At 39.0% G+C, this 144179-nt stretch overlaps 4 protein-coding genes and 1 long non-coding RNA gene across 18 annotated transcripts in view; 2 read left to right on the forward strand and 3 right to left on the reverse strand.

Annotated features, from left to right (window-relative positions):
• Positions 1-33198: 33198 nt before the first annotated feature.
• On the reverse strand, positions 33199-89631 carry LOC121389365. Its single transcript, XM_041520959.1, is given in 43 exon segments — positions 33199-33329; positions 33966-34066; positions 34936-34988; positions 35119-35169; positions 35172-35207; positions 38740-38746; positions 39173-39179; positions 40245-40361; positions 43562-43624; positions 45403-45543; positions 47161-47420; positions 50299-50413; positions 52190-52401; positions 53008-53122; positions 54465-54613; positions 55332-55446; positions 55979-56232; positions 57013-57127; positions 61550-61785; positions 62599-62713; positions 63397-63423; positions 63937-64071; positions 64860-64952; positions 65187-65372; positions 65420-65559; positions 66588-66702; positions 67198-67337; positions 67978-68095; positions 70552-70575; positions 71475-71606; positions 72646-72762; positions 75261-75374; positions 75377-75826; positions 77131-77388; positions 77827-78164; positions 79755-79796; positions 80848-83302; positions 83608-83842; positions 85388-85741; positions 86915-87045; positions 87048-87131; positions 87996-88556; positions 89553-89631. Coding segments are annotated over 43 exon segments (8721 nt in total).
• Positions 40251-45489, reverse strand: LOC121388138. Its single transcript, XR_005959936.1, has 3 exons — positions 45403-45489; positions 43562-43624; positions 40251-40361 (listed from the first exon to the last, which is right to left on the reverse strand). It is a non-coding gene; the product is annotated as an uncharacterized LOC121388138 (long non-coding RNA).
• Positions 89632-103235: 13604 nt separating the features above from the next.
• Positions 103236-124574, reverse strand: LOC121388177. The gene is made up of 5 exons (XM_041519430.1): positions 123261-124574; positions 111108-111238; positions 109381-109494; positions 107475-107609; positions 103236-105384 (listed from the first exon to the last, which is right to left on the reverse strand). The coding sequence occupies exons 2-5, from the start codon at positions 111235-111237 to the stop codon at positions 105140-105142; spliced, it is 624 nt and encodes a 207-aa protein (XP_041375364.1). The 5' UTR covers position 111238; positions 123261-124574; the 3' UTR covers positions 103236-105139.
• LOC121388178 (transmembrane protein 208-like) lies at positions 112239-140298 on the forward strand. Of its 10 annotated transcripts, none has more exons than XM_041519437.1 (8): positions 112239-112422; positions 124882-125154; positions 128952-129064; positions 130958-131053; positions 131792-131851; positions 132575-132711; positions 133950-134034; positions 135588-140298. In XM_041519437.1, exons 4-8 carry the CDS (start codon positions 131033-131035, stop codon positions 135708-135710), a joined length of 426 nt encoding a protein of 141 aa, XP_041375371.1. In that variant the 5' UTR covers positions 112239-112422; positions 124882-125154; positions 128952-129064; positions 130958-131032; the 3' UTR covers positions 135711-140298. The 10 variants fall into 10 exon arrangements, with proteins under 10 accessions (XP_041375371.1, XP_041375373.1, XP_041375368.1 ...); XM_041519439.1 differs by having other exon boundaries at positions 128952-129012; XM_041519434.1 differs by lacking the exon at positions 128952-129064.
• A 371-nt stretch (positions 140299-140669) lies between these two features.
• Positions 140670-144179, forward strand: part of LOC121388437 (GATOR complex protein WDR59-like) — a 126032-nt gene continuing 122522 nt past the window's right edge. For all 5 annotated transcript variants that reach the window (XM_041519752.1, XM_041519754.1, XM_041519756.1 and 2 more), the window contains exons 1-2: positions 140670-140745; positions 142662-142711. In XM_041519752.1, coding sequence (XP_041375686.1) covers positions 140692-140745; positions 142662-142711 — 104 coding nt within the window. In that variant the 5' untranslated portion in view covers positions 140670-140691. The remainder of the gene's footprint in view (positions 140746-142661; positions 142712-144179) is intronic.

A 144179-nucleotide genomic window follows, 5' to 3' on the forward strand; every position in this document is an offset into this window, starting at 1 on the left:
AATTTGGTCTGCTTGATTTTCATAATTGGTCAATTTGACCTACATTTTGATAACACATCTAGTAGGAGTGCTTCTTGATGAAAATGTCAGGAGCAGTTCCATAATTTAACGAAAAGGGGAGATGTTTAGGAAAAGGTTATGTCCACATTTTGGGACATGGTTTGTTAGAAATGGGTACCCATGCTTACTGAGGTCTGTTCAGGGTATGGCTTATGGTGAGGGTAGGTGCGTTTATGGCGAAGGTAGGTACCTACCCAAAGGTAAACCTTTAAAGGTCATTTTGGGGGTCATTTAAGATCATTTAGGGTCACATTAGGGAAAAGTAAGTTTTTACGTTTTTCACAACTTTGAGGGTAGGGCTTTTTACAAATATGCTACCATAATGTTCATTCTTCATAGATATGATTACATTTGATTATTACAATGTGCATGCAAACTATGGGAATATAGATATTAAAATCAATTCATCTCGAACAATGTGTTTACAAGTGTCTAAAACATGTCTTGTAAAAAAATGTATGGTAGTACTTTGCCAAAAGTGGGTACCCATGCTTATTGACATCTGTGCAGGGTAAGGTTTATGGTGAGGGTAGGTACCCACACTAAACTGACATTTATCCAGATCTATATAGAGTATGGTGTATGGGAAAGGTAGGTACCCTTGCCATTTTAACCTTTAGGGTGTCATTTTAGAAGCTAGGTGGTGTCAAAATCGATTTTGTTTATTTTTTTTATTTTTATCTATAAGTCTAGGTTCTTTCCAGAAAGTGCTATTAAAAGTTTTCTTTTGATTATTAAATGTATCTAATTGATCCGTATACAGTAGTTTGCATGTTAACTGGGAAATCTGTAACGAAAAATGACCTTTAAGGGTCAATTTCTCGCGTGAGTACCTAGCTTTCCCATAGCCGGCATCTACCTTCACGATAAACTATACCCTGTACAGACCTCAGTAAGCATGGGTACCAAATATCTAACAAATCATGCCCCTTTCCTAAAAAAATATGGATCTACCCCTGAAATTATTGGGGAAAAAATAAAAGAAACCAATGATTTGTGTCTTTTTACAGTATATTATATATTCAGAAGCAATGACCTTCATTTGACCTTGAAAATATAAACCGGAAAATTTGGATATTAAGCGTAACCAAATTTTTTTTTTTTTTTACAAAATTTGGTGTTTGTCCCGTGGACTGTTCTTTTTGGGTAGCAGCAGATCAAAAATAAATTAACTTTGACGAATTATTAAAAGTATGTAAATTCCCAATTAACGTACAAGTTTAGGCAAGTAAGAGTTGCCGATCTGAAATCTACGCTTATTTGTACATAAGAATAAATCGACCAGGCTCCCGTACTATAAAGTATGTAATTTTTAAACAGAAAATGTCGTCTAAAAATAACTGTAGCTTGTGTCGATAACCATTACTTCTCAGACAAACGTGCGTTTTTAGAATTATGAAAAGTGCATTTTGATGTATTGCAAAACGCTGGATGACCAGAACCACTTCAGGTGTTTGGAAATTAATATTATAAATAATCAAATGTAAGTACATATACTTCTAATTTAAATTATCAAAAGCACTTTTAATAGTGAGAAATACGTCGTAGTGTTAAAAAACTAGGGTCTGTCACTTTAAAGACACCACAACAAGAAACATATATTGTATATCGGCTACTGAGTGCTAAACAATAGATATTAAAGACACCACAACAAGAAACATATATTGTATATCGGCTACTGAGTGCTAAACAATAGATATAATAAAAGTAACTTTTATACTATGTTTAGGTATTTACTGTAAATAATTTTAATAATTAAATGTAGTCCTAGGTTATGCAGGACGAAAATGATAAGGGCCGGAGTTACGAAGCCTAGTTTTCTTAAACATTGTAAATGTTATTATATATGTAAGACATACATAAACAGGCTTTGTAAATTTGGCCCTAACTGGTCGACTGTTCATCAACAAAATGTGGAAGCAGATCAAATGTTTGGCTATATATGTGAAATACTTACATCCCTAGTATATAGGTGCTAGCTACTGGAACGGAAGTCATTAATTTATCTTACAGTTCGGGGTGGGGGGGAGCACGCGAGCGCAATCCCAAAGACTTGATATATAATTTGAAAAATTATGACGTCTACTTAACATTCTAAGTCACTGCATTTAATGCATGTAGAAGCAAATTGTTATGTTAAAGGTCCAGGCGTGTCGAAAACGTAATTGTTTGGTATCTACGTATACATCCGAAACCAATTATAAGAAATTAACCCGTTATAAAAAACGGTCTCACAAAACACATCTTGTTTCAAATCTTAGAAATATAAAAAATTATGTAAACATTTTATGGCATACAATTAATAATATCAAGGATGAAAGAAAACAGAAGTATTTCCTGATGCTTATGAATTTATACACAACTTTGAGAACATTTACCATAATCCATCAGTTAATCGTACTCTCTCTAATGATGCAGATTATATGGTCACTAATCTCCACGATAACCAAGTGATTAATTCACCAATAACAGTACATGAAATTCAAGCCTGCATTTAAGATTTAAAACTTTAAAAGGGCACAAGGGGAGGACAATATACGTTATGAGTTTATTAAGGGTCTCTTTCCTTAATATTAGATCATGTAGTCAAACATTTTAATGATACATTGTTAATAGACTATTTTTCTGCACAGTAGGCCCATTCAATAATTGTTCTATTGCATAAACAGATGATAAAACAGACCCAAGTAACTACCGTGGCATTACTCTCAGTAGTTGTATTGGTAAGCTTTTTTTGCAAATAATAGATAAACGAATTGTAAAATAAATAACAAAATAATGACCTAGTTAATATATGTCAAGCTGGATTCAGACAGGCATTCAGAACAACAGATCATATACGAGTATTTACGTTAAAAACCATTATTGATAAATACAGGTGTCAAACGAAAAATTGTATTCATGTTTTGTAGATCTAAAACGAGCATTTGATTCCATGGATAGAAGTAAACTATTTCTTAAGATTGCCGTTGCCGTTATGGGGATTACAGGCAATGTTCTAAAATAAATAAATCTCTGTATACCAATGTCACATATAGTGTTCAAACTGATAAAGGAACATCACAACCATTCCAGTGAAATATTGGTGTTCGACAGGGTTGTATTTTATCCCCAACATTGTTCAATATGTTCATTAATGACTGTCAAGAATATATATGCAGAATTGGTGATAAGATAGCATTAGACACAATTCACGTAAACCATCTGCTCTTTGCAGATGCCCCTGCAAGTACTGTAACCTCGCCGTGGTGCAGGGGTGAAACATTTTCTCTGAGAATGGCTAATACAGTACAACTCCCCTTTTGGGGCACCTTGTTGGCCGTGAGGTGCATCTCGCAATGCTGGATGATGGGTACTTGGGGGCATATCTACGGGTATGTTTTCTGGCAACACACTCCTTTGGCCTGGAATTCAACCAGACGGGTGGTCAGGGAGGCCCGACCTGATCAATCGGCTGCTTACGCCAAGCTCTAGAGCAAACACACTTTGTTTAGTTTATATAGTCAAGAACAAACATAGTTTGGTGTACCTTTTGTGTGTGTTGCTCTTGGGGCGGTGGCTAGGGTCAATTGGGTGATTTATTGTTTCTTTATTGCCCAAGTATATCAATCATGCATCTCTGACATGGCTGCATGCTGGTTATCCGCAGCACCATGTCCCCTCGTTGGACTCCGTGGCGGGTGGGGACATGGTTGATGAAATTGTAGATTCATATATGGATCCAAATAAAGATATCCTTTTGATGGGACTCTGAAAAGGATCCACACCGAAGTTGCGGATTCTTCGTCATCCGATGACAATCCATAATCAATGCTACAATTAAGAAGTCCAGAGTAGTGTCTTCTGAATCCTGGCCAAGGTTCTTGGTTCTTACTTCTTCAATTGATGGAGCCAACAGTTCCAAGCTCGATTAAGGCTGGGTATCTCAGTGTGCCTGTTGAGTCTTACATTTAAAACCCTTTATGTTGCTTTAAATGTCAGTTTGACCATCATAACAAGACCTGTAATAATGACATTAAATGTATCAACTGTAATGGTAATCACTTTGCATATTCGCGAGAGTGTGCACAGTGGAAGTTTGAAAAGAAGGTGCAGCAGGTCAAAGTTGACAGGCTATTATCATTTCAGGAAGCTAGGAAAGTGGTGGAAACATCAGCATCTCCGGCTACTGCAGATAAATCGTATGCTGCCGTAGTCAAGGTTTCCATGATTAGTGTTGCTGTCAATACTGATCTTACTTGGCCATCTGGTGACAATAAGTACAAAAAGTTGTCTGATGTTGAAAAAACTGAAAGGCAAGTGGCTAAAGCTGTAAAGAACATGAAGGAAGCAATTGTACAACAACAATAATTGGCATCTACTTCAAAACTGTCTGATGTATCTTTGGGTTCTGTGAACTCATCAAGTAGGTGGAGTACCGGTGAGCCATGACCCAGCTGTTTCAGTCAGGAAAAGGAACCAGAGAAAACATTCTAAATCTGGACAATTAAAGAAGAGTGAGTTGCATTGGCTTAGTCCCAATGTTGATGAATTAAGTATTTTCATTTAAAAACATAATCCTTTTGCAGTGTGTCTTCAGGAAACTTTCTTGAAGGACACTGATCATATTACCATGAGAGAATTTAACCTCTATCATGTTTCAAGAAACTGAAAATAGAGCATCTGGGGGCGTTTGCATTCTTGTTAATGAAAACATTCATCGGAGTATAGTGACATTAAATACTAATTTACAAGCTGTGGCTGTAAAAGTCACGGCTCATAAAATTATTACTCTATGTTCAGTTATTTACCTCCTCGTAATCATTTTAATTTTAAACCAAGGGATCTTCCAGATCTTATTAACCAGCTCCCTACTCCCTTTATTTTTATGGGAGATTTTAATGGTCACCACACTTTGTGGGGATGTGAGGTCACTTAATTATCAAAAATGTCTTGTTTTTATTTAATGACAAAAGTCATACATATTTTCATTCTGCAAATGGTTCTTTCACTTCTATAGACTTAACCCTTTGTAATCCCTTCACTTTTTCTTGACTTCTCTTGGAAAGGTGGTTCAGGCCCTTGGGGTACTGACAACTTTCCCATTATTTTGAGAATGATGGACCTCCATCGGTTGAAAGGGTTCAAAGGTGGAAGTTGACGAAGGCAAATTGGGGTCAGTTTCAGCATCTGTGTAACACTCGTCTGCAACAATTTGTCATTACTGATGCTGATGATCCCATGTCTTTGTTCACTTCCATCTTGAAGGACATTGCAGATGAAACTATTCCTAAGACTTCGGCAGTACCAAAGCGTTTCAATAAACCATGGTTTAATGATACGTGCAAGGATGCATTCAAAGAGTGAAACAGGTTGCGTGAGCGGTTCCAACGTGAACCTATAGCGGATAACCTGGATACATTTCATATTCCTAGGGCTAAGGCTCGCAGAGAGATCAGACAGAGTAAGAAAACATCTTGGAGAACTTTTGTCTTCAAGTTGAATTGACAAACATCAATGAAATCTGTCTGGAATAGGATCTGTAAAATCAAAGGTAAAGTATTAGTAATACAGTTCATCATTTGTCTATCAATGATACGGGTGTTACGTCTCATCGTGACATTGCCAATGCATTGGCAGACAACTTCTCTCATAATTCATCTTCAGCTTTCAGTACAGATGTTTTTACATCTGTCAGAACTAAAGCTGAAAAGCAGTCCATTAATGTTTCATCCGAAAATGCTGAAGTATACAACAGGCATGTCTCTTTGGAGGAATTGCAGGATGCTCTTTGTAGAGCCCATGATACTTCAGTAGGACCGGATGAAATTCATTATCAGTTATTGAAACATTTATTGGAATCATCTTTGATGGTTCTTTTGAATATTTTTAATAACATCTGGATTTCTGGTGACTTTCCTTCTGATTTGAGGAAAGCAATTATTATTCCTATTCCCAATCATGCTAAGGATCCAACTAATCCTACTAGTTATCGCCCTATTGCTTTTGCAAGTTGCATTTGTAAAACCATGGAATGAATTATCAATAGTAGACTTGTCCGATACCTTGAATCCTACAACTTGCTTACTAACGTACAGTGTGGGTTCAGATCTGGACGTAGCATGGTTGATCATCTTGTTAGATTTGAAACGTTTTGTAGGGAAGCTTTTAATCATAATCAACACTTGGTTTCAGTGGGTTTTTTATTTGGAGAAAGCTTACGATACCACGTGAAAGTATGGGATTTTAAACGACCTCCATGGCATGGGCCTAACAGGTCGACTTCCAGTTTTTATTTCTCAATTTTTAAAAGATAGATCTTTTAAAGTCCGGGTGGGGTCGACTTTGTCCGATATTAACCCACAAGAGACGGGTGTACCTCAAAGTAATATCCTGTTTGTAACTTTATTTTTTGTGAAAATTAACAGCATCACCCACTGGGTGTGGATTGCTCGTTATATGTCAGTATTTTCAGATTTGCTGTAGATCGTCCAATATGAACATCATTGAACGTAAGTTGCAGCTTTGTTTGAATAAACTTCATTAATGGGCAACTGATAATGGGTTTAGATTCTCAAAATCAAAAACGGTTTGTATGCATATCTGCTAGAAAAGAGGTCTCCACTTAGATACACAGTTGTTTCTGGACAAAAATCCGATTCCAGTTGTGGAGGAGACCAAATTTATGGGGGTTATATTTGACAGGAAGCTATCTTTTCTACCCCATCTTAATATGTTAAAAAGAAGGACTTAAAAGCTCTCAATATTTTAAAGGTTATTGGTAATACGGAATGGGGAGCAGACCGCAAGGTTATGCTCCGTCTGTATAAATCTCTTGTGAGGTCAAACTTGACTATGGATGCATGGTGTATGGGTCGGCACGCAAGTCTTATATGCAGATACTAGATCCTATACACATCCAGGGACTTAGGCTTTGTCTTAGTCCATTTAGAACATCTCTTGTAGAGAACGTGTACGTTGATGCAAACGAACCTTGTTTGGGTGCTAGATGTGCAAAGCTTTCTTTGTAGTATGCTACCAAGATTAAATCATTACCGAAACATCCTACACATGATGCGGTGTTTGACAACAAATATATGAAGTTGTTTGATGCAAGGCCAAATGCTATTCGTACATTTGGTCTTCGCATTCAGCGGGGGTTTTTTTTGTGTCGTTTTCCAATATTGATTTAACTAACATTTTGGAAACTCCTTCATATTTTGTTTTACCACCTTGGGGTATTACACCACCCAAAATTGTGTTTTCATGAAAATTCAAGACAGGTACTGTGATTACATCCTGTTTATACAGCCGGATTACGGGATAGGAATTCTGTGGCTTGTGTTACAGTTTTTCTATCGAACACAATACTTTCCGTGAGACTGCCTGACTCAGCATCAATTTTTACTATTGAAGTTTGGGCAGTCATTAAAGCCTTAGAAGAAATGAAGGATTCGATTGCATCCAAATTTATTATTTTCACGGACTCGCTTCCGTGTCTCCAAGCTTTAAGCAATATGAAACTGGGCCATCCCTTAATTGGGATGGTGATACGAAAGTGTGTCTTTTTTGTTAGGTGCCCAGCCATGTTGGCATGAGGGGTAATGAAAATGCAGATTCTGCTGCCAAGTCTGTTTTGGATTTGCCTCATGCCATGGTTGGTATACCGTATACAGATTTTAAACATAATATCAACCAATTTATATTTTCGACTTGGCAACTTGATTGCGAAAAAGCTTCATGCTATCAAGCCAGTCGTGGGAGAGTGGCATTCCTCCTATAAACAGTGCAGGAAGGATGGAATAGTCTTGTGTCGTGCTCCCATCGGTCATACCTACTTGACCCATTCATTTATTTTGAAGAAAGATCCTCCACCTCAGTGTGTGCATTGTCAGTGTACTCTGACGGTATGCCACATTTTTGTGGAGTGCCATCATCTCAAAGAAACTAAAAATATATATATTTGGACAACGAAATGTGTTGGAATCATTTCGATTCCATCCAGAACTGTTATTACACTTTTTACGTGACACTAACTTTTAATTTAAATTTTAATTTGATCTATCTGTAATATTTGTATTTTTGTACAGTTCTTTACACTATGTTTTTATTTAATTGTTGAATTTTTAACTTGATGATGTTCATCACTTAAGTTTTGCATTTACCATAGCCGATGTATTTGTCGTGCTGGGGTGTCGTTAAACATCTATTCTATTTTATTCTATTCTGTTCTATACCACTATCTTTGATATACCAGTCATGGTGCACAGCTGGAATGAGAAATAGCCCAATCGCGACCGACCGCGCATCAAGCGAGCGCTTTACCACTGGGCTGCGTCCCACCCCGAAACTCCAGCCAGGACCCGAACGCCCGTTCTATATGCGTGTTTTAGCCACTGACCCAATATTCAAAGTTATGTACATATTCTGTTGAGGTATGTTGAGCTACAACAGGACGAACAAAAACATACTGTATTGACAAAACAGAAGAAGATAATTTAAGAAAGAAGTTGAAAGTAAAAGTTAAAGTTTGTTTTGTTTAACGACACCACTAGAGCACGTTGATTTATTAATCATCGGCTATTGAGTGTTAAACATTTGGTTATTTTGACATAATATTATACTCTTAGAGAGGAAACCCGCCACATACAGCATTCTATTAGTAGCAAGGGACCTTGTATATGCACCATCCCGCAGATAGGATAGAACATACCACGGCCTTTGATATGCCAGTAGTGTTTTGGATGGAACGTGATACACCCCAAAGGGCCCACCGACGGGGATCGATCCTACACCGAATGTGCATCTGGTGAGCGCCGTTACCCTATTGTTAGCCAAAATATTTTAAACTAACAACTAGAGTTTGTATATTTAACTATTATCAATATACTCGAGATTGCATCTTTACCATTTACAATCAAAATTATTACTCACAAAACACTTTTATTGTCGTAGAGGCTGTTCCGTTTTTCTTTGTTTTATAGTTGAATGCCGTGCATATGTATCTTCCGGCATCCGATCTGCTTACGTTCTTTAAAACAAGGATGCCGCTAGGACTATTGGACTGTAAAAGCTTTCCAGCAAAACTCCAGTTGTATCTGCAGGCCGGAACACAGTCAGCAGAACACTTTAAACTGTAGATTTTACCAGTAACTGCAACTGTAATACGAGGTCTTTCAATAGATGTAGAATTATCTGGACCATCTGAAGATACAAACAAGTATAGCCGTAGTTTAAAATGTGCTGAGGTGTCGTTAAACAAACATTCCGTTTCTTTGCTTTCCGATAATGTGGTTGAATGTGGTTTATGTAACATATATTCATGCACACAGGTGGATGTTTTGTGGTTAAAACATGCAGTTAAACGAATACTATGTGACCAGTACTTACAAAAATGGAATAGTGATAAATTTGCCTCATACAAAAGGTATTAACTACGCAATGTTCAGGCATGAATTTAAATTAGAAAATTATTTCTGGAAACTCTCAACAAAAATTTTTGAATTCTTTGTAAATTTAGAACTGGTAATGTCAGACTTCCTATTGAAACCGGTAGATGGTTTAATATTGTGCAACACTGATGTTGGTGATGAGTTTCACTATATTTTTAAATGTACGTCTTTATCTACTGATCGAAATGTGTATATACCTAGTTACTATACCAACAGAGCAAGTGCAATTACCTTTTACCAGTTATATTCTACAACTAAAAAATCACTTTTGTGTAAACTATGTAACTGTTTGCAAATTGTCATTGAGAGGGTCAGTCTTCCGGGTTAATATTATTTAAATATTATGTCCATCACCATTACAGAAAACACTTTGTAACTTATTTTGTTTATATTTTCTCCATACTGCACTCGGTGCAGTTTATGAGAATAAAATTCTTGTCTTGTCTTGATACGTTGAATTCTTAGAAGGATATTGTTTTAAGGGAGTACAATGCGTGCTGTTATAAGCTAATTGGTTTTCTAACGGTTGTGTATTATATGCTTCCAAGAGTACTAAGGCAGAAATAAATGCATCTTAAAAACCTTTTGAAAAATTCTTCCTGACTCCTAATTTTTGTACCAAGTCATACGTGTTTGCAGATATTAAATAATAATAATAATTAATATACCAGCCAATGCAGCCATGTATATGATGACGTTATGCATTATGAGCTATAACTGACATATACTAATTAAATAAATGATCATGTCAAGAGAAATAGTAAAGACTTACAGCAACTAAAACCCTCATCCAAAGTGTTGCTGACATTCAGTCCCACATTACTCATATTCAGTCCCACATTACTCACATCAGTTCAACATTACTCACATTCAGTCCCACATTACTCACATCAGCCCTACATTACTGAAATCAGTCCAACATTACTCACCTGCATTACTCACATTCAGTCCCACATTACTCACATCAGTCCCACATTACTCACATCAGTCAACATTACTCACATCAGTCCAACATTACTCACCTACATTACTCACATTCAGTCCAACATTACTCACATCAGTCCCACATTACCCACACCCAGTCCAACATTACTCACATCAGTCCAACATTACTCACATTCAGTCTCACATTACTCACCTACATTACTCACATTCAGTCCAACATTACTCACATTCAGTCCCACATTACTCACATATATTACATTCAGTCCCACATTACTCACATTCAGTCCTACATTACTCACATTCAGTCTCACATTACTCACATTCAGCCCAACATTACTCACCTACATTACTCACATTCAGTCCCACATTACTCACATTCAGTACCACATTACTCATATTCAGTCTCATATTACTCACATTCAGTCCCACATTACTCGCATTCAGTCCATCATTACTCACATTCAGTTTCACATTACTCACATTCAGTCTCACATTACTCACATTCAATCCAACATTACTCACCTACATTACTCACATTCAGTTTCATATTACTCACATTCAGTCCCACATTACTCACATTCAGTACCACATTACTCACCTACATTACTCACCTGCATTACTCACATTCAGTCCCACATTAGTCACATTCAGTCCCACATTACTCACATTCAGTACCACATTACTAACATTCAGTCCAACATTCATCGCTGTATGTTATACAAACATTACTATGCTTGTAATAAATTTAATTTGATCTATAATACTTTAATGTTTTATTATTTCGTTCTATCGGTATATAAATACAATTGACCTACATGCACATTGGTATGTACACTACCGACCTCGGTGGCGTAGTGATTAAACTATCGAACGTAAGGCTGTAGGTACAAGGTTCGTATTCCGGTACCGACTTGATTCCACCCAGAGTGAAACATGTAAGGTGTTTCTCTCTCTCTCTCTCTCTCTCTCTCTCTCTCTCTCTCTCTCTCTCTCTCTCTCTCTCTCTCTCTGTGTGTGTGTGTGTATCTCTCTCTCTCCCTCTCTCTCCCTAACCACCAAATTGGCAAATAGTATGTGGAGACAGAGAGACAGAGACAAATAAGAAAGTTGCTTTTGTTTAACGACGTCACTAGAGCACATTGCTTTATTAATCATCGGTTATTGGATGTCAAACATTTGGTATTGTTGACATATAGTCTCAGAGAGGAAACCTGTTACATTGTTCCATTAGTAGCAAGGGCTGTTTTATATGCACCATCCCACAGACAGGATAGCACATACCAAGGTAGATAAGAAGTCAAAGAGAAATAGGAGAGTGTATTGTAGTAAGGAATACTCACAAAATACATCAAAAGTGAACTTTCTCTTCTGACTTTTCAAACTTTTGGGATTGATAGCCATACACGTATATTCCCCGAGGTCACTTCTGCTTAAGTTCTTGTTGTAAATAAAATTATCCTCTTTAGTCCAGGTTTTAACAGCGGACATCCCGAAATTCCATTTGTATGTACAACTAGGATTGCAGGCGGATGAGCAGTACAGCTTGCCGGCATGGTATTCCCTGTAACCAGCAGACGATCCTAGACGCATATTTATAGAGCCTGGGCCATCTGTAAATAAAATAACAGTTTTAAAGTTAAAATAAATATACTACGATTGAAATACCTCGTTTTGTTCACCTAAAAGCACTATAATTGCATTCATAAAGCTCAAGTTAATTTTTTATTTGAATAAAGCAAGGCTCGGGAGATTTCAATGAATCAATTATAAACTACAAATATTTAATGTGTTGATGGGCAGGTATTTAGGACCTTTCGTTACTTTTTTTCTAAAGATGCTAAATGTTGAAATAATCAATGTGGCGAACATCGTTGGCGATTTGTTAAAATGAAAAATAACTCTTGAAGACAAACCTATATTTAGGAATTCAGTAACGTAAAAATTATATTATTCAGTGTACAAAATTATAATAATAGTTTCAGTTGTCGTTTACAAGAATCTGTAACTTCGACCATCACTGTTAAGTCTAAAAACAGGGGTGTTTCTGGGAACCCGACACTACATAGAAAAAACTCATGTATTTTGGAAAACAGAACTATGTTGGACAATTCTCGCTTATGGAACACGGTGAATCTTCAAAATTTATTTATTCTGGCTATATGTAACAGATTATCCTTTTAAACTATTACGTTTTAGATGGAAAATATTGGCAATTGGTCGTTTCTACAACAATCACGGCAATGTTCATGTTGGAAATACTAGAGCAGGCGAAGCGAAATCTGTGTCCAACTTTCATGTCTTACTTACGTTTATTCGATATATGGCTCTACTTTCTGTGGATAACATAATAGTTGGGAAGTGAAAATCTTCAAACAATTTACCCTAATTTGACATATGGTCGAGTTTACACTCTTTTGTGGCTACTAACACCAGAGGCATGTTCATGACTGTGAGCGATCGCGGTCATTCGCTAGACTGGGATTTTATCAATGTTAGATGAATGTGGTATGATAGAAGGCGATGGTGCCACTAAAATAGGCCTCTTGAACACGCAATTGGTATGCTACCATATATATATATATATATATATATATATATATATATATATATATATATACATGCATATCCATTTCTCCCAATTTTCGACTTATTGTAATTTTGTACAAATATACTCTGTCAAAAATGAAAACCATAGGCGAAATATTCATGGAATTATCTCTTTAATACAAAGTGGCATAATTTCGTTATTTATGATCGTATCACAGTCAAATTTGAGTATTTGAGTATGTGACAGTGTTCTTGTTATGAAGGCAGTGGAGGCGTTTTCGTCACCAAACAGCGTTGCACGATGGCGCTGAAATCAGTACCTTGTGTGGCCACCAGCAGCAGCAATCACTGCGCGACATCTCCTTGGCATAGACTGAATGAGTCTCTGAATCCGGGCACGTGGAATCCTAGCCCATTCTTCCTGCAGTGCATGTGTCAGTTGCGGAAGCGTTTGAGGCTCCGGGTCACGCTGGCGTACACCTCTGTATAGTTCGTCCCATAGATGTTCAATGGGGTTGAGATCTGGCGATCTTGATGACCATGGCAGCATATTAATGTTCTCATTCTGTAGGAAATCCATTGTTACACGTGTCGTATGCGGCCTGGCATTGTCCTGCTGAAAGAGTTCTCTCTGTCGATCCAAAATGGGAAGCATGTGACGGCGAAGAATTTCATCCCGGTAGCGTACAGCTGTCAGGTTGCCTTGTATGAGCATAAGTTCCCCACATCATGACACTCCCTCCACCGAATCTGTCAACTTGGGTGACGCAGTTGTTGGCAAAACGTTCATTGCGGTGTATGTAAACACGTTGTCGTCCATCACGTCGCTGTAGAAGGAAACGTGACTTGTCGCTGAACCATACTCGCCGCCAGTTTCCCAAGTTCCACCCTTGTACATTCGTGCACCAGCGAACACGTGTATGTCGATGTTTACGTCGCAGGACGGGGCCAACATACGGTCTCCTAGCCCAGAAACTAGCTTCTCGAAGTCGGTTCCGGATGGTTTGTGCAGACACCCTTCTCAAACCAGGTATGCGTCCAGCAGTGTTTGTTGCTGTAGCAGTTCGGTGACGCAAGTCCAGAACCCGGATGTAGCGATCTTATGCTGCAGTTGTTATGAGAGGTCTTCCACTTCTGGGCCGGTCTTCAGCTGATTGAAACTGCTGGTACCTGTCCCAGAGACGTGAAATGGTCCTCTGATGGACGTTCATGTGGCGTGCGACTGCTGACTGCGATTCACATAACTGGAGGCGGCCTATTGCAATGTTTTGATTCGGCAGGCGTAGTCTTGGCATTTTTTAACTCGTCTGAGTCGAAAATTTAATGGACACGAAGCATCATTGCGAGCATTGCAGCTTTAAATACCCATCACTACCCCATATTTTCCCCGAGTTTCACGTGCATTCGCCAAAATCTGACCATTTCACGCCAATTTCCTGCAATTGTTACACAGCGTGTCACAACGTGCGTTAAATTTGTTTTAGGGTGCATTTGGGCATGCTGTCCCATTCCAGAAACATTAACAAACATGGTCATTCAGCAATATTGTACAAAAAAACACCGATATTTGGTAAAATCAAACACTTTTCTTCTTTCCCTATCACTTATGCGTTTCTTTTTTGACAGAGTATAGTTTCCAATTTTAACTACTTACAAATGACATTCACTGTAATTTTGTTCGATCCAGAGTACTCGTCATCATCGTCATCATCAGCTGTAGCAATGTGAATGGCTAGACATATGTAGACACCATTATCAGCTTGTTTCAAGTTATTTAAGACCAGTTGTTGTCCTTTAGACAGTTCTCTAATTGAACGCCCAGCTTGAAATCTCCAGCTGTATGTGGTTGGTGATGGACAGTCTGATGAGCAAGACAACGTTAAGTTGCTTCCTTCCAGCACTGCAAGTATTCCAGGTGGATCTACTGATACACTGCAGTGTCCTGAAAACGCATACATTTTATTACATCCTTTTTTAATCTTACTGCATAAACATATAGTGATTTAGGTGGGATCCCACTGTGTAATGGCATTCTGTCATGTGTTAGTATTAACAGTCTAAATGGAGATGTGATAGGGCATTTATTTTGCATGTTAAAGTTTATTTTGTTTAACGACACCACTAGAGCACGTTGATTTATTAATCATCGGCTGCTGGATGTCAAACATTTGATAATGTTTTACATATTATAGTCTTAGAGAGGAAACCTCATAAATTTTTCCATTTGTAGCAAGAGAAAATTTATGTGGACCATTCCACAGACAGGATACCATATATCACGGCCTTTGATCTACCAGTTGTGGTGCACTGGCTGGAACGAAAAAGAGCCTAATGGGCCACCGATGAGGATCGATCCTAGATCGACCGTGCATCAGGCGAGTGCTTTAACATTGGGCTACGTCCCGCCCCTTCATAGTTCTAATGTATAAATATAATTGCAAATAACATGATCGTAATTAAATATATATCATAAATTAAAAGATTAAACAAAACGAAAACAACAACAAACAAATACATAAATATACACACATAGACAAATAGACACACACATACATACATACACACACACACACACACACACACACACACACACACACACACACACACACACAATACAAACAGAAGACAGATAAATAAAATACTTACGCGACTTTTGGAATAGACACATCAAAGTGAACACAAAAGTATGCGTCTTCATGGCTTCACTGTTACAGAACAGCGAGTCGGTGCGTCCTAACTAGGAAGAGTCTGTATTGTGTTATGGTCCGGAAGATACCATGTTAGGATCGTTAGGAAGAGTCTGTATTGTGTTATGGTCCGGAAGATACCATGTTAGGATCGTTACAAAGAGGGTGTATTTCAAACGCTTGTCAACCTTCCGTTAAAACATGCATCACATCCGTTTAATAAACAATAGAATTAAAATAAAATCAACTAAAACGACCATTCCAAAACAACAACAACAGACACGCACATACAAAACACAACATTAACATAGCAGTTACTAGTAATGAATGGAGCAGGTCATTTTGACTCATACAAACTCGCCCAAATACATATCGTATTCTGTATACCAGTTCATTCTTTCATTCTAACTTGATCTTCGTGCTTGTATCAAAGTATGGTTTAAGCACGCTGTCCTTGGCACACATACCTGAGCAATCTGAGCAGTGTGTCCAGCACAGCGGGTTAATAGTTAATGGTTAGTGAGAGAGAAGTCGGTTTATTGACCGTAGATCTCCGCACGGAACTCTGGGTGGGATCAAGTAACGGGATGCGAACCCAGTACCTACGTACAAGCCTTACGTCCGATGGTTTAACCACCACGTCACCGAGGCCGGTAAGGTATATACCAGTGTAGCTCAGTTGAATTCATATGGCAGTTGTAGCTCATATCGTGTAATTTCACAATGCATGTACATAGACGGCTGGTATTTTAATTAAACAGTTGTATAATACAATATCCTTTATTTCTACGTTAAATACAAAGGCGTCGGAAGCGGGGTGGGAGGGTGCGAGCAGGGGCCAGCTATCTAAATATGGAATTGTATATATTATATACATTTTCATTGCAATCGAAGTATGTGATATTTTTCAGATCACATACTTTAAGAATTTGATAACTTTGCAAATTAGATGTAAATTAGTCGAGGTCTCGGCACTAAGTTTATTGACATTTAAGCAAACGTACTCGGGTGACACTCCATAATTGACATATGCATTCATAGTCATAAAATAAAAACATTTGAATTACAATTTGACACTGAAAGCTGTCCAGCGTTCAGAAAACAAAAAACGTTAGGCATAAACTTTATTTTGATGTAAGGGCATCCAAAAGTACGTCATTCGTGTTTAACGTCATTTCTATTCAAAAATAAACAGCGCCACATATTCTTACATCTAGTAATGGCGGACTGGAATTAAAGTTGCGTGTACAGTTTACAAAAACACGTTGTATTAAGCTTGAGTTTATATAATAAAGAGATTATTACCCTCGTGTATTTCGGTATCGTCAATATCATATATTAGGAATAAAAATAATGTATTATGCTCGCTACAGGCTCGCATAATACAATTTTGATTCCTAATATTATGATATTGACGATACCGAAAAACACTTTGGTAATAACCTATAGATAGATAGATAGATAGATAGATAGATAGATAGATAGATAGATAGATAGATAGATTTATTTTATTTATTTATCCTATAACTTACCCATGATATCTATGTCATAAACACATGTGATAATTTACTATTTATTAACCCGGTTAATAATGGTATGCAAATTTTCAAGGTCTCTAGGTAATGTCTTGCTGTGGATGGGTCATTTGCTTACAAGCCAACAAGACCCGTGTACCTGAGCGTAACGTTTTCAAAAATGTGTTTAAAATGCATGACGTCAAACTGGGTGGGCACAATTGGACTTCTTGCTCCAGCGTGTGTAAGTTAAAGCTTGTTTTGTTTAACGACAGCACTAGAGCAGACCGATTTAATAATCATCGGCTATTGGATGTCAAACATTTGGTAATTTTGATGTAGTCTTAGGGAGGAAACCCGCTACATTTTTCCATATAACTGGTTTGTGTTACAAAGTAATTCAAACATGGCGAGGCGGGACGTAGCCCAGTGGTAAAGCGCTCGCCTGATTCGCATTTCACTGGATTGTCTTACAAAGTAATTCAAACATGGCGAGTCGGGACGTAGCCCAGTAGTAAAGTACTCGTCTGATTCGCATTTCACTGGTTTCTCTTACAAAGTAATTCAAACATGGCGAGGCGGGACGTAGCTCAGTGGTAAAGTACTCGCCTGATTCGCATTTTACTGGTTTCTCTTACAAAGTAATTCAAACATGGCGAAACGGGACGTAGCCCAGTAGTAAAGTACTCGTCTGATTCGCATTTCACTGGTTTATCTAATACAGTAATTCAAATATGGCGAGGCGGAACGTAGCCCAGTGTAAAGCGCTCGGCTGATTCGCATTTCACTGGTTTATCTTACAAAGTAATTCAAACATGGCGAGGCGGGGCGTAGCTCAGTGGTAAAGCGCTCGCCTGATTCGCATTTCTCTGGTTTGTATTACAAAGTAATTCAAACATGGCGAGGCGGGACGTAGCTCAGTGGTAAAGTATTCGCCTGATTCGCATTTCACTGGTTTATCTTACAAAGTAATTCAAACATGGCGAGGCGGGACGTAGCTCAGTGGTAAAGCGCTCGGCTGATTCGCATTTCACTGGTTTATCTTACAAAGTAATTCAAACATGGCGAGGCGGGGCGTAGCTCAGTGGTAAAGCGCTCGCCTGATTCGCATTTCTCTGGTTTATCTTACAAAGTAATTCAAACATGGCGAGGCGGGACGTAGCTCAGTGGTAAAGCGCTCGCCTGATTCGCATTTCACTGGTTTATCTTACAAAGTAATTCAAACATGGCGAGGCGGGGCGTAGCTCAGTGGTAAAGTATTCGCCTGATTCGCATTTCACTGGATTGTATTACAAAGTAATTCAAACATGGCGAGACGGGACGTAGCCCAGTGGTAAAGTACTCGGCTGATTCGCATTTCACTGGTTTATCTTACAAAGTAATTCAAACATGGCGAGGCGGGACGTAGCTCAGTGGTAAAGTATTCGCCTGATTCGCATTTCTCTGGTTTGTATTACAAAGTAATTCAAATATGGCGAGGCGGAACGTAGCCCAGTGTAAAGCTCTCGCCTGATTCGCATTTCACTGGTTTATCTTACAAAGTAATTCAAACATGGTAAGACAGCACGTAGCCCAGTGGTAAAGTACTCGCCTGATTCGCATTTCACTGGTTTATCTTATAAAGTAATTCAAACATGGCGAGGCGGGACGTAGCTCAGTGGTAAAGTACTCGCCTGATTCGCATTTTACTGGTTTATCTTATAAAGTAATTTAAACACGGCGAGTCGGGACGTAGCCCAGTGATAAAGTACTCGGCTGATTCGCATTTCACTGGTTTGTCTTATAAAGTAATTCAAACATGGCTAGGCGGGACGTAGCTCAGTGGTAAAGTACTCGCCTGATTCGCGGTCAGATCGATTCTTGCCGGTAGCCGATTGGACTATTTCCTATTCCAGCCAATGCACCACGACTGGTATATCAAATGTGCTATCCTGTGATGGTGCATATAAAAGATTCCTTGTTATTAATGGAAAAATGTAGCGGGTTTCCTCTCTCTAAGACTATATATCAGACTAATCAAATGTTTGACATCCAGTAGCCGACGATTAATAAATCTGTGCTCTAGTGGTGTCGTTAACAAAAGCAAACTCTGATAGTATATTAAAACTACACGCGCAGATGTATAGAGAGGGCTCTGACAGTGCGCTTATCTTCCCAAAACTTCGAAAGTTAAAGTTTGTTTTGGCTAACGACACAACTAGAGCACATCGATTAATTAATTCTGACAAGTAGTCATCAGAGGAAACACGCTACATTTGTTCCTAATGCAGCGAGGGATCTTTTATATGCACCATTCCACAGTCAGGATAGAACATACCACGGCCTTTGATATATCAGATGTGGAACGAGAAATAGCCTAAATGGGCACATAACATGGATCGATCCTCGACCTAAAAAGAATGTCTATAGCAAAAACCTGCCGTGGAAAACAAATGGAATGTTAAAGAAAACAAAATGACAGTGGAGAATTGCAGGGGTTTCACCATCAACGTCATCATTATCAACAGTTAAACAGCTTACAGGTATTGATTTAGGTAGGACCCCACCACACCCACCATCACACCCATTTATTTAGAGTAATTATTTCTTTTCGTTATATATATGGTGAGGAGTCTTATTTTATAAACGCAATTAAACTACATAGCATTAATGCGAACTCGCCCTCCACCACCATCCCCCCATTGAAAATCCTATATCCACGTGTGTCGTAATAGTTTTAATTATAGACGTATTAATACTTTTGTGCAAACACTCGTTTCCAAATACCACACAACATTGCTCTCATTAGGTACAGACGACGAAAATCAAAGCATGATAACACCACTTGACTTGCCGGATGTAAGCAGTCAGCGATTCAACATCCAGCACGCTAAAATTAAACACACTACCTCGCGTCGAGGCGAGTCCTAAGAAGTGATACGGTTAGAGCTTGTTTTGTTTAACGACACGACTAGAGCACATTGATTTATTAATCATCGGCTATTGGATGTCAAACATAATTTTGACACATAGTTTTAGAGAGGAAACCCGCTACATTTTCCCATTAGTAGCAAGGGACCATCCCACATCGCACGGCCGTTTTCCCTCTAACTAGGTCAGGGACACGGGCGGGCGTTGGCCCCTTCTCAAGGCGGAGGTCGGTCACGCACCTGCACACCAAGGTCAGGCTTACACCAAGGTCATACACCTGTACCAAGGTCATTGTCTCCTCACTAAGGTCGAGGTCAATGGCCCTATACAAGCATTGATACTACTCATGCTTATGACAGCCAGTGTATCACCTCAGAGGCCATGGTATGTGATGTCCTATATGTGTGATGGTGCATGTAAAAGATCCCTTGCTACTAATAAACATTGTAGCGGGTTTCCTCTCTAAGACTATACGTCAAAATTTCCAAAGCCCCATGATTAATAAATCAATGTGCTCTAGTTGTGTCTTTAAAGAAAACTATTTTTATGTATCTAAATACTTAGTTAGTTCTCTAGATGTTTATATCTAAAAAAAACATTCCATTAGTAGCAAGGGATCTTTTAAAAGCACCATCCCACAGACTGGACAGTACATGCCACGGCCATGTACAACCCGTCGGTAAAGCGCGTCGTTTTTTGTAATTGAGATTTAAACTATAATGAAAAGGTTTCCGCCACAGCGTGGCCTTTAAAAGGGGGAAACTGTTTTTGTTGTTGTTGTCGTCAGCCAATGGGATTGCCATATTTGAGGTCAGGTCATCGTAATAGATGGCCAGTGGACGCTATCCGCCCGCATAAACTGTATTACCGCCGAGGTAGGGTCGGGACGTAGCCCAGGGGTGAGGCGCTTGATGGTATATCAAACGCAGCGGTATGTGTTATCCTGTCTGTGGGATGGTGCCTATAAAAGATCCCTTGCTACTAATATAAAAAAATGTAGCGGGTTTCCTCTTTTTATTTTACCTAATACAAAACTAAATTTCAGTTTTGCACGAGGTCGACAATCAAAGTATGAATTACCAAATGTTTGACATGCATTAGCTGATGATTAATAAATCAATGTGCTCTAGCGATGTCGTTAAACAAAACAAAGTTTAATTTTACCTCAGAGGTGGAAACTGGTTTGAAAAGGCGGCGTAAAATGTTCAGATGGAACAGACAGGATAGCACATATCACGACCTTTACTATTCAAATTAGAAAACAGATTGATTCGGTACTCGCTTTCACTTGGAAGGTCATTGCTAATGACAATCAGATAAAGTTTCTTTTGTTTAACGACACCACTAGAACACATTGATCTATTAATCATCGGCTATTGGATTTCAAACATTTGGTAATTTTGACATTTAGTTTTAAGATCAATTTATACTTTAATTGCCTACCTCATGCGAAACTTAAATTTGGTTTTGTATTAGGTAAAAGAAAAATTGTTGAACAACGAACGCGCGTCAAAATTTAATTTTAGCTGTGTTTAAATCATACTAAATTCATTTAATTTGAGCTGTGTTTAAATCATACTAAATTCATTTAAATTTGAGCTGTGTTTAAATCCTACTAAATTCATTTAATTTGAGCTGTGTTTAAATCCTACTAAATTCATTCAATTTGAGCTGTGTTTCAATCCTACTAAATTCATTTAATTTGAGCTGTGTTTAAATCCTACTAAATTCATTGAAAAATGAGGATTAGGTTTGAACAGAAGTTGACTGGGCGAGTCAACTACTCGCCGACCAGAGTCGGCGGTGAAGTATAAATCTAGCTTTAGAGATGAAACCCGCTAAAAACTTTTATTAGTAGAAAGGGATCCTTAATATGTACTATCCCACAGACAGGATAGCACATACCACGACGTTTGATATACCAGTCGTTGTGCACTGGGTGGAACGAGAATTAGCCCAATGGGCCCACTGACGGGGATCGATCCCAGACCGACCGCGCATCAAGCGAGCGCTTTACCACTGGGCAACGTCCCGCCTCGACAATTGACCCCTCCGTATGACGAGTTAACCACGCCCCCCGTGACACGTGATGCAAGGTTAGACAAACATCCAATAATGGCTGCCAATTCGCATAGGTCGATTGCAAAATCAACCGATCTGCCGATTACGTTTTTGCCTTAATTTATTTACAAATATCGTTGTTTAAATAAAAAGCCGACAAGAGGAGACATTCAAGTATTTCACTACAGGGTACATTTACGATGACAACGTGATTTAAATCGACGAAACCATTTTTACTTAAGTAAACTTTATCGAAGCACAAGAACCCGGAAGTGAACGTCGAACCAAAAGAACATTTAAAACATCCTATGCTCGTTTTTCTTGTCAGAACTGATAAATTAAAATGTCTTGTTTCTTTCTTTTTGTCTTCTTCGTTTTCATCTTAATTTTTGTTGTTGTTGTTGTTCGACTTTTATATTAATGGAATCCCGATATGCCGAGGAACAAGAGAATAGAATGCGCGGCGACGACCTGCCTCGACCCGTTTAAAACCGTGGCGTCTTTATTTTTGGTCGGATTGCATTGAATGTTTTGTTTAAAAAAAATAAAAGGGAGGGACGTGAGCAGTAACATTAAAATACAAGGCGTGTGGGAATGCTATCAGTGTACCAAAATTTTATGCACGAAAGGATACAAAACTATAGGATACAGTCGCCTGTGCCAAAATTATGCAGGCAGTGGTTTAGATTGTGGGATTGCGATATTTATGGGGGTGTATTCTTCTTACATAGCTGCACTGCTTGAATCAACCGATATACGGCACTTGCCCTATTTATGAAACCAAAGCCATATACGAAAAAAAAAAAAAAAAAAAAAAAATTCACAACTGGCGTAGCCAGAGGGTGGGTTGGTGGGGACCACATCTTTGGCCCTCCAGTTATGTATACTGACATATTGGCCCGTCTCCGTTCTGACAAGATATATTAGGGCTGTTTACGTTTGGGTGCCCCATCCCTTCTTTATAAAATCAGGCTGTCCAGCACACCCTTTTGAAAAAGTTGGACACAATTAGGAATGAAAATATAGAAAATGTAGGACAAAAGTAGGAAAACGTAGAACAAAAGTAGCACTGAAACAGTACGTAGCGACATTATTCATGCTCGAAACACCGTTTTATGTAGTGCTTAGTTTGTACATGTATTTTGTGTTCTATCAAAAATAATGTGTATCTTATGTAACGGTCACGTTAAAGTTATTTCAAATTACTGTACACTATATTAATCAATATACATATTTACATGCATAGGAATGCTGATGCACAGTAAAACAGAGTTAACATGATTAATTTAAGTTTTCCATAATGTATTATAGATTCTGAAGTCATACATACACGTTGTACATTATAATCATATTAATCATTGGAAAACATGTTGGCTTTGAGGGTGTAATTTTAATATGTTGAGATTATATGGTGCCACAAATTGGGAGATGTATCTTGCTGCCAAGAAAAATTAAAATAATTGCCGTAACTGATGACTTTTATAATATTACAAGGAATATGCACACTTTAACAGCAATTCGTGGCATTTTCAAACCAAAAAGTACGAACTAAGTATTCTGAAGAAAAAGTAGGAAAAATAGGACAAAAACCAAAAAGTACGAAAAAGTAGCTGGACGGTCTGTAACATATTTGCCAATTAAGCCAGTACAACAGTGCTTAAATAAATTATAAACTCATGTGTTGTGGCAACAACTGTTGAGAATCAAACTTGAAGCTTCTGCATCCCCCCCCCCCAATCTCACACAACCCGCCCATTAGTTATCCTACTGTCACACAAAATGTACTCAAAAAGCTTTATCTGTTCTAGAGGCATAGGCAGATAAAAAATAGTAATAAATATTATAAGACAACCCATGCCTACAGAACAATAATAATACAAAATAAAAATTTAATTAAAAACATTTATATATATATAAAAAAAAGAGGCAAAATTATATTTCAAAAGAGAGAGAGAGAGAGAGAGAGAGAGAGAGAGAGAGAGAGAGAGAGAGAGAGAGAGAGAGAGAGAGAGCAGGGTTTCTGCCAGAGGGTAAAATGGGTATGGCACCATACCCAAATTTTTTTTTTTTTTAAGTTAACATTTTGACAAAATTAATGACTCTTATCATCATTGTATGATTTTCTTAAGCCTAATCCTAAATGTAACCCATTTTATTTGTGGAGGAGACCCCCCCCCCCCCCCCCCATAGCCCCTGTTGACTGTGGTTGCATTCAATAACATAGCGCCATACACAACAAATTATTTCTGGCAGAAACACTGTATATATATATATAACATAAAACTAAACCACAGATTGCAGTTCGCACAATTTGTTTAATATTTATTATGATAATACTTCCTAACATTTTCTTTTTTCTCAAAGAGAGGGTCTTTACGTATTAATCCCCATGCAATCTGGTACAGGTGAATATATCAATTCAAAAATGTATCTTTCTGTGGCATCCATCTCCAAATCATTATCCTCGAAACTGAGCAATTAAGGATTACCATTTGATGGGTGGTGTCAAACTGAATCCCAAGTCTTGGAAGTCTGAATTACTCCTTAGCAGCAATATGTAAAACACAATTATTTTTTTTTAATATTGTATTAAAAGAAATTGTTGAAAGTGTTTCATTTTCAGCAGCAATTTCACCCCCTGCCCCAGTTTTTCTTTCACATATCAGTTGAAACTGTTCTATTATTTCTATCATTCTGTTCTCAATATCAAGATGCAATGTAATTTGTTTAATAGTTTGTCTTCAGAATCTCATTTTCGACATCTAAGCAATGACTCCACATCCATTGGTCCAGTTGCTGAAATATATAAAAACAAACATGTTAAGTATTTCACATCCATTTGAAGAAGTACATTAGTCTGTAACTTAATTACATATCATTGTATTAATTTAAAGTTTAATTTAATTTTAGGAAAACATTTTTTTAACAGGAAACAAAATCAATGTGACTAAACAAAGTATAAAATTAAAAAGTATAGCAGTAAATTAAGAAAAGTAGTGAACAATGTATTTAACGTTGATGATGTTATTTGATTTCTATTAGAAAGTTGCACAAAGCTACATATAAGTTGGTATGTGGAAGAAGAAAAATGCCTATGCTTTGCTAAAATTTGGGGTATAAAATAATGATGAAAAACAAAACTACTGTCTCCAAAAGAAAATCATATTTAGGGTAGGTAATAAAAACAAAACAGATGTAAGTGCCTCATCTAGGTGGTTATGGGTTTGAAATGTTTTGAAATTAGGGTTAGAACATATTTCAAGCACATGACCATTTATAAACAGCAGTTCTTTTACTATCATTTATCTGAACATTAAAAAATATATCTATTAATTTCCAAGATTTTTTAATTATTATTATTATTTTTTGGCTTCAAAACATTTCAGGGTCCCTACATAAAATTTGCCTAATTTATAACTTTCCAGACAATACTTCCTTATCCCCCTAAAGCTCACAACCATATAGGTTACTCCCTCACTCCCCTCCCCCCACACCCCACACACAAAAGAACATACACAGACTCACGCCTACACACATGCAAACAAAAAGAAAAAGAAAAAATGCTAAGACTTTCAAACGTTCCAGCATGCTTGTTAATACTATAACCCTAAACCTAACTTACGCCTAAATTAACTGAATGCTGGAACGATCGGAAGTCTTGCCAAAACTTTTATTTTGGCCATTCGTCTGACTGTGTATTGTTTAACGACGGATTCTTAACGACAATATATACATCGAAGACTGATTAAATGAGTCAGTAAATTCCATTACATTGGAGGGAAAGTGATTCTTAAAATCTTACCTTCGTAGAATTTATATATCAGTTGAATTTTGATGGATTCGGCAAAACTTCACTTTCAATACCATGTGACGGTTTCGCAGGAAAACACTGATTTTACGTCAATCATAGGCTCCGCATAGTTGTCATCGCTATTAACACTTGTTAGCAGAAGTATATGTTTACTATGATTATAATTCAGTTGGAGGAGACAATTATTTTAACTAATTTTAATGCTAACTATACAAAAACGTTACACATCGAAAAAAAGTATGTTGTCTAAGTATGTATGCCCCGAATGGGGCCGATTTAAGAATTCTTGGTGATTCTTGGATAACCGTACTGAGACCGTAGGGGATTGCTGGCCTCTCGTCAGTATTCTTGAATGTTCTGTCGGGAGTAATCTTGAATAAACTTGAAATTGTGACTAAATTTTACGAGTTCTTGAGGGCATCGTGCGTAACCGTATTATGTTGGTAGACGCATTCGGGATATTCGTGGTTAAACGTGGGGTATTCGTATGACTATTGAAGGGTCTTTCTCTACCTCTGGCTCTTTCTCTGTCTCTGGTTCTCGACCGGTTGCTGGCTTCTTGAAGAGCGGTATGGTGATGTTCACTGCATGCAGGCAGAACGTCGAATGAAATTTGGCCTGTTCAGCAGCCTTCATATAGGCGTCTTGTGGCAGTCGTACTGGTTCTTGAGGAAGTCGTACTCATTCGTGTAGCAGTCGTGCGGATTCGTAGGCGTGTCGTAGTAATTCTTGACGCATACTGCATTAATCGTCATGATTCGTAGCGTATTCGGGAAGACATCCTAGGGGATACGTAGTAGGTCGTCCCGATTCGTAATGATTCGGGTTCAAGATCGTAGTGGTATCGTATTAGTTCTTGCAGCAGTTGTGAGCATTCGTACACATTCGGAAAAGAAGCCGAACCATGCAAATTTTGTCGCAAAAATCGGGAGCAATCGGGACTGCATAGGATCGTGTATATTCCTGGACATTCGGAGGTCAAATTCGTGTATGTGAGACTGGGGCTGCATAGGATCGTGTATATTCCTGGACATTCGGAGTATAATTCGTGTATGTGAGACTGGGGCTGCATAGGATCGTGTATATTCCTGGACATTCGGAGTACAATTCGTGTATGTGACACTGGGGCTGCATAGGATCGTGTATATTCCTGGACATTCGGGGTATAATTCGTGTATGTGACACTGGGGCTGCATAGGATCGTGTATATTCCTGGACATTCGGGGTATAATTCGTGTATGTGAGACTGGGGCTGCATAGGATCGTGTATATTCCTGGACATTCGAGGTATAATTCGTGTATGTGAGACTGGGGCTGCATAGGATCGTGTATATTCCTGGACATTCGGGGTATAATTCGTGTATGTGAGACTGGGGCTGCATAGGATCGTGTATATTCCTGGACATTCGGGGTAACGTGTATGTGAGACTGGGGCTGCATAGGATCGTGTATATTCCTGGACATTCGGGGTATAATTCGTGTATGTGAGACTGGGGCTGCATAGGATCGTGTATATTCCTGGACATTCGGGGTATAATTCGTGTATGTGAGACTGGGGCTGCATAGGATCGTGTATATTCCTGGACATTCGGAGTATAATTCGTGTATGTGACACTGGGGCTGCATAGGATCGTGTATATTCCTGGACATTCGGAGTATAATTCGTGTATGTGACACTGGGGCTGCATAGGATCGTGTATATTCCTGGACATTCGGGGTATAATTCGTGTATGTGAGACTGGGGCTGCATAGGATCGTGTATATTCCTGGACATTCGGGAGTACAATTCGTATATGTGAGACTGGGGCTTCATAGGATCATGTATATACCTGGACATTCGAGGTATAATTCGTGTATGTGAGACTGGGGCTGCATAGGATCGTGTATATTCCTGGACATTCGGGGTATCGTGTATGTGAGACTGGGGCTGCATAGGATCGTGTATATTCCTGGACATTCGGGGTATAATTCGTATGTGAGACTGGGGCTGCATAGGATCGTGTATATTCCTGGACATTCGGGGTATCGTGTATGTGAGACTGGGGCTGCATAGGATCGTGTATATTCCTGGACATTCGGAGTATAATTCGTGTATGTGAGACTGGGGCTGCATAGGATCGTGTATATTCCTGGACATTCGTGTATAATTCCTGTATGTGACACTTCTGGGGATATATTCCTGGACATTCGTGTATAATTAGTGTATGTGACTGGGGCTGCATAGGATCGTGTATATTCCTGGACATTCGGGGTATAATTCGTGTATGTGAGACTGGGGCTGCATAGGATCGTGTATATTCCTGGACATTCGAGTACTGTGACACTGGGGCTGCATAGGATCGTGTATATTCCTGGACATTCGGGGTATAATTCGTGTATGTGAGACTGGGGCTGCATAGGATCGTGTATATTCCTGGACATTCGGGGTATAATTCGTGTATGTGAGACTGGGGCTGCATAGGATCGTGTATATTCCTGGACATTCGGGGTATAATTCGTGTATGTGAGACTGGGGCTGCATAGGATCGTGTATATTCCTGGACATTCGGGGTATAATTCGTGTATGTGAGACTGGGGCTGCATAGGATCGTGTATATTCCTGGACATTCGGGGTATAATTCGTGTATGTGAGACTGGGGCTGCATAGGATCGTGTATATTCCTGGACATTCGGGGTATAATTCGTGTATGTGAGACTGGGGCTGCATAGGATCGTGTATATTCCTGGACATTCGGGGTATAATTCGTGTATGTGAGACTGGGGCTGCATAGGATCGTAGTATATTCCTGGACATTCGGGGTATAATTCGTGTATGTGAGACTGGGGCTGCATAGGATCGTGTATATTCCTGGACATTCGGGGTATAATTCGTGTATGTGAGACTGGGGCTGCATAGGATCGTGTATATTCCTGGACATTCGGGGTATAATTCGTGTATGTGAGACTGGGGCTGCATAGGATCGTGTATATTCCTGGACATTCGGGGTATAATTCGTGTATGTGAGACTGGGGCTGCATAGGATCGTGTATATTCCTGGACATTCGGGGTATAATTCGTGTATGTGAGACTGGGGCTGCATAGGATCGTGTATATTCCTGGACATTCGGGGTATAATTCGTGTATGTGAGACTGGGGCTGCATAGGATCGTGTATATTCCTGGACATTCGGGGTATAATTCGTGTATGTGAGACTGGGGCTGCATAGGATCGTGTATATTCCTGGACATTCGGGGTATAATTCGTGTATGTGAGACTGGGGCTGCATAGGATCGTGTATATTCCTGGACATTCGGGGTATAATTCGTGTATGTGAGACTGGGGCTGCATAGGATCGTGTATATTCCTGGACATTCGGGGTATAATTCGTGTATGTGAGACTGGGGCTGCATAGGATCGTGTATATTCCTGGACATTCGGGTATAATTCGTGTATGTGAGACTGGGGCTGCATAGGATCGTGTATATTCCTGGACATTCGGGGTATAATTCGTGTATGTGAGACTGGGGCTGCATAGGATCGTGTATATTCCTGGACATTCGGGGTATAATTCGTGTATGTGAGACTGGGGCTGCATAGGATCGTGTATATTCCTGGACATTCGGGGTATAATTCGTGTATGTGAGACTGGGGCTGCATAGGATCGTGTATATTCCTGGACATTCGGGGTATAATTCGTGTATGTGAGACTGGGGCTGCATAGGATCGTGTATATTCCTGGACATTCGGGGTATAATTAGTGTATGTGAGACTGGGGCTGCATAGGATCGTGTATATTCCTGGACATTCGGGGTATAATTCGTGTATGTGAGACTGGGGCTGCATAGGATCGTGTATATTCCTGGACATTCGGGGTATAATTCGTGTATGTGAGACTGGGGCTGCATAGGATCGTGTATATTCCTGGACATTCGGGGTATAATTCGTGTATGTGAGACTGGGGCTGCATAGGATCGTGTATATTCCTGGACATTCGGGGTATAATTCGTGTATGTGAGACTGGGGCTGCATAGGATCGTGTATATTCCTGGACATTCGGGGTATAATTCGTGTATGTGAGACTGGGGCTGCATAGGATCGTGTATATTCCTGGACATTCGGGGTATAATTCGTGTATGTGAGACTGGGGCTGCATAGGATCGTGTATATTCCTGGACATTCGGGGTATAATTCGTGTATGTGAGACTGGGGCTGCATAGGATCGTGTATATTCCTGGACATTCGGGGTATAATTCGTGTATGTGAGACTGGGGCTGCATAGGATCGTGTATATTCCTGGACATTCGGGGTATAATTCGTGTATGTGAGACTGGGGCTACATAGGATCGTGTATATTCCTGGACATTCGGGGTATAATTCGTGTATGTGAGACTGGGGCTGCATAGGATCGTGTATATTCCTGGACATTCGGGGTATAATTCGTGTATGTGAGACTGGGGCTGCATAGGATCGTGTATATTCCTGGACATTCGGGGTATAATTCGTGTATGTGAGACTGGGGCTGCATAGGATCGTGTATATTCCTGGACATTCGGGGTATAATTCGTGTATGTGAGACTGGGGCTGCATAGGATCGTGTATATTCCTGGACATTCGGGGTATAATTCGTGTATGTGAGACTGGGGCTGCATAGGATCGTGTATATTCCTGGACATTCGGGGTATAATTCGTGTATGTGAGACTGGGGCTGCATAGGATCGTGTATATTCCTGGACATTCGGGGTATAATTCGTGTATGTGAGACTGGGGCTGCATAGGATCGTGTATATTCCTGGACATTCGGGGTATAATTCGTGTATGTGAGACTGGGGCTGCATAGGATCGTGTATATTCCTGGACATTCGGGGTATAATTCGTGTATGTGAGACTGGGGCTGCATAGGATCGTGTATATTCCTGGACATTCGGGCTATAATTCGTGTATGTGAGACTGGGGCTGCATAGGATCGTGTATATTCCTGGACATTCGGGGTATAATTCGTGTATGTGAGACTGGGGCTGCATAGGATCGTGTATATTCCTGATCGTGTATATTCCTGGACATTCGGGGTATAATTCGTGTATGTGAGACTGGGGCTGCATAGGATCGTGTATATTCCTGGACATTCGGGGTATAATTCGTGTATGTGAGACTGGGGCTGCATAGGATCGTGTATATTCCTGGACATTCGGGGTATAATTCGTGTATGTGAGACTGGGGCTGCATAGGATCGTGTATATTCCTGGACATTCGGGGTATAATTCGTGTATGTGAGACTGGGGCTGCATAGGATCGTGTATATTCCTGGACATTCGGGGTATAATTCGTGTATGTGAGACGTGTATCGTGTAGACTGGGGCTGCATAGGATCGTGTATATTCCTGCACATTCGGGGTATCGTGTATGCGAGACTGGGGCTACATGGGATCGTGTATATTCCTCGACATTCGGGGTATCGTGTATGTGAGACTGGGGCTTATATGGGAAGAAATGGAATAAAAATGCCATATTTGTAGTTTCGTAATTGTGTCACAGAACAAAATATAAATATAAATTCCATTAATAATATATATATATTTTTTAATTTAAACGAAAAATATTCACTCTACACCAACCACAAATGAGTTAAAATGAAAAAGTACAACAAATAATCAGTCTTAAATAAGTTTTATTAATATAACTTAAGGCAAAAACACTGACCCTAATGAAATTATACCCACCGTTATCTTTGCGTATTACACATACCGTATTCACCCAACTGTTATTTTTGCGTATTACACATACCGTATTCACCCCACTGTTATTTGTGCGTATTACACATACCGTATTCACCCCACTGTTATTTGTGCGTATTACACATACCGTATTCACTCCACTGTTATTTGTGCGTATACACATACCGTATTCACTCCACTGTTATTTGTGCGTATTACACATACCGTATTCACCCCACTGTTATTTGTGCGTATTACACATACCGTATTCACCCCACTGTTATTTGTGCGTATTACACATACCGTATTCACTCCACTGTTATTTGTGCGTATTACACATACCGTATTCACCCCACTGTTATTTGTGCGTATTACACATACCGTATTCACTCCACTGTTATTTGTGCGTATTACACATACCGTATTCGACAAAATGTAATAAATGAAGGGCCAATAGGTATTTTCCGTATTTTTCTATAAATATAGTACAAAATATTCGCCTTCTTCCGTTGTAAGGAAGGAAGGAAATGTGTTTTTTATTTAATGACGCACTCAACACATTTTATTTATGGTTATATGGCGTCAGAGGGATCTTTTTTATGCACCATCCCACAGACAGGATAGTACATACCACGGCATCTGGAATGAGAGATAGCCCAATGGCCCCACCGACGCCGTTATTAATAAGTATTAGCAAATAATTATTAAAAATCTACTGGCCCTTAAATTATTTTGTTGAGTATAATATAATTTTATGAAAACCTCATGAATTAAAACTGTATCAGCATTATGAAAACATAAGCAGGAAGCGTGTCCTCACATATGTATTTATGTCAATAAACTGCCCAGTGCTAGTTTTGATTAAGTAAACTAAGCTAGTATGTGAGTGGCAGTCCTCTTTTGAGAAGTGAGGGAACGATGACATTATTCTGTTCAGTAAAGGATCGCCTCGGGAGTGGCTGTCCTCCTATATATGAGGCACTAGATAGAGATTCAACTGCTATTTAGCCAAATGTCCATTCGACTACATTGTGCAGAGTTTTCATCGTGGATAACGGTTTTGTCATTGATATTACTGTAAACCAGGAAAACAAATCGCGTGTATATTAATTTCATGTCGTTTGCACCCATCCACAAGTCGCGGTATACGCACAAATTGTTTTCACAAACATTATTTTTTTACAGATGCCAACGGTAGCATTATCATATATACATTTAACAGACATGGCAAAGATAAAACGAGTTGCCTTTGATAGATAATAAATCATCACTAACTTGTATTGCATACAAGACAATCTACTCCAGAATCACCAAATCAGCTAAAAGGAATATTACCCACTCAAACAGACAGAAACAGACACACACACACACACACACACACACACACACACACACATTACAAGTAATAAGTTGATATTGATGATATACATGTGTTAAGCACTCGATTCTTTTATTACCCTGGGGTAAGTTCGTGGGGGTGATCAGATGGGCACACCCAGTACCGACCCCATGGATATGGACCCTAATTTTAAACATGATATTTACTTTTGTCGACACTGGTACTTGGACCTGCTCTCGTCCGTGCACGTGCACGTGAAGTCACAGCCGTCACTCCATTTCTGGCCCTGGTGGTAGACCTTCCCCTTGTACATACAGCCGGTCCCCGTGCCTCCTGAAAAGAGATACGTCACATATACACTGCAAGGTTGTCGCGGTTGGGAAGACAAGGACTGAGATGTGGAGGTGGACAGAGAAAGAAGTTGAAAGATAGCAGGAGTTGTTAGATTGGGAATGAATGAGCTGAAATTCAAAGGAGAGAAAAGAAAGTTTGTTTTTGTTTAATTATTGGCTGTTGGATGTTAAACATATGGTCAGTTTTTAGAGAAAAACTTGCTAATGTTTTTCCGTTAGTAGCAAGCGATCTTTTATATGCACCATCCGACAGACAGTACAGCACATACCATGGCCTTTGATATACGAGTCGTGGTGCACTGGATAGAATGAGAAATGATGTACCTGCCGACGAGGATTGATCCTAGACCGACTGCGCATTAAGCAAACAGTTTACCACTGGGCTACGTCCCGCCCCGTAAAATGTGATAAATACAAGAAAATAATTGGCTATTGGGAGGGATGGCACCCGACACCATTGGAAACTGACATAAATATCTGTTCCCACATGTTGAGCGGTACAGTCTGGTTTAGTCTGTTTTAGCACAGAATTCTTTACGAGTCAAAATGTCATTTGTTTGAATTTATCATAAGCAGGAAAGCACATACCAGCACCTTTGACAGTTGCGATATTTACCTGTTCCAACATGTTGAGCGGTGCAGTCTGGTTTCGCGCAGCATTCTCCAGGAGCTTTCTTCAGAGTACAGCCCGCTGGCAGGTTGCTGAACGTCTGACATCTGCACAAAACACAATACATACGTTCATTAACATCATCATCATTATTGTGATTGGAATAATCATTATATATCATCATCATTTATCATTGATCATCATAACCATTAGCACCTTGATAACCACCACGTGCAGCATTACCACCATTCCACTTTGATAATAATTGTTCTATCATCATCATCATCATCACCATCATCATCATCATCTTTTACATTATCATGGCGCATGTTTGGACAGCCAGCCAGCCACAAAAAAAGGTAGAGACAGAAAAAGGGAGAGACAAATATAAGAGTCAGAGATGCACAGACAGACATACACACTAAGACAGATGATAAACATAAAGTTTCTGTCAAAAACTACTGGGTAAAATTCTTAATGTTTGGTTAAGCAACTGTTGACATCTTCAGGAGTGTAGTATTTAAACCCAGGATACGGAGACAGAGACAGAAAAAGACAGACACAGAAAGAGACAGAGATGAAGACATAATAAATTATGGTTATACAAGGAATGAGGAAGAAAGGAATTGTTTTATTTAACGACACACTCTTGAAACACATTTTATTTAACAGTTATTTGGCATTGGACATATGGTTAAGTACCACACTCGAGTGAGGAAACCCACTTTCGCCACTTCTTGGGCTACTCTTTTCGATTAGCAGCAAGGGATCTTTTATATGCACCATCCCACATACAGGATAGTACCCACCAGGGCCTTTGTTACACCAGTTGTGGAGCACTGTCTGGAATGAGAAATAGCCCAATGGGCCCACCGACGTGAATCGATCCTAGATCGATCGCGAATCAAGCGAGCGCTGTATCACTGAGCTACGTCCCGCCCCCACAAGGAGTTAGGAGTCTTGTTTCTGTCACTACATTACATTAATATCACACCACCCAACCCCTCCCCATCTACAAACCTGGATGAGCTGTGAGTTTAAGAGATTCTAACATTGAACATAATATGCACACATGCAATAGAAATTATGAAAGGTAGTGGAGCGCAAGTGGAGGTCCCCCGTCTTATGCATGTGTAGTATCCGTTTGTCCAAGGTGAACGGGGTTGCACGTGCAGTTGTATTCACAGCCATCCTGCCACTTTTCGCTGCTGTCCTGTGAATTGTTCCTTTGTAGTAGCAGCCAGTTGTCTGTATGTGCAAAATAAAAGTGTAAGGTACCGGGGTTGTACGTTTGATTTGCACCCCCATTGGATTTCTTTCCCCAAACAAAAGAGGAATTAAGGTATATACTAAGCACAGCATGTCGTGAATTGATACACAAATATAAGGATAACATGAATCAGCGTTAGGCCTCTTTTTTTCTTTCGTTTTTTTAAGATTTATAATTGCCTAACTCCATTTTTAGGGCTTTTGAGAAAATCGAACATAAAATTAATTCATGAGAAGATTACAAACAAAGTTGTTCTTGCAATTTTGTCTTTCGAAACGTTCATCAAAGGAATTTTCTCAAAAGCTCCAAAAGTATAGGCAACTAATGTCTAAGAGATTTATTATGACAACATTTAACAATCCCTTACTTTATTTAACTTAACATAAACATAATAAAGTTTAACCATTGTCCCCTACCATATCAAAACGCTCTTTTTCAAAGTCACGGTGTGTGGTATACCTAAGGCTAGCCCGCCCCACCCCCCCCCCAAGAAAGAGAAGAGAGAGAGGAGAAAGAGGGGAGACAGAAAGGAGAAGAGAGAGAGAGAGAGAAAGAAGGAGAAAAGGAAGGAAGGGAACAGAGAGAGGGAGAGGAGAAACGAGGGGGGGAGAAAGGAAAAGAAGGGGGGAGAAGAGAGAGAGACAGAAAGAGAAGAAGGGAGGAGAGGGAGAGAAAAAGAGAGAAAGGAGAGAAAAAAAAGAAGGAAAGGAAAAGAGGGAGGAAAAGGGGAAGGGGGGAGGGAGAGAAAGAAGAGAAGAAAGAGAAGAGGGATGGAGAGAGGAAGAGAAAGAGAGAAGGAGAGACACAAGAGAGGAGAGGGGGGAAAAACAGAGAGGGAGAGACAAGAGAGAGCGAGAAGGGAGAGAGAGAGAGAGGAGAGAGGAGAGAGGAGAGAAGAAAGAAGAGGAAAAAAAAAGAAGAGGAAGAGAGAGAAGAGAGGGAGAAAGAAAAAGAAAGAAAAGCGAAAGAGTGGGGAGGACAAGGGAGAGAGAGAGGGCAAAAAAGAGAGAGAGAGAAAAGGAGGGGGAGGAGGACAGAAAGAGAGAAAGAGAGGACGAAGAGGAAAAAGCAAACAAAGAGAAGGAGAAAGAAAAGAAGAAAAAGGGAGAAAGAGAGAAGGGAAAAGACAAGGGGGAGGAAGGGGTGAAAAGAAGGGGACGAAAAAAGTCCACGAAAAAAAGAGGGGGCGAAGAGGGAAAGAAAGAAAGGAAGGAAAAAAGAAAAAAGAGGGAAAGAAATCTGGGGAAGTAAAGCAAGAGAGGGAAAAGAAACAGGAAAGGGAAAAAGGAAAAAGGGGGGGGGGGAAAAAGGGGGAAGAAAAGGAGAAGGAAGGGAAAGGGGGGAGGAAGGGGAGCGCCCAAAGGAGGAAAGGAGGGGGGGGGGCGGAAAGGAAAAGAGAAGAGAAAAAAAGGGAAAGGGGGGGGGGAGGGGAGGAAAAAAAGGGAGGGAAAAGGAGGGATCAGGAGGGGAAAAGGGGGAAAAGCAACGGCAAAAGGGAGAAAAGGGGAAATAGAGAAGGGAGAAAGAAGGAAGGAGAGGAAGGGAAGGAGTGGGACATCAGTGGAGGAAAAAGGGAAAGGAGGGAAGAAAGAAGGGAGAAGGGGGGGGGAGGGGGGGGAGAAAAACAAGGAAAGAAACAGAAGGAAGGAGCAAAGAGAAAAAAGAAGAGGAGGAAGAAAAAAAAAGGAGGAAAAAAAGAAGAAAAAAACAAAAAGAGGGAAAGAGGGAGGGGGGAAATGGAAGAGAAAAGAAGGGGATAGAAAAAGAAAGAAAAGGGACGAGAAAGGGGGAGGAGAGGGGACTGAAGAGAAAAAGAAACGAAAAGGGAGGGAAGAGAAAGTGAGGAAGGGAAAGAAAGGGGGGGGGAACGATCTCACTAAGGAAGACCTAGATCAAGAAAAGATTAAGAAACCAGGAAGTCAAAAGAACGTTCTCACTATGTGTCTAGAAAGGAGGGAAAAAACCAGCAAAGAAAAAGGGAGGTTCTTACAAGAAAGAAGAAAAGTGACTGATCAGAAAAGAAGAAAAAGTCAAAAGAGAAGTTCTCAAGGAGGTGGAAAGAGAAGTGAAAGATTATGAAAAAAGCAAAGGGAAAAGGGACGGGGGAACTATGTGGGAGGAAAAAGAGGGGAAGAAAGAAGGAAAAGGGGGAGAAAAGTCAAAAGGGAAGAACTCACTATGTGGGGGGATCAGTGACTGAAGATGAAAACCAGCAAAGTCAAAAAGGGACGTTCTCACTATGTGCCTAGATCAGGGACTGATTATGAAAAACCAGCAAAGAAAAGGGAAAAAGGGGGAAAGGTCTAGATCAGGGACTGATTATGAAAAGGAGCAAAGGGAAAAAGAACGTTCTCACTAGGGGGAAAGATAAGTGACTGATTATGAAAAGAGCAAAGGGAAAAGGGACGGATGGAGATCAAAGGAGATCATGAAAACCAGCAAAGTCAAAAGAGACGTTCTCACTATGTGAGGAGATCTGTGGACAGATTATGAAAACCAGCAAAGAAGGAAAAAGGAGGAGGGGGTGCCTAGATCAGTTGACTGAGAAAACCAGCAAAGTCAAAAGGGAAAGAGGGGGGGAAAGGGACAGAGAATGAAAAAGCAAAGAAAAGGGAGGAAAACTGTGGAGAAGGGAAGAGGATGAAAAAAAGCAAAGGGGGGGGGACGTTCTCACTGTGTGGGGGGCAAGAGTGAAAGAGAAAGATGAAAACCAGCAAAAAGTCAAAAGGGACGTTCTCACTATGTGTCTAGATCAGTGAAAGATTATGAAAACCAGCAAAGTCAAAAGGGGACGTTCTCACTAGGGGGGGGAAAGAAGAGGAGAAGATGAAAACCAGCAAAGTCAAAAGGGACGTTCTCACTGTGTGTCTAGATCAGTGAAGGAGAGAAGGGAAAACCAGCAAAGTCAAAGAGGGACGTTCTCACTATGTGAAGATCAGTGAAGAATGAAAAGAGAAAGTCAAAAGGGAAGAAAAGGAAAGATCAGAAAGACTGAGGGGCGAAAACCAGGGGAGTCAAAAGGGAAGGGGATGTGTCTAGATCAGTGACGATTATGAAAACCAGCAAAGTCAAAAGGGACGTTCTCACTGGTGTCTAGATCAGAACAGAGGGGGGAAAACCAGGAAAGTCAAAAGGGACGTTCTCACTATGTGTCTAGAAAGTGAAAGAAGTATGAAAACAGAAAAGTCAAAAAGGACGTTCTTAATGGGTCTAGAAAAGTGGGAGATTATGAAAACCAGCAAAGTCAAAAGGAAAGGGGGACTATGTGTCTAGAGGTGAAGGAAAAAAAGAAAAACAAAAGGGAGAATGGGTTTACCGATGGGTTCTTCTACGAAGGGAAAGGCGAAAAAGGGGGGAAAAACGGGATCTGAAGGAGAGAAGAAGAGGAACCTGGGAGAAGGTTGAAGATAGGCGAATATAGGGACAGATTCACGGATCTACTGAGCCAAGTGTCACCTTATTGCTGAAATAATACAGACAGATTCACGGATCTACTGAGCCAACTCTCACCTTATTGCTGAAATAATACAGACAGATTCACGGATCTACTGAGCCAACTCTCACCTTATTGCTGAAATAATACAGACAGATTCACGGATCTACTGAGCCAAGTGTCACCTTATTGCTGAAATAATACAGACAGATTCACGGATCTACTGAGCCAAGGAGTCACCTTATTGCTGAAATAATACAGACAGATTCACGGATCTACTGAGCCAAGACTCACCTTATTGCTGAAATAATACAGACAGATTCACGGATCTACTGAGCCAAGTGTCACCTTATTGCTGAAATAATACAGACAGATTCACGGATCTACTGAGCCAAGTGTCACCTTATTGCTGAAATAATACAGACAGATTCACGGATCTACTGAGCCAAGTGTCACCTTATTGCTGAAATAATACAGACAGATTCACGGATCTACTGAGCCAACTCTCACCTTATTGCTGAAATAATACAGACAGATTCACGGATCTACTGAGCCAACTCTCACCTTATTGCTGAAATAATACAGACAGATTCACGGATCTACTGAGCCAAGTGTCACCTTATTGCTGAAATAATACAGACAGATTCACGGATCTCGGCAAGCGTCCTGGTCCTGGGTGTACAAGTGGCATGTTGAGATATTCAGAATGTTTCAGGTGTATATTATAAGTTGTAGAAGCATCACGAGGGGTATATGGCTTTTTATGTACCCTCTGTGTGTTCTTTTACCCCGAGCCGAAGGCGAGGGGGTAAAAGAGCACACAGAGGGTACATAAAAAGCCATATACCCCGAGAGATGCTTCTACAACGAATTTATCTTGCCGACATGTTAAACCATATAGCCAAATAATCAAAATAACGCCAGAAAATAATTGTTAACAATTTATTAACGGAGCCGTACCACGCGGACGCGAACGAAACCACTTGCCAGTGACGAAAAATAGTTCCATCGATAAACGAGTTTTTAACTTCAAATGTTTGTAATACGAAATTGTCTGAAACAGATATTAATAACAAAAATAAAAAACACTTTTTTTTTATTAGAAATGTATGTAGTAAAAAAATAAAAATATTAAAAAAACAAAACAACAACAACAACTGTTGCTAATCGCGCATTAATACAATAACACCACGACCGTAATTAGGTGGCCGAGTTCAACATTGCAGCTTTTAAAAGTATTGAAATAGTGTATTTTATAGTAAAAATAAAATTAATTATGTATACTTGGTTGATTATCAATGTTATTTATAATCTAATTATTGCTTTAGCATTAACTGGGGCGGCTGGAAACTGTTGGAAATTACAGACGGGGTATAAGAGAATTTGGCTCCGCCCACAGGGGGATAAGGGATTTGTCCAACGGCAAACAACCAATGGGATTAAAGAATTTTACATGAAGGCGAGATAATATCCTTTATCCCCATCCCTCTCAACCCATTCCTCACCCTTCTCTACCGCCTCCCCCCCCCCCCCCCCCCCCCCCCCCCACCCCCCTTTCTGTTTCCGCTATCTAATTACTCACCGCACAAACCGCAGTACTTGGCACAGTTGGTCTTGGCCCATTGAAGGTAAGGGTCGTGGCAAGCATCCTGGGTGTACGTGTGGCACGTTGTTAGTTTATCTCGGCAGTTCTGATTACCTGTATAGGAAATGAAAGGAAAGGAATGTTTGTTTGTTTGACGACACCTCAGCATATATCAACATGAGTGTTTCGACACTTGGGAAAAACAGACAGACAGACAAGAGAAAGAGAGACACACAGACAGAGACAGAGATAGTGAGAGAAAGAGAGACAGACAAGAGAAAGAGCCAGACAGAGAGTGAGAGACAGACAAGAGAAAGAGACAGAGAGTGAGAGAAAGACAGACAGACAAGAGAAAGAGACAGACAGACACAGAGAGTGAGAGACAGACAAGAGAAAGAGACAGACAGACAGAGACAGAAAGAGAGACAGACAAGACAAAGAGACAGACAAGAGAAAGAGAGACAGACAAGAGAAAGAGACAGACAGACAGAGACAGAGAGAGAAAGAGAGACAGACAATAGAAAGAGACAGACAAGAGAAAGACAGACAGACAAGAGAAAGAGACAGACAGACAAACAGACAGAGACAGAGAGAGAAAGAGAGACAGACAATAGAAAGAGACAGACAAGAGAAAGAGAGACAGACAAGAGGGAGAGACAGACAAGAGAAAGAGACAGACAGACAGAGACAGTGAGAGAGTAAGAGACAGACAAGAGAAAGAGACAGACAGACAGAGACGGAGAGAGAGTGAAAGACAGACAAGAGAAAGAGACAGACAGAGAGCGAGAGTGAGAGACAGACAAGAGAAAGAGACAGACAGAGACAGAGAGAGTGAGAGACAGACAAGAGAAAGAGACAAGCAGACAGAGAGAGAAAAAGAGAGACATACAAGAGAAAGAAACAGACAAGAGAGAGACAAGAGAAAGAGATAGACAGACATACAGAGACAGAGAGAAAGAGAGACAGACAAGAGAAAGTGACAGACAAGAGAAAGAGAGACAGACAAAAGAAAGAGACAGACAGACATACAGACAGACAGACAGACAGAGAGAGAGACAGAGAGAGAGAGAGAGAGAGAGAGAGAGAGAGAGAGAGAGAGAGAGAGAGAGAGAGAGAGAGAGAGAGAGAGAGACAGACAGACAGACGAGAGAAAGAGATAGGCAGACAGAGACAGAGAGAGAAGGAGAGAGACAAGAGAAAGAGACAGACAAGAGAAAGAGAGGCAGACAAGAGAAAGATACAGACAGACAGAGAAAGAGAGAGATAGAGACACAGACAAGAGAAAGAGAGACAGACAAGAGAAAGAGACAGACATACAGACAGACAGACAGATACAGAGAGTGAGAGACAGACAAGAGATAGAGACAGACAGACAGAGAGAAAAGAGAGACATACAAGTGAAAGAGACAGACAAGAGAAAGAGAGACAGACAAGAGAAAGGGGCAGACAGACATACAGAGACAGAGAGAGAAAGAGAGACAGACAAGAGAAAGAGAGACATAAGAGAAAGAGACAGAGAGAGAGACAGAGAGACAGAGAGAGAGAGAGAGACAGACAGACGAGAGAAAGAGACAGGCAGACAGAGAAAGAGAGACAGAAAGAGATACAGACAAGAGAAAGAGACAGACTAGAGAAAGAGAGACAGACAAGAGAAAGAGACAGACCAACAGACAGAGATAGTGAGAGACAGACAAGAGAAAGAGACAGACAGAGAGAGAGAGTGAGTGAGAGACAGACAAGAGAAAGAGGCAGACAGACAGAGAGAGAGTGAGAGACAGACAAGAGATAGAGACAGAGAGACAGAGAGAGAAAGAGAGACAGACAAGAGAAAGAGAGACAGACAAGAGAAAGAGACAGACAGACAGAGAGAGTAAGAGACAGACAAGAGAAAGAGACAGACAGACAGAGACGGAGAGAGAGTGAAAGACAGACAAGAGAAAGAGACAGACAGAGAGCGAGAGTGAGAGACAGACAAGAGAAAGAGACAGACAGACAGACAGACAGAGACAGAGTGAGAGACAGACAAGAGAAAGAGACAGACAGACAGACAGAGAAAAAGAGAGACATACAAGAGAAAGAGACAGACAAGAGAAAGAGAGACAGACAAGAGAAAGAGACAGACAGAGACAAAGAGAGACAGACAAGAGAAAGAGACAGACAAGAGAAAGAGAGACAGACAAAAGAAAGAGACAGACAGACGGAGAGAGAGAGACAGAGAGAGAGAGAGATAGAGATAGAGAGAGAGAGAGAGAGAGAGAGAGAGAGAGAGAGAGAGAGAGAGAGAGAGAGAGAGAGAGAGAGAGAGAGAATGAGAGAGACAGACAGACAGACGAGAGAAAGAGATAGGCAGACAGAGACAGAGAGAGAGAGACAAGAGAAAGAGACAGACAAGAGAAAGAGAGACAGACAAGAGAAAGAGACAGACAGAGACAGAGAGAGAAAAAGAGACAGACAAGAGAAAGAGACAGACAGAGACAGAGAGAGAGTGAGAGACAGACAAGATAAATAGGCAGACAGACAGGCAGAGAGAGAGTGAGAGACAGACAAGAGAAAGAGACAGACAGACAGAGAGAGAAAGAGAGACAGACAGAGAGAGACAGACAGACAGAGAGAGAGAGAGTGAGAGACAGACAAGAGAAAGAGAGACAGACAGCGAGAGATAAAGAGAGAGAGACAGACAGACAGAGAAAGAGAGACAGGCAGACAGAGAGAGACCGACAGAGAGAGAGAAAGAGAGACAGACATACAGAGAGAGAGAGAGAGAGAGAGAGAGAGAGAGAGAGAGGGGGGGGGGAGAGAGGGAGACCTGATGCCACCACACAGGCTACTTTCCCATAGGCAGGACAGTATACACCATGGTCTTTGACTGTCAGTCGTGGGATGGGAAAAAGTCATCAGGGTTAACCAATCCTGAGACCCATCGCCCGTCAGCTGAGCTCTGTCCCACCCATTTATGGAGAATAGTAGGTGCTTACAGGTGTTTCTTAATAATGCCAGTTGCGAAGTAAGCTCTGAACTCTCTGAAGTGGTCAGACTAAGTCCACAGCTAAAGCTGATGGGAAATGGCAGGTGGGTGGCACGAATAACCACAAGAGACAAACATTTGTCGCGATTGGAGAGACAAGGACAGGGATGTGGAGGTGGCTAGCGAATGAAGTTGAAAGATAGGAGGAGTTGCCAGATGGGGAAGAAATGAGATGGAAAGTAGAAAGAGAGAAAGGAAAGAGGGCAACGGGATATAAAAAATTTTTTAATTCCACCACATGATACAAAATATATTGTCATCTGTAATTTAAATTTCATATTCTATATACCTGATCCAGGTACTGGAGTTAGGTGTCCAATAATCGGGACGTGGGGTGCTGTAGTAGCAGGCACTGAAAAACATATACGGTGAACAGTATAATTAACCAATACAGGAATATTTTATAAAACACAATGTTCATATAGGAAAAGAAAGCGACGGGGCACAAAAAGCATCGCACTTGCTAATCAGGGTCTTAGTAAAGGAGAAAGCAGGATAGTTGCACCCCAAGAAAATATGAAAAAAAAAGTGAATTTTGTTTTTAATTTTAAAAGAGGCCGTTTTGTCTACTTGGAAAAAACTCTGCTTTGCTGTGTTTCTGTTTGTGTTGTCACGCCCACTTAAACGGTTTATTTTTAAAATGCCCTGTCCTGTCCAGAGCCCGCGAAGTGTATTTGAAAGTGTGTGTGTGGGGGGGGGGGGGGGGGGGGGGGGGGGGGGGGGGGCACTGTCAATTCAATTGTTTGAGATATGAAAATACATACATATATTTGAGGGCTTAAACCTGTTGCGGGAGGGGGGGGGGCTTGAGGGTATTTTCTCCCAAGAAAAGTTTGAATTTTTAGCCTTCTGAACAAAGGGAAATGTGAGAGGGCAAAGGGCACCGCCACCCCCACCACCCCTACCACCCGTTCCATATTACAGAGCTCAATTTGTGTATGTCTACTTGGAGAAATCCCTCTATTACAGAGCTCAGTTTGTGTGTCTACTTGGAGAAATCCCTCTATTACTGAGCTCAGTTTGTGTTTGTTTACTTGGAGAAATCCCTCTATTACTGATCTCAGTTTGTGTGTCTACTTGGAGAAATCCCTCTATTACTGAGCTCAGTTTGTGTTTGTTTACTTGGAGAAATCCCTCTATTACTGATCTCAGTTTGTGTTTGTCTACTTGGAGAAATCCCTCTATTACTGAGCTCAGTTTGTGTGTGTCTACTTGGAGAAATCCCTCTATTACTGAGCTCAGTTTGTGTTTGTTTACTTGGAGAAATCCCTCTATTACTGATCTCAGTTTGTGTTTGTCTACTTGGAGAAATCCCTCTATTACTGAGCTCAGTTTGTGTGTGTCTACTTGGAGAAATCCCTCTATTACTGAGCTCAGTTTGTGTTGGTCTACTTGGAGAAATCCATCTATAACTGAGCTCAGTTTGTGTGTCTACTTGAAGCAATCCCTCTATTACTGAGCTCAGTTTGTATTTGTCTACTTGGAGAAATCCCTCTATTACAGAGCTCAGTTTGTGTTTGTCTACTTGAAGAAATCCATCTATTACAGAGCTCAGTTTGTGTTTGTCTACTTGGAGAAATCCATCTATTACAGAGTTCAGTTTGTGTTTGTCTACTTGGAGAAATCCCTCTATTACTGAGCGCAATTTGTGTTTGTCTATTTGGAGAAATCCCTCTATTACAGAGCTCAATTTGTGTTTGTTTACTTGGAGAAATCCCTCTATTACAGAGCTCAATTTGTGTGTCTACTTGGAGAAATCCCTCTATTACTGAGCTCAATTTGTGTGTGTCTACTTGGAGAAATCCCTCTATTACTGAGCTCAATTTGTGTTTCTCTACTTGGAGAAATCCCTCTATTACTGAGCTCAATTTGTGTGTGTCTACTTGGAGAAATCCCTCTATTACTGAGCTCAATTTGTGTTTGTCTACTTGGAGAAATCCCTCCATTACTGAGCTCAATTTGTGTTTGTCTACTCGAAGAAGCGATAAAATACAAACATTGTGTTGATATCTGTACCTGTCTGTCCCGGACCACTCCTGCTGGCTATCCAGAGGATGGGCCCGTGACAGACATGCTTGAAACCCTAGTGGTATATGAGCATGTTAATAAATATTGGAATGGAATCTGTACCTGGCGTTTGTGATCCGCAGAAACCGCACGACTTGCGACAGTTATACTCCGCCCATGCTTTGTAGTTTCCGACACATCCATCATGGCCGTAATTGGCGCAGTTCGGCAGCAGATCGCGACATGGAGCAGTAACTGCACCACCTTCACAAACATACAGAAAACAATTACTCAGTTATCCAACCGGCCTCGGTGGCACAGTAGTTAAAGGCATATTGTCATAGACCACTGACCTATTTAATGGTCTAACAAAGTATTACCTGAACAAATATAATTTGATTTGTCCCTAAATGTACTTTATTCAACCATCTTCATAACCACCATGTATTAAATATATTTTGTAAAAATAATTGAATTATGGCAATGATCCATAATTCAAAAACTAAAATTGCCGAGAGGGTTGACATAAATTTCACTCCATCATGGTTCTGTTAAGATGATGCGATAGCTAGAGTTGGTTTCCAACAATTAATGTAATTTTTAGTTATTATCCATTTTTAGAGAAATACGGTCCTTAAATCAGTGACAGTATGCCTTTAAGCCATCGGACTACAGGCTGGTAGGTACAGGGTTCGCATCCCGGTACCGGCTCCAACCCAGAACGAGTTCTTAAGGGCTTAATGGGTAGGTGTAATGTCACTACACTCTCTTCTCTCTCACTAACCACTAACCAACTAACAACTAACCCACTGTCCTGGACAGACAGCCCAGATAGCTGAGGTGTGTGCCCAGGACAGCGTGCTTGAACCTTAATTGGATATAAGCACGAAAATAAGTCATCCATCCAACCAACCAAGAAAACAAACAGGCCATTTAGTTAAGCCAACTATATTTATCATCAATTCATTCGATCGATCAACCATCCATCTATCCCATCCATCCAATAACCATTCATATGATGCACGCAAGAATTTTTAAGATAATGGATTTTTAAAAAGTTTTAATAAGCGATACCCAACCTTGTAATAAGAGGATTACGTACCGTTAGGACCCATCTGCGATACATCGAAGAAAACATGTGGGTTGGGTAAAACAACAGGACTGGTCACTGGGGCATATTTACAACAAAAGACCAAATTTGTTTTTCATGTTTATCTTTTGGGGAAGGGGTTGCCTCTTTTCCTAGGGGGTTTGTGGGGGTGGGAGGGGTCAGTGGGTTTTTTTGGTGAGGGGTCTGAGTTTTTGTTTTAATTCATATAAATTCTATGTTGGGGGGTAGGTGGGCTGCACACTGGTCCGGCAGTGTGGTAACCGACTCTTCCTGAACACTCCCAGCTCTAATCCTCCAAAATGTTTAGTAGCACTGGACTTCTGGTAATTGGCGTGTCTTATAGGTGAGTGCTCATGTCAAATTATTTTTAAAATAAGCAATGAATGAATGAATGTTTAACGACACCCCAGCACGAAAAATACATCGGCTATTGGGTATCAAACTATGGTAAATACAAACAGTATGTGATCATCAACATCTATATAAAATATTCAACAGTTAAATTAAAACACATTGTAAAGAACTGTGCAAAAATACAAATATTACATATAGATAATATTACAAATTTATAATAAATGTCCGTATCACGTAGAAACTGTAAAATAAGTTCGGTATGGAATCGAAAGGATTTCATCACATTTCGTTGTCCAATTTTAAAATAAGGTTCACGCAGACTGTCCATGGCATACAAGTGGACAGATTACAAAACAAGGAACCTCAGTCTGAAAAACAAGGTCCACCCCACCCTCGATATCATACAACCAACATACCACAGAATCCACAGAATTTGGCACAGTTGTCTTTGGCCCATTTCGTGTAGGGGTCCTTGCACGACCAACTGCCGTACAGGTAGCAGTTCTGTAACTTGTCATGGCAGGTCCCAGTTCCGGTTCCGGTTCCGGTTTGAACAGTGCCAGCTGGCGGTGATGTTTGGGCGACTGGGGGAGCGCATTCAGCCTTCTGACAGCAGCGGTCATTGGGGTCGGTGACCAGCGTACACCCCTGAGGCAGGGCAGCATATCGTGGACACCTGTTTACAGTTAGTACAGTTAATTAACGGTTTGTAAGGTAATATTGGACCACCAAAACTAAAGGATACATGTATTGCAATTTAATCAAGGTTAGAATGGCAATATTGGAAAACAAATACCACAATGTTACAATGTAGCTTTTACATGTTATAATTAACATATAATACATTTAATAAAGATTTGATAAACATATTTTTAATGTTATATTTTCTCATTTTTTATTGTTAAAAGGCATCACCAACTAGGCTAGTACAGACAGATAAACAAAATAATAGTCAAATTTAGTGTTTTGTAGGATAAACTAATCATAAAAATATACTTTCATTAGCAGAGGACATTCTTCACTGTGGGTGAATATAGCTGCCCTTTTATATATTGTTTTACAATTTGCACACACAAATAGAGCATTTTTATTACTATCAGAGCATTTCACTTGGGGATATTTCTCGTTCCAGCCAGTGCACCACGACTGGTATATCAGAGGCCGTGTTATGTGCTATCCTGTCTGTGGGATTGTACATATAAAAGATCCCTTGCTACCAATGGAAAAATGTAGCGGGTTTCTTCTCTCTGACTATATGTCAAAATTACCAAATGTTTGACATCCAATAGCTGATAATTAATAAATCAGTGTGCTCTAGTGGTGGCGTTAAACATTAACTGTTTGAAGGTGGTGTATTTCAATCAAGTCTCTCGCTGCCACATCCATTGTCGTCTGTACACTGGAACATCCCTTTGAGTCTAACCCAAACTGCTCGGTAATATTTTGTTTCAATACTGTTTATTTATCTTTGGTGAATATATAATCATATCCAGGTGGTGAAGAGTTGTCACCCTTGAGCAATTTAAAATATTCAAGATGGCCGCCAGGGGGTCTGAATATCAACAATGTGCTATATGCAACCAATTGTGATAAAAACATGAATTATTTGTCTTTTTGTATGTTGTACTTCAGTTCTACAGACATTCTTAGTCGTATCTTCAAACTATTAATTATTAACCTGTCAGTACACCTGTACTATTTCTACAGACAGTTTACTTTCAGTACACCTGTACTATTTCTACAGACAGTTTACTTTCAGTACACCTGTACTATTTCTACAGGCTGTTTACCTGTCAATACACCTGTACTATTTCTACAGACAGTTTACTTTCAGTACACCTGTACTATTTCTACAGACAGTTTACTTTCAGTACACCTGTACTATTTCTACAGGCTGTTTACCTGTCAATACACCTGTACTATTTCTACAGGTTGTTTACCTGTCAATACACCTGTACTATTTCTACAGGCTGTTTACCTGTCAGTACACCTGTACTATTTCTACAGACTGTTTACCTGTCAGTACACCTGTACTATTTCTACAGACTGTTTACCTGTCAATACACCTGTACTATTTCTACAGGCTGTTTACCTGTCAGTACACCTGTACTATTTCTACAGACAGTTTACTTTCAGTACACCTGTACTATTTCTACAGACAGTTTACTTTCAGTACACCTGTACTATTTCTACAGACAGTTTACTTTCAGTACACCTGTACTATTTCTACAGGCTGTTTACCTGTCAGTACACCTGTACTATTTCTACAGACAGTTTACTTTCAGTACACCTGTACTATTTCTACAGGCTGTTTACCTGTCAGTACACCTGTACTATTTCTACAGACAGTTTACTTTCAGTACACCTGTACTATTTCTACAGACAGTTTACTTTCAGTACACCTGTACTATTTCTACAGGCTGTTTACCTGTCAATACACCTGTACTATTTCTACAGGCTGTTTACCTGTCAGTACACCTGTACTATTTCTACAGACTGTTTACCTGTCAATACACCTGTACTATTTCTACAGACTGTTTACCTGTCAATACACCTGTACTATTTCTACAGGCTGTTTACCTGTCAGTACACCTGTACTATTTCTACAGACAGTTTACTTTCAGTACACCTGTACTATTTCTACAGGCTGTTTACCTGTCAATACACCTGTACTATTTCTACAGGCTGTTTACCTGTCAGTACACCTGTACTATTTCTACAGACTGTTTACCTGTCAATACACCTGTACTATTTCTACAGACTGTTTACCTGTCAATACACCTGTACTATTTCTACAGGCTGTTTACCTGTCAGTACACCTGTACTATTTCCACAGACTGTTTACCTGTCAATACACCTGTACTATTTCCACAGACTGTTTACCTGTCAATACACCTGTACTATTTCTACAGGCTGTTTACCTGTCAGTACACCTGTACTATTTCTACAGACAGTTTACTTTCAGTACACCTGTACTATTTCTACAGACTGTTTACCTGTCAATACACCTGTACTATTTCTACAGACTGTTTACCTGTCAATACACCTGTACTATTTCTACAGGCTGTTTACCTGTCAGTACACCTGTACTATTTCTACAGACTGTTTACCTGTCAATACACCTGTACTATTTCCACAGACTGTTTACCTGTCAGTACACCTGTACTATTTCTACAGACTGTTAACCTGTCAGTACATCTGTACTATTTCTACAGACTGTTTACCTGTCAATACACCTGTACTATGTCTACAGACTCCTTACCTGTCAATACACCTGTACTACATGTATTTCTACAGACTGTTTACCTGTCAATACACCTGTACTACATGTATTTCTACAGACTGTTTACCTGTCAATACACCTGTACTATGTCTACAGACTGTTTACCTGCCAGTACACCTGTACTAGGTCTACAGACTGTTGACTGTTTACCTGTCAGTACACCTGCACTAGTTCTGCAGACTGTTTACCTGCCAGTATACTTGTACTAGGTTTACAGACTGTTGACTGTTTACCTGTCAGTACACCTGTACTAGTTCTACAGACTGTTTACCTGTCAGTACACCTGTACTGTCCAGACATGGCGTTCGTACACTCACAGTCGTATCTGCAGCCGTCATGCCACGTGCTGCCCTGCTGGTGAATATGACCCTTGTAGATACACGCGCCTGAAAACAAATATTAATTATTGTTATTAATAAGGAACTCATCAACACGTTTTGACACATACATACATACATACATACATACATACATACACATACACAAATAGATAGACAGACAGACATACATACATATATATACAGAGAGAGAGAGAGAGAGAGAGAGAGAGAGAGAGAGAGAGAGAGAGAGAGAGAGAGAGAGAGAGAGAGAGAGAGAGAGAGAGAGAGAGAGAGAGCGAGAGAGAGAGTGAGTGAGTGAGTGAGAGTGAGAGAGAGAGTTATTATGCAAGCATAACACATTATATTTATTCCTAATATATGATATTGACGATACATAAAACACACGAGGGTAATAATATCGTTATCATATAATGTCAAGCTTAATACAACGTGTTTATTACTAGATATTCAAATGACGTAAGAATATGTGACATGGTGTCTTTTTCAATGGAAATGACGTCAAACTCGAATGACGTCATTTTGGATGTCCTTACATCAAAATAAACTGGTGCTTAACGTTGTTGTTGTTTTTTGTTATCTGAACGCTTTCAGTGTAAAGTTGCTTGCTATTGAAATGTTTTTATTTGATGATTATGAATGCATACGTTAATTGTGGAGTGTCACCGTAGAACGTTTGCTTAAAGGTCAGTACACGTTGTGCCGTGACCTCAATTAATTTAAATCTAATTTGCAAAGTTATCAAATTCTGAAAGTATGTGATCTGATAAATATCACATACTTTGATTACACTGGATATGCTAGAAAATATATAATAAATATATATATATATTGGATGTTACACATTAATATAATGTATACAATACAATACAATACAATACAATACATTTATATAGTGCGGCACAGTACAAATTGTAGCATGACGGGACGTGACGCTATTAGTCAATTATGACAAATGTTGTATACAGTTTGTCTAGACCTGCGTATGATAGCAAACACATATTAAACATTATTGGTATATTTCAATAACATTTGAAAGTATTTGGATATTTATTTAAGCAGTAGAGTTAAAACTGCCAAAATGGTTAGTTAAGGACTTTCAAAATATGGCCTTTACATAAAACTGTCTAATATGGAGGTTACACTATCTTCATGCGTAGTGGTGGCGTTTGGGTGGACAATTTGTTTTTAATATTAAAAAGATAAAATGGGGTTTAACTACCACAAAACAAAAAGGTAACATATGTTCATGTTGTTTTTCTCAAATTCAAACATTTCTGAGCTCACGTAACTTACAACCTTCAGTTTCCAAGATTCCCTAATGCCACCCCTGTACATATGTGTTCAGAACAGACATATTTGAAGTACTCTTCATAGAGAGATGTATGTTATAAAATGTTTGTATTGCCAATTTCGCAGTAGACCGTTTTACTTCTGTGTCTGCTATTGACGTACACGAAACGTAAAACTGCTTTATGGTGTTTTTGTTACACTTATTAACCCCGTTTCAATTAAACAATTGCTGTATATTAATACAAACTGTTACATTAGTTTCAAAGCGAGTGTCTGCCAGAACGCTTTCTTGACCACGGTTGGTCAAGTGGTTAATGTCGCGCGAGTCAAATGTTATGCCTATCGGTGCAGTAGGTTCGAATCCTGCCAGTTGACCTTTTTTCTTTTTTAGTGGTTTTTGTTTTAATATTATGATCATCCTTACAAACTTGTACAGAGAAGGGACTTATTTAAAGTACGTTTCAAGTTCACAGAGGTGTAGGTGACATATAATTCATTTTCATAAGCAAATTTCTTGGTAAACCTACTTACCTCTGTACCCGGTATTGACGCCCACGTTAGAATTTGGTGGTCGGCCATATCCAGTGAAGGAGCCAATGAAACCTAGAGGCTGGTAGTTTCCGTTGACAGCGCCACCTGGCCCGACATGCGAAGAGTCACACTCTGGAACCTTGCAGCACAGAGGGTCCTGTGGGTCTGCGACCATCTGGCACCCAAGAGGGATGCTGGTGAACTTGGGACATCTAAGAAGAAACAGACATGATGTGTCAGTGTCTAACTTAATGACGTGGATTTGGAGTTTTATGTCAGTGGTAGACACTTCTAGTGAACTGTAAGATGTCATGAAGTCATTCTATTTCACTTGTTCAATTTTAGGGCGTGTTTAACATTTGATATATCTATTTATGTTGAAGTACTTTTTCATTAAATCCTAGAATTATTCTGCATTTGCACCAGCAATTTGGAAAGATATAGGTCAGTGATAAAGCACTTGCTTGAGGTGCGGTGGGTCATATGGTCGTTTTCCCGTGATGGATTCGGGTTATTTCCCGTGACAAGCCGTGACCTTCAACTGGTGTCACAATGGCAGTGGTAGGTACTGTTCTGTCTATGATGAAATGCATATTGAAGATATATTGCTGCTTTCTTGGTAGGAGTTGACTACTCTGGTTTCTGGCATCTGGTTTCTACTCTTTCTCTTTCTTTCTCGGCCAATAATTTTAAAATAGCCATAGTGCGATACCTAACAGGTATAGTTTGATTTGTGCTGAGCTGTTGTATTTATTTCCTTGTTCCACGCCTTGCCAGTTCTTCACAACGTCCAGCCCAAGATGGCGCATGCTACTGACCTATCTGTACACTGGTGATAGTTGTTTCTGGCGTCCTCACAGCGGCATGTCAGGCTACACCCATCTTTCCATTCCTCGCCCTGTCGATAGTAGTACCCGTGGTAAACGCAGAAATCTGAAAACAACATGCCAACAGTAGTAAACGCAGACAATAGTACTACACACACACACATATATATAGAGAGAGAGATAGCTATACATCAATACATACTAGCCAGTGCCAGGTCTGCCAACTGTGTCATGCACGTAAGCGGGATTGACCGAGTGGCTTGTAGGCCCCATGCATATAGTTGAGTTGAACAGCATCCCTTTTTATTGATGTCTGTATAGTTCAGAAAGGTATCGTGTAAGTCTGCAAATTGCGGGCGATTTTGGTGCCACAGGTTCGAGTCCCAGTAACGGCATGACACAATGTGTGAGGCCAGAAAGGATTTAATTATCCCCTGCGCCAGTGCCTTAATATCTATGTATGTAGTAGTTAAATACGATATACATACACTATAGATATTCATACATACATACATACGTACATACATACATCAATACATCAATACATACTAGCCAGTGCCAGGTCTGCCCACTGTTTCATGCACGTAAGCGGGATCGACCACGTAGATTGTAGACCCCATGCATGTGGCTGAGTTAAAGAACATCCTTTTTATGGATGCTTCGATAGTTCAGAGCGCATCGTGGTTAGTCTTGCAATTTGCGGGCGATTCGGTGCCACAGGTTCGAGTCCTAGCAATGGCATGGGACAGTTTGTGAGGCCAGAAAGGATTTAATTATCCCCTGCGCCAGTGCGTTAATATCTATGTATGTAACAGTCAACCTCGACATACATATAATATATAATTATTCATAATCAATACATAGATACATAGATACATAGATATAGATAGACAGACAGACAGACAGATACATAGATATCACTAGTACTAATATACTAAGATAGATACATACATACATACATACATACATACATACATATGTTGTAGTTAACGACGCCACTCAACACATTTTATTTACGGTTATATGGCATCAGACATATGGTTAAGGACCACATAGAGGAAACCCGCTGTCTCGCCACTACATGGGCTACTCTTTCCGATTAGCAGCAAGGGATCTTTTATTTGCGCTTCCCACAGGCAGGATAGCACAAACCATGGCCTTTGTTGAACCAGTTATGGATCATTGGTCGGTGCAAGTGGTTTACACCTATCCATTGAGCCTTGCGGAGCACTCACTCAGGGTTTGGAGTCGGTATCTGGATTAAAAATCCCATGTCTCGACTGGGATCGGAACCTAGTACCTACCAGCCTGTAGACCGATGGCCTAACCATTACGTCACCGAGGCCGGTAGATACATATAAAGATACATACATAGATATACCACTAGTAGTAATATAGTAGTACCAGTTACCACAAACATAGCTGTTATGTGAACCATAAAGACTTACCGGATCCTGCTTGAGGTGTGGTCTGTGCGAACAGTGGAGGTAGAGTTGTTATTTGCTGGTTGAAGTTACACGTGTACGTCTTGCAGCAGGCGTTCTTCGGGTCGGGTATCAGGTGACACTGAGGTGGCAGGTTCTCGTACTTCGGGCATCTGGGTTTATCAACAGAAGACGACAGTGTAAAAATAAAGCAGTCATTGTAAAAGGCTGGTAGGTGCAGGGTTCGCAGCCCGGTACCGGCTCAACCCAGAGCGAGTTCTTAAGGGCTCAATGAGTAGGTGTAAGGCCACTACACCCTCTTCTCTCTCACTAAACACTAAGCAAATAACAACTAGCCCACTGTCCTGGACAGAAAGCCCAGATAGCTGAGGCGTGTGCCCAGGATAGCGTGCTTGAACATTAATTGGATATAAGCACGAAAATAAGTTGAAATGAAATGAATGCAAAAGACCAGTCGAAATCGACTATACTACAGTCTTAAAGGTTATTTTCCAATATCACTAAGTTAGTCTTGGCATAGCAAGGATTTTGTGTACTGTGGGTGTGAGCAACCATAGTGGGATGGAGCCACTCACACTGTCTTTTACAGGTCGACAGGCCACTATAAAAGGTCGTGGGGAAAACGATGTATGAAGAGAGTGCAATGTGCACTGAATAAATTAATGCAACGATTAAAATATTAATCAATATTAATGAACACCCACCCCACCCCATCCGGTCAGTGTAAGTTAGCAGAACTACAGTGATAATTTGAAAAAAATGCACAGTTAGGCTTTATGAAATTTGGAAATATGACTTCATAAATACTTATGTATACAGTGACTATTGTGAATTTTCTCTAATTTTGTTTTAATGAAAATGTCCACTTACATCTCGGTACACTTATAGAAACCAACTGTACCATCCACACACTCGCAGTCGTACTGGCAGCCATCTTTCCACTTCTCCCCTTGTTGGTGAATGACGCCCTTGTAGCTACAACCCACTGGAAATAACAATACAGGTAAATCTGAGTTTCTGGTAAATGCTTCATACTGTATTTTTCTTAGATCAAGGATATAGTCACTGGCGGATCCACGGGGTCTCTGTGACACACCTCTCCCTCTCTCTCTCTCTCTCTAAATGTCTCTCATCCATAATACACTCTCACTCTCTCTCGTCACTCTCTCTCTATTTAAAAACATTTCGGGGAGCATTCTGTCAACACACTCGGTACAGATCTCGCTCCCTTTGGGGAGCAGAACACCTCGGTACAGAAGAGAAAACAAATCTCGGGAGCATTCCTCCATCACCCCCGTACAGATCTCACTCCCTTTGCAAGCTCGGACCATTTACCTTCGACAAACTCAGTTTGCTCTTTTCAGAATTTTGTGATCCTCTCCCTTTACAAAATTCTAATACTTGTATATCTCTTATTACAACAATTCCTTGTCTACGTTATAACTAAACAATACCATTACACAATTACACATGACGACAACAGACAGACAGACAGACAATGGAATACAAGCACACACCTCTAGTTCCTGTCATTGGTGGGTTGGTTCCGGAATGAACTGGAGGCATTGTCCCAAATCCCCCTGTCCCACCAGGGAGGGTGCCGGTACCGGTGGGGTACGACACAGGGCCGTACCCAGTAAACGCAGGGCCATAGCTTGGCACGACGACGGCGCCAGGGGACGCGTGGGTGCAGTCAGGAACCTGACAGCAGGGATCTGTGGGGGTGTCTTTCAGTACACAACCGGTCGGCAGGTGGTCAAACTTGGGACACCTGAAATGGAAGAAAGGAATGTAAGTTTAACACCATCTCAGCAGACTATTCTATAAGGACATCTAGAAAAGGGTTAAAACTTCTAAACTTATTTTCAGAGAAAAACTTTATATCGAATTATGTGGTTCAAGTATATAGTATATAACATATTGTATAGGCTTTGAAATGGTTGATAATAAGACGAGGAGTGGCCCAGTCTATTATAGGGTGTATACCATCAAAATAAATATCATAGACGACAATAATAACATGTGTATCTAAAACTGCTATATGCGGCATTTCAAGGAACATAATTATACATGATAACAATAAACACTACAAGTCCCTCGTCATTAGAGTAAATCAGAACAAAATGAATGATGATCAAGCTGCTTGTTCCAGATACTTTGACAAGTCTAGTTCCAAACAGAAACTGTCATCCTAATTTTAGTAGTATCCAACACATAGTTCAAGCTCAATAGTAGCTGGTATAGTGATACTAGTTCAAATTACAATTCACGCCGAGAAGTACATCATTATGGAACATGGAGCATTTTAAAGACAAACGGAAATGAAATACGTGTACTTCAAACTATATTAAATTGTGTTGTACTGTTAATAGTAACAAGAAGAACTGTGGTTTAGTCGTAGAGTTACGTTTACGTGCCAAACTAAACTTAAGATGTTTTGTGAAATTAGGCCCAGGAAAGGAATGTTTGTTTAATAACAGTTTATCTCATTTTGAACTATAGCTGTTTGGATCTAACATGCTATTATTGCGACACTTGATGAGCAACCCACCTGGGAGTACAGCGGAACCGCCCTGACGCTCCATCCACACAGGTACAGCTGAACTGACAGGAGTCGTGCCACTGTTGTCCCTGTTTGTACAGACCTCCTTTATACATGCATCCATCTGTGAAAGACAAACAACACTGGCAGATAACTACAGAGAGCTCTTCACTAATACTGATTTTTCTATAATGATCTCTGAATACTTATTTCTACAGAGAGCTCTTCACTAATACTGATTTTTCTATTATGATCTCTGAATACTTATTTCTACAGAGAGCTCCTCACTAATACTGATTTTTCTATTATGATCTCTGAATACTTATTTCTACAGAGAGCTCTTCACTAATACTGATTTTTCTATTATGATCTCTGAATACTTATTTCTACAGAGAGCTCCTCACTAATACTGATTTTTCTATTATGATCTCTGAATACTTATTTCTACAGAGAGCTCCTCACTAATACTGATTTTTCTATAATGATCTCTGAATACTTATTTCTACATAGAGCTCCTCACTAATACTGATTTTTCTATTATGATCTCTGGATACTTATTTCTACATAGAGCTCCTCACTAATACTGATTTTTCTATAATGATCTCTGGATACTTATTTCTACATAGAGATCTTCACTAATACTGATTTTTCTATTATGATCTCTGGATACTTATTTCTACATAGAGATCTTCACTAATACTGATTTTTCTATTATGATCTCTGGATACTTATTTCTACATAGAGATCCTCACTAATACTGATTTTTCTATAATGATCTCTGAATACTTATTTCTACAGGGTGTATACTACCAAATCAAATCCCATAGACGACAATAGTAACATATGTGGCTAAAACTCCTACTTGCAACGTATCAATCGACATAAACTACCTCACCTTAAAGTGAATCACAAAACAGTGGGTGTCAAGCTTCTATGACTATCCTAGTTCCGCACAAAATTCGAGTACTTTTTTTACAGGTACCCCATACATGTTCCAAGCACACGGCTACTTGACACAGTGGTACTAGATGAAATAAAATTGCATACTTTTTTAGCCCAGATGAAACTATTTTTTTTACAACCAACACACTCACATTTATAACCAATCACAGGACTTGTGGTGTTCACTTCTCTATCAAAAGTTGGGTGCACCTTGAACTTTGACCCAGCCGGAAGTTATTTGGTTTAGTACTACCTACAGAGAGATATTTACTAATACTGATTTTGCTATAATGATCTCTGAATACTTATTTCTACAGAGAGCTCTTCACTAATACTGATTTTTCTATAATGATCTCTGAATACTTATTTCTACAGAGAGATCCACACTAATACTGATTTTTCTATAATGAATACTGAATACTTATTTCTACAGAGAGGTTTTTTTTATTGATTGTTCTATAATGATCTCTATATACCTTTTTGGTTAGGTCGTTATACTGATATCTTTATAATTATCTCTATAGAATTATTCCATCCAGAACTTTTATTACAATTTGTACATGATACTGACTTTTATTCAAAATGTTAATTTTATCTATCTGTGATATTTGTATTTGTACACAGTTCTTTACACTGTGTTATTTAACTCTTTATTTGTTTTATATTGATGTTGATAATCACATTGTTTGTATTTACCATAGTTTGACACCCAACAGGTGATACTGTTTTATTTAACTCTTTATTTGTTTTATATTGATGTTGATAATGACATTGTTTGTATTTACCATAGTTTGACACCCAACAGGCGATACTGTTTTATTGAACTCTTTATTTGTTTTATATTGATGTTGATAATCACATTATGTTTGTATTTACCATAGTTTGACACACAATAGGCGATACTGTTTTATTGAACTCTTTATTTGTTTTATATTGATGTTGATAATCACATTATGTTTGTATTTACTATAGTTTGACACACAATAGGCGATACTGTTTTATTGAACTCTTTATTTGTTTTATATTGATGTTGATAATCACATTATGTTTGTATTTACCATAGTTTGACACCCAACAGGCGATACTGATTTATTGAACTCTTTATTTGTTTTATATTGATGTTGATAATCACATTATGTTTGTATTTACCATAGTTTGACACACAACAGGCGATACTGATTTATTGAACTCTTTATTTGTTTATATTGATGTTGATAATCACATTATGTTTGTATTTACCATAGTTTGACACACAACAGGCGATACTGATTTATTGAACTCTTTATTTGTTTATATTGATGTTGATAATCACATTATGTTTGTATTTACCATAGTTTGACACCCAACAGGCGATACTGTTTTATTGAACTCTTTATTTGTTTTATATTGATGTTGATAATCACATTATGTTTGTATTTACCATAGTTTGACACACAATAGGCGATACTGTTTTATTGAACTCTTTATTTGTTTTATATTGATGTTGATAATCACATTATGTTTGTATTTACCATAGTTTGACACCCAACAGGCGATACTGATTTATTGAACTCTTTATTTGTTTTATATTGATGTTGATAATCACATTATGTTTGTATTTACCATAGTTTGACACACAATAGGCGATACTGTTTTATTGAACTCTTTATTTGTTTTATATTGATGTTGATAATCACATTATGTTTGTATTTACCATAGTTTGACACACAATAGGCGATACTGTTTTATTGAACTCTTTATTTGTTTTATATTGATGTTGATAATCACATTATGTTTGTATTTACCATAGTTTGACACACAACAGGCGATACTGTTTTATTGAACTCTTTATTTGTTTTATATTGATGTTGATAATCACATTATGTTTGTATTTACCATAGTTTGACACCCAACAGGCGATACTGTTTTATTGAACTCTTTATTTGTTTTATATTGATGTTGATAATCACATTATGTTTGTATTTACCATAGTTTGACACACAACAGGCGATACTGTTTTATTGAACTCTTTATTTGTTTTATATTGATGTTGATAATCACATTATGTTTGTATTTACCATAGTTTGACACCCAACAGGCGATACTGTTTTATTGAACTCTTTATTTGTTTTATATTGATGTTGATAATCACATTATGTTTGTATTTACCATAGTTTGACACCCAACAGGCGATACTGATTTATTGAACTCTTTATTTGTTTTATATTGATGTTGATAATCACATTATGTTTGTATTTACCATAGTTTGACACACAACAGGCGATACTGATTTATTGAACTCTTTATTTGTTTTATATTGATGTTGATAATCATATTATGTTTGTATTTACCATAGTTTGACACCCAACAGGCGATACTGATTTATTGAACTCTTTATTTTGTTTTATATTGATGTTGATAATCACATTATGTTTGTATTTACCATAGTTTGACACCCAACAGGCGATACTGATTTATTGAACTCTTTATTTGTTTATATTGATGTTGATAATCACATTATGTTTGTATTTACCAGTTTGACACCCAACAGGCGATACTGTTTTATTGAACTCTTTATTTGTTTTATATTGATGTTGATAATCACATTATGTTTGTATTTACCATAGTTTGACACACAATAGGCGATACTGATTTATTTAACTCTTTATTTGTTTTATACTGATGTTGATAATCACATTATGTTTGTATTTACCATAGTTTGACACACAACAGGCGATACTGATTTGTTGAACTCTTTATTTTGTTTTATATTGATGTTGATAATCACATTATGTTTGTATTTACCATAGTTTGACACACAACAGGCGATACTGATTTATTGAACTCTTTATTTTGTTTTATATTGATGTTGATAATCACATTATGTTTGTATTTACCATAGTTTGACACACAACAGGCGATACTGATTTTTCTATATCTATATAATTATTTCTACAATGACCCCTTTGGTTAAGTCTTGATATAGTTTTCTCTATAATGGTTTCTACATAACTATTTCTAAGGTTACTTCCTAGACGTCTACATAACTATTTCTACAATGTCTTTTCTTATTAGGTCCTTATACTGATTTCTCTATAATGATATCAACAGAACTATTTCTACGGTGAGCTCATGGTTAGGTCTTTATACTAATTTCTCTATAATAATCTCTGCAACAGTGATCTTTTAATTAGCCCTTTATACTGAGTTCTCTATAATTATCTCTACAGAATGTTTTCTACTGAGACCTCTTGTCAAATCTTTATACTGGTTATTCTACAGTGATCTTTGGTTAATTATCTACACTGATTTCTCTATAATGTTTCTTTTAGCAGTACATCTACAGTGACCTGATCCTGTTTGGTTCAGTCTATAGATATGGTTTATCTGTAATGATCTGCACAGAGGTATTTATACAATATATATAAGAAATATTTCACACAAATATTTCCCGATAGTATTCTACATAATGTACTTCTAAATAATTTATGTTGATTAAATAAATCAGCGTGTTTGTTTACATGTTGCTGCTATTGGTTGCTTCTCTTTTCTTCTTCTGTTTTTCTTCTTTCTATTGGTGGGAGGGTCAGTTAGGGAAAAGCATCACTAGAATACAATCACATACTTAGCTTCTGAGGCACTGGATATGGTGATCGTGTGGGCACTTGGCCGGGCGGGTACGTGGCTCCTGGTGCCGGGGTTGGGTAGATGTTCGGAACTGGGATTGGGTAGCCCCCAATACTGCCGGGTTGTGTCTGGGAACCCACGAACGTCCCTCCTGGACATTGCAGGAACTTGCAGCACTGGCCTGGTATGTTAACCAGCTGACAGCTTGGAGGGGAGTTGTAATATTTTGGACATCTGTATCGAAAGGAAAAGTATTGTTTAACGACACTTCAGCACTTTAATAAAACACAACTATCTGGTGTCTAAAATGGCAAACTAAGACAAAATTACTCAAATAGCTCCATTTCTTTTCGACAAACCGTTCCAAATTATGCGTCAAATTACCTCATGAAAACTGCACAATATTTTATATTTTGGACTTAATCCTACGAGACCTTCACAATTCAACAGCACCACAAATACCCCCGCCCACCATCTCCCACCCACCCCAAACCCTTTCCTGTCCTGGACGAAGGGGCCGACTTGGGCCGACACCTGCGCCCATGACAGTCGTGCACTACAACAGCTTGTTTTGAATGTGCAATGGGTGGGTCATTTGCTTACAAGCCAATAAGACCCGTGTACCTGAGCTAACGTTTTCAATGATTTGTTTAAAATGCGTGACGTCAAACTAATCGTCATATTATCGATGGCGGCGACTTTAGAACTGTGATTTACTAAAAGATTAATTAAAATGTTATTTTAGAAGTATTATAGGATAAATAGAATTCGCTACTCGTGTTTTTTAATATGTAAATTATCAACCTCGTCTAGTTAGTCGGTATTTGTCTCGGCAGAGCCTCGACAAATACCGATTAACATAGACTCGGTTGATATTTTCCATATTAAAAAATACTCGTGACGAATCCCCTCTCTCTCTCTCTCTCTCTCTCTCTCTCTCTCTCTCTCTCTCTCTCTCTCTCTCTCTCTCTCTCTCTATCTATATATATATATATATATATATATATATATATATATATATATATATGCACAAAAACAAACACCTACTGATCATTGCATCTGTAGTAACCATATTTAGAATTTTCACAAACACACTCTCCATTGCATCCGTCGGACCATCGCTGGCCTTGTGTGTAAGCAATTCCTTTGTGGATACAGACGTCTAGGAGAAACAAAAGAGTAATTCTGACACAAATATATCAAATTAATCATACACATATAGTCGTTTGTATATAACAAATAAAGAACTATTAAAAACTATTAAAGATACTGTCCTGAGTTTTCCATTGTTCAGAATACTTAGTTAAAACAGAATGGAGGTTATGGAATGATTACACATATTTTGACATACATGTACATAATCTAGGGTTGTATAAAGATGGATGGAGTCAGTGAAAAACATTGTAAACAGGAGGTGGCGGGCTACTGGCCTCAAAACTCTGATGTTGAGATGGCTTGGATGTCAGTCCCTCAACCTTCAGTTGAAAGAACTCTCATGTTGAGATGGCCTGGATGTCAGTCCCTCAACCTTCAGTTGAAAGAACTCTCATGTTGAGATGGCCTGGATGTCAGTCTCTCCACGTCCAGTTGAAAGGCCAATTACTGATTCACACCCGCACGGTCCAGCCCCACCCCGACCCACCCCGCCCCGCCCCCAGTTGCTGACATCTTCTAAATTCTACGGCTGTAGTATGATTTCACATTTCCAGTATATACATATTGTCGTATTTAGATGAAGGCAGCAGAATTATTACAAATTCTACGCAGTGAAGAATTACACGTTTTAGAATATAATAAAATAGTTTAATAATGCTCGATGTTCAGTATAAATACCAGTGAACTTACCGTTTGGTCCAGGTAATATGGCAGCAGCTGAAAATGTAAAAACAAAACAAGCATATTACTTAAAATATTTATTTTATTTTATTAATTGCCTTCTCTTTTAAATTAGCGTGTATTACGAGTAAGAGTGTGTGTGTGTGTGTGTGTGTGTGTGTGTGTGTGTGTGTGTGTGCGCGCTCGTGTGTGTGCGCGCGCGCGCGTCTGCTGTGTGTATATTTATATAAAGGTTTACATAAATAGTGTTTGTGAAGGTGTTTGTGTTCTCTATGTGTTAGTATATGTATGTGTTTATGTATAAATGTATTTGAGTCAACATTCCGGTGTTTCGATGTTGAACAGACCACACCGAACAGTTCCTCGAGATAAACATAGTATAATGTAGTTTTTAGTCAACATTATGTAAACGGACGCTTTCTCGACCTGAATGTATCTGTATAAGTGTGTGTGCATCTTTGTGTGTTTGTGTAATAGTAGATGCGAGTGTATGTGTGTGCGCGCTAATGTGTGTGTTATTGTGTACGTGCGTGTGTGTGTTTATCTTACTGCACAGTCGACAGTGTTTTCTACAGTTCTTCATAGCCCACTCTCGGAACTGGGTGTCTCTACAAGTGTTCTGGCCGTAGGCTGCACAGTTTGTTATCTTGTCCACACACGGCGGTGGGGCTGTTGGCTTGGACTCTGCAAATACATTTGAACATATGTATTAAATTCAGATAAACAGAACAAATTATCTTTGTGAAATAAAAAACACTAGTATATAATCTTACTGTGTGGTGTATAATTTTTACGTAGCCACAATTCTAATGCTGTGTCAGCCCTTTTTCCGACATCCTCAAAGATTCTGGACAAAGATATTTATAATTGCAAATGTATGTTTTACAAACCAGTCCAGAAGTTATCTAGGTTAATGTTTTGGGTTGGGTTTTTTTACTTCTCTCACTCCACGCACATGCAGACGCGCACGTACATACATACACACAAAAACAGAGATATGCTCGCATGCACACATGCATACACATGATCAAATAATCCAAAAGTTAACATTACTGCCAGTGAGAACATTTTCCAAATTGTATTTCTGCACAAACAAGAGTCAAAAAGTACGTTTTTACACTATTATGACTGTAGGATATTTTGCAATCAAGAGGATTGTCTTTTCCCATGTCGATGAGTGTCTTTCTCTGTCTGTAAGAGGACTGCCACTCTCAAACTAATGACACAGGTTTGTAAGAGGACTACCACTCTCAAAACTAAAGACATAGGCCTGTAAGAGGACTGCCACTCTGAAAACTAATGACACAGGTTTGTAACAGGACTGCCACTCTCAAAACTAATGACACAGATCTGGTTAGACTAATCTAATCAGGGATGATAGAGTGTAATTTAAAGTTAATCAGTTGAGCACTCATGAACCACTGTGCAAACAGTGGTGCTGTCAGGTAAGCTATATATACAGATGTACGTACTGTCGCCTGGCCCGCTCACTGTCCCCTTTCCTGTAAAGGCGCCATACTGAGTGTGGAAGTCGCACATGGGTTTCTCACAGCACTCATGAACCACTGTGCAAACAGTGGTAGTATCAGGTAAGCTATATACAAGTACGTACTATCGCCTGGCCCGCTCACTGTCCCCTTTCCTGTAAAGGCGCCATACTGAGTGTGGAAGTCGCACATGGGTTTATCACAGCACTCATGAACCACTGTGCAAACAGTGGTGCTAACAGGTAAGCTATATACAAGTACGTACTGTCGCCTGGCCCGCTCACTGTCCCCTTTCCTGTAAAGGCGCCATACTGAGTGTGGAAGTCGCACACGGGTTTCTCACAGCACTCATGAACCACTGTGCAAACAGTGGTACTATCAGGTAAGCTTTATACAAGTACGTACTGTCGCCTGGCCCGCTCACTGTCCCCTTTCCTGTAAAGGCGCCATACTGAGTGTGGAAGTCGCACACGGGTTTCTCACAGCACTCATGAACCACTGTGCAAACAGTGGTGCTAACAGGTAAGCTATATACAAGTACGTACTGTCGCCTGGCCCGCTCACTGTCCCCTTTCCTGTAAAGGCGCCATACTGAGTGTGGAAGTCGCACACGGGTTTCTCACAGCACTCGCCAGGTTTCTTCGCCAGCATGCAGCCCTGTGGCAGTGAGCCATAGTGACCACATCTGAAACAAAAATGTTCAAATATAAAGGTTTTAGAAATTGTTTGACAATGACGACTCAGTATAGTTTGAATAGTATCTGAATATAAAGATTGAATATTGTCAAATATTGTCTGGGTATAATTTGAATATTTTCTAAAAATAAAGACTGAATGTCGACCGAAAACGTCTGAAATATAAAGTCTGAGTATAATGTCTGAATATAAAGTCTGAATATAATGTCTGAGTATAATGTCTGAATATAAAGTCTGAGTATAATGTCTGAATATAAAGTCTGAGTATAATGTCTGAATATAAAGTCTGAGTATAATGTCTGAATATAATGTCTGAATATAATGTCTGAGTATAAAGTCTGAATATAATGTCTGAGTATAAAATCTGAGTATAATGTCTGAATATAAAGTCTGAGTATAACGTCTGAGTATAAAGTCTGAGTATAATGTCTGAATATCATGTCTGAATATAATGTCTGAGTATAAAGTCTGAATAATTTCTGAATATAAAATGAATAATTTGATACACAATACTAACGTAATCTGAAAACAAAGTGACCGTCTAAGTGCAGCATTAATTAATTAATACGTCTCAATATAGAGTGAAAACAAACGTTTAATTTTAATATCTGAATCTTGAATGTTACAATATAAAATCTAGAAAGCCTACATAATACCCTAATTATTTAAAGCAATTAGTTTATTTTTCCCCCTTAAGTTTGGGGTTTTTTATTGAAAAAGTGTTATCTTTTTTCTTCTTGTTTTGTCATATGTCTGAATCTCTAAATATTAATGTTGAATAATGTCTTTATGAAAAGTATTCTACAAACCTTTTTTTATTTGAAACTGTAAATTATTTTCGTTATCATGTTTATCTTTTCTTTAAGCGTTTATCAGGGTCCTAATTCACTAAACTCTCTCAACTTCGCGATCTTGCAGTGCAATGCAAAAAGACTTGCAAAGAAGATGCTTTGTTGTCCAGCAGAGCCTACGAGACCTTTGTGAATTAGGCCCCAGAAATGTAAAGTTTGTACGTACACGCTCTGACAAGACCACAGACCGACGCTGGCGTCTCGACACTCGCACTGAAATTCACACCCCACCTGCCACGTCTGGCCCTGGTAGTATTTAGCGCCACTGTACACGCAAACGTCTGGAGGAAAGGAATAAAAAGATAACGCATATTATTTAAGACATATTATATTTTATAAGACATATGTATAAGATATATCATATTTCAGCATACACCATTACCTAAAAGATACAATATACTGGTATTTGCAGCAAACACAACCTTTGATTCTTTATTATGCTTTGCCTCTTCAAGAGTGTTGATATATTTATGTCTAACAAGATGGAAAATGTATATGCAATTTACATCATTAAATATCAATTAATTTTATATGCTTTCGCATGTTATGAAATATTTTTTTTAGGGTGGGTTAAGTGGAAAAGTGTGCATGGACCAACTCGTGAAAAGGGCAACCCAATGAGAATTTAAAAACAGAAGTAAAAAAAAGAGACACTTGAATATATTTAGGGGAGACGGGTCCCCTGGTACCCCTTGGATTGGTTTATGATTACCAGTATAAAAGGTAAAATTCGCAAATTTCGACGACAATTGTATTATTTTGAAATAAAAACTTACTGACTCCATTAAGTTTGCCAACATTCTGTCCAGTGGATGTCTGATAACTTCCCTTGAAGTCGCACACTGGTTTCAGGCAGCACTCGCCTTGGACGCGAACTAGCGTGCACTGAGACGGCAGCTTGTAATATGCTGGACATCTGAATGAGACAAAAACAGGTTTATTGTAATCAAAATGTTTTAAACTAACACCTGATTCAAACTAGCAGACCCCCTTTGATATTTCGGATGAAGATCCAGGCCACAGAAATAATTGATGTCCAGACTTTTTACAGGAGTGTTTGTTTTTGTACTTTTGTGTTCACTTGGGCGTTTATTTGTTTTATTTATGTTAGTACATAATGAAATGCAATACACAACATATGACAGACAAGTTAAAGATGTAGTTGAATAATGTTTATTTTATTACAATAGGACTGGACACAACCATAACAGACTTACATATCCATAGTTCAGTTTTATCTTTTGAAAGGATCAATTGATTGCCCTGCCTCTTCCTCCAATTTGAACTGTCTACTTAAAAATTGTCGTAGATTGGACTACGTCAGTCTAACATAACTCTAACTGAAAATGTAGGGGGCGTGTTTCCTATACAATTTTGAAACAAAGATGCCTAGAGACGCATTTTCAGGGTAATTTAGTTCTGTAGATTGTGAATGATGATTGGTTTTTTAAAGGTACCAAAAAGGGATTTTCAAAAGGACATAGGGGGGGGGCACTGGACCCCTATAACCGCCACCACCTCCCCTCTTATTCGCCAATGAAACGTAGTAAACTCACTTATTGAAACACTGGTATTTTCCGCGACTTTCGTCAATACATTCACACTCGTACTGACATCCGTCCGTCCATTTGTCTCCCTGTTTGTACTGCTTGCCGTTGTAGTAGCATTTACCAACTGGAAAACAAATCCATGTCCTTACAAAGCAAGAAAAAGAATCAATTTTCATTCCAACACAAACTCCTATATCCTTTCTCTCAATACCCCCACGTCACCCATCCCCATACAAAGACTTCAGTGAAAGGAAAGCTAGAAATAAGTTGTAAACACACTGCCAAGGGAGTCCAAGCCGTTCGGCTAAATGTCTTAACAAAGTCTATATGGTCAGTTAAAAATAATACATTACATTGCAAAGGTAGTACTGTTTGTTAGTAATAATTATGATGTTCGCTATTGTAGTCATTGTAAGTAATTATTTCATTTGATCCAACAACTTGGTTCACGATTGTAGTGTTTATGTATTAAGCATAAAATATATATATACTGAACAAAATAAGAAACTTCCGCTAACTTTGCTTGAACATAACTTGATGAAAACAAACCGGGGGAATAATTGTTATGTATGCGTTTAAAGAGTGTTCTATGATGCATCGTTTGGTACAAAAATCATGGCCATAGGTTAACAGAAACTGGGAGAAATTTTGACCAAGTGTGGTAGGGGTTTAAAAAAAAACCCCACTTAATAACGGGTATGACCACCTCTTGAATTGACCACTTCAGTGCATCGCAGGCGCATAGAATTGACTAAAGTGTTGATTTCTGCCTGTGGAATATTGTTCCATTCCTGAATGAGCGCTTGACGAAGTTCGTTGACGTTAGCGGGTGGGTTGGGATGACGCCTCAATCGTCTGTCCAGACTATCCCAGACCTGCTTGATGGGGTTGAGATCAGGACTTTTAGCGGGCAACTCATCAACGAAATCAATGTTATTTGTCCTAAGAAAATTTTCAGTGTCTCTAGCTGTATGAGAGGTGGCATTATCATGCTGAAAAATCGAGATGTTGGCGTTGTTATGGAACAGAGGAATGACGTGATGAGCGAGAATGTCATCGCGGTAACGTTGAGCATATAAATTGCCATCAATGACGACTAGTGGTGAACGATAACCATGGGCAATGGCTGCCCAGACCATGACACAACCCCCACCCCCGAAACGATCTCGTTCAAGAACACAACAGTCAGCATAGCATTCATTTCTCCTACGGTAGACGCGCACCCTGCCATCACCACGTTGTAAAGAAAATCTGGATTCATCCGAAAAAAGAACGGTATTCCAGCGTCGCCATATCCAACGAGTGTGTACACGTGCCCAATTAAGATGATTTAGATGATGACGTTGCGTTAAAACGCATCCGACGTAAGGACGTCGTGCATGTAAACCGTTCTCCCGCAGACGATTACGAACAGTTTTCCCACTGATTCGGTTATTATGAAGCCCAGGTGTGTCAGCAGCAGTAGCAGTGGCAGTTTGGAATCGATTGCGCAAATGCGTGTTCATGATATAGCGGTCTTGACCACGCGTTGTAACACGCAGACGTCCACGACGTCGCAAGTTGTTGGTGCTTCCTTTCGTTCGAAATCTTACGCGAAGATTTCGTATCGCTCGACTAGAACTCCCAACATGCCTTGCAACGTCTTCTGTCGACATGCCAGCATCAAGCATGCCAATCGCCCGTTCGCGTAAATTATTGGGTATTCTTGGCTTACTAAAAATGCTACAATGTAAAAAACGTTATTTTTTTTACAAATTTTGAAGCGTTTTCGTTCACTTCACAACAATGTCAGTAAGACAAGTAAAACAAATTGATCGAATACTACACGGGACATGTCGAACCATGCATGCACGTACAAATTGAATTTCACGTTGTCGACGATTAACAGTGCAAAAATAATCGATAAAATTCATGAATCCTGATAATACAGCTCAAGGCTAATACTACCTATATAATTTCATTACACAATGAATTCTTTAACATAACAAATACTATATGTATAAATCGGAAGTTTTTTTTGTTTGTTCAGTACACAACTGTTATACATCATGGAAAATGCATTAAATGTTTTTGCATGTATCAGCATTTGTAATGATGGATTTTGCCAGTACTGTGTATGTGTCGACATGCCTTGTCCGTCCCTGAAATAATTCCTGTGGACGTCCTTGGGAACCCCACTACACGCAGCTTGGTCCAACTCAAGTCTTCGTTAGTTTACACTCCACGCTTCGACAAATCCAGCTTGAGTGACTTTCCAGGATCTGAAGCACTCGTTGATATAGTTGTCTGTAAGCTACGTTACATCGTCAGGATGTGGCCGTCAGATAGAAACTAATGTAGCTGCGTTACATCGTCAGGATGTGGCCGTGAGATAGAAATTAGTGTACACATGCTGAGGGCACACTCAAAACTTGTGCTTCAGAATGAGAAATACTTTGTAGGGATTTCCTTTTCATTGTATAGCCTCCTTCCTTTTGTCTTCATACGCCAGTATCGGAACACATTATGATTAATATAATCGAAAATGGTGCTAATGGAATTTACGATGGAGAAAATGTCATGTATACTTTGTATACTTACAGTATCCAGTTAGAGTTGACGGAACTGAAATGAAATACAAACATATTATATAGCATAAATTATATGACAGTTAATTTTTTATTATCATGTGGACGTTTTCCAACAAACAACATCAGAAAACTTATGTTAGTAGATCAAGACCGTCATGTAGTTGAAACGATTGTTAGAATTCAGTAAACAAGGAAATCTAGGTTTAATTTGCTTTGTTCTCACAATATGAAATAGTCAGCAGTAGAGAGTAAAACCTGTAGAGAAAAGACGCCTTTAAAATAAGGTAATCTTTCCTTTTGTTTGTCGGGCGTGCTTCATTTCATGTTTAAAACTGTTTTCATGTTTATGTCCATGCACGCTGTTCAGGGTTCATAGCTCAGTTGGCCAGAACAGATATATTAATGAGAACAAACAAATCCCAGTAACAGTCTTAAATACTATTCTGAATGAGTTAGCATCCACTTCGAATTCTGGGTCGTGTAGCCCATTGGTAAAGCACTCGAAAGTGCCCAGTTGGGCTATTTCCCGATCCGACCATTGCCCCACAATTAGCGTAACAAGGGTACTGTTCTGTTTTTGGGATGTTGCATAGACATATTCTCTTATTGCTAATAGAAAAGAGTAGCCCATGGAGTGGCGACAGCGGGTTTCCTCTCTCATTATCTGTGTGGTCTTTAACTATATGTCCGTCGCCATAAGTCCTTTATTGTTCTGAGTCACCAGTGTTCTTATCATATCACAGATAACCCCGCTTTCGACTAAGCATCTTTTTTTTTTTCTTTTTTTTTTTTTTTTTTTTTCGACTAAGCATCTTACCAAACATAATTTACTAACATGTCTGTTGTATCCCGTCACTTCTTACCCCGATCATCCCCCATCCTAAAACAAACAGTATTGTACCTAAAAGAACTGTAAATATTACACATACTTACCACAATATCCACAGTACTTCCGGCAGTTCTCCTTAGCCCAGTTGGCATATTGAGGTCCACACGAGGTGGCGGCGAAAGACTTGCAGTTGGTCAGCTTATCCGCGCATGGTGGAGGAATTGTAGGAATGGATGCTGAAAATTGCCGATTTATTAATTAAATACCTTTAGTTCGTCTACATATAAGGATGGACAACAGAGGTATAAAGGGGCCAATTTCACCAAATACCTTGGGCCGGTTTTATGTTAAACACAGGTGTTATTAAGGATAGTACATTGTATGTAGTTACACACTTGTAACATATCAACAGGTTTTGTAAATTCGTAAATTTAAGTCAGCTACTAACGGTTGTACCTGGCATACATTTACAAATGTTTGGCATCTATTTCATGAAGAAAATTGCATCATTACGGAAAATGGAGCATTTTAAGGACAAACGAAAACGAAATATGTATATTTCTAACTATATTTGTTGTACTATGATAGTAATAAAAAGTGTGATTTATGCGCCGATTGACGTTTACGTGCAAAACTAAGCTTAATAATGTTTTCTGAAATTGGGTCTTCAAAGGCGGTCTTTTACCTACTTGCTGAAGAGTTAGTATAGTTATGTTTGAGATAGGTAAATGTGTGGGTGTAATGTTAAAGCACATTGATTAATTAATCAGTAGCTATTGAATGTCAAACATTTGGTAATTCTGACATATAATCTTAGAAAGAAATCCCGCTACATTTTGCCATTAGTAGCTAGGGATCTTTTATATGCACCATCCCACAAACAAGATAGCACATACCACAGCCTTTGATATACCAGTCCTGGTGCACTGGCTGGAACGAGAAATAGCTTAATGGGCCCACCAACGATCCTAGACCGACCGTGCATCAGGCGAGCATTTTAATACAGATCCTATAATACAGGTCGTGGTATGTACTATCCTGTATGTGGGATGGTGCATATAAAAGATCCCTTGTTACTAATGAAACAATTTAGCGAGTTTCTTCTCTAACATTGTCAAAATTACCAAATGGATTAAATCAGTGTGCTCTAGTGGTGTTGTTAAACAAAAACCTTTACTACAGATCTACGTCCCGCCCCAAATACTGAACAGAGATAAACGAATCAATTGTGAAGAGAATAGACGAAAGACATTACTTGAGCAGAATCCACAGAACCGCGGGCAGTTGGTGTGCGCCCATGAGCAAACTGGGTGCACATGCTCCTGTCGTACTTGTCGCAGTTTGGCTGTCCGTCCTGACACGTGTCCAGGTCCGGCGACAACGTCGTTACAGCTGTAACACAATTAAACACACTGGTCTGAGTTGGCTGCCATTGTGAAGATATAATCAATTAACACAGTGTTTTTAATCACTAAACGTACCCATTACGATTATACAATATCTTGTTTAGAATAGCAGTATCTGTATTCCGTCCCATCATTCTATAATTTCTATAAACATGTTTTTTCTTGTGAATAATTTCAGTTTGATTTGACGTAAGAAAAAACTCAAAGTGTTTGAAAATAACAAAAACATACTATTGTTGTGTGCAATTTACTAATCAATCGGATCAGAAATAAATAACTTGTAGTAAATTCCACACTATGAAAAAAGGCATTCCCCGTGGGACGGACTATAACTCTACTACCAATATTCACATATATCCTTGTCTAGAATATAAGTGTATGTATATCCAGTGCGTTTCTGATCGTTCAAATTCCTGCAGTACTTCAAAAATATCATTTCGTTTCCCCAATATATATTTGTTCGTAATTATTGAGATGGAAGATCCATTATAGGACACTACAAACGTTTATGAATGAATGCCTCGAGCATTGTACAGACGTAGATGTCTATACAAAGTTTTAAAATATACTTACCTTGATATCTGTATTGTATTATACTTTTTGCCACAGCTCGTTACACTGCTGTTTCACATAATTGTATAAATAATAATATATTTACCTTTCTGACATCTAATAGCCGATGTGTATGTTTGTGCTGGGATGTCGTTAAACATTATTTCATTCATTCATTGTACTGACGTACGTTTATGAACATGCCAATCGGATATTAATTTTAAAAATGATATTTTTTTCCTTTTTTAAAACTAATATTTTCTTTTGAAAAGTAAACCAGTTGTTATGCAGGTTAGAAAACCGTCTTATATTACGTACGTTTCGGTATGTATGGAGGCAGTGTTGGTGGAATGGCTGCAAAACAAACGAGACATGTATTACAAACAAATATAAACAAAATATTATTAGAATTATAAAATATAGACCTTAATACCTGAATAAGTTTACTTGAGTGCCAATAATATATACCAAAAGATATGCTTCCAGCTGTGGTCCTGGAATGTATGTTTTATTGATTATTAATAATGTTTATTGAAACCATTTTTAGTAACTCTATTTTCAACCAAAACACTGTATGGTGGTGCAATGACGTATATTAAGGGACGGGGCTTATCTTAGTCGGTTGAATCCATTCAACTGATAGATTTTTTCTCGTTCCATCCAGTGCACCACAACTGGTCAAAGGTCGTGGTATGTGCTTTTCTTGTATGTTGGAAAGTGCATATAAAAGATCCCTTGCTTCATTATGAAAAATGTAGCGGGTTTCTTCTGATGACAACTTGTCATAATTACCAAATATTTGACATCCAGTAGCCGATGATTAATTAATCAATGTGCTCTAGTGGTGTCGTTAAACAAACAAACCATCACTTATATTAAGGAGACATTGCGATTAACGACACCTTGCCAGTATTGGAATCACATTTGTACGTACAATATCCCAATAACTTCAGCTTAAGCTGTATCCTAATCGGCCGCAAACGACGTGAGCGATGTCAGCGATTATTTTAGAAATGATTTCAATTGCCGTATCCTAACTGGACACGTGCGACGCGACACATTTATCCGTCGTGCCATATGCGTGCGGTTAGAATACAATGATTTCTAAAATAATCGCTCGCGTAAGGTTAGGATACAGCTTTACACTCATCAGATTATTTGCTCAGGGTCGTAACTAGTCTGATATAACTAGGACACAAAACAAAAGGGTAACACAGTATTCTTCTTGCCAAAAAGGTTACTTTTATTAACGATACTCTTTAGTATTTTTGGAAGCGCAAATAAAAGATCCCTTGCTGCTAATCGGAAGAGTAGCCCATGTAGTGGCGACAGCGGGTTTCCTCTCAAAATCTGTGTGGTCCTTAACCATATGTCTGACGCCATATAACCGTAAATAAAATGTGTTGAGTGCGTCGTTAAATAAAACATTTCTTTCTTTCTATAGTATTTTTCGAATGGCGAGTGGGCAACTGCCCATGTTTCTCATTTAGATATTGCCTGGATTTACATGTAAAATGTCCGATGATTAAAAGCGTATGTTGTTTATTCATTTCATTTCATGTTGTACTTATAGCCAATTAAGGTTGAAGCACGCTGTCCTGGGCGTATACCTTAGTTATTTGAGCTGTCTGTCCACTGTTTGGTCAGCCAGATGTCGGTGTAGTGACCTTGTGCATATTCTTGAGCCATTAAAACTCGCACTGGGTGGGTGCCGGCACCGAGGTTCGAACTCAGTACCTACCTGGTGATGCCAGTGCATGTTTCCATAGTTAACATCTTTTTTTTCTTTTTCTTTTTTTTTTCTTTTTTGCTACGTACTACAAAATGAAAAAACCAACACTCTCCGTCCCCCATCCCTATCCCCCCCCCCCCCCCCCTTATGTACGCACATTATTATGTCTCTCATACAAATTTTTTTTATTGGTACTATACCCTGGCACGCCTTCTGCGTGAAGAGCGCTGATATTCCTGCCAGCTTGTCGAAGTGGCTCACAGTTAGCACGTGATCCTTGTCCGGGTCCGTCGCCATGGCTTTCAACTCTTCAGCGAAATGGCCGGCCCGACGCCGACGGAAAACAGGTTGATTCCCGCAGCCCTGGCCAGATGGGCCTGTGTCGCCGTGTCGTCGGGTTTCGCCGACCGACCGTCGGTGACGATGATGCCGATATTGGGCACGCCTGGTCGATCGCCGTTCTTCTGGTTGAACATGACGTCCTTCATGTACTTGATGGCGTCGCCGGTGTTGGTGCCGCCGGCGACATACTTGACATTGTCGATGGCGTGCAGCACACTCTGCTTGCTGTCGTGCTTGTTGAGGTGGAACTCGGTGTAGGGTCGGCTGCTGAACTTCTCGACGGCGACTCGGATCTGGGTCTGGGAGATGGCCAGCGGCTGCACGACGCTCTTGACGAACGACAGCAGGGTGTTGAAGTTCTTCAAACCCACGCTGCCAGACGAGTCGAGGAGGAACACGATGTCCGCTTTAGCGCCGCAGTGAGCTGAAACAAAACGTCAGTATTATGAGTGGTGAGTAGGTTGATGATGAAAAGTGAGCAGAGTGAGTGGTGAGCAGGTAGAATGAAGAAATGTGAGTGGTGAGAAAGTGGATGAAGAAATGTCAGCAGTGTGAGTGGTGAGCAGGTAGATGAATAAATGTGAACAGTGTGAGTGGTGAGAAGGCAGATGATGAAAAGTGAGCAGTGTGAGTGGTGAGCAGGTAGATGAAGAAATGTGAGCAGTGTGAGTTGTGAGCAGGTAGATGATGAAAAGTGAGCTTTATGAGTGGTGAGCAGTTCGCTAAATGTGAGCAGTGTGAGTGGTAAGCAGTTGGATGAAAAGTGTCAGTGGTGAGCAGTTTGCTAAATGTGAGCAGGTAAGAAAAGTTGACTCAGAAATTAGTAATAGTTTATGAGAAGTTTTTGTTTTTTTAAACCAAGCAGTTGGATTAATGAGAAGATAGTCTAAAGATAGGCAGTGTGGTTAGTGAGCAGTTTTCAAAAACGTGAGTACTCGTTGGTGACCAGTTAGAAGTGGTTAGTGGGTAGTTAGGTCAAAAATTAGTATTAGTTGCTGAGCAGGTAGCTTCAAAGTCATTAGTGGTTACTGAGCAGTTAACTCAAACTTGAGTACTGGTAATGAGCAGTTCGCTCAAAGGTGAGTAGTTAGTTCAGAGGTAAGCAGTATGGTTAATAGTTGGCTCAAATTGAGCACTTGTTAGTGATAGTTTAAGAATGGCAGTCAGGTTAATAAGTAGTTCAATAGTAAACAGTTAGCTCAAAGTGAGTGGTGTTGTTAATAAGAAGTAATTTCAAAAGTACACAGCGTGGTTAGTGACCACTCAGAAGTGTGAGAGGGTCAGTGCCAGTTAGGTGAGTTTGACAGACACAGCATACTTACGTGGTAATACGTGTGCATTGGGCTTCGGCTTTGCGACTGAAAAACAAATGATACATTTGTTTTTTTTTTTTTTTAAATCAAATATCACAAAGTAATAGTAGAGGGTTCATTTAAAATCAAATAAAATTCGAACATGTTTTATATCAAATAGATTGTAGAGTGTACATTAATACTAACAAATATTTTAATAGATAGTACAATTACAGATAAATAATAGTATAGAGGTCATATCATTACCATTTAAATATTTCAAAATGTAGTTCTAAATGATTATATTTTAATTAATTATATATTTTGTTGTTTGTGTTCAGGGTTTTTCTGTTGTGCTCCAGTGGTATCGTTAAATAAAACAAACTTGTTTCTTTCGTTTTCAGTACAGGTAACCATCGTGTTATATAATAATTACCTTCGCACGCCTTGGCCGCGAGGACGCCTTTAAGCGAGGCCAGCGCGTCGAATGTGGCCGCCTTGTAGACGTACTGGCTGTCGGGGTCGCTGGCCATGTCCTTGAGTTCGTGGTCGTTGATGCCGTTCCCGATACCGAGTGCCAACACCTTCACCCCCATCGTCTTCAACTTGGCGGCCTCGGTCTTCGTCAGCGCCTTGTTGTTCGACTGTCCGTCCGTCATGATGATCGCAATGTGAGGCACGTGGGGACGTAAACCTATAAGGTAGGATCCAGTTAAAAAGGCTGTTCAACAATTATTGCGTAGCGCAAAATCTGGCATTGTTTGTAACCCCCTTCCCTAACTACTGAACTTTTTGTAACGCCGAGACTACTCACTTTTTTAAAATTACGTAAAGCTTATTAAACGCCAAACACACACTCACGCACGTACGCACGCATGCGTACACACACACACTAAACAAAGGCCATGGTATGTGCTTTCCTGTCTGTGGGAAAGCTACATTAGGAACAATGCAGCGGGTTTCCTCTGATGACTACGTGTCAGAATTACCAAATGTTTGAAATCCAATAACCGATGTTTAATTAATCAATGTGTTTTAGTGGTGTCGTTAAACTAAACAATCTTTCAAAACTAGGGAGTTAGGGCCCTCTGGACGCTGCGCTCCTTATAATAACGGTTCATTATTCACTAACCGGCCGCGGCTGTAAAACTGTGGTCCTTCATGAAGCGGATGGCCTCCCCTGTGTGGGTGCTGCCGCTTAGGTACTTGATTCGCCCGACGGCGGCGGCGATGTCCGCTCCGGTGTGGTAGCTCTTGAGGTCGAACTGTTTGTGGGGTGCACTGGAGAACGTGTCCACCCCGATTTGAACTCCGGTCGACCCGATAGTGAATGTCTTGGCGAAGTCTTGCACAAATTTCTTCATCTTGATGAAGTTGGTGGACCCTACACTTCCCGACTCGTCCAGAAGAAACACGATATCAGCCTCCGCACCGCAGTCTGTCACAAGTCGAAGAAAAGGAGTTTTAGAACTTATGGCAATGATATCCCAGCACATTAATTAGCGAGGGTTTATATCACAATTAAGAAAAAACAAATACTACAAATATCTTATCGCATTAATTAGCTAAGGTTTATATCACAAATAAGAAAAAACAAGTACTACAAATATGTTTAGCGCATTGATTGGCGAAGTTGTTAATCCCTAAATAAAAATAAATAAATACAACTATGTTTATCTCGAACCATCGCTATCTCGAGTTATTTGATTCTGTCCCTTCCTTCAACATGGAGATAACAAAGTTTGACTGTACATGAATAATGATGTATAGAGAGAAAACAAAATGTATTCGGTCTAGTGTCTAACATAACACTTGCGATACTTTGTTAACAAAATGTATTCGGTTTAGTGTCTAACATAACTCTTGCGATACTTTGTTAGCTAAATGTATTCGGTCAAGTGTCTAACATAACACTTGCGATACTTTGTTAACAAAATGTATTCGGTCTAGTGTCTAACATAACACTTGCGATACTTTGTTAGCTAAATGTATTCGGTCTAGTGTCTAACATAACACTTGCGATACTTTGTTAGCTAAATGTATTCGGTCTAGTGTCTAACATAACACTTGCGATACTTTGTTAGCAAAATGTATTCGGTCTAGTGTCTAACATAACACTTGCGATACTTTGTTAACAAAATGTATTCGGTCTAGTGTCTAACATAACACTTGCGATACTTTGTTAGCTAAATGTATTCGGTCTAGTGTCTAACATAACACTTGCGATACTTTGTTAACAAAATGTATTCGGTCTAGTGTCTAACATAACACTTGCGATACTTTGTTAACAAAATGTATTCGGTCTAGTGTCTAACATAACTCTTGCGATACTTTGTTAGCTAAATGTATTCGGTCAAGTGTCTAACATAACACTTGCGATACTTTGTTAACAAAATGTATTCGGTCAAGTGTCTAACATAACACTTGCGATACTTTGTTAGCTAAATGTATTCGGTCTAGTGTCTAACATAACACTTGCGATACTTTGTTAACAAAATGTATTCGGTCTAGTGTCTAACATAACACTTGCGATACTTTGTTAACAAAATGTATTCGGTCAAGTGTCTAACATAACACTTGCGATACTTTGTTAGCAAAATGTATTCGGTCTAGTGTCTAACATAACACTTGCGGTACTTTATTAGCAAAAGAGATATTTTGTACGCATTTTTCAAATTTATCCAATAAAATGAAATAAATAGAATGTTTCTTTAGCAACACCCCACAAAAATTGTTTAATCAGTGATTGTCTAAGTGTCGAGCATGGTAATTGTAAAATAAACTCATCATCATCATCGTCGACCTAGTCATTACCATCATCAATTCTTTATTAACTTTACAGCTCATCAGTATACAAACACAAATATAAATAAAGACTACGGCTGCATATAGTGCAGGAGATGCAAAACCAATATAGCAGTGATTACATAATATAAACATAATATACACAATTATACATAATGGTTTGATATTAATCACAAGGTGTTTCTTAATCTGTTACATTCAGAGAGGTATTTACCAAGCTGGTTTAAAACTGTAATATTATTATTCATCACTTACCTGGTTTCGTTGGTTTGGGTGTAGCAGCCATCGTGGGTTTCACTGAAACGGTCATTAAAAGAAATTCAATTAGTCCTACGATTGCTTTCATCTAAGCTCATTTTGAGAAGACGATATATATGTTTACAATATACAATTTCTTAATATAGTCTTGAAGATTTTATACATGTACATACACGGTTATTGACGGTTATATGGCGTCAGAAACCCGCTGTCGCCACTTTGTGGGCTATTATTTTCGATTAGCAGTAAGGGATCTGTTATATGCACCATCCCACAGACAGGATAGCACATATCACGGCATTTGATGTACCAGTCGTGGTGCACTGGCTGGAGCAAGAAATAGCCCAATGGGCTCACTGACGGGGATCGATCCCAAACCGACCGCGCACCAAGCGAGCGCTTTACCGATGAACTACGTCTCGCCCCTTAGCTTACAGTAAATGCTTGAGGTAAATAACAGGTGAGTATCATGTGTGGCCGGGATGGACAGTTGAAAAGACAGGTGAGTATCATGTGTGGCCGGAATGGACAGTTGAAGAGGCAGGTGAGTATCATGTGTGGCCGGGATGGACAGTTGAGGAGATAGGTGAGTATCATGTGTGGCTGGGATGGACAGTTGGAGAGACAGGTGAGTATCATGTGTGGCCGGCATGGACAGTTGAAGAGGCAGGTGAGTATCATGTGTGGCCGGGATGGACAGTTGGATAGACAAGTGAGTATCATGTGTGGCCGGGATGGACAGTTGAAGAGGCAGGTGATTATCATGTGTGGCCGGGATGGACAGTTGAAGAGGCAGGTGAGTATCATGTGTGGCCGGGATGGACAGTTGAAGAGACAGGTGAGTATCATGTGTGGCCGGGATGGACAGCTGAAGAGGCAGGTGAGTATCATGTGTGCCCGGGATGGACAGTTGGAGAGACAGGTGAGTATCATGTGTGGCCGGGATGGGGGATGGACAGTTGAAGAGGCAGGTGAGTATCATGTGTGGCCGGGATGGACAGTTGAAGAGGCAGGTGAGTATCATGTGTGGCCGGGATGGACAGTTGAGGAGATAGGTGAGTATCATGTGTGGCCGGGATGGGGGATGGACAGTTGAAGAGGCAGGTGAGTATCATGTGTGGCCGGGATGGACAGTTGAAGAGGCAGGTGAGTATCATGTGTGGCCGGGATGGACAGTTGAGGAGATAGGTGAGTATCATGTGTGGCCGGGATGGACAGTTGAGGAGACAGGTGAGTATCATGTGTGGCCGGGATGGACAGTTGAAGAGGCAGGTGAGTATCATGTGTGGTCGGGATGGACAGTTGGAGAGACAAGTGAGTATCATGTGTGGCCGGGATGGACAGTTGAGGAGACAGGTGAGTATCATGTGTGGTTGGGATGGACAGTTGAAGAGACAGGTGAGTATCATGTGTGGCCGGGATGGACAGTTGGAGAGACAGGTGAGTATCATGTGTGGCCGGGATGGACAGTTGAAGAGGCAGGTGAGTATCATGTGTGGCCGGGATGGACAGTTGAAGAGGCAGGTGAGTATCATGTGTGGCCGGGGTGGACAGTTGGAGAGGCAGGTGAGTTTCATGTGTGGCCGGGATGGACAGTTGGAGAGACAGGTGAGTATCATGTGTGGCCGGGATGGACAGTTGAAGAGGCAGGTGAGTATCATGTGTGGCCGGGATGGACAGTTGAAGAGGCAGGTGAGTATCATGTGTGGCCGGGATGGACAGTTGGAGAGACAGGTGAGTATCATGTGTGGCCGGGATGGACAGTTGGAGAGACAGGTGAGTATCATGTGTGGCCGGGATGGACAGTTGAGGAGACAGGTGAGTATCATGTGTGGTTGGGATGGACAGTTGAAGAGACAGGTGAGTATCATGTGTGGCCGGGATGGACAGTTGGAGAGACAGGTGAGTATCATGTGTGGCCGGGATGGACAGTTGAAGAGGCAGGTGAGTATCATGTGTGGCCGGGATGGACAGTTGAAGAGGCAGGTGAGTATCATGTGTGGCCGGGGTGGACAGTTGGAGAGGCAGGTGAGTTTCATGTGTGGCCGGGATGGACAGTTGGAGAGACAGGTGAGTATCATGTGTGGCCGGGATGGACAGTTGAAGAGGCAGGTGAGTATCATGTGTAGCCGGGATGGACAGTTGAAGAGGCAGGTGAGTATCATGTGTGGCCGGGATGGACAGTTGGAGAGGCAGGTGAGTATCATGTGTGGTCGGGATGGACAGTTGAAGAGACAGGTGAGTATCATGTGTGGCCGGGATGGACAGTTGGAGAGACAGGTGAGTATCATGTGTGGCCGGGATGGACAGTTGAAGAGGCAGGTGAGTATCATGTGTGGCCGGGATGGACAGTTGAGGAGACAGGTGAGTATCATGTGTGGCCGGGATGGACAGTTGAAGACGCAGGTGAGTATCATGTGTGGCCGGGATGGACAGTTGAGGAGACAGGTGAGTATCATGTGTGTCCGGGATGGACAGTTGAGGAGACAGGTGAGTATCATGTGTGTCCGGGATGGACAGTTGCGGAGACAGGTGAGTATCATGTGTGGCCGGGATGGACAGTTGAGGAGACAGGTGAGTATCATGTGTGGCCGGGATGGACAGTTGAGGAGACAGGTGAGTATCATGTGTGGTTGGGATGGACAGTTGAGGAGACAGGTGAGTATCATGTGTGGCCGGGATGGACAGTTGGAGAGACAGGTGAGTATCATGTGTGGCCGGGATGGACAGTTGAAGAGGCAGGTGAGTATCATGTGTGGCCGGGGTGGACAGTTGAAGAGGCAGGTGAGTATCATGTGTGGCCGGGGTGGACAGTTGGAGAGGCAGGTGAGTTTCATGTGTGGCCGGGATGGACAGTTGGAGAGACAGGTGAGTATCATGTGTGGCCGGGATGGACAGTTGAAGAGGCAGGTGAGTATCATGTGTGGCCGGGATGGACAGTTGAAGAGGCAGGTGAGTATCATGTGTGGCCGGGATGGACAGTTGGAGAGGCAGGTGAGTATCATGTGTGGTCGGGATGGACAGTTGAAGAGACAGGTGAGTATCATGTGTGGCCGGGATGGACAGTTGGAGAGACAGGTGAGTATCATGTGTGGCCGGGATGGACAGTTGAAGAGGCAGGTGAGTATCATGTGTGGCCGGGATGGACAGTTGAGGAGACAGGTGAGTATCATGTGTGGCCGGGATGGACAGTTGAAGACGCAGGTGAGTATCATGTGTGGCCGGGATGGACAGTTGAGGAGACAGGTGAGTATCATGTGTGTCCGGGATGGACAGTTGAGGAGACAGGTGAGTATCATGTGTGGCCGGGATGGACAGTTGCGGAGACAGGTGAGTATCATGTGTGGCCGGGATGGACAGTTGAGGAGACAGGTGAGTATCATGTGTGGCCGGGATGGACAGTTGAGGAGACAGGTGAGTATCATGTGTGGCCGGGATCGACAGTTGAGGAGACAGGTGAGTATCATGTGTGGCCGGGATGGACAGTTGAGGAGACAGGTGCTGCAGTTTGAAGTGGGATGGCAAACGAAGAAAAACGTTAGGAGCTAGTGTTAAAATTGTGTTTAGAAACATTGACCAGAAAAGCGAGATATGATGGTGGCTCGAGTATGGTCATAGAAACCCGTAAGAGGGAATGGTTGATTAGTAACATGGGTAATCAAAACACTGTTGCGACTATTAAGACAAGATGTGGCTCACTGGTGAACAAGAAAATGCAAAACATGAAATAATGCTAGAACTGGAAAAACTAATTACGGATATAAAAAGTAAACAAACTAAAAAGCAATTGACTTATTTTGTTTTATAAAAGTTAAACTTTTAAAATTAAAATAAAAGGAAAACCCCTCACCATTGCAGGTCTTCTGTTGCAAGGAGCCTTTGATCAGTTTGAGGGATTCGAAGTTTGTGACCACAAACACGTGATCTTTGTCGGGATCGGTTGCCATGGCTTTAAGCTCTGTCTGCTTCGGCCCAGAACCGACGCCGATAGAAAAGATGGTCACTCCGTTCTTCTTGAGGTTCCGGGCTTCCGTTGCTGTAGCTGGTGCGTTATTGGACTTGCCGTCAGTTATGACGATCGCAACCTACAACAGAGTCAGATCATTTAACCTTAATTTGCTTGTTCCTGTACGGGCTCCCATTTTTGTGTGTGTGTGGGGGGGGGGGGGGTGTGTGTGTGTGTGTGTGTGTGTGTTCCGAATTAAACACAAATATGTCCAAATCTGGATAACAACATTTTATTTATATTATTATTACTACCTAACAGCTATATAGGGTTGCAAACAGATCTCGACGAATGTTTACATGGATTACAACTAATTTCGAGAGGAGAAAGACAGGAATACATGGTTCAAAGGTCTCAGGTTAGCACATTTTGCTCGAATATCTGTGTAATTTTTGCCCGAATTTAAAATGCCCCCCCCCCCCCCCCCCACACACACACACACCGTCTCGTACGCTTATGGTTTTTGCTGGATATAAACAGTTAAAGTTTATTTTGTTTAACGACACTACTAGAGCACATTGATTTATTAATTATCGTCTATTGGATGTCAAACATTTTGTCATTTTGACATAGTCTTAAGGTCAATTCATACTTTGATTGCCGACCTCATGCGCAACTGAAATTTAATATGAACTGTGTTAAAACCATACTGAATTGACTGAAATTTAATATGAACTGTGTTAGAACCATACTGAATTGACTGGAAAATCAGGATTAGGTATGAACAGGAGGAGGACTGGGCGAGTCAACTACTCGCCGACAAGGAGTCGGCTGTGAAGTGTAAATCCAGCCTTAGAGAGGAAACCCGCTACATGTTTCAATTAGTAGCATGATATCTTTTATATGCACAATCCCACAGACAGGATATGACATACCAGTCGTGGTGCACTATCTGGAACGAGAAATAGCCCAACGGGCCCACCGACGTGGATCGATCCTAGACTGACCGCGCATCCTGCTGAGTACAATGCAGGTACTGTTGATCAGGAGAGGGTTTGGTAATATTTAGACGATTGCCAATGATTCGGTTAAATATATTTTTTATAACAACCCTCGGCTGATCTATTTAATTGTGTTTTTTGCCGTCCAAACCAAGGGTCAGCAAGTGGTATATGAAAGGTCAAAGTATGTGCTCTTCTGTCAGATGGAAAGTATATATAATAGAACACTTGCAGGTGATTAAAGAATCCATGTGCTCTAGTGGTGTCGCTAAACAAAACAAAACAAACTAACATTAAAGCCGCTAACCCTAGTTTCGCAGAGTTTCAGTTTAGTCCCCCCCCCCCCCCTCCCTCCCTCATGTATTTAAAAGTATATCAAGCACCAGGACGATCTAAATCACATTTGATTTCTGACAATTTAAGCAAAACGTTCAAGTAACGGTTTAAAAAAAAAAATGTAACAGCCGAAATTATTTTAAACTGCCTAAATATTTGGTTAGAGACGTTTTATGGATCCTTATACTGATGTTAAACATGATGAGATTATCCAATATCTCTTTTGAACTTGACAAAAATGACTGAAATGTTTGCAAACAAGCTTCATGTTTGGCATCCAATAGCCGATAATTAATTAATCAATGTGCTCCAGTGGCGTTGTTAAACAAAACAACCTCTAACTTTACCTTCGCTGCGTGTGGTCTGGCACCGTTGGCTGCCGTCAACATGGTGTTGCGAGCGTACTGCAGTGCCAGGTGGGTGTACGTGTTGCCCTTGGTGTACTTGATGTGTTTGATGGCGTTCACGACCCCAGCCTTGTCGTGGTACTTGTTCAGATGGAACTGTAGGTACGGCTTGGTGTCGAAGCTCACCACACCGACCTGCGCGGCCGTGGGGCTGACGTCGAAGCCCTGCACCATGGACTCGACGAACTTCAGCATCTTCTGGAAGTTGGAATCGCCCACGCTGCCGCTAGCATCCAGCAAGAACAGGATGTCCACGGGCTGTATACCGCAGCCTGGAATATAAGTAAATGTTTCCTTTTGCGGCTCCGTAGGAACGGTATCTGGCGGGGAGCAGGGGAGGGGGGGGGGGGCACAACCTGTAGTGGGTGGTCACAGCATCTACAGTGGTGGTGGTGGGGGCACAAACCGAATTTTAACTTTAATTTAGAACATACACAAAAACGTAAATTTTTTCCATCATGTGGGGGAACTGTGCCCACCATACACACGGTTCTTACGGGCCTGGTATTTTTTTTATTTTTTTTTGGGGGGGGGGGGGGGTCAGGCGCATGTGCAGAGAGGATTAGGGTGTTGACTCTCTTCCCCCCCCCATGCTCCAAGCATTTTTTAAAAGCATAACCGACTCCCCCTCCAATCCTCCCCTAGAAACGTCACTCGCTACAGTCCAAACACCCCATCTCACAATTCACTACTCAAACGCCTGTGTTTTGTTTTGTTTGTAGAAGCCCCCCCTCCCCCCGTACAAATCTGAACGACAAAACCGTAATACATGGTCAGGGCCGTATACCTGCACAATACAGAGTCCAATGGACATTCGGCAAAATAGTGGCTGATTGCATTAATTGTGAAAAGAACATTATGAATTCCATATCCGCTTCTAGATCACTCAAATTGTTTTGCAAAATATTGTCTTTATGTGTAGTTGGTCTTAACTTAAGAGGTGTACTACATACACTGGGGATCTCATTATACATTTGGAGTCGTAACTTAAGAGGTGGACTACATACATCGGGGATCTCATTATACATTTGGAGTTGTAATTTAAGAGGTGGACTACATACATCGGGGATCTCATTATACATTTGGAGTTTTAATTTAAGAGATGGACTACATACATTGGGGATTTCATTATACATTTGGAAATGGTTTTAAACAAATGGTATGATTCAGGCCTCTGAATAATTGCGTGAACGATTTTTCATTTTGCGCGTTGATCGCGCAAGCTTAATGTTGCGTAAACTGTTTATTGTTCGCGCAGTAAATGTATGGTGTAATTTATATGATCGGCACGCGTTACTCGGAATTAGATGGGTTTATCTCAAACTGTTTTGCATTACCCAATTTTTCAATTCCCAGAGTCTTTGGGTTATGATCCTTCAGAACGTGAATTGTGTACGTACCTGCCGCTAACGTCGTTCCTGGTGTCGTTGGTTTGGTCGTGTGTTTGTGAGTGACCTTGTGGGTGACGTGTTTGTGAGTTGTTGGTTTTGGCGTCGTCGTGGGTTTCGGTGTCGTCGGACACGCCTTCACGTTGCAGTGAGTCGTTTCCTTGGCCTTCCCTGTGCACGGTTTCCCCCCGTGTGCGGGAGGGGGGTTGAGCAGCTCCTTTGCCTGAATTTCGTCCCACTACCGCAAGACTTGGTGCAGGGGCTGTAGAATCCCCACGCAGTCCATTTTCCATCAACTGAAATATGTAGGAACATACTTAGTAACCATCTACACGTGTTATAATTTTCCATTAGCTAAAATATATAATAATATAATGGTTGACCATCTACAATTAATATCATTTGCCATCAATCGAAATGTATAGAAACATACATGGTAACCATCTATAATTATTATCATGTTCCATCGACTGAAATATATTATAATATACTTAGTGACCATCTACAATTATTATAATTTTTCTATCAACTGAAACGTATAGAAACATACTTGAAAACTATCTACAATTATTATCATTGTCCGTCAATTGAAATATATAATAACATACTTGTTATATTGTTTTAAAGGAAACATAACTGGCCACTGAATACAGAAATGAATCTGGTTTAATTTTTATGAGTCATGTTACAGAAAATAATACATTGTTAGTAATAGCTATTTTTAGCTTCATTACGCTTTGGACCATTTAGGAACTGTGTCTCATAAGCCTGCTAAGGCTGGATGATGTAATTTTTAGATATTTATATATTATGTTAATGATAACAAGTGACACAGTAACATATTGATGGATGGGTGAATCGATCGAGCAATGCTCTGGTGGATTGATGGATGAAAGGACGGACGGATGGATGGATTAATCGACTGTTTGATTATATTTTCCCAAATCTGTTGAAACCATTTTGTTAAATTATTTTTTGCATTACTGGAAGATGCCATTTTGTACACAATTACATACATGAAGTTATCTCCCCTATACCGGAAGTGCCGTCAATGGAATACACTGAAGCAACCTCAAAAGTTGGATACCTCCGACGTACGATCCAATAACGGTGATAATGACGGCATTAACCAAGCTGTTTTCACTTTTACGCAGACTCACCTATGCATGCAGTTTTCTTGAGTGTTGCCTGTAGCTGATGTAGAGCGCTGAAGCCGGTGACGGTGAAGACGTTGTGGGCGTTACTGGCAATCGTCTTCAGTTCCGCCTGCGAGATCCCGCTGCCGACGCCGATAGCGAATATATTCATATTCTTCTTGTGAATTGCCGTGGCAGCCCTCAGCATGTCGGCGTGATTGGACGATCTCCCGTCGGTGACAACGATCAAAATATTGGCCACCTTATCCCGGTCGCCGTGCGCATGCGTGAAGGCATTCTGCCGGATGAAATCGAGGGCGTGTCCGGTTTGCGTATTCCCGCCTCTGTACCTGATGTTGTGTATGGCTGCCTTTAGAGATGCCTTCGTTGGGTGCTGGTTGAGCCAGAATTCGTTGTGCACTGATGTCGAGAATGTTGTTACGCCGACCTGAACAGCCCTAGGTCCGATGGTGAAGGAGTCGGCGAACTGGCTGACAAAAGTCAACTGTTTCTGAAAGTTTCCCGCCCCAACGGATCCGGAACTGTCCAAGAGAAAATGAATGTCGGCCGGGTTGGTGCCACATCCTAAAAATAGATTTGATAAAAAAAAAAAAAAAAAACATATTCAGTTCAAAGTTGTAAATATCTAATTCTAAACATTTTAACAACTTGCAGGGTCTAACAAAAGTCAGCTGTTTCTGAAAGTTTTCTGATAATTTCGTCCCTTTCGATGAAAGGAAAACAACGACACCTTAATATAGTTTAAACTGTTTATTCTAAGAGTATTGCTAAAGCAGTGCATGTCCTCGTGTTCGAAACCCTAGTGGTATATGGACACGTTATACCAGTTACTAAGCTAAGTGCATGTCCCCTACTGGGCACAACAAATCTCCTAAATTCAAGGGCTATATCTGTATGACAAATGGGTAAATCACCATGATAGTCAAACCTGATCTGTAACAGTACGGGCCTGAACCTCATTTGGATATAGGCACGTTAATAAAGTAACAGTAACACAAAGCTATACACACAATTTCGGTTCAGTATCTTGAGGCATTAAAGAAGAAGTCTGGAAAACAAACTTATGTGTCTGCTAAATTCAAGAGTTATAACTATTTTAAAAATGAGTGAATCGCCATGAATGTCAATCTTGTTCTGTAACAGTACATGATAAATCTATATACAGAATACAGAATTTCAATATCTTAAGGCATTGTGGGGGGAAAAAACATCCGGAAAATTATATGTGTGGCATACGGACGGAAAAACAGACAGACAGAAGGACGGAGATAAAACCTTTAGTCCCCTCCAGTTGGACCTGTAGAGGTCTAATAATTAATATAAAATAAACTAGTAAATGGCACCAGTTTCAAGAGAATTAAATTTGAAAGAGTTGCTTCACTGGGTCTGCACAGACTTGTACAGACAAGCAAGTTTTTTTAGGACACACCGTAAAGGTGATATCCGCTGATGACAGTGAAGGGAGGTCTCAATGAAAACAGATACATATACTAAAATTTAATTTAATTTGTGTAAAATGTGCGTGTCAGTGCAGTGGATTCGCGGCTCGGTTCTACTAACCTTTGTCAGCTGCGGGTGCGCTCTGGACCAACTGGAGCAGGCCCACTAGCGCCAGGCACAGCACTCGTCGTGTCCGCATGGCTGTTCGATCCCTGAATGCCGAGATGCTGCCGTGGTCGGCTGTTTATATCCACGGATGTGCCAGATAATCCACGTGCTTGACTTGCCGAATAACGCGGGAATCTGTGCCATCCTTTATCAGTGTCCAGAACAGATTCCAGTTCTTCTTGGTAACTAAAACATGGTGGCATACAATACACGAAGAGAATTGGGGGCAAAAAATCTCAACAGCATGGTGATGAAGCACAAACTTGGCTTGGGTTTGTTGATGTATATTAAAATATGTGGTATGTGCTCTTCTGGCAGTGAGAAAATGCATATAAAAGATCCCTTCCTGCTAATGAAATTTGTTTTACGGGTTTTCTCTGAAGACTGCGTGTCAGAATTATCTAATGTTTGACATCCAGTAGACGATGTGCTCTTGTAGTGTCGTTACACTTTAACTTTGTTTTGCCGTAGAACTAAAGGTGCGTGCGATCACTGTTGCGTCGGATGCGTCTGCGGCCTGCGTTTTGGTCAGTCGACTGGTACTAATTAAACACCTAGAAAGTCAAACTCGAACGCCCCTGATTACGACGACTATAAAAACATTGAACAATAGAGTTTAAACTACGGTTATTTGGGTCCTAGAAATACTTATGTAGACCCCCAATCTACACATCGGAAACACAGTAAACATTGAGTTATCCTTTCAATCTTACATCTATGGATTCTGATGATGTTTCGTCAATTTTCATTTCAACTTATTTTCGTGCTTATATCCAATTAAGGTTCAAGCACGCTGTCCTGGACACACACCTCAGCTAGCTGTCCAGGACAGTGGGTTAGTTGTTAGTTGATATGTGGTTAGTGAGAAAGAAGAGGGTGTAGTGGCCTTTGAGCCCTTAAGAACTCGCTCTGGGTTGGAGCCGGTACCGGGCTGCGAACCCTGTACCTACCAGCCTGTTGTTCGATGGCTTAACCACGACGCCACCGAGGCCGGTTGTTTCGTCAAAAGTCTTGGAGACATTGTTTCTGAGACCAGTCTCAGAAGATAGCAGTGTTCTATGTTTACATGTAGGTCTCCGACACCAAATATCAAATAACAGTAACAGGTTTCCGAAAAGATTATCGTTTCGTTCGCGCGTTCTACTCGCAGGTTTGGTTTTGCGTGATCGATTTATCATTGGAACATTAAAATAGCACACAATTACCAATATAATGGAATCAGGCTTGAGTAGGCATGTCACATGGTGTGTTTTTTCTTCTGATTCTGAGTGTTTGTTTCGGAGACTTCGTTCTCAAAATATAACATTTCTTGTAACGTCGTAACGTCGGGACGTAGTTCAGAGATAAAACGAGATCAATTCCTGTCTGTGGGCCCACTGTGTTATTTCTCCTTCTAGTATGTGTGTCCCGTGGTATGTGCTGTGTGAAAGTGCTTATTAAAGAAACCTTGTTAGTAATGACGAACTGTAGAGGTTATGCTAATTCTGATAGTTTCTTTCGGAGACCTCTCTAGAAATAGAACATTTCTTTACGTCTTAAATGGCATGATGTTAAATGTACACCTGCAGTTTCTAATTGTATTCAGTATACTTTTCAGTTTGGGCTAACGATATATACATGTACATACGTACGTATAATGGAGGGGAGAGTGGTGAAACATGCAAAACACTGGAGTAGTTGGATTGTTGTTGTTTTTTAATCGGACATTCATAGCGTATGTACTTCGTGGATGGCCCCATTAAAAGACGTGTATTTTCGCTATCAATATATACACAGACAAAGAAATAAGGGAACACTTGTTTATAGTAGACCTAATGTCTGTCATTATTCGGGTAGTAATGTCTGTATAAAGCACAAAGTTGTAACGTGGGACTGAATGTCAGAAACATGGTAAACGTCGTGACACCATGGGTGAGGGTTTTGGTTGCAGTCACTTTTTCCTGTTATTGTTGGGTTGTTGTTTTTTTCCATCAGTATATGTCATGAATTGCTTTAATACAGCATGCAATACTGTCGCCATGTTTTATGTAATTATTGCACCACTAAAATTAGACGTTAAAATAGCGAACATTGTTTTTTCCATTAGTAGCAAGGGATATTTTATATGCACCATCCCACAGACAGGATAGCAGATACCACGACCTTTAATATACTAGTCGTGGTGCACTGGCTGGGACGAGAAATAGCCCAGTGGGCCCACCGACGGTAAGCGATCCCACACGGACCGCACATCAAGTGAGCGCTTTACCACTGGGCTACGTCCCGCCCCTGTCAATGACCCATTCTAAATGACCTGTTCATGTATCATCGTGGAGCGTCTCAAGTTAGTATGAATGAACATAGATTTTGTAAATCAAGTTTATTCATTTATTTATTTATTTATATCTTTATTTATTTATTATTTTTTTTTTTTTTTTTTATTTAATTATTTATTTTTTTTTTTTTTTTTTTTTTTTTTGAAACGACAAACTAATCGAAGGGAAGTAACTATATTTAGCATTGTGATTGAAGATAAGCAATCTGTTAAGTAAGGCAGATTTACTACGAATCCAGGCATAGCCATATGCATTTGTTTATGTATAATGTATCATGTATGTATACGTATTATTATAATATTATGTCCATGTGTGTGAATTTATATCTAATATATGTACACGTAATTGCGAGCACCCGATGTGTTGTTCGTGCTGGTATTTCGTTATTATTCATTAATTCAGCTACATGCGAATGTATTTCGGTATGTGTGTGTGTGTGTGTGTGTGTCTGCGTGTGTGTGCGTGTATGTGTGCGTGCGTGAAAGTGTGTGTGTGTGTGTGCGCGCGCGCATGTACAAGTCCAAATATATGTATACGTATGTGGATGTGGATGCAATATGTGCGGTTTTATTTGTGCATGTATATCTTTATGCAATTGCAAATGTATATAAATGTGTACGTATATGCGTGTGTGTGGGGGGGGGGGGCGTGCGCGCGCGTGTGTGTGTGTGTGTGTGGGCGTGCGCGCGTGTATGTATGCCAACAATTGACCTTGTTGTTATTACAGTGTGCGAATAGAAACGTGAATAGAAAGTATTCTTGTTCTTTCCTGTGTGCTGACCTCTGACATAAGAATGATTTGTCCAGCTGAATAGAAAGTATTCTTGTTCTTTCCTGTGTGCTGACCTCTGACATAAGAATGATTTGTCCAGCTGAATAGAAAGTATTCTTGTTCTTTCCTGTGTGCTGACCTCTGACATAAGAATGATTTGTCCAGCTGAATAGAAAGTATTCTTGTTCTTTCCTGTGTGCTGACCTCTGACATAAGAATGATTTGTCCAGCTGAATAGAAAGTAGTCTTGTTCTTTCCTGTGTGCTGACCTCTGACATAAGAATGATTTGTCCAGCTGAATAGTGAAGAAATGCATCTTTTTAAAACATGTATCTAACGAAGGCATGTTCGACACATTTATTTTCTCTAGAATGCTTATCTAAACACCTGTCTCTCAACTTCCACGTTTGTCCATATCATTTTAAAGCAACATTATCGACTGCAGTCTCGAGTATATTTTATTATTATTTAACCATTTAGAACAGACCATCAATATTAAAGCTGTAGTCTCGGGTATATTGTTATTATTTAACCATTTAGAATAGACCATCAATATTAAAGCAGTAGACTCGGCTATACTTTTATTATTTAACCATTTAGAATAGACCATCAATATTAAAGCTGTAGTCTCGGGTATATTGTTATTATTTAACCATTTAGAATAGACCATCAATATTAAAACATTAGATTCGGGTATATTGTTATTATTTAATCATTTAGAATAGACCATCAATATTAAAGCAGTAGTCTCGGGTATATTGTTATTATTTAACCATTCAGAATAGACCATCAATATTAAAACAGTAGACTCGGATATATTGTTATTATTTAATCATTTAGAATAGACTATCAAATTATTTAACAATTCTGGTGTTTCCTTAAACATTCTTTTTTCTTCTTCTTCTTCTTCTTCGTTTTAATAAATTGATAAGCGAGAGTGACAAATTATTATTATTAATTTCTTTTTGATGCATATTCCGGATGTAGCGAATCTTTTACTCCGATCATGATTCCTACGTGTTGCCTGTTATTATTCATAAGACAACCTAAATGTCTTATTCGACACATATTGTTCTCTCATAGATATAGTATATTTTGACAAATAGCTGTTAATATAAACTATTAATACATAAGTTGGGCAAAGCAATTCAAAACACATGTAATATATAACTGACAAATAGACATACATATAAACAATAGTGGGTCAACTATATAACTGCGCATAAAAAAACTAAATTGAGAACATTCATCTTATCAGCTGATTGTCAGTTCTATTTGTGTCATCCAGGTGGCACTTTTCACTTCCTCTCCACTTGGCACACAATTATTGTCATTTCAGTTTAGGTTCTTAGTTATTTGGGGAGAAGGGTAAAAAAAGAAAAAAGTATTAAGAATATATTTTAATAGTGAAAATAGTAATAAATTGCACTTCATAACAATTATATATATGTTGATTCGTTTGTCTTATTTTGTTTTGTTTGTTGTTTTTGTTGTTGTTTGTTTGTTTACTTTTGTTTGGATTTGGGGTTTCTTGTGTTTTTTTGTTTTTCGTTGAGTTTTGTTTTGTTGTAGGGTTTTGGAAGGTTTTGTCATTGTATTTTGTTTTACATCGTTACAGTATTATTTGTTGCTGCTGTGACATACACAGTAAAGATCAAGAGACGTGTTACAGCATTGCACTACGTAACTTACAAACACAATAATAAAGCATGGAATCAACAAATCTCTCAAACGTCGCAATAAGTAAATGACAAGTTTGGGAGCAGAAGGTTTACCATACGCGCACGAGACGGGGCAAATTATCAAATTCGGGCAAAAAGTATAAAGATATTCGCGGACAATGTGCTAAACTGAAGCCTTTTTACCATGTATTTCATAATTTTACCCTTACAATGAGTTGTAATTCACGTCAAAATGTGTAGTGTTTCTTTTGTAACACTATAGAGTTGTAATTCACGTCAAAATGTGTAGTGATTCGTTTGTAACACTATAGAGTTGTAATTCACGTCAAAATGTGCAGTGATTCGTTTGTAACACTATAGAGTTGTAATTCACTTCAAAATGTGCAGTGATTCGTTTGTAACACTATATAGTTGTAATTCACGTCAAAATGTGCAGTGATTCGTTTTGAACACTATAGAGTTGTTTGACAGCAATGTTGATCGGAAAAAACGTTGTTCAATAGATTCGGGCAGTTTTAATTCGAGTAAAATCCGGCCTCCCCCCTACAAAAAAAGGAGTCCATACGCCTATGAGGTTTACTGCTGATTTGTTGATTTACAAAGCCAAGTACCAAGCAACTGATGTTTAGGGACCTCTGCGTGAGGCGGGGTGGGAGCTTCTCAGAAAGTGTCTGTTTAGTGTTGTTCATTTTCCCTAAAATTTAATTATTATAATTAACAGATGCTCAACGTAAGGAAAAGACAGAACATCTGGCCACAACCAAGAACAATAATTTTAACAGCTGAGTGAGTGCATTCAGTAAAAGCCATAATGTGAATCTGAAGGAACATTAACAAACTGAACGAAGAAGAAGTAGGAGTATGGGGAGGAGGAGGAAGGAAAAGATGAAGAACAACAACAAGAAAGAAAGAAAGAAAGAAAGAATTATAATTAACTGCATAATTGTCAATATCAAAGCTGGAGAAAGATAATTTAGAAGAAAGAAAGAAAGAATTATAATTAACTGCATAATTGTCAATATCAAAGCTGGAGAAAGATAATTTAGAAGAAAGAAAAAAAGAAAAACAATTATTCAGAGTTTTGAGATCAAACAGATTTATTGAGCCAACCTATTTATAATCATTAAAGGCATATTGTCCTAAACCAAAACAACCTCTGTAGGGTACTTCTCGTTGACAAATGGTTTCTAATGTTTTGTACATCCAGTGTGTTGTTATTTGCCCTAATGACAACAAAAGCTTAACATTTATCTTGGCGTGACTGTTTGACGCATGCCAGAATTTAGATGAATCATTGAGTTTTTGTAAATTAAATTTTTGAAATATATCCTAGTAAATGTGAAAATGTGTCTCAGTTCAGAACATTAGATTCAGATTAATGATGCATGTGAGCATTTAAGGCTTGATCTAGAGATACTACACTATGTCGATAGAGGACCTGGCCTGCTGCTTATTGAGAAAATACTCCACCAGCCACGAGGCAATAACTGATGCTGTCCTTTGGGTATTCTATTTATTACCCATTATCAATATTTATCATTTTATGGAAAATTTCCAAACGATACTGTAGTTGAAAACAAGTTTGCAAGTTGATAACAAGAGACAGTTTTGTTTCTTAGCTGTGACGTACGTTCGTTGTTGACGTGACAGCCACCATGGAAACTATTATTACACACAATTAACCATCTATAGTGAAGCACTGTTTATGACGTCAAAACGTATCTAGGGGTAGAAGAAAAATCTTTCCCTAGGTAAAGATAATTTTTATTTCCCCGCTTCTCTCTGCCCATTTGGGTAATAAAAAAACTTTTACAGCCCAGACGCAGTCTCTAATGACGTCACAGGCATACAATTTGTATGGCGTTGTCATGACGTTAAAGTGTCAGACTCTATTAGAGTCTTGAGTTTAGACTGTTGGAGTCTTGAGTTTAGACACTATTAGAGTCTTGAGTTTAGACTTTGTTAGAGTCTTGAGTTTAGAGTCTTGAGTTTAGACTCTGTTAGAGTCTTGAGTTTAGAGTCTTGAGTTTAGACTCTGTTAGAGTCTTGAGTTTAGACTATTAGAGTCTTGAGTTTAGACTGTTGGAGTCTTGAGTTTAGACTGTTAGAGTCTTGAGTTTAGACTGTTGGAGTCTTGAGTTTAGACACTATTACAGTCTTGAGTTTAGACTTTGTTAGAGTCTTGAGTTTAGAGTCTTGAGTTTAGACTCTGTTAGAGTCTTGAGTTTAGACTGTTGGAGTCTTGAGTTTAGACACTATTAGAGTCTTGAGTTTAGACACTATTAGAGTCTTGAATTTAGACTCTAAAAGTTTTATAAGCGCCAGGCCAGGTATCTTTAACAAACAAACAAAAAAAAACAAAAAAAAGTTTATATCTGTAGGCCCTAGCGCCGTCTGCCAACTCCCAATGCCCACGTGCCGGAGAGTCGTTATCAGTACCAGTGTGATAAACACTCGACCTGTTTGCCCTCGTCCTTGCTGATGCAAGCCAAGCAATTGTGGTATCTTGTCCCTGGTTGCAATCGGCACGTAGTTTGTACATTCCACCTTTTTTTCTACTTTTTTTTTAGTGGCGCCTTTATAGTTCGTGTGTACTGAGAGGATGGTGACATTTAGAACTCGTTAGTTGGCATCAAACCCTGATTAAAGTGCGGGACGTAGCCCAGTGGTAAAGCGCTCGCCTGATGCGCGGTCGGTCTGGGATCGATCCACGTCGGTGGGCCCATTGGGCTATTTCTCGCTCCAGCCAGTGCACAATGACTGGTATATCTGTCTGTGATATGGGGCATACAAAAGATCCATTGCTGCTAATGAAAAATGTAGCGGGTTTCCTCTCTAAGAATATGTGTTAAAATTACCATTACCAAATGTTTCACATCCAATAGTCCTTGATTGATAAATTAATGTGCTCTGGTAGTATTGTTAAACAACATAAAACTTATTTTTTTAGCTTTCAACCCCTGATTAAAGGCACTGGCCTTGGCGGGTCCATTTCAGAAGCGGGTCCAAGGGTGTGGGAATCAAGAGACCCGTTCTCCCTATAAATATTCAAGTACCCCTTTTTCCCTGGGTTTTTGTTTTTGTTGTTGTTGTTTTTCATTGTAATGCCCTATTGACAAGTTGGTTCATGTGACCTTTTTTTGTTAGTCTCCCATCAAAATATTCCTGGATCCGCCCCTGTATTTGGTTTTCTTTCCATTTCGACAAGTTACCGGTAGTGTTCCACGCATGTCAACAGGGGCCTCGCGGTGGTGCTAGCTAGGTGGTTAACGGATCAATATAATGAATTTATTATTAATGTAGGAAATGTAATAGTTTGATCCATTGTTTGGTGGGATATTTTTGTTCTTTGTTTTTAAGGCTTTTTGTTTGCTTGGGGTTTTGAGGGGTTTTTTTTTTGGGGGGGGGGGGTAATTTATTTTGGGGGGTAGATGTTTTTGGGGGGTATCATACGTATTTACAATATAACGATGAAGCCCTCAATCTATGTCATAGAGTATGGTCTAATACGCGGACGAAACGTCGGCTACATCAACATACAACGCAGTTGAATATTTACGTATTTCATTGTTAATCGAGAAATAATATGTATATTATGATTTTGTGAAGAATAACTGTCAGATTTATCAAATGCTTGACATCCATTGACTGATTATTAATTAACCAATGCGCTCTAGTGTTGTTGTTTAATAAAATAAATGTTTTGGGGTTCATGTGGACAATTAGATCATTTTAATCGCTTTTAGTGCACGCTTCTCGGGCATGTGTCAACAATCCCATAAAAAAAACGATGACGTAAAACATTATTAGTGTTGATATGATATAAAAGTATTTTATTCAACGCATTACATCTATTTTAATAAACACGACACTGAAACTTCCACCTATTTGATGTAAGATTACGTCTGACACGCCATTCGACAATGTTCTAGTTTAAATCCCTCTAATGTGGTGCTGTAGGCTAATGATTTCCAACGACTGTCCGCGTTTTTGCGAATCCACGAAATTGTCTTAGATTAAGTTCAGGGTGCGGATCTCAGTAGATAAAAAAAATTCCGGTTGTTCTCTGTAAACCATTGCGTATGTACATTTTATCAAGTGATAAATCATGCTAGGTAGCAGGTGGTAAAAATATTTAACCTTCCCCGTCCTTGAAATAAAAAGTGTAAATGTGTCATGCAGTCACTTAAAGGGACGCACCCTAGTTACGGCTATTTGTTAACCATTACGGCGTTGTTTTTCGCTATTAAACCCCATTTTTCACAAATAAAATTGCACTTTACTTACATTTTATTATTTAGAATACACATTTCTATTCACCTGAAGTGCTTTTTGGTAATCCTGATGTTTGTAAAACCACGAAATGCATTTTTTTGCATTTTTTCACAAGACGCGCTGTCGAGAAAAAACCGTTAAGCAAGCGAGGTCCAATCTATTTTTAGAGGGGATATTTCCATTTCAGTGTCACAGACGTTGGTATATCACGTGACCGTTATCATTTTGGTTCGGTTTGTTTTCTCGTGCACGGTTCGCGCAATCAACATCCGATTTGTTGTTGTTCATTTGTGATATTTTTCTTCACAGTTCGTGAACATTTTCAGTCACAATAAAGTTCAGACAAGTAAGTGTCTCAATACAAAACGTTACAAACCCTTAAAACCAATAATTTTGCTAAGTCTTACGATATCTGGAGAGGGGATACAACCAGGACAGAACAGTTGGAACATGTCCAGGAGAGGTGAAACGAGCGCACCCCAAATCTGTGAAATTTGTCGTGACATAGGCATTGTTGTGCTTCGAGCGACATCTACCGGTGACATCAGAATACTAACTTTCAAAATTATTTCAAGCAATTGGGACATGGGGATTCCCATGGTATTTATCGATATAAAACCTGCTTTTTCACTCCATTTGATAAAAACGTGATCTAAGTGTGTTACAGGTTTGTAGATTAACCAAATTATAATTTATTTTCGCTGGATGGAACTAGGGTGTGCGGCTTTAAGATATAAACAAAAGTACACAATGGTATGCTTTCAAAAATGTAAAGGGAAACGCGTATATAAATGCATTTGATTGTTTAAGAAAAAAGTCCCATGGCTGAAATTTATGGAGTGTTGTATGTGTGTGTGTGGGGGGGGGGGGGGGGGGTGAATCCCTGTTATTATTTTATTTGCATATTGTATATTATATTTTTACATAATTATACAATTTTCATTTGTAATGAAAATAATCATATTGATGTACCAATCTGATTAAATTGAGCTCTACTGGTATAGTTATTAACCAGTGGGGCTAATTTTAATCAGACTGATTGATATACTTACCTGTGTTTGACACCTAATAGACGATCTCTGTTTAGTTTCGTGCAGGAGTGTCGTAAAACATTCATTTAGTCATTCATTTATTCGTTCATTCATTAATTCATTCAAACACAAATATACATATGTGCTTATGAATAGAAGATCAAATATTTGATATGCGCCATTATTATAAGAAGAACTTTGGTTTGTTTAACGACACCACTACAGCACACTATTTATTCATCATCGGCTATTGGATGTCAAACATTCTGTAATTGCAACACATATAGTCTTCGAGAGGAAAACCGCTATTTTTGTCTATTAGTAGCAAGGGATCTTTTATATGCACCATCACACAGACATAATAGCACATACCACGGCCTTTGATATACCAGTCGTGGAGCATTGGCTGGAGCGAAAAATAGGCCAATGGGTCCACTGACAGGGATCCACCCCAAACGGACCGCGCATCAAGCGAGCGCTTTACCACTGGGTTACGTCTCCCCCTCCCCCCATTATTATAATGACTGTGACACTTTGTCTATTTAATCATTTATATTTATACGATGTATCTCACTATGCCGATGAATTACTGTTTTGGTTTTTTGGTTTTGTTTAACGACACCACTAGAGCACATTGATTTATTAATTGTCAGCTATTGGATGTCAAACATATAATAATTTTGACAGTCACAGAGAGGAAACCCGCTACATTGTTCCATTAGTAGCAAGGGATCTTTTATATGCACCATCCGTACTGTTTTGGAGACTTTTGAATATATTGAATTCCATTAAAAACGCACAAGGCAGATTTGAAGTTTCAAAAAGAAAATTCATAAAAGAAAAATAATAATACATAAAACTGTTTTTTTTTTTTTTTTTTTGTTTTTTTTTTGGTAACTGAATGTAATAAATAACCTTACAATTATATTCAAGTGTTAGGGTGTTTGTGTGTATAGCAACATGGCACATGACAATCATATTCAAGTGTTAGGGTGTTTGTGGGTATAGCAACATGACACATGACAATCATATTCACGTGTTAGGGTTCTTGTGTGTATAGCAACATCACACATGTCAATTATATTCAAGTGTTAGGGTGTTTGTGTGTATAGCAACATCACACATGTCAATTATATTCAAGTGTCAGGGTGTTTGTGTGTATAGCAACATGACACATGTCAATCATATTCAAGTGTTAGGGTGTTTGTGTGTATAGCAACATGGCACATGACAATCATATTCAAGTGTTAGGGTGTTTGTGGGTATAGCAACATGGCACATGACAATCATATTCAAGTGTTAGGGTTTTTGTGTGTATAGCAACATCACACATGTCAATTATATTCAAGTGTTAGGGTGTTTGTGTGTATAGCAACATCACACATGTCAATTATATTCAAGTGTTAGTGTTTTTTTGTGTATAGCAACATGACACATGTCAATTACATTCAAGTGTTAGGGTTTTTGTGTGTATAGCAACATCACACATGCCAATTATATTCAAGTGTTAGGGTGTTTGTATGTATCTCAACATTACACATGTCAATTATATTCCAGTGTTAGAGTGTTTGTGTGTATAGCAACATGACACATGTCAATTATATTCAAGTGTTAGGGTTTTTGTGTGTATAGCAACATCACACATTACAAGTGTTAGGGTGTTTGTGTGTATAGCAACATCACACATGGCAATTATATTCAAGTGTTAGGGTGTTTGTGTGTATAGCAACATCACACATGGCAATTATATTCAAGTGTTAGGGTGTTTGTGTGTATAGCAACATCACACATGACAATTATATTCAAGTGTTAGGGTGTTTGTGTGTATAGCAACATCACACATGACAATTATATTCAAGTGTTAGGGTGTTTGTGCGTATAGCAACATGACACATGGCAATTATATTCAAGTGTTAGGGTGTTTGTGTGTATAGCACCATGACAATTATATTCAAATGTTAGGGTGTTTGTGTGTATAGCACCATGACAATTATATTCAAGTGTTAGGGTGTTTGTGTGTATAGCAACATGACACATAACAATTATATTCAAGTGTTAGGGTGTTTAGGGTGTTTGTGTGTATAGCAACATGACACATGCCAATTATATTCAAGTGTCAGGGTTTTTGTGTGTGTAGTAACATGACACATGACAATTATATTCAAGTGTTAGGGTGTTTGTGTGTATAGCAACATGACACATAACAATTATATTCAAGTGTTAGGGTGTTTAGGGTGTTTGTGTGTATAGCAACATGACAAATGACAATTATATTCAAGTGTTAGGGTGTTTGTGTGTATAGCAACATGACACATGTCAATTATATTCAAGTGTTAGGGTTTTTGTGTGTATAGCAACATGACACATGACAATCATATTCAAGTGTTAGGGTTTTTGTGTGTATAGCAACATGACACATGACAATCATATTCAAGTGTTAGGGTTTTTGTGTGTATAGCAACATGACACATGACAATTATATTCAAGTGTTAGGGTTTTTGTGTGTATAGCAACATGACACATGACAATTATATTCAAGTGTTAGGGTTTTTGTGTGTATAGCAACATCACACATGCCAATCTAATTAAAATTAGCTCTACTGGTTAATTACTATTAGTAGACCAGTAGTGCTAATTTTAATCAGATTGCACACATACGATGGCGATCAACAAGTGGAACTTGAGTCGTGCGTTTTCACTGGAGTTCACTATACGTTGTATAATATTTCTGTAAAATGCTTACAGTTCAGTCCATTTATTAATGATTGTGTTTTAGAAAACTAAAAGTAACGAACGATCGTCTTGCTGAAACACATACTGCTTTGAATCAACTAAATCATTCCTGCCTTCACTTGTATTTCGGCAAAGTAAATGTACAAACAACTATAGAACAACAATTTAGAATTAAAATAAAAGAAACTAAATTAAATTAAAAAGAAAAAAAAGAAAAAAGCAAGTCTAGTGTTTGAGTGGGAAGTAGTTTCACGATGTAAATAGTCCAACCCTCCGGACCTCCACTTGCATTTATTTTACCTAAGGAAGTAGTTTCACGATGTAAATAACCCAGCCCCTCCGTACCTCCAGTTGTATTCATTTCCCCTGAGGAAGTAGTTTCACGATGTAAATAACCCAGCCCCTCCGGACCTCCACTTGTATTTATTTCACCTACGGAAGTAGTTTCACGATGTAAATAACCCAACCCCTCCGGACCTCCAGTTGTATTCATTTCACCTGAGGAAGTAGTTTCACGATGTAAATAACCCAGCCCCTCCGGACCTCCACTTGTATTTATTTCACCTACGGAAGTAGTTTCACGATGTAAATAACCCAACCCTTCCGGACCTCCACTTGTATTTATTTCACCTACGGAAGTAGTTTCTCTCTCTCTCTCTCTCTCTCGCTCTCGCTCTCACTATCTCTCTCTCTCGCTCTCGCTCTCGCTCTCGCTCTCTCGCTCTCCCACACCAAATGGCCACAATGTGTCGATTCATTTCCTTTCCCATTTCCATCTGTCATTGGATACGATACTAATTGTAATTGTAAAACAAAACACAAATTAATTGTTTTCAAATAATTTTATTAACAAATTGTACACGAGAAACTGCGAGATTTGTCTCAGAGTATTCCATATGGCGTCACCCATGTCTTCTTATCATTCTATTGTTTTATTTTCTATTTTATTGTTGTTTGGTGGCATCTGTTGTACAAACCGTCAATAACTTTCGGTTAAATATGACAACTACGTCTGTATATGTTGAGTGTTGCCGGTAACGTAGAATTGTACAATGTTTTTTGTTGTTCAATACCACCACCCGCCTGTTACAACGTTCTGACAACACGTGTTTATAGATCAATAACATGTCGTTAATGGTCAATAGCATATGGTGTGAAATTCATAGCATGTGGTCACAGATCAATAATAAACGGTCATAGGTCGGGAATTAATAGGCTATAAAAGACAAATTGATTTATTGTTATAGGGGTTATCTCGCCTTTGCCAAATTTAAAATGTTTGTGAAGAAAACACATACAAACACACGCGCGTGCACATTTGCGCGCACGCGCACACACACATACAACGCATACAGACATACATACATACATACATACATACATACATACATTCATTCATTTATTCATACATTCATTCATACATTCATTCATTCATTCATACATATATACATACACACTGATGTAAAAATGGGAGGCGGCGGGAAGCAACTACAAAAAGTGTTATTATTATACTAACGAGAAGATATATAGTTCCCAAATACACACGATGATTTAAAAACAGAAACTAAATACACCATTTACATACACATATAATTAGGTATCGATATATCATCTTGGTCATATATTATAAGCATCTTTGGATGTACATTTTAAACATGAAATATAAAAAGGTGAAACCAGATCATGTGTTAAACACACGATTTTCGGACCTTTCTTGTTTGTTTTATTTTGTTGTTTTTCTTGGGGGGGGGGGGGGGGGGTCTACTTCTTCTTTTTCTCTAAGATAAATTTGGTGATTTTTCCGAGTTGAAAACTGTTCACCTGTTTTGGAAAATGGACAAATGGTTTGAAAATAAAAATTAAAGAAATAAATATAGACTGTAGTTATTAAAGAACAAATTCCTTCTGCTCCAGCTGTATCTAAAAGTCAGAGGTCAGGTTTGCTCAGAGTCGTGGTTAGCGGAGTGACAAGGAGGCACTCGCATCCACCCCCACCGGGGAAAAAGGGAAGGTTACTTTTGTTTTACCACTTCCATTGTTGTTTAGATGAAGTGAAATGTGCCCCGGTTCTCATGTTACTGCCTCTTCCCTTATATGTGTTACTTTAGGCTAGATACTGTATGGGGGGGGGGGGGGGGGGGGCTCCTAACAGACATGCATGTGTGTCACCAACATTTACCAGGCGAACATCTAGCATTCTGTAATGGGGGCTGAGGCGTAGTATTAATTTGGTGGCGTTAATACAATATGTATTACAAGTACTTGACCGAAACAAGAGTAAGCGGGCTCAATGTAAATCTAGCCTGCATACTAAATAAATGGGGATCATTACGAATCTTCCCTCAGTATTAAGCTTGGTACACACCTACTGATTAACGCTGACTCAACAGCCTAGTGGTGTTGGTGTTAATCGGTAAGTGTGTCGGGGCAAAGACGCGACAGTCGCCTCTAATCTCCCATTTTGCCCTGATTACACTGTCGCGTCAGTTGGTGTGTGCATGTGCACGTGTTCATACTACAGCAGACTCGACGGTCGCGTCAGTTGGGGTGTGCATGTGCACGTGTTCATACTACAGCAGACTCGACTGTCGCGTCAGTTGGTGTGTGCATGTGCACGTGTTCATACTACAGCAGACTCGACAGTCGCGTCAGTGTTAATCGTAAGGTGTGCGCCAAGCTTTAGATATCCTCACGACGAATAATGACGTGGATCCAAGAAGCAACCACACGGTCAAATAACTTTAGTCTGATATCTTCTGTCTGTTTTGTTTTTTCCATCACTCTGGGAATCGACCAAATTGACCGGTATAACCAAACGTCTCGCGTCGGGTCGTGGCGTCGAAGTGCACAGAACATCGTCAAAATCTGCTACATCATGGTCGTATTTTGAACCAGTCGCGTGGCGGGAAGGGTTGGGTGGAAGGTCTATAGATGACGGGTCGCTCGTACTGTTACCGTTCTGTAAGGGTTCTCTAGCTGAACAAAACAAAAATAAACAAAAATTAAATATATTTTTTTATTATTATTATTTAACAATTTAGAATAGATCATCCAACGTAATTTTCGTACTGTTGCGCGCAATTCTTCGATATTCTTATACATGTATAAGGAAGGAAATGTTTTATTTAAGGACGCACTCAACACATTTTATTTACGGTTATATGGCGTCAGACATATGGTTAAGGACCACACAGATATATAGAAAGGAAACCCGCTGTCGATTAGCAGCAAGGGATCTTTTATATGCACCATCCCACAGACAGTATAGTACATACCACAGCCTTTGTTACATCAGTTGTGGAGCACTAGCTGGAACTATACATGTATAAAGAAAGCTGGGACTTTTGTCGGTCCAGGGTCGATCCCCGTCGGTGGACATAGTGGGCTATTTCTCGTTCCAGCTAGTGCACCACGAGTGGTGTATCAAAGGCCGTAATATGCGCTATCCTGTCTGTGGGATTGTGCATATAAAAGATCCCTTGTTATTAATAGAAAAATGTAGCGGGTTTCATCTCTAAGACTATATGTTAAAATGACCAAATTTGACATACAATAACCGATGATTACTAAATCAATGTGCACTAGTGATGTTGTTAAACAAAATAAACTTTAAACTTTGTCTAAATATCAGGTTCGGTGGAATCCTTACATCCCTACATTAACACAAAATTTAATGTTGAGAATTTAACATTTGATAATAAATTAATTAATTACATAATTGAACTACATTTCATTCTAATAAAGGTCTAGTCTTGTTTTTATATCTGTCATGACCAAGGGCTTTGACAACTATAACTTATACACACATTGGGTCTCTCTTGCATGTGTAATATCAAGAATCCATTCGTTTATTATTACAAAATGCGAAAATTTAGGGTTGAAGTTTGTGTTGTTTAACGACACCACTAGAGCAAATTGATTATTTAATCATCGGCTTTTATATGTCAGTTTGAAACTGACGTAATTTCAGAGGAAATTAGCTACATTGATCAGAAAGCATTATATGCACTTCCCCACAAACAGGATAGCACAAACCACATCCGTTGATATACTAGTCGTGGAGCACTGATAGGGACGGGGGGAAGCAAAATACAAATGTTCGAGCATTAAAGGTACACGGCATTTAAAATAGTGTATGCTGATTAATTATACAATGCACCCTAAACGTGTTAAGGGCGGCATTTAGCTCAGTTGGTTGAGCACTCGCTTGGGGTGCTTGTGTCTCAAGATCGACGGATCCATTCAGCTGATTGGGGTTTTCTCGTTCCATCCAGTGCACCGTGGTATGTGCTTTCCTGTCTGTGGGAAAGTGCATATAAAAGATTCCTTGCTGCAATAGGAAAAATGTGGCGGGTTTCCTCTGATGACCACGTGTCAGAATTACCAAATATTTGACATACAATAGCCGATGTGCTCTAGTTGTGTCGTTAAAGAAAACAGAGTTTAATTATAGGTGTTAAACACATCAAACTTTAAGTTGTTTTACACACAGTATCTTATTGTCTGTGGTAAGGTAGATAACTATACAAGTTGATAAAGTCAAAAGAACAAAAGTTATCTTTCATAGTTAAAATCTCTCATTGTGTGCGTGCGTGGGTTTCTTTCATAAACCCTTTCCTTCTCTCTGACACCCCCTCCCCCCCCCCCCCCCCCCCCCCCGTGCCTCTTGTGTACCGTATCTCTATAACATATTCTATAACCAGAAAACATAAACTTACCTTAACTCGTTTAATATATAACTAACAGTTTGGGGGGTTTTCGTTTGGAGCTGGGGGCTTTTGTTGGGTTTTTTCATTTTCATTACTTGTTTACTTCAACATTTTAAGTTCAGTTTCAGGCATGATTTTTTACCGTTTGTTTAAATTTTATTTTGTACCTTATTTATTTTTTGCTTCCTAGATATTTGCTGTACGAACTTTCACCTTCTTACGCTCGTCTTAACTCATCGAACACACATAAACACAATATAATGATTCGTGTACAGTACGAACGGAGAAATAGTGTGATGTGATTTTCACATAAAGCTGTCTACGTTGATCAGTCTGTAGTTGGGCTATATTTCGTACCAGGTTCATTTGTCAGGCACCGATGTTTGCGTCGTCTCACAAAAACCATGACCACAGTGATGATGACGGCGATAGCCACAACCGACGAGACACCCACTCCAGCAGCAAGTGGCAGAGAAACCTGGTCTGATGACCCTGAAAAAACAATAATATTACAAATCGTATTGCCGTAATAAACTAGTCCAGCATAATTTATTAACTATCTTGGACAGATGTCACTGGTGTAATACCTCATATCAAGGGTTTATCATTATAGAATGTTTAGAATGGGAGGATGTATAATAATCGTCCTCGGAAACATCCATTCGATGTCGTATTGTCCACGTTCAGCCAGCGAACGTTTCGCTAACGTTCGCGAACTATTTGATTCGTTCCCGACGTGGCCATTTGGTTTAACGCGAAGCGCATAAACCAGTCTGGCGGGCGTTTTTCTGCTCGGTCTGGCCGAACGCAGCCCCGGTAGCTATTAATTCATCTGTATAATCATTAATTTATTCAATTATTGCTCCATTAACTATTTAACTGATTCAAGAAGTGTGTTAACGGCATATATGTCGGAAGCGGAAGCCCACCACCCCACCCCCACCCACGCCCTCCGCATTTCTGAGGATAATGCATCCTCCCTCAGTTGAAAAGCGAATTAATATATTACTGGCCTGGCCATTTGCTGGCCATTCTATGAAAGGTTAGTTTGAGTTCGGCTGATCCTTGAAGAAAAGGCTGTAGCAGTTATTGTTTGTGATCGGCTGTTGCGTGCGACATGTGTTTCTTTTCTACTCTCTCTTTTTTGTCTCCAAGCTTAAACATCGATTTTCATATTTTATAATCGGGTATACATTTAATAACAGTTTTGAAATATGCATTTGGTTCAATAACAAAATGACTCTATTGTAAAAAAAAATGTATGCCAAATTTATTTTTAAAATCAACAATTCCAAGACTTGTATTGGCCTACAACACATATGAGAACGTTTTTGAAAATGTATTAATCATGTTTGACAAAATGTTATGCTGACAATGTCGACATGAATTATTTAGGATTGTGAGCAATGTTATACTGTATACTGCACCATTTGACATCCTCGTCCTTTGATTTCATTTGGTTTGATCAGCAACACTAATCATGTTATGAACTTATGATCGCCCATAGGAGCCTGTTAAAGGGACTGTCCTGAGTTTGCAGCCATTGTAAGATGTTTGCGATAAATAGCCTTGTTGGCGACTACTATTTCATACTAAATACATTTTCTTGTTTAGAATACCAGTGTTTATATCGAATGTGTTTGCGGTCGTATACTAATGTGTGTAGCACTCAGTTTTTACTTTAATTCGTGATATATATTTTTCCGTACGTACGAAATTACTGGGAGGTAAAATCCGGTTTGGGCTACTACAAGCATTAGGACAACAACAAACACCTTGTAAATACAGACACTGATATTTTATATAAGAAATGTATTTCATTTGTATGTTACGTCATCGAAACGGCTCTGTTGGTCGGAAACATTTTACAATGGTTGTAAACTCAGGACTGTCCATTTAACAATGCCAATAGTAACTATCGAACACTCTTCGAAGTAGTCAGACTAAGCCCACAGCTAAAACTCATGGGAAATGTGTGTGTGGCACGGATAACCACAATAAATTAGTAGGAGAGACAAGGACTGGGATCTGGAGGTGGACAGTGAAAGAAGTTGACAGATAAGATAAAGACAAGGGGGCAGTGGGATAAAATAGTTTTTATATATTTGAATAGAACACTGTTCATAAAGAATCCATTTCAACAACATCAACATAACTGTTCCTTGTTCAGCGACAGCGAGCGAAGCTAACGTTCGCTGACTAGTTGACAGTTTATTGAACGTTTTGTTTGTTCAGTCTGGCTGAACTCGGTCCTAGTACTCACTGTGACATATGTCTTCGTCGCGTCCGTCTACGCAGTCTCGGTACCCATCACACAGGAAGTCGGGAGGCAGACATCTTCCGTCCGCACATCGGAAGTGTTCCCTGGCGCTGCAAGCTAAAACAAAACATTTCATTGGCTAAGTCCGTGTTTATTAGTTTCCCTCCTTTTTGTACGAAAGGTATAGACGAGTTCCAGTAGAAAATTATCAGTTGGCCTCAGACCACAATTAATTTCGCTATATGTTTCTATATAGCCTTAGTGGCTATAACATTTTTATTAATATCAGCAGGCCCGTGAAGTTTTGTATGTACCTTTGCCTGCATGGGGGACACATACCCTGAAAAGGACAACCCCTGTTGTCCAGCTCTTTCTCCCAGCATATTGGTTTAAACAGACACACCCTCTAAACCAAGCCGCAGTACACCCATTTTACACAAAAAGCACTACTTTTGCATGGGCCGGAATTACCACAAACAAGTCTTCAATGTCAACAAGTTACACATGTTTACAAACTACATGCTATCCCCTGTCACTTCAGTCAAACAGTTGCCACTTCATGAATAATCACAGTCAAATAGCAGACTACTTGCGCGGTCAAATTTCCGGATTTTGGACAACCAAATGGAAAGATAACTGTAATCTGAGGCCAGTTCTCAAAAGTGTTTCATCTTGCTTATGGATAGTTTTGGTTTCTATACAAGTTCACAATCTGTTTCGATTTGGAACAAAACTACTTTCACTTAATGGCATGGTAAATCTGGTTAAAACTTCAGTAACTTAAGTTACTTCATTAAAAACATTTCACGTCGTGTAATCACAAGAAATCATTTAGGTATGTAATAATCTAATACTGTTTTCCGGTAATCCCCAACCCAAAATGTTACGATATTATCTGGAGACGAATAGGCTACATGCTTATGATGACCATGTTCAGTTGAAGCGTTCTGAACTATAGAACACCATGGCAATTCAACAGGATGAAACTCTGAAAGGAATTTATGAAAACATCGCAGTTAAGTGTCAAAATTCAGGCGTGGTTCTGTAGACATTAGGATAAACAAGATCCATGTGGCCTAAATCATTGAATATTCTAAGCAACATGCTGCATATAGTATATAAGGAAATAACCCGCAGTACAAATACAATATGTTTTAAGGCCATGTTGCCTTTATGTCATACCCATCTTGGTCTATGTACCTTAATTTTTTGGTTTGGTTTTGTTTGTTGTTGGTGGTGGTGGGTTTTTTGTTGGGATATTTTTTTTTTCTGTTGTTTTTGTGAAAACTCTCATAATGTCCGTTTACTACCTCCAAAAGCTTGGGCTACAATTATATATATATTTAAAGAAAGTTTATTAGCCTCAGAAACAAACTTGGTAGCGCCAGGGTTCCTTAAATTGATTGTAGTAATATATTTAAACAAACATTGGCAGAAACTAGGAATTGTTATGGAAGGCGTCACCCTTTCTTTTACACGTGTTATGAGGTGGCAGACAAGCATGAAAGGTTGTACAGATAAAAAGAAGTAAGATTCGGGGGGCATGCCCCTGCCTCTCCCTCCCCATTCACACACACACACACACACACACACACACACACACACACACACACACACACTGATACGCACACACTGATACACACACACGCACACACACACACCTGGGTACACCAGTGATAGAAATACAGAATAGTTAATACATGAACACACAAAAGACCAAATGCACATACGACAAGAGAGATGGACGGGAACACAGATGTGCCGCGCACACAGTTTGTACTGGTCTGGGTTGTCCTGGCAGAAGCTGAGAGCTCTGGGATATCTGGCTTGATGCATGGTGCCGGACTGTCGGGAAATCATCCTGAAGTAGAAAGCATTTGCATACTATCTGTAGTGATGAAATAAAGCCACACTTTGTCGTTTAGGGTACGCTATCACTCTTCCCCAATAATAACACGTGTTCCATTGCGTATACCCACTTGGTAAAAAGTTTTGTTTTGTTTAACGACACCACTAGACCACATTGATTATTAATCATCGAATATTGGATGTTAAACAGTTTGATAATTTTGACATATAGTCTAAGAGGAAACCCGCTACATTTTTTCATTAGTAGCAAGGGAAATTTTATATGCACCATCTCCACAGACAGGATAGCACATAGCACGGATTTTGATATACCAGTCGTGGTGCACTGGCTGGAACAAGAAATAGCCTAATGGGCCCACCGACGGAGATCGATCTCAAAGCGACCGCACACCAAGCGAGCGCTCTACAACTGGGCTACGTCCCGCCCTGCTTGGTAACGTGTAATGCATACGTGTGCAAGTTTTCCTTCTTTATTTCTTCGTTTGTTTCTTTCTCGTTTTTTTCTTATTTTGTAGTTTTGTAGTTATAACATTTTGGGTAGAAGGATGCAGTGTGCGAGAGTGTATTTTATTGTCGTTGTTGTTGTTGTTGTTGTCGTCATCGTTGTTGTTGTTGTCGTTGCTGTTGTTGTCGTTATTGTCGTTGTTGTTACTGTGCCCTAATCATGTTTTACAACCTCCGCTCTCTCAATTACTTTAGTCCATGTACAGTGGTGTTAGTAGGGTTGTTATGTTGTTTTATACATATCATTGTTACATTCATTATACTTGCTGGGTGGCGGTTCTTACAAAGGAATCCTGATCATATCTAGAAAGTAAACCTATATGTACGTATTACACGGTATATTATACACTATTGTACATCACGGACCACCCTCCCGGAGATTCCCTGCACATTCATTAGGTAATGAATATGGGGACATCGATCTGTTGCCGGCACGATGACAGAATAGGTCCTACAAATCTATACTAACTTCACAGTCAGGGGAGGATACCAGATGTTGTGGAAGTGAAGCCGCGACGTGTGCTCAATGGAGTATTAGTACCTGAGCCCCGTTCCACGAAGCGATCTTGGCCCTAAGATCACCGTAACTGCACAGCTAACATATGCACTTAAAGTGATCTTAGCGCTAAGGTCGCATTGTGGAACGGAGCCCAGGGCCGTACCTTGAGTAAGGTAAGTAGGGTACATTGAATAATGAACCAGAATACAGCAATGTATTGACGTAGACAAGAATGTATATTCGGGAAGTGTGTGGGGGGGGGGGGGGGGGGGGGCTTCGACATTGTCGGGGAGAGGTGTACCTACAGTGTGTAAGAGTCGTGTTATGCGGCGACAGGAACATATAAACGGTTGTGGGGAAAACATATTATATGTAATTGGGGGGGGGGGGGGGGGGAGATAGCTCGTATCGTCCCACCTCTGGCTACGTCAGAATGAGAACCGTTTAAACAAAAACAAATTCTGGGGGCGGCAACAGGCCCCTTCGTCCTTCCCTGCTAGATAAGGCCAAAGGTACAAAAATATGAGTGAGGTCGGCACCTTCTTAAATCCGGACCGCCCCTGACATTTTTATGACTAAAATTATCATGTGATAAAGTAACGTGCTAAAAGTGGCACATTTTTTAAAACGCTAAGTGCATGTATTCGGTTACTATCGGTCGATCCGTGGGGATTGATACTTCATTCCCATGGGTAAACATGATATACCCAACTGTTACAGTGATCGTCTGCTTGATCAAAGTTGCAACCTCGCATGGCCAATTAGGACATTATTTCTTTAGGGGCGGGACGCGCAGTCGGTCTGGGATCGATCCCCGTCGGTAGGCCCATTGGGCTATTTCTCGTTTCAGCCAGTGCGCCACGACTGATATATCAAAGGCCGTGGTATGTGTTTCCTGTCTGTGGGAAAGTGCATATAAAAGATCCCATGCTGCATGAAGAAAAATGTAGCGGGTTTCCAGTTGACTACAAGTCAGAATTACCAAATGTTTGACATCCAATAGCCGATGATTAATTAATCATTGTGCTCTAGTGGTGTCGTTAAACAAAACAAACTTTTCATTTCTTAAAGTGACAGACCCTAGTTTTTAAACACTAAAGAATACTGTTCACTATTAGAGACGTTTATGATCACTGAAATCAAACATTAGTTAGACTTTATTAGAGACGTTTATGATCACTGAAATCAAACATTAATTAGACTTTATTAGAGACGTTTATGATCACTGAAATCAAACATTAGTTAGACTTTATTAGAGACGTTTATGATCACTGAAATCAAACATTAATTAGATTTTATTAGAGACGTTTATGATCACTGAAATCAAACATTAATTAGATTTTATTGTTTAGATTATCCATTTCCCTACATGCGAAGTGTGTGTGTTTTTTAAATACCGGGTAACACAAAATGCATTTTTCATATTTTTAAAAACGCACGTGCGTCTGAGCGCTCGACATATTGGGTTTAATCCCGTCCAAAAGCACACTTCCCCTAGACACAACCTATTACCGACCAAGCCACCATAAGAAAATATACTACTGGATTTTTCTCAAAATGGTAAACACTGAATTTGTCTGGCACTTCCAAGTTTTTGGGTACGGAATGTTGTCTAGTTGTAAAGCATTCGCTTGATGCGCGGTCGGTCTAGGATCGATCCCCGTCGGTGGGCCCATTGGGTTATTTTTCGCTCTAGCCATTGCACCACGACTGGTATACCAAAGGCCGTGGTATGTACTATCCAATCTGTGGGATGGTGCGTATAAAAGATGCATTAGGGGAAAATGTAGCGGGTTTCCCTTGATGACTACATGTCAGAATTACCAAATGTTTGACATCTAATAGCCGATGATTAATTAATCGATGTGCTCTAGTGGTGTCGTTAGCCAAAATAAACTTTAACTTTCGAAGTTTTGGGGAAATAGGGCGCACTGTCCTATACATCTGCGCGTATAATTTTAATAAATTTGTTGTGCTATCGCTATCAAAGTTTGTTTTGTTTAACGACACCACTAAAGCATATATTTATTCATCGTCGGCTACTGGATGTCAAACATTTGGTCATTCTTAGAGAGAGGAAACCCGCTACATTTTTCCATTAATAACAAGGAATCCTTTATATGCACCATCACAGGATAGCACATTTGATATACCAGTCGTGGTGCACTGGCTGGAATAGGAAATAGTCCAATCGGCTACCGGCGAGAATCGATCCGACCGCGAATCAGCCGAGCACTTTACCACTGAGCTACTTCCCGCCTCGCCATGTTTGAATTACTTTATAAGATACACCAGTGAAATGCGAATCAGCCGAGCACTTTACCACTGGGCTACGTCCCGCCTCGCCATGTTTGAATTACTTTATAAGATACACCAGTGAAATGCGAATCAGCCGAGCACTTTACCACTGGGCTACGTCCCGCCTCGCCATGTTTGAATTACTTTATAAGATACACCAGTGAAATGCGAAACAGGCGCGCCTCGCCATGTTTGAATTACTTTGTAAGATACACCAGTGAAATGCGAATCAGGCGAGCACTTTACCACTGGGCTACGTCCCGCCTCGCCATGTTTGAATTACTTTATAAGATACACCAGTGAAATGCGAAACAGGCGCGCCTCGCCATGTTTGAATTACTTTGTAAGATACACCAGTGAAATGCGAATCAGGCGAGCACTTTACCACTGGGCTACGTCCCGCCTCGCCATGTTTGAATTACTTTGTAAGATAAACCAGTGAAATGCGAATCAGGCGAGCGCTTTACCACAGGGCTACGTCCCGCCTCGCCATGTTTGAATTACTTTGTAAGATAAACCAGTGAAATGCGAATCAGGCGAGCACTTTACCACTGGGCTACGTCCCGCCTCGCCATGTTTGAATTACTTTGTAAAATAAACCAGTGAAATGCGAATCAGGCGAACGCTTTACCACTGGGCTACGTCCCGCCTCGCCTTGTTTGAATTACTTTGTAAGATACACCAGTGAAATGCGAATCAGGCGAGTACTTTACCACTGGGCTACGTCCCGCCTCGCCATGTTTGAATTACTTTGTAAGATAAACCAGTGAAATGCGAATCAGGCGAGTACTTTACCACTGAGCTACGTCCCGCCTCGCCATGTTTGAATTACTTTGTAAGATAAACCAGTGAAATGCGAATCAGGCGAGCGCTTTACCACTGGGCTACGTTCCGCCTCGCCTTGTTTGAATTACTTTATAAGATAAACCAGTGCAATAGCAGCCCGCTTCTTGTCGGTATTAAATATTGAAATAGGCGCAATTAGGCTGTTTTTCCATTGACAGAGTTCTGCAATAAATCTGTATAACCGCGCACTTTTTAAACCTCACCTATCACTGTGCCAGACTTCCTTATCGCAGCATGCAACGTCACTGTCAATCAAAACATCGAAAGTGTGCAAATAACCATGCATACCACTCAAAACTTTATGCGATAACTTCAACATAAAATGGAGAATATTACTTTTTCCTTACACTTTTTTTTTCATTTTCTTTTTACATTTTTCGTGTGGCGTAAATAGCGAGTATAGCGAAATGATTTCGACGAATGTCGTGTGATGGTTAAATAATAATAATATACCCAAGACTATATGTTTAATATTGATGGTCTATTCTAAATGGTTAAATAATAACAATATACCCAAGACTATATGTTTAATATTGATGGTCTATTCTAAATGGTTTAATAATAAAAATATACCCGAGTCTACTGCTTTAATATTGATGGTTTATTCTAAATGGTTTAATAATAACAATATACCCGAGTCTACAGCTTTAATATTGATGGTCTATTCTAAATGGTTAAATAATAACAATATACCCGAGACTACTGCTTTAATATTGATGGTCTATTCTAAATGAGTTGCTTTAATAATGATGGTCTACTACCCCGAGACTACGATGGTCTATAATAATAACAATATACCCGAGTCTACAGCTTTAATATTGATGGTCTATTCTAAATGGTTAAATAATAACAATATACCCGAGACTACAGCTTTAATATTGATGGTCTATTCTAAATGGTTAAATAATAACAATATACCCGAGACTACTGCTTTAATATTGATGGTCTATTCTAAATGGTTTAATAATAACAATATACCCGAGTCTACAGCTTTAATATTGATGGTCTATTCTAAATGGTTAAATAATAACAATATACCCGAGACTACTGCTTTAATATTGATGGTCTATTCTAAATGGTTAAATAATAACAATATACCCAAGACTATATGTTTAATATTGATGGTCTATTCTAAATGGTTTAATAATAACAATATACCCGAGTCTACAGCTTTAATATTGATGGTCTATTCTAAATGGTTTAATAATAACAATATACCCGAGTCTACAGCTTTAATATTGATGGTCTATTCTAAATGGTTAAATAATAACAATATACCCGAGACTACTGCTTTAATATTGATGGTCTATTCTAAATGGTTAAATAATAACAATATACCCGAGACTACTGCTTTAATATTGATGGTCTATTCTAAATGGTTAAATAATAACAATATAGCCGAGACTACTGCTTTAATATTGATGGTCTATTCTAAATGGTTAAATAATAACAATATACCCGAGACTACTGCTTTAATATTGATGGTCTATTCTAAATGGTTTAATAATAACAATATACCCGAGACTACTGCTTTAATATTGATGGTCTATTCTAAATGGTTAAATAATAACAATATACCCGAGACTACTGCATTAATATTGATGGTCTATTCTAAATGGTTAAATAATAACAATATACCCGAGACTACAGCTTTAATATTGATGGTCTATTCTAAATGGTTTAATAATAACAATATACCCGAGACTACTGCTTTAATATTGATGGTCTATTCTAAATGGTTAAATAATAACAATATACCCGAGACTACTGCATTAATATTGATGGTTTATTCTATTACCCTCCTGGTGAAGATATAGCCAGGTGTGTATTACAAACTGTATTTTGATTTGTCAACAGGGAACAGAGTCCATTTCGACTGGTTGGACAGCGACCTTATTAGCATAACGAGACTATTTTTTTCATTCATAATTAATGTCAAGGTCAGTAACATCCCAGAACCTTTACTACAAATGTCATTCACCGATTCAGCAATGTCATTCAGAGAAAGTTAAAATTTAATATTTGTGTTATTTAACGACACCACTAGAGCACATTGGTTTATTAATCTGACACGTAGTGTTCGGAGAAAGCCTGCTCCGTTCCCCATTGAAAGTAGCCTAGTGCCCAGGGACAGCGTGATAGAACCCTAAACTGTACCAAAACAAAGTTAAATGAAATATATATGGGATTGTTCATAGATGGTGCATGATTCTTGAAAATGGATACCTGGTAATCTTTTTGTGACTGGTTGATTCTCAACTGTTTAACGACTACAATATGATTGTGGTACGTCATGTTGTTGGGGGGGGGGGGGGGGGGGGGGGGTGTAATTAAGTTTTGGGTGGGTGTTTTGGGTTTTTGTTTGTTTGTTGTTATTGTTATTGGTGGTTTTGTGAGGGTTTCCTTCTTGTTGTTCTTAAATAGGGGAGTGTTCGCAAATAGCTTACAAAGATACATGTATATAATATTACTTCTTTACGGCCCACTGTAACCATAAAACACTGTGAAATCGCCGCATTTGTCAGGTTGCCTAATCCGTAGCAATATCCTGAAGGGTTATCATATCAAAGAACTATGTTAATTCGTTACAACTTTGTGACGTGATACAAAAGTGATTATTTATGTACATAGACTTTAAAATAGAAATATTCGTCAAATATGTGTCTATTGCTGTAATGAAATGAACAATGCATGTTACAGGGATTAAACAGGTACGAAATAAATCACAAAACCCTGATCCACCACAGTTAATGCCCTTGTTTTACATCTAAACCCAGTGTAATAAAACGACGGGGTCGTCTACATCCCACCCACCCCCACCCCCACCCCTCGAGTGCAGTTCATCTCAGTGCATGACACGGGTTGCAACATGTTTACCGAGGTTTTGTTTGAAAGTATGTTTGTCTTGTATGTTCTTTGTGTGGGAGTACGTGCGTGTATGTGTGTGTGGTTTTGTTTGTTTGTATGTTTGCCTTGTATGTTCTTTGTGTGTGAATACGTGCGTGTATGTGTGTGAGGTTTTGTTTGTTTGTTTGTATGTTTGTCATGTATGTTCTTTGTGTGTGAGTACGTGCGTGTATGTGTGTGTGGTTTTGTTTGTATGTTTGCCTTGTATGTTCTTTGTGTGTGAGTACGTGCGTGTATGTGTGTGTGGTTTTGTTTGTTTGTATGTTTGCCTTGTATGTTCTTTGTGTGTGAGTATGTGCGTGTATGTGTGTGTGGTTTTGTTTGTTTGTATGTTGCCTTGTATGTTCTTTGTGTGTGAATACGTGCGTGTATGTGTGTGTGGTTTTGTTTGTTTGTATGTTGTCTTGTATGTTCTTTGTGTGTGAGTATGTGCGTGTATGTGTGTGTGGTTTTGTTTGTTTGTATGTTGCCTTGTATGTTCTTTGTGTGTGAGTACGTGCGTGTATGTGTGTGTGGTTTTGTTTGTTTGTATGTTTGACTTGTATGTTCTTTGTGTGTGAGTACGTGCGTGTATGTGTGTGTGGTTTTGTTTGTTTGTATGTTGCCTTGTATGTTCTTTGTGTGTGAGTACGTGCGTCGATGTGTGTGAGGTTTTGTTTGTTTGTTTGTATGTATGTTTGTCTTGTATGTTCTTTGTGTGTGAGTACGTGCGTGTATGTGTGTGTGGTTTTGTTTGTTTGTTTGTATGTTTGTTTTGTATGTTCTTTGTGTGTGAGTACGTGCGTGTATGTGTGTGTGGTTTTGTTTGTTTGTTTGTTTGCCTTGTATGTTCTTTGTGTGTGAGTATGTGCGTGTATGTGTGTGTGGTTTTGTTTGTTTGTATGTTGCCTTGTATGTTCTTTGTGTGTGAATACGTGCGTGTATGTGTGTGTGGTTTTGTTTGTTTGTATGTTGTCTTGTATGTTCTTTGTGTGTGAGTATGTGCGTGTATGTGTGTGTGGTTTTGTTTGTTTGTATGTTGCCTTGTATGTTCTTTGTGTGTGAGTACGTGCGTGTATGTGTGTGTGGTTTTGTTTGTATGTTTGCCTTGTATGTTCTTTGTGTGTGAGTACGTGCGTGTATGTGTGTGTGGTTTTGTTTGTTTGTATGTTTGCCTTGTATGTTCTTTGTGTGTGAGTATGTGCGTGTATGTGTGTGTGGTTTTGTTTGTTTGTATGTTGCCTTGTATGTTCTTTGTGTGTGAATACGTGCGTGTATGTGTGTGTGGTTTTGTTTGTTTGTATGTTGTCTTGTATGTTCTTTGTGTGTGAGTATGTTCTTATGTGTGTGTGGTTTTGTTTGTTTGTATGTTGCCTTGTATGTTCTTTGTGTGTGAGTACGTTGTATGTGTGTGTGGTTTTGTTTGTATGTATGTTTGACTTGTATGTTCTTTGTGTGTGAGTACGTGCGTGTATGTGTGTGTGGTTTTGTTTGTTTGTATGTTGCCTTGTATGTTCTTTGTGTGTGAGTACGTGCGTCGATGTGTGTCGTTGTTTGTTGTATGTTTGTTTGTGTTTGTTTGTGTAGTATGTTTGTCGTGCGTGTGTGAGTACGTGCGTGTGTGTGTGTGGTTTTGTTTGTTTGTTTGTATGTTTGTCTTGTATGTTCTTTGTGTGTGAGTACGTGCGTGTATGTGTGTGTGGTTTTGTTTGTTTGTTTGTATGTTTGTCTTGTATGTTCTTTGTGTGTGAGTACGTGCGTGTATGTGTGTGTGGTTTTGTTTGTTTGTATGTTTGTCTTGTATGATCTTTGTGTGTGAGCACGTGCGTTTATGTGTGTGGTTTTGTTTGGTTTTTGTTTTTGTTTGCTATTGCGAGGTGAGGTTTCTTTGCGGTGTTTGTTTGTTTTATATTTATTTTTATTTTATTTTTTTTTTTTTTTTTGTTGGGGGGGGGGGGGGGGTTGCGTGTTTAAGGAGTTCGTTTTTGTTTGTTTGCATGTTGATGTTGTTTGGGGGTTTTGTGGGTGGGTGTGATGGAAATGACGAATACAGTACACATTCTTTTGTGTATTTCTTAGAACCTTAACCGGCCTCGGTGGCGTCGTGATTAGGCCATCGGTCTACAGGCTGGTAGATACTGGGTTCGGATCCCAGTCGAGGCATAGGATTTTTAATCCAGATACCGACTCCAAATCCTGAATGGGTAGATGTAAACCACTTGCACCGACCAGTGATCCATAACTGGTTCAACAAAGGCCATGGTCTGTGCTATCCTGTCTGTGGGAAGCGCAAATAAAAGATCCCTTGCTGTCTGTCGTAAAAGAGTAGAATATGTGGCAACAGCGGGTTTCCTCTAAAGAAAACCAGTGTCAGAATGACCATAATTATGTTTGACGTCCAATGGCCGATGATAAGATAAAACCAGTGTCAGAATGACCATAATTATATTTGACATCCAATGGCCGATGATAAGATAAAACCAGTGTCAGAATAACCATATGTTTGACGTCCAATAGCCGATGATAAGATAAAACCAGTGTCAGAATGACCATATGTTTGACGTCCAATGGCCGATAATAAGATAAAACCAGTGTCAGAATTACCATATGTTTGACGTCCAATGGCCGATGATATGATTAAAAAAAATCAATGTGCTCTAAACAAACTTTACTTTGTTAGAAACTGAAACTGATTCTAATAACAACGATGTGTAGGCTAATAACAACGATGTGTAGGCTAATAACAACGATGTGTAGGCTAATAAAATTGTATGAATACATTTGAAATATCCAAAAGGTTTTGTTGTGTTGTTGTTGTTGATTTTTGTTTATTAAGTTTTTTGCGTCTATTCTGTCTTTCTCCTTAATTTTGTCATCATCATCTTCGTCTTCTTTTTTAACAGTAGTTATTTTTCAGGAAAACAAAGATTGTATATCATGCCGCTGTTATGTAATACCACAGACAGTGTCAGGTCATAGTAACTATGTAACTCAGCGTCGCTGCAAACAACACACAAGTGTTGCGAACTATTCCAATAAACTCGACTGGTTTCGGTGTCGCTGAATAAACCGATTTCTGTTACTGTCGATAGGTCGTTACGTAACAGACGAAACACATTACGGCTTTTCCAAAATACAAATAAATAAATAAATAAATAAATAAATATGTAAATATAACAAAACATAACAAAACACAAAACAACACGACACGACACGACACGAGACACAAAACACAAAATATTGCATCATAACACAATACAATATAACACAACATCAAATAAGAAAACACAACACAACAACACAACGTAACATAAAATTATACATTAAACCATTTGTCTTTAAAAAATAAATAATAAGTTGGGTTTTTTTAAATAATAATAAAATGTATTTGAGAATCTTTAGAGGATGCTCGACTGAATTGGCGCTTTCAATTCAGGTGAACACTACATAACGCAAGCATCGGGAGCGAGAGAGGCAGCTGTCGTTACCCCCAGTTAAAAATCAAATTAACATATACATGTATAGCTGCTACCCTCCCAGTCACTGTTATATTCCGAAATCTATACATATGAATGTTGCCAACAAGTTTGCTGTGTTTGTGCAACTCATCTGTTTCTGACAGTCGTATCAAAAGGCAAACCAAGGAAATATTTTTGGGGGTGACACTACCAAATTTGTTTCTGGGGTTAATAAACTTTATTTAAAAAAAAATAATAATAAATAAATAAAATTGGGGTGAGTCGCGTCAAGGTGCAACTTTTGAAAAAGTCACAATAAAAGTTTGACATTTGTTAAATGTAAATTGTAAACAAATTGTTAAAAAAAAAGTGCACTTAAAAAATAAATGGGGAGGGGCATGTCCTCCTGGTTGCCTCCCTCGGATCCGCCCTTTGATATCTATCTGCCGATAGTCAATTTAACAAATGTTGTGGATTCGCCGATTTTATCAGATTTATTATGCTATGAAAACAGGAATCATGTATTGAACGCGGTAACAGGTCGTTTCGTCCTTATTTACTACACATGTAGTTCACCCGAATCCTTTTGACCAGGGTCGATTCGTACCTGTAACGGAGTCGTTTCGCCCCATTACATGTTTTGTTTCGTCCTAATTTTAGTTTGTTAATAAAGTACATTTATTCATTGATGTATCCTATATTCATAGATTGAACACGACTTCGTTTACCCGGCGCACAAACACATTAAAAACTCGATTTTTCCGATTATGTCAATATGTGTGGAATCGATTAATTAGCAATTATTTGTCATAAATAAATGTAAAAATGGCGAAATAAGGCACTTGTAAGTATCATATTGCACTTTTAAAAACCACTGACTCGATTTTCAGAGGTAGGCCTACATACGTTTTCGGTTTCGAACAAAATAGATTTTGAGCAAGAACTATACACAACAGGAAAACCAAAAACACACTGGATTTGGCAAACTTTACAATTTTAGTAAAAACTTATAAATAATACATAATTAATTGACACTAGTTTTTAAACACTACGACGTATTGTCCACTATTAAAGTCGTTTTTGAAATTTTAAATTAGAAGTACTTGCATTTTATTATTTAAGATAATAATTTTCGTACACCTGAAGTGGTTCTGGTCATGCAGGTTTTTGAAATATCACGAAATGCACTTTTCCATAATTCTGAAAACGCACGTTCGTCCAAGAGGTAATGGTTAACAAGACAAGGTCTAGTTATTTTTTGACGGTATTTCCCTACTTAAACATCACATAATTTTGTTTTTCTTTGTTATAACCTTGTCCAGATGTATGGCAGGTTTGTAGATTAACTAAACTTAGTGGCCATTTTCACGAGCTGAAACTAGGGTCTGCTTGTATAAGGTAACAATTAAACAAGTTGTAATAGCAGAAAATATTTTACACTTCCTATGACCTAGAATCAGTGACTTAAAGTCTACAATTAAACAAAACAACTACTATACAAATTATTAAAGAAGTTTACTTACAATATTAGCACTGCCTTGCGTGGATGGTAGATAGACAGTTGTCAAATGTGGTGACTCCTAAGATTTATAAAGGAACGTCGACAAGCTGTCATCTGCTGGGAATTCTACACACACGTGAATTCTGTCAAGTTAAAATTTACCTGGCGTTTTCTTAGGTAGCCTACTCCTCATTAAGTTACCTGGTACAGAAATAAACGTCAGATTTCTTTGTCACGGGTTTTGATGCATACTGCTTCTTATTAAGCGTTCATATTATGCAAAGTTCTTCGCTTTCGTGTTAATATTCATAGTTGAAGCATCAGCTGTGCGTTGTGGACTACTCAAGACAACAAAAAACGACCCGATGGTCTCAGCTATCTCACCCTACTAAGCTGGGTATAGTCTTGTTCAGCCCCAAGTTCAGCCAGCAAACGTTTCGCTAACATTCGCGATCTATTTTTATTGGTTCCCGACGTGGCCATTTGGTTTACGGTCAAGCGCACAAACCAGTCTAGCGGACGTTTTTCTGCTCGGTCTGACTGAACGCAGCCCTGAACAACCTGTTTCAGTTTTAATTATTAATGTTCTTACACATCCGAAGGTGAGAACATTAACCGTTATTTATGATATCACACGAAAATAGCAACTGAAACTGATAGCTTTTTTCACGTATAAGATAACTGAAACTAATTGTTCTATGACGCATAAGTTAACTCCAATCCCAAGTGCTGTAAATGAGTTTTAGTTGGAAAAGACGGGGTTTTTTTTATCAACTGGTTTTTTGAAGATATGTAAGAACCATAATACTACATTCGAGTCCGTTAGATATCATTTATTTTACAACTCAATGGTTAATGACGTATCCAACTGGCGTTCGCTCATAAGATATATGTTAAATGCAATAACTCGTAAAATAAGTGGTAACTAACGGCCACTCGTTGTATTATCTATGTAAACAGCTTAAACAGCCCTTTTATGTCAAACACTAATATTACCTACTGATTAAAGAACATGTTGATGTGTTGAACGAAAATTCCTTTATTTTATTACATCAAACTGTAATTGTTTTTGTAAATAGACTTTAGTTTGTAAGACAATATCGTAGTCAAAGATAATGAATTGATTACAGTCTATACAGCACTGTTTACAATTATACACTGATTTGTATTGTGTTCCCCTGAGGGAGTTTGAAGTTTTTAGACGAAACGTTGGGACTTTTAGATAGTTTTTAAGACAATTTTAATATATATCTTGTTTACAATTATGTACTGTGTACACATGTATACCTTATTTTCTTTTTATTTATTTTTATGGAATGCGATCTGTTGCTGCTCAGTTTTGTTTTGTTTTGCTTTTGTTCGAGGTTTTTTTTATTGTTGTTTTTGTTTGTTCTTTTTTCTTTTCCGACTGTTGAAATGAATGAAGAAAAGAACTAATGTACAGAAGGGCAAAATAATAAATAGTTTATTACAAATAGGACTACTCGCTAGTTCTGTTATTTATTTAATTCGGTAGCCTATTTATTTAAAATTAGGCCGTAGAAAGGGAGAGGGTGGTGAGAAAAGGTCATATTCTCCCCACACTCTTTTTCCCTGTTATTGTGATTAGAATGCTGAACACATGAAATTCAATATTTTCTTAGGGCATAATTTAAGTTACAACTAACAGCGAGGCTAGCGAGTTGTAAACCAGGCTACGCAGGGTTCACAAGGAGGTATTTCCATTCATCTCGACAAGATGTGCGGAGAGAACCCACCCAAACTTAATGTTTGTTTTATCTGACCCACTCACCTGTATAAGACACATACGTCATTCATCCTAAACGTCCGAACTGTCAACATCACCAATCTGTTGCTTGGAACCATCCGTGTGGCTATGGGCAAAATGATGGATTGATTCTTGAAACATGATTATCGTAAGTATTAACATACATACTAAATGTGTATAGGTCTATCAGTTTGTGTACATCTCTCTCTCTCGCTCTCTCGCTCTCTCTCTCTCTCTCTCTCTCTCTCTCTCTCTCTCTGTGTGTATATCGAGCTGTCTGTCTGTGTCTGTCTGTGTGTCTGTGCGTGTGTATGCGTGTATGCGTGTGTGTGTGTGTGTGTGTGCGTATGTGTGTGTGTGTGCGCGCGTGCTTAGCCTGTGTGTAAGAGCATGTTTGTGTGTGTTTATGTGTATAAGCTTCTAGGAACATATCAAATTAAGATTTCACGTGAAACTGAATAAGAACAATAAGAAAGGGTGCTTAGTAAATGTATCTTTTATTTCACAAAATGGAGAGTACAAAATAAGATTTCATTATTTATTCTATATATTTCAATATTAAAAAATATATATTAAAAAATTATATATTGCCGCTTTAATGGACCATGCTTATTTAATTATAATAAGAGCTTTAAATCACTGTAACAAGTTCTTCAAGTTATAGCCTGGACGGTATGTTTTCATCGATGTGCAGGGAACCGTTAAAATGTAGGTGACCTAACTCCAATATACTTGACACGAGCATTCCAAGCTGCATCAATAGTAAGACAAATGATGTAGCTTACTGGACAATGCTGGTCAAGGGGCAGCATCATAACAGCATGTAAACACCTCTACTCGTACTGTAAGGAGACGTATACGGAGCTGTGTGCAAAAGAGTCAGCCTTCGGTGATGCAGTGGACTACAAGACTTTCTTTCTTTCTTCAACTTATTTTCGTGCTTATATCCAATTAAGGTTCAGGCACGCTGTCCTTGGCACACACCTCAGCTATCTGGTTTAAATATTTTACAATGGAATACCAAAGGTCTCAAATCCCAACTTAAACATTTTTTAAATCAAACAGACCCTAAAATAGATGTTGTTTGTATCGAAGAAACTTGAACAGGCATGGAATCAGAGAAGTATTATAATAATCCTGGATATACATCTTTATTTACTAATTGTAATTGTACCACTTGGGGTGCATTAGCTTTTGTTATTATTAAAACACAAATAGTTTATTCTATAATACCAACAATAAAGATACCTGTAAAGTACGGCGATTTCGCCCAACACTAAATGGAATTTTTGTCGATCTCGCCCGTTGCGAAATCACCCGGGCAAGATCGACCGGTGGCGAGATCGCTGGGCTCCGTAGACAGGATACAAATTGAATAAAAAGTTATATATTTTCGCTTGTCAAATGTTACATCCATGCACGTGCTTGTACACTTGCTAGTCGTTAAGAAATTTATATGACGTAAAGTCTTAATGGACATAACGGGTTTTGTTTATTTTTCAGGGTATTGATTAAAATAATGAACAAGAGAACGACTTTAAAGACTTCCTTTTCGTCGAAATAAAAACAAAATAGTGTTACGATTTATTTAGTAATTGATACAGTTGGGTTTTTTTCATTAAACGTGTGTTTATTTCCTCTCGTATAATGAAAATTTATATTTTATTATTTAATATACTGAGTTTGTAGGGTTGAAGTACATTGTATTAGTAAATTCGTGTACATTTGGCAGGTGTCCGCCTTAATCTGTCAGGCGAAACTTGTTCAGCATTACGAAGAGAGAACACGTTTTCCAATTATTATTATTTTACTAGTTTGACACCCAATAGCCGATGTATTTTTCGTGCTGAGGTGTCTTTAAACACTCATTCATTCATTCATTCATTCATTCATTCATTCATTCATTTTTTTGTTTTACCTTCTTGTGAAGGGTTTTTATATGCGAGTTTTTGCGGGTCGGGCTGCAAGTTATGCATCTGTTATAATAACCCATTTTAGCACATTTAGTACGTTTGTAAAATATTGTTTAATGCTAAATTCTTGAATGATTTTTCAACACAGTAATACTTGTATGTATTAATTATTATGTATTGTAACTGATGTTAGCTGTATTTCAAAGAAGATGATGTACATAAATAAAATGATATTATTTAATTTAATTTATTTTATTTTGTGTTCATTGTTTATAAATACATTGTATATAAAGGTATCTGGAGTTGGGGTACAGTCAATGGGGGTGGGAGGGGGATCACAAGCAATATTGCATGGGCTCAAAAGATGGGGTGAAAATTGGGAATGTTTCCAATGTGGAGCAGGCACGGCGGAAACAAATTGACATTGGGGGGGCTGACTGAGATCGAGGACACAAAGCAAAGTTTCTAGGGGGTACGGGGGAACACTTACCCGTAAAACTGTGAAAACTAGATGTCCTGAAATGCAATTTCCTGCATTCTACAAGTAAAATTCATCTCTGTCTTAAGATTTACTACCAATAATATTTTTGATTCAGAATTATTGAGGGGCAAGATGGATTAAATGATATATCGATGACAACAGCATCAGACTTCTCACCCCTTACCTCTGCTATCCTGTTCGCTAGCCTCCTGGTTTTGTTCGCTGGGTTGAAATTTATAGCATCACATCTATCAACCAAAGTAGAAAACCTGCAGCACAGTCATGTAATAGACGTATTATTAAAAAACACCACATACATATGTTTTCTTAGTAAACCGATTTGTAGATCTGTGTTAAACACAATCCCTGTAAAATAAAGAAACAAATTAATAAATATCTAATAATTAATTAATATAGCATAGCATATTTACAAGTTTGTATTAATTGTGTATTGTTTAATTTAAATAATTTAAGTATTAATACAACAAATTATTACACATATGTATGTATTGCACATACTAAACTATTCCTATTCGTTCATTGTATTATTGTAACTGAATAGTTATATTATATATTAGTTTTTATTAATTAACATTTAGTGAAATATCTTAAAATATCAGTGAAATAAAGTATTATCAGTCACTCAGTGACGATAATACATTTTAGAGTGAAAATTTCACTATTTCACTCTAAAATGTGTTATCGGCACTGTAGAAAGTGTTATCTTCACTGTGAGAAAGCCGGAACTATTTTGCTGCTGGCATTTTAAAAATAAAGGTAATTTGTCAAAAGTTATATAATAAATAGAAAATTTTATCTCGTGAAGTTTGCAATCATATCACACATATGTAACAGCATACATAACCTTCCCTCATAATAAACCATCTACCTCACATATAAATCATATTTGACAAATAACACACATAAAAGATCCCTTAATGCTAGTGGGAAAATGTAGCGGGTTTCCTCTCTAAGACTATATTTCAAAATTACCAAATGTTTGACATCCAATAGCCGATGTTTAATAAATCAATGTGTTCTAGTGATGTCGTTAACCAAAACAAACGTTGTTGTTGTTTTGGGTTTTGGGGTTTTTTGTTGTTGTTTTGAGGTTGTTTTTTTATCCCCCAACATCCAACCTCGCCGACTCGAATGTTGCATCCCTTTCTCAATAATAAATATAGTTAGCGGGCTCTTAAAATCATTTAATTATACCCTCAACGTCATCGACTATATCTTTATTGTGTGTCTTTTTTTTGGTCTTTTTTTTGGGGGGGGGGTCGGGGGCGGGACGTAGCCCATTGGGCTATTTCTCGTTCCAGCCAGTGCATCACGACTGGTATATCAAAGGCTGTGGTATGTGCTATCCTGTCTTTGGGATGGTGCCTGTAAAAGATCCCTTGCTACTAATAGAAAATTGTAGCGGGTTTCCTCTCTAAGACTATATGTCCGAATTACCAAATGTTTGACATCCAATAGCCGATGATTAATAAATCACTGTGCTCTAGTGGTGTCGTTAAATAAACTTCTTCTTTTCTTTTCTTTTTTCAGAGCTAAATGAAGATAGACTTTATTTACAAAGAGGCCGGAAATCCCCGAATGGTTCCGAATAGTATGGAAAAACCACATGTCAAATTGTCGTTCCTGAAGTAGACTGTTATTACGTTTGTGCTTTTCTGTTTTGTGCATTTAAAGCGTAGTTACATTTTGACACCAGTTGATAGGATCGTACACATGTGTTAGTTTTCGTGTTTTGATACAAACGTATTGTGTCACATCCTTACAAACTGCAGCTATGCCGGTAATGTGGAAACTGAAATAATGCGTTTCTTCGTTCACTGGACATGCCCTGTAATTTCAATTTGGTGGTAGGACGCTTCCTTGAGGTGCAGTGGGTTGCAAGATCGATGCTCGAGATTCCGATTTTAAGGATTTTAGATTCTGGAGTGCTTGCAAAGGCCACACAACCAAAGGGTGCTTAAGTCGAAGGATTGAGCTCCCTCGTTGGAATATTGTATTTTAACAAGTCTCAACTAGTGCCCCACAACAGCTGTTCAGAATTATCATGTTTGACGTTCATTAATCAGTTATTAATTAATGAATATGCTCAACTCAAGTGATGTCATTAACTTATTATTTAACTATGATTATGATTAAGTATTAACCAAAGTTTGTGTTGCCCCAGTATTCTGCCGTTTGAGAGCCAGAAGGACAGTTATAATCTTTTGTTGTCACAGATAACTATTAACTGTAATGAAAACAGATGATCCCTGCCTACCACTGAGTGAGAACAAATTCCTGCTCAAATATGTACAAAAATAATCCTTTTACTTTAAATCTCTTTACAATGATAATTTTTTAGTTTGCCAATAACAAATATTTCACATTTACTCAATTATTAATACACAATCTACAGGAAGATGCCTGACAGCACGTACATGTACATATTTAATCAAAAGTGGATGCTGTTGTGTTGAGCTGACATTTTAAGACTAGCTGCCAGCTGTCTGCAGTCATAACAGCTAACAAAAGAAAGGAAAAAACATGCCATAGTACAGTTGGATGGACTTTCACACCTGTGACCAAATGATTGTCAAACATTTCGTAGTTGGGAATTCAGACCCGTAACAACACTGTACACACTTTGAGAGAAAAGCAAGATTTTAATTTTATTATTATTGTATGGCAATGAATTGGACAGGGTGGCGATAATCAGGAGCAGGGAAGCACAAATCGGGGCGCAGGGCCCTTCTATTTATTACTGACTAGAACGGAGTACGGACAATTGCTCACCGGAGAATACCTCACCGAACAATTGCTCACTGGACAATTGCTCACCAGTAAAGTGAGAAATAGGACAATTGCTCACCACAATTGCTGATTTGTTTATCAATACAAATTTAATTTAGGTTATGGTATGTGTGTGTAAATGGTTGGGTAGGAGTGGGAATCTCTGATATTATCAGTGGGTATGGTAAACTCAGTTTATTAAACACCTTTAAATAAAATAACAAAATTTATTCTAAATCTGCTATATTTTAAACAAGTTCAGCACATCAGTTCAGCATAGAAATGTCAATTAAACACTTATAGGAACCTCAAAAACTTGTGTAATTAACACAACTTTGAAGTTGTGCCTTTAGAAATTCTGTTTTATGTTCTTTTTTATTAACAAATGACAAAATATCAAAGGTGACCACGATTACCTGACTCCATTGCCTTCTAAAAAATTTATTAATTAAAAAAACCTAAAGGTGAGCAATTGTCTGCTGAGGTATTGTCCGGTGAGCAATTGCCCTACATTCAGCTAGAACACTGATATTTTTATCATGTTGAGTTTCAAATCAAATTTGATTTTCATGAGGTTTGCCAATTGTTGACAGTTATGGCCCTTGAACATAGGAGATATGGACATTTGTTGAGTGTAATAGGAAATATGTATTGCTTTAGTAGTACTATTAGAATGCTTGTATTGACTGTGAGGTACCAAATGTTTGATCAAATTAATATTTTTAAATTTGTGTTTTAACATTGTTCTTTGTCTTTAACACAAACAGCCCAAAGGCAAGCAAGGAACACGAGGTCAGAAACAGATAGTTACGGAAAACAAGTCGACCCTACAGTTCTATTTGATGATTATCCTGTCAGTAAATGTAAGCAAAGTAGCGGTAACTAAATGTATTACGGTAACTAGTTCTATTATTTTACATTTAAAGATAACAGTATATAAATGGTTCCATTTAGGGTACATATACATACATAATACTAAGTAAAATCACCACCACATAAAGCTGTGTGTAATTCAAGTACAAGATACACATACGTAAGTTCCACTCTTCTAGTACGTAACCTCTCCATAAACAAGAACCCCTTAGTGCCCCCTGCTATCATTCAGAGCTTGGCACACCATGGTAACAAAGAATTTTCTGACCCAGGATAAACTGATGGGATCTTGGAGCAGCCGTACAGACAGAAAATGCAAATAAAAAAAGACAATGTAAAGAGAAACTCAAAAATCAAACCTGGGTAGTAGAGGTTCATAATCCCATTAAGGAAACTATCCAAAGAGAAGGAAAACTCTAAACTGAAACCAGCCCAGTCAAAGTACAGGAGCTATGCATCAGTATATAGCATGGAAATCTATACGGAAATGTCTGTACATGCACCATGCTCTACGAGTCTGTGATCATGTTCTATATAAGCAAGTTACCAGGCACACATTTTAGCGTGCGCTACAACAGCTTGTTCTGAATGTGCACGTAAAACCCTATGACCTGACCTGACACATTTTGTGGTAACCTGTTTACCTCAATGGAACATTGTCTTGTTATTAGAAATTATATTGTATTGTAATTATCACTGAATGTTACTTTTTGATTCTGTTATTTCAGATTGTTTATGCCATTGTTCAGTATGTTTTCTTCTGGGAGAAGTTCACAGCTGGTGTCATTGTGAGTACTGGGGGCGTTGTTTACTTTAACACTGTCTCAACTTTTTTTTTCAAATTTTAAAACTTGTTAATGAAGTCTCATTAAAATGTGTATCAGTATATTTAGATACGTGTTGGATACAGTCTTCAGTGAAGTTAGAGTTTGTGACCAGGCTGGACATGCCTGAACCATGAATGGATAAGGGCATGTGACATTTTTTAGAATTTAGATATTTAAGCAATCACTTACGTGATCAATGAGCTATGTCCAATTACGGACCCGGCAATGAATGTGACAGAACAAATATTTTCTTAATGAATTTATTTATTAATATACATTTTGTATGCAGGAGAAGAACTATATTAATTATCAAAATTTTGAACTTTATATCACTATCACAGTATTACAAGAGATTGTCGATTTTTAATTATTTTTTTATTTAACACAAGTTCTTCTTTTTTCTATTTGAACCAGGCGAGACAAAAAATCTTAATGCATGTAAATAATGCACAAATATAAATGTACACTAACATTCATAAGAAAAAGTTTAAAATGCTGAAAACTGAAATTTTTGCAACACCGCTCTTTCAATACTAAGCATCAAATGAGAAATAAGATTTCGTTTCACAACACTTCAGCATATGCAATTTAATCAGCAACAACCAAAATTCAAGGTCAACAAGCTACTCAGTTAAGTGCTTTTCTTTTATGTTACAACATTTCTTGGATTGTTTTATTTTTCAGGCGATATTCCTGTTCGCAGTGTGCGTCAATTTGGGAAGTTACCAGTTTATGGTGTTCATGAGTCGTGCAACATATTCCACAGAGGGCGCCTTGCTAGATAGTGGTGGCGATCTCAACATGCAGTCGGGAATGGGCGAGTAAGAAAAATATTTGTGGTTCTCTTCATCCTTTAAAGGAAATATTCTGAACTTGCTGATATTGTAAGATGCTTTTGACTACCAGGGCCAAGTATCAAGTACATGTTCCTGCAATTAATAAAATGTTCACAGCAAAAAACATGCCGTGAAAAATGTCTTTACAAATTAAAATGACAAGATACAGGTAATACCTTTCTGACAGCGGTGGCAATGATGGTGTCAACTTTTGCATTCAGGTTTCATGTTGAGATCATTTTCTCACAAACTATAATTTCTAGGTCAATGAACTTGGTTTGTTGTTGCACCTATGGATGTTCATCGCGGTGCTCTGAAACTGTTTATGGTATCTAGATGAGAGATTGAGTTCCATGGAATTCTTGTTTGTTAAATGTCTTTATTAGTCCGATACATTTGAAAATGGCAGGAAACTCAGCGTCTAGACTTATCTGCAATCAGCTCTTCATAATTGGTTTAATGCTGTACAACTGATACATAAAAAATCATGGTATGTACTGTTCTGCCTGTGACAAAGTGCCTATAACAGATTCCTTACTGTCGTTGGATTGTAGTAGTCTGCTTCTGTTTAAAGATTACCTGTTGACAAAGACCATATTGTTGATAGGTTCTCTGTATGATATTTACATAGGCATCAGAAGATACCGATTACAGGAGTGGGGGGACCTATATATTGATTCACATTTCAACAGGGTCATGTATTATTGGTAGAGTTGGTGGGAGCCAGTGCCTCCTACTACTGCCTTGTGTGCGTCCCTGCCCTCTTCAATGCTTGTAACACAGTTTATAGAAGTTATGTCTCCTGAAGTAGTAACAGGTTGTATACATTATTTTATCTGGAATGCCAGTCTCCTCTTTTTAAACTAATTATTATTCCTTTGAGGTCACTTATGCTGGCCATTTCAAGTAAAACACTATACGAATTGTTGTAGTAGGTGGGATAGGATGTAGCTCAGTGGTAGAGCACTTGCCATTTCCAGTAAAACACTATACGAATTCTTGTAGTAGGTGGGATGGGATGTAGCTCAGTGGTAGAGCACTTGCCTGAAATGAAGAATCGATCACTTTCATAAGACTTATGGGTTTTTCAGTAGACTTATGGGTTTTTCCCATCCCATCCACCTGTTAATCAAGGGTTGTGGTATGCACTGCATATTTTCAGTAGAAATAATCCTTGTAATACAGTATATTTCCTAACTCGCCGTGTTAATATCTTGTTTCAGAAACATCAAGGACTTGATATTACTGACCTGTATAATACAAGGACTTTCTCTTGTGTCAAACTATTTCTGGATATTATGGTTGTTGGTAAGTTAAATATTTTCTGTTTTGGGCTTTTTCAGAATTTATCACGGAAGGGTGGTGGGAGGCAGTTTAAAAAATATATATAAAATTTATAAATTGTAATTTTTATTGTGAAGTTTTCAAGTATTTTGTGTGAGTATATATGCATTTTATGATATTCTTTTCTCTTTAAAACAACTACAGTAAAGTACTCTTATAACGAACCAAAAAGGAAGGAAATTATGTTTTATTTAATGACGCACTCAGCACATTTTATTTACGATTATATGTTGTCGGAGGAACCAAAAAGGGGCCATGATAATTAGTTCTTTATAGCAGTAGTTCGTTGTACACAGTTGTATAAGTTGGTCATTAATGTATAGGGAAATAAAACAGGACTTTACGATCAGTTCATTCTATGCAGTAGAGTGCATCGTTAAATAAAACATTTCCTTCCTTCTATGCAATAGTTTGTTCTAAGCATGTTCGTTATAACTGTACTTTACTGTAACTACTTTTCAGCATGATCGTATTTGGTGAATATGGCATTGGATCTGGCCCCGTGCTTATAAACCTTAAAATGTAGACTTTAATAAAGTCCAGGCTTTAACGTCATGGCAACGCCATTCAAATAGCATTACGTTAAAGTCTAGACTTTAAGCACGGGCCCAGGAGCTAAATGTTATGAAATTCCCTGAAATTAAAATATTACTGTAAACAAATACTAGTAGGTGAGGTAACCGCAATGTAATAATGGTTTTCAATGTAGTTTATGTTTATGTTTAGTTTAGTTTATGTTTAGTTCCCGGATGGTCCAACCGGAGGGGACTATAGGTTTCATCTCCATTCATCCACCCAACACATAGTTTACCTCATGGTTTTTTCACAATGACTCAGGCGATGGTGCTGATATTTTGTGCATAGTTTATCATATTAGTAACTATTACAGAATACCCTCAACTTTTATGGCAATTTACCCATTTTTGACAGAGTTATGGCCCTTGAACTTAGGTGATTTGTTGGGCCCGGTAACCGGTCTCGGTGGTGCAGTGGTTAAACCATCGGACTACAGGCTGGTAGGTATAGGGTTCGCAGCCTGGTACCAGCTCCTACCCAGAATGAGTTCTTAAGGGCTCTATGGGTAGGTGTAAGGCCACTACACCCTCTTCTCTATCACTAACCACTAACCAGTAACAACTAACCCACTGTCTTGGATAGACAAGCCAGATAGTCATGGTGTGTGTGCCCAGGACAGCATGCTTGAACCGTAATTGGATATAATCGCGAAAATAAGTTGGAATGAAATGGGGCCCAGTATTGCTTTAGCAGTAGTCTCAGAATGCTTGTTCAGTTTGTGGCACTTGAATCGAGAAGTCAATCTTTAGCAGTAGTCTCAGAATGCTTGTTCAGTTTGTGGCACTTGAATCGAGAAGTCAATCTTTAGCAGTAGTCTCAGAATGCTTGTTCAATTTGTGACACTTGAATCGAGAAGTCAATCTTTAGCAGTAGTCTCAGAATGCTTGTTCAATTTGTGGCACTTGAACCGAGAAGTCAATCTTTTGTTTGTTGTATTTCAGGCACCTGGAAGAGCTTTCTATATGTTGTGGGTCAATATACTGGGGCCCTGGTTTTTTGCCGAGGCTCCTGAAGTAGATGAGAAAAAACAAAAGAAAATGGAGAGAAAGATGAAAAGACATTGACAGACTTAGGAACTTATTTATAAATTTTGTATATTAATGTGACAATTTTATCATGATTATCATTTGTTTTCTCAACAAAAAAACTTGTTCGTTATCTGTACAATTTTTAAAGCATACACTCTGCATGTGTTTCTGCGAAACAAAGTAAACAACTACTTAAATGTTTGGCATTTTTCTTAAAGCAGCACTCTCTCCTTATCCTTAACATAGTTTAATAATGCAAAATGCAAACACAACTTCAGTTACTGATGTGTTTATGCTTTAACTGTCTTGATGCACCATAATACGTCTTGTCAACACTTAATATATTGTACTTCTATACAGTTCGAAGTCTACTCTCTTTTTTCTGACTTAAAAAATTATGCATCACAAAAAGAAATCTAAATTGAATGTATAGTCCAATATAATTTGAACTGGACTTAAGAATACAGCTTTAAGAGCAGATTTCAAGATGGTAGTTCAGTAAATCTGTTGCCAGGCAAAACTAAGGGGAGGAAACTGAGTACTTTAAGAGCAGATTTCAAGATGGTAGTTCAGTAAATCTGTTGCCAGGCAAAACTAAGGGGAGGAAACTGAGTACTTTAAGAGCAGATTTCAAGATGGTAGTTCAGTAAATCTGTTGCCAGGCAAAACTAAGGGGAGGAAACAGAGTACTTTAAGAGCAGATTTCAAGATGGTAGTTCAGTAAATCTGTTGCCAGGCAAAACTAAGGGGAGGAAACTGAGTACTTTAAGCTCTTGTCAGTAATGATTCATTATAAAATAATATTTGCCCTGTGCTTTTTTTGTTTTGTTCCTGGGTTTTTTTTTCCACGTGGTGTTACTTCATGAGGCCCAAGCTTAGTATCTTCTATGATGTTTGTAGAAAAGTGTATATAAAAGACTTAGAAAGGATAGAAAAGAAAAGGAACATTTCCTCGTATCAACACCTCAGCAAATTTTAAACTACAGCTATTTGGTGTCTAACATGTGGAAATATTGACACTTTGTTGAGACGGAGAGGGGAGAGAGAGAGAAATAATGTATTGTTACCACACATGTGTAGTTTGTTCTTACCGATAAAGTATCGAGAGATCTTTTACATACACTTTTCAATAGACAGGACAGGACAGTACATACCACAGCCTTTAATATATCAGTTCTGGCAGTTGGGATGGGAAGAAGCCCAAGTCCATAGAGGACGATTGATTCCGTGACTCATTGCACCTTACTGTTTAAGCTAAATATTGCCCCTATGCAATAGTAGCCTACACAGCAAGGGCTTTCTCTCCATAGATAGGTGCTGAAGGTGTTGTTTGAGACTGAATACAATAGTAGCCTACACAGCAAGGGCTTCCTCTCCATAGATAGGTGCTGAAGGTGTTGTTTGAGACAATACAATAGTAGCCTACACAGCAGGGACTTTCTCTCCATAAATAGGTGCTGAAGGTGTTGTTTGAGACTGAATACAATAGTAGCCTACACAGCAAGGGCTTCCTCTCCATAGATAGGTGCTGAAGGTGTCGCTTGAGACTGAATACAATAGTAGCCTACACAGCAGGGACTTTCTCTCCATAAATAGGTGCTGAAGGTGTTGTTTGAGACTGAATACAATAGTAGCCTACACAGCAAGGGCTTTCTCTCCATAGATAGGTGCTGAAGGTGTTGTTTGAGACTGAATACAATAGTAGCCTACACAGCAAGGGCTTCCTCTCCATAGATAGGTGCTGAAGGTGTTTGAGACTGAATACAATAGTAGCCTACACAGCAGGGACTTTCTCTCCATAAATAGGTGCTGAAGGTGTTGTTTGAGACTGAATACAATAGTAGCCTACACAGCAAGGGCTTCCTCTCCATAGATAGGTGCTGAAGGTGTCGCTTGAGACTGAATACAATCGTAGCCTACACAGCAAGGGCTTCCTCTCCATAGATAGGTGCTGAAGGTGTTGTTTGAGACTGAATACAATAGTAGCCTACACAGCAGGGACTTTCTCTCCATAAATAGGTGCTGAAGGTGTTGTTTGAGACTGAATACAATAGTAGCCTACACAGCAAGGGCTTTCTCTCCATAGATAGGTGCTGAAGGTGTTGTTTGAGACTGAATACAATAGTAGCCTACACAGCAGGGACTTTCTCTCCATAGATAGGTGCTGAAGGTGTTGTTTGAGACTGAATACAATAGTAGCCTACACAGCAAGGGCTTCCTCTCCATAGATAGGTACTGAAGGTGTTGTTTGAGACTGAATACAATAGTAGCCTACACAGCAGGGACTTTCTCTCCATAAATAGGTGCTGAAGGTGTTGTTTGAGACTGAATACAATAGTAGCCTACACAGCAAGGGCTTCCTCTCCATAGATAGGTGCTGAAGGTGTCACTTGAGACTGAATACAATCGTAGCCTACACAGCAAGGGCTTCTTCTCCATAGATAGGTGCTGAAGGTGTCGCTTGAGACTGAATACAATCGTAGCCTACACAGCAGGGACTTTCTCTCCATAGATAGGTGCTGAAGGTGTTGTTTGAGACTGAATACAATAGTAGCCTACACAGCAAGGGCTTTCTCTCCATAGATAGGTGCTGAAGGTGTTTGAGACTGAATACAATAGTAGCCTACACAGCAAGGGCTTCCTCTCCATAGATAGGTGCTGAAGGTGTCGTTTGAGACTGAACACAATGGTAGCCTACACCGCAGGGGCTTTCTGTCCATAGATAGGTGCTGAAGGTGTTGTTTGAGACTGGATACAATAGTAGCCTACACAGCAGGGACTTCCTCTCCATAGATAGGTGCTGAAGGTGTTGTTTGAGACAGGGTAGCCACTGCGGAAACAACATGCATTAAGCAGACATTTGTTTCTTGGAAGATTCAACATTAAAAACTAAAAGATGGACGAAATGTCTCAATAATATAAAATGGTGGTGAGTGTCGTGCTCACTGTTGCAACCATCATGGCTACATCTATTGTGATCTGATACTTGTTATGGATTTCCAAACAAATATCACAGGCTGATTGCACACAAATCGCAGGAAAATTTCATGCAAAAAATGCATAGGTTTTCCAATGCAAATACTGGAGTGTTTGCAGCAAAATTATGGGGTGATTATATGCAAATCATAAAGAGTTTGCATACATATATATAGTATGTGTCGATGCAAATTACAGGCAGTTTGCGTGTCAATCATTGGGAGTTTGTACCCAAATTATAGTGAATTGGCAGCCAAATCACATGGTAATAACATTCATATCACACCTAGATGATGGGGGGAAATGGAATTCAAATAATGATTATTATATTGGTGCCACTTCCTAGTAAGTTACTGAAATACAGGACTTGGTATCAGAATGTTCATATGATTCTCTTTGAAACGCCATGTGGAGCTAAACACACTTCCCAGTAAGTTACTGAAATACAGGACTTGGTATCAGAATGTATCTGTTCATATGATTCTCTTTGAAATGCCATGTGGAGCTAAATACACTGCCATAATAAACATGACAACTTCCTTGTGACACTGAACCAAATTAGTTGACACAGAAATGGCTAAACTGGTTTAGAGGAAATAGGAAGGCTGTAGGACAAAGTTGGGATTATCCGTACGACTTAGTTTAGGGTTGTGTGGCTGTTTGTAAGATTAAATTAAGGCGGCTGTAGATCTTGATGACAAGCCACAACAGTTTACTCTGTTCCCTTCCATACACACCTCCCACAAATACGATATGGATTAAACTCATGGAATAGCATTTAGAGGTACAGTCTAACATTTATTAATATGCCCATGAAATATTTCTTTAAAATATAAACAATTTGTCCAGAAAGGTACTTTGTTCAATGAACTACATAATTGTCTTATCCCATGTGTTACTGACATTTTGGTATCTGATTGAATTATGGCCTTGTCATAACTACATACATGTATGTCACAGGCCTGTAGGAATTCGGTGTAAGGCATGTGCCTCCACGCATTTGTGTCCTAATATGTATAGAGACCAAACAATGAGCTTGTCTCTCTCTCCTCCCCTAGAGTGTGTGCCCTCCCAAAGGATATATTGTTCTACAAGCCTGTGTCCAATTTTTTTTTAAAATTTTCATTCATTGTTAACACCCATTGTTTATTAATATATTAGTAGCAAAACAATTTATGGCAGTGAGCATTAGGAGGACAGGAAAGTACAGAAGATTTCAAGTGATAATCCATGCACCTACCTTTTATTGATAAACTGTCATTCAACCATGGTACTTAAGGTCACACATTTATTATGGGGATGACAACCAAGAGTATGTTCATGTAATAATATAGAAAATCATCTATACTCGATACTTTGGTTATGTTGTGGTCCCATTTTAATTCACATTTGCATAATTTTTTAATTGTGCTGTTATTCATAAAAATTTAAATGTATTGTTTCTTCTAGACTTCTAGATCTTTTTTAACATGTGTATCCTAGTAATGAATGTTATAAATTATTTTTCCTGTTACCTCGTAATTAAAATGGATGAAGTTGTACCACAACTGTAAATTAGTTTGGCAGCATAAATTTTATTTTATTACATTGCCATTGGTTTGTATCCATGTCTTACTTTTACATATTAAAGTATGTTGAAGATCATGAATACTGTCTTATTGTCTTTTAATTTAATGTGAGGGTTGGGTGCAATTCAGTGGACTTTTTTCTCTCATTCCAGCCATTGCTCCACAACTTTTATATATGAATATATGAACTATTGAAATTTTGGTACTTGCAACATTGACATTGCTACTTGAAGCAAATAGCATATGGCACATGCAGCCTTTCATACGTATGGCGGCTCCAGAAAATTAAAACTTTCGCATAATTTAGTCGTCTCCCCCCCCCCCCCGATCCGCCTCTGGTTTAACTACGACGCCATTGAGGCCGGTCGGGACAGTTCCTTATGTCACTATTCGATATTCGCATCCTGAAAATAGTTTAGTCCGAATCCAAGTCTGTGTTCTTAAAATAGAACTGGCTCAATGTCATCTGGAAAATGGCAGTGCGATGGAGCAGCGAGCAAGTCGTTGCGGAGTACAAAGATCTGCAGGTACCATTTCCAAACATGGACTCTTCCATTACAAATAGTATTATTAATGTTATGGTAACTGATGGGTGTTTTAACAGAATAGTTTTGATACAAAAGTTTATAACTTAAAGTACTCTATTTTCGTTACAAATATTTTTTCGAGGACCAGGTTGAACGCAGGCCACTAGCCTTAGCCCTAGGCAAAGAATATTTGTTTTTAAAAACATGACAGCACATTTTAAATTATTGCTAGAGTGATTTAAATTGTGATAATTTTGACACTTGATCAAAAGAAAAGAAACCTACTAACACTACAAAGTAGAGCAAGGTTACTGTTGAAGGTAGCCTGAGTACTCTGACTGTAAGATTGCTAGACGGACATTTGGACATAAACACGCTCTCATTACAGTCAGAGACCAACCTATGTCTTTTTTTGGCAATTCCTGACTACCAAACGGTAGGCAACGAGTCCCGCTCTAATACCACAACAATCCTATGTTTGACGTCAAATACCTTTACATCAATCATTTTCGAGTTAAGTGATACAAAAAAATCCACATATTAATCACTAATACACTTACTACAGAAAGAAACCCGACAGCACCCACATTCAGCTACGCTTCGTGACACTCCGTCGCAACAATTGCAAAGCTCGGCGATCTATTTCGAGACTGAGCGATTCCGCCTTGTGCAGCAGTTACAAAAAAAGACCCAAAAAAATCAGTTTCATTGATTAATACAATGATAGTGTTTGATCCTAAAGTCTGAACCACATTGTTAATAGCTACAATAAATTACTCACCTGGGATGACATACATGTAGCTTATACAATTTTACTACATGTATATCATAGGGCTTCGAACATCTGTAGCCAGACACCTTTAATTTGTTAGAATTTCCGAACATTTTGTCCAGACACAAATTGTGAAAAAACCCATAACAATTGACACAGATTCCACATGCTAGATTATAACTACTTCACCTGCAGGTATATTAAATTCGCTGAGATCTCCTCAGGGTTTAGACTGAAGCCCATAAAATATTAGCAGTTTGGCAAGTTTTTAAAGAAAATCTTTCACCAAATTAAAGTTTCATTTAGCCAAACAACAAAAATGTACATCTATAAACAACAAGACAATTTCCAAATTAACTTTTCAGTGGCGAATTGGTAATGAAATATATTTGCCAAATTCAACTTTTAATTCACATTTGGTGATTTAACAAGTGTTTTTTTATAGCCTGTCTCTTAGGACACGAGGCATGCAATTTTTCACCATCTGCCATTTTGCCATTTTTATGGAATATTCTTCAAGAGGGGTTTAAACCTCCAAAGTTATTGTAATTAATCTGACATCATTATGATTGCTTTATATTTTAATTAATGCATGTCATGTCGTTAGATTATTCCACCCCAATGAAGATTAAATTCCATAAAACAGCAAAATGGCATTTGACAAAAAATTTAATGCTTTTTGTGCAAGGAGATCTCAGCAGAGTGAATATCTACATGCGTAGGCGACATGGTATGTGGAATCGGTCATTGTAATGGGGTTTTTTAAACATTTGTATCTGGACAAAATGAGAGCAAAATCTAATATAGTTACTTAATAGTATTTAAAGATAAATGTAGGAGAGTAATTTATCATAGAACTTTTATAACAAGGAATTTTTTGATGATGTTCAGATGATGAAAGAACCCAATGAGTCAGCTGAGAAGATTCAATCCTACCACCCAAGCATCTGATGCCAGCATTCTACTGACAGAGCTAAATCCCGCTCTTCATGGAAGAATAACAACAATTGATGATTTGTTATAATAATAATAATATACATACATGTAATAATCCTAATAGTTGCTTAAATCTTGAAAATACACCCATGTACTTTAGAAATTGAAGCTTTAAAGGAACAGACATTTTACTCTCTCTTTTTTCCAGGCCAATGCTATGGCTGTGGATTGTTTGGGGCAATATGCTTTGCTAGCTGGGTAAGTATTTTTAGATCAAATTCACAAATACATACCGTAAATGACAGACCATTTTAAAAACATACCTGTGTATAGTTTTTTGTTGGGGGTTTTTGTTCCCAAAAAATAAATTTGGTTATATTTCCCTAATTCTGTAGTTACAGGTGCCTTAATTGTTTTCAGCATAATTTATGTTCCTGAAGTAAAATATGTTGATGTGGAGGAGGGCATTACCCCTCATAGGCACAGCAGAAGCAGTTAAACACTGGAGGGGCTGACTGAGATCGATGGTACAAAGCAAAGTTTCTAGTGGGTTTGGGGCTGTGCTCTCCCGTGAAATTTTGAAAACTAGATATCCTGAAATACAATTTCATGCATTCTAATTTCTACAAGTAAATTTCATCTCTGCCTTCAGGAAGGAAATGTTTTATTTAACGACGCACTCGACACATTTTATTTATGGTTATATGGCGTCAGACATATGGTTTAAGACCACACAGATACTGAGAGAGGAAACCCGCTGTCGCCACTTCATGGGCTACTCTTTTCGATTAGCAGCAAGGGATCTTTTATATGCATCATCCCACAGACAGGATAACATACCACAGCCTTTGATATACCAGTCGTGGTGCACTGGCTGGAGCGAGAAATAGCCCAATGGGGTCATTCTGTGTCAAATCACCCAATAGGTTAAACCCGACCGTCTCAGATTTTTATGAAACGTTTTATGAAACTTGGTATACTTGTTGATTGGGATCCCACAACACCAAAATGGGTGTGGCAGCCAACCTTTGAACCCTCATATCTCAAGAACTACTGGGCCAATCTTCATTAAATTGGTATTGTTGGAAAGGTAATTTGACAAGTATTCCAAATCTGCCATTATTGTTCAGATTGGAGAATGTTAGGGTACACTGACCTTTTGACCTTGAAATTGACCTTGTGGATCAAGTGACCGTGAGATGACCTTTCTTGTAATTTAATCTCCCACATGTTAACTAAAACATAAAAAAGTTTCAGAGGTGTAATATTCTTTGCTTTAGCAGCAATACACATTCAAAAATTGCTTGTCCATGAAATTAACACCTTTTCTGCCATTAACGTCTGATTAGCTATACTGAAGTAAACCTGAATGACCAATTCCTGATGCTAGGAATCACCATCTCTCTTGAACACCGAGTAGTACATTATACACCTACATGCTATGATCATATGATATCAAACTACTTCCTTCATTGCCTTCTCACCAGTTCAGCAGTCACAGAATCATTCGGTCACCCACTTCCCCCATAGTCTTGCAATTCTAGCATCATCCTTTTTACTCAAAGAGTACATCTGTCGAGAAGATGCAATAGAAGGTGTATCAATGACACAGACGATGTCCCCTTCATTAATCCAACAAGTGTCTTCTTCGTTTGGCCAGTGAAATAACTTAGAAGGTCCGTGAGGGTGCATGAAACGAATGAAGAAGTCTCCATGCTCTTCTGAA

Source organism: Gigantopelta aegis, chromosome 14 (assembly GCF_016097555.1).
Source record: "Gigantopelta aegis isolate Gae_Host chromosome 14, Gae_host_genome, whole genome shotgun sequence".
NCBI classification, from domain to species: domain Eukaryota; kingdom Metazoa; phylum Mollusca; class Gastropoda; order Neomphalida; family Peltospiridae; genus Gigantopelta; species Gigantopelta aegis.

Coding starts and splice junctions, on each gene's coding strand:
- LOC121388178 (XM_041519431.1), top strand. CDS start 129,654: ATGAAAACAGATGATCCCTGCCTACCACTGAGTGAGAACAAATTCCTG. Junction 129,711..130,957: donor ACAAATTCCTGCTCAAATAT/GTACAAAAATAA, acceptor TAACACAAACAG/CCCAAAGGCAAGCAAGGAAC. Junction 131,852..132,574: donor AGTTCACAGCTGGTGTCATT/GTGAGTACTGGG, acceptor TTTATTTTTCAG/GCGATATTCCTGTTCGCAGT.
- LOC121388177 (XM_041519430.1), bottom strand. CDS start 111,237: ATGATTTCCCGACAGTCCGGCACCATGCATCAAGCCAGATATCCCAGA. Junction 107,610..109,380: donor CGACGAAGACATATGTCACA/GTGAGTACTAGG, acceptor TTGTTTTTTCAG/GGTCATCAGACCAGGTTTCT. Junction 105,385..107,474: donor GTGCCTGACAAATGAACCTG/GTACGAAATATA, acceptor TGTTTTGTTCAG/CTAGAGAACCCTTACAGAAC.